Source organism: Salminus brasiliensis, chromosome 19 (assembly GCF_030463535.1).
Source record: "Salminus brasiliensis chromosome 19, fSalBra1.hap2, whole genome shotgun sequence".
Classification (NCBI taxonomy): Eukaryota; Metazoa; Chordata; class Actinopteri; order Characiformes; family Bryconidae; genus Salminus; species Salminus brasiliensis.
The window spans coordinates 23586306-23687846 of record NC_132896.1 but is presented as its reverse complement, the minus strand read 5'-3'; the positions used below and the strand labels follow the sequence as shown (position 1 = coordinate 23687846).

Sequence of the window (101541 nt, the reverse complement as noted above, 5' to 3'; positions counted from 1 at the left end):
TAATGCTTTTCTGTTGCAGACAAGAGTGGAGTCGTAATTTAATGATGAAATAAACAAAAGACTAGCAAGACAGAGCTAATCACTTTTTATTATTGTATCCAGTGTCACTTTCTACTTGGAAGTATTACACATTTTATAGCCTGGTAGAATAACCCCAACCTTCTCCATGTAAACATCATTACAGTTCAGTCACCAATTAAACCAGTATCTATAGTAGGGCTACACTAGTAGCCCTGTATAATGCATTGTGTAGTCAAATCAAAACACTGAACAAACATTAATAAACTACAAACCATTTAAGTGTTAATTTTGTAAACGGGTACAAAATACCTCTGCAAAGAATGTATTTGTATTTGTAACAAAAAGAGCACATGCTTTGTATGGGTTGTCATCTTTGAAGCATGACCCTGCTTTCACCTCCATTCACTCCTTACAATCTGCATCAGTCTGAAAAGCTATGCTAATACCTGCCTATTGATGCAGTCTGTAAATTGACACTTTAATGATGAGATCAAACTGAATGCAGCAATTTTGCTTTAAGAGGGACCAACGAAACCTGGTAAATTATTTGTTTTGCTTTTCTCAAGGAACGTGGCACACTCTGTCTGCTGTTATCACAGTGCAAACTGAAGTAACTTGTTTTCCTACTAATTTGCAAGTGTTCTAATAATATGCAAGGGGACACATGATGGCGCATTGCGTTCATCAGTAGATCCAGTGTTATCAGTGGCATAGCGTTAACACAAAAATTAAGACTAAATGGATGTTTTACAGATATACAGATAAACTGAACTCAAGACACTGCATGTTATGTCACTCCACTGCTGTTGCCTCACTAACCAAGTTCTTTTAATGGCAGTTAGAATCAAAGTCTGCAAAGATGGACGCAACAGAAATCAGCATCTTATGTGTGCCATTTGCATGCACGTGTTTAATACTAAGCTCTTGCTTATAGTTTTCCTGTACACATATTATCTCACCATTTTTAATATCTACATTACATACAAGGTATAGCTTCATGTTTAAAGAAGGAATGTTTATTATTCAAAAACACGACTGAAACTCCAACTAATTAATTGACAAACAAAAACTCCTGCTCTTGCAAAATGGTACACTCATCATACACTCTTATAATAATACACTCGACAAAAAAAAAATAATAATAAAATTGGAAGAAGGAAAACTATTAAAACCTGTCCAGCCCAATGCATTTTCTCTCTACCCTCATTAAAGGAATATCCAAAGCTAAGCCTGATCTCAATTGACTGCTTTTGTAGTATATAGCTGATTCCCACAGACAATAATATTGATGTACTTAGCAAAAACAGTAAACCTGCTAGTAGCATCTCTGTTACTACTCCAGGCCCAGCACACTGTGTACCTTTGGTGAAACAGGCATGACAACGCATTTAATAGCTGTGTATTGCTGTGTAACCCGAGCCATATTTGTGTATAATCTGATATTACTTGCTATTGCTTCTTTCACTTTTAATGACAGTTCTGTTACTCAAAGCTTGTCCAGAAATGCAATGATGAAATGTGTACAGCGTGTCCTTTTGAGGTCTTGAGCCCCATGCCTGATAGCATGTTTTAAATCAACGTGTCACTTCTAAATACAAATAAGTTGTTGTCTGAGGATCTCATGTTACAGATGCAGCAGACAGAGATTATGCTTAATAAGTCCAGAAGACACTGACACGTTGCTGCATGTAAATTTAGCTGAAGCTAAACTTAACAGTCATGAATTGTATTATTCTACACTTCGCTATGAACGTGACATTACACTGCTGTGTACATTCCAGCGGATGCGGCAATAATGGAATCACATTGTCAATGGATGTAGGCTTCATCAACTGAATTGTTATGCACTAATCAAACGCTGCAAGGCACTATTCAACAACATCTGGGTTTTATGCACTGAAAATGTAAACACATTCTGAGCTTGACCTGAGCTTGTCTTTTACCCTATGCAATACCATGGGAAATGTAATTAAAAGAATATAGTGTTTTTAGCCTCCATCTCTATTTTGTGCTGCATCTGTTGTAGGGCTGAGTCACAATCTTTGAGTATTTCAGCAACCATAAAAGTTTTAAAAAAGTGAAAATTAAATTAGGTACATTTTAATAAATTAGCTTTTCTCAACCATATGTTCTTGTTTTGAAGGACCACAAGAGATGTATGTGTGTAAACTCTAAAGTCCACCAGACGGCAGTGTAGAGCCTACATCTTCTGTTTTGGTAAGAGTTTCTTTCCACCTGGTTTGGTTCTAGGAAGGAAGTACTGAAAGGCTACTGCAGCCGGCTAACGCACAATTAAACCTCACAATGAAAGAGAAGTGCCATGCTGCCCATACACATGGATTTCTGGTACAAATATAGCACACAGGGAGCATTGCAGAAAAGCAGCAATACACAAGCAGCTAGCCCATTTGACACCATATTCGTATAGATTTTATATAATATAATATAATATCATTAATAATAATGATATAACATCATTAACATCATTTAATAAATGTTATGTGTCTACATTAGCAACATGAGCTAAGATGTCTGTAATGTTTTTACTTTAAAATTGTTTAGACTGACTTTAGTCTTTCTTGTGTAAATTTAAAGCTATGTCACCTATTATATTTTTAGGCCTGGTGGTTTAGGGATTTATTACAATATTTATAAATTCAAATGTCAAATTAAATTTACCAAAATGCCAGTCTCTAGTTTGTAGTAAATGGTCTGATATTACATACACTAATTTCCCTGTGCTTCCCTGCCCACTGACCTCAGTTACAAGAATCTTTCAAGTCTTTACATTTTCTGTTCATTTACAGAAAAATAGAAAACACTATCAGTGGAAATCAACCAAACACTGCAGATGCAGCAGACAGTGAGGCTGAAAACCCCAGAACTATTGCTTTAGGAATTAATACTAAAGACCAAAAAGTGATTGTTTCGCAGTCTTTGCTTTATAAATCAGAGCACAGCACACAAGCCACCCCATGTCAGTTTAGTTATTAATACTAAACAATGAAGACAAACAAATGTGTGCATTATTGTTTAACATCAAAGGGTTATATATTTTGAGATTTTCAGTTCATCACATTTATTTATGGGTATCTATTTTCGAAACTCCATATTATACAAAATGGCATATGTCACCTCCAAGAGATTACATGTTGTTTGTGCTGTGTAAAACGCAGTTCATTTCTTTTCACCAACAAGTCATCAAGTGTAGGTTTTTCAAATATGCAAGGGATTTCTGTCCTTCCTTTGGCTTTTTAGGCTATCCATTAAACCACATTAGCAGGCAGATTCAGTCCATGGTCGTCATCAAAAGTCACAAAATATTCTTGGCAAAAATGGAACTTTCTTAAACATTTAAACATGAGTTTCTAGTTGATATTGCAACCAGATCTGATTCACAGGTATTACATATTTTTTCTAAGTATGTACATGAAACTGCAATTTTATTAATATTTATGTTATCAATAAAAGTGATAAATATAATTTAGTGCAGCTATTAGACAAACAATAAAAAAAACTCTTAAATACAAATTGTATGAATGATTTGGCTGTGCTTATTAGAGTGTCGTGATACAATACAAACAAAAATAAACCTAGTTGACAAAATGTCAGTAATACACTTTTAAACAAGACTTCAATGGACATAAAAAAAAAACTTCAGTGTTTGTTTTACTTTACAGCACAAAGCATATTGTCAAGCTGTACTGATGAATGCATTCTCCTCTATATTAAATTCTGAACCATTTTCTAAAAATGTTCCACCATAATGAGTTTAACACTCATTGTCTAATATCAAAGACAGAACTAGGCAACTATCAAAAAGTATAACCGAGCTATCCTTGGATGTCTGTATGTATGCCTGACAGTGCTACCAAGACATTATAACTGAACACTGAGTAAAGTGCTTCAAATAAGATCGGGAATTGGTCATTTGGATGCAGAACAAATCTACAGTATATGCTTAACATGACTTTGGCACAAACTACAATATTCTGAGAAGGAACCGTTTGGTAAACTATAAATTCAGAACAGATAGTCTCCATCACCAAGAATAAATGAATACCCTGTCAGGAAGATTTGGCTTTTTTCATGATAAGCTGATTTTCCCCAGACCCAACCTACATGGTTCACTTTAAAACATTAGAACTTGTGCATTCATTTGAATAAAAAAACAAAACAAAAAACAAACACAAAACCTTAACCTGCTTAGAGATCAGACAGTACAGAGGAAATATTTCATGACTGAATCCTTTGATCATCCCCTAACTGAGATATGGTGCCTAAGACCCCCCCCCAAAAAAATCCATGTACATAGCAACCATTCTGTGCTCACGACTTTCATAGCTTACCATAGAGCATATTCAGACCCTGAATTTGTCAAACATGCTTCATATTTCAATTTCAATTTTTAGCATGGTACTCCTTCTGTTGTACTACACAAAAAAATATGTTTGAATTATGAAATCATGTTAAACAGCCCATTTACTGTTAACTTCAGCACTTTGGAGGAACTACTCCTTCATTCATGGTGCAATACCAAAGTACACATTAAGCCATGGTAAATGACACATACCATATCAATTGTGTCATTCACCATGGTAGAACGTTTACTGAAAAAAAAGTAAAATAAAATAAAAAAAACACTGATGATTGATGTCATTCAGCCATTGGATGCTAAAATGTTCTCCAGTCCTGATGAACAAGTCCTAAGTCCATTGTTGTCTGTCCGCAACGTGACATACTCAGTTGTACTCAGAAGTACAACAGCCTCCATCCAGAGAGAATGTCTATTATTTTGGCTACTTTTTTAACAATGCTAACCTACCAAAATTTTGCCAGAATGGAGACTGGCTCCGTCTAGGTTGATGAATCTCAAATAGATCTGATTGTGCCAAGTCGTCAGGGAGTATGTACTGCCCTTGGGCTATGGGGTCCTGGGGGGGCGGGGATGAAGGGGGCACATACCTGTTTTGGCTCACACCTGAGCAGCAAAGAAATGGAGGAAAGAAGGAGGGTGGAAAAGGGAAAGAATGGAAAAAGTGTTATTAACAGAACCAAAGCCATTAAAGCCATTGTACAACTATGACAACTCATGCTTCAGATAATATAATAGTACATACATGAGCTACAAACTTGAGGAAGCTAACTTTACTAGGTTTTGATGCAAAGCTAAAAGTACATCTACATATTTCCACTATACTACAACTAGAACTAATATCAATTTTGACAATTGATATTTGTTGCTAAGAACTTGAGAAGTTGCCATGGCACCTTGAACAAAGAAAACACAGCAATCTTTCTGCATCAAAGCAAGCTTTGAGCTTAATTGCTTGTTTACCTGAATTGCTTTGTAATTATTTTATATTACGTGCTCTATGCATCTTAAGTTCCACGGACACTCAAGTCCAAGGATACATTTACGACCGCATCAACAATAGCATTGCTGCTATTGCCCACTTTTCTACAGAGCCATTTTCACAGCAGTTGCCATGGCATCTTGAGGAAAGTTTAACTCTACATAGAACGCTTATAAATATACCTTTATCATTTTCATACCATGTCCATATAATATGGCCCTCTTTCTCAAGATGATATCTATAAATGAATCTGCAAATTCAAGAAAATACTTCACCGTTTGTCAGTGAAGTACAATGGATTTCAAAAACAAGGTGTAAGTATGACAAGAAAGTATTATGCAAAATACTTTTAAGTAACATTCAAGGAAAACACAATGTCCATGCATTTTCTTTTTACTTTACAGACAACACATATGGCAATTTATGGCAATTACATGGTTATAAAAAACTCTGGTACTGGTTTATATAGCTCTTTAGAAGGCATTATGTAGAAGCATGCACACATATTAATCTGTCTTTTCATTGATGTTTAACTGATAAAATGTATATATATATATACTTAAATTAGCATGAGACCACTAAGACTGCTGCTGTAATTTGTCCTTAACAGTGCTTTTTTGGCATTGTTGGCAGCACCAAACTAGAAGCTAAAGTATTAGTGCAAAGGAAAAGGCCCTGATTTTTGTCTGCCTATTTGCTTTTGCCAAAGTGGTTTTCCTCTGCAGCTTAGTGAATTCAAAAGAAGAACAGAGATATTGAAGGCTTCACAGCTGTCAGTTTCTTCACAAGAAGCCAAAACAGCAATGATAAGACAGGGTTGGCTTAAAGAGTAGAAAAAAATTGAATTCACCTGGTATCGCTTTGGTGCCTCACCTTTCTGTTTAGTCACTTTACGCACTGTCATAGCTGCTTGCCTTTTTTGATATTCCGAAATTTCAAAGCCTGAAACAAAAACATATAGTTGAATGTACGAGTAAAGCCCATATTCAGAATGTAAAATGTATGTAAAGTGTAATTATGTTTCCTTATAACCTCTGCAGAAATATATGCAAATGAAATGACCATCCTTTGAAGACAAAGAGGAGGCTTTATTTTACACTGATTATTATTATTATTGACACTTTACTTCATTCTACATATTTATATTTGATAAACAATTCAATACTCCACCTTACAATTCTATAAGCTAATCAAAATAAACATTATTTGTACAACCATGGAGAGAGACATGCATTTAATAGCATATCTATCCAAACACAGTTTTGTAGCATATGTGAAAATATGTCACAGATAATGTATAACTCATTTTGTGTTTTAAATAGGGCTGGGACAATATGCTAAAAAGATTTTCACGATACACAATATTTATCATAATACATGTAATCACAGACTAAATACATTAGTAGCAACAGATACTTAAAAACTACTATTCAGATCCTCTCCTGTTCCGAATACAGTGTTTTTTATTCAACATCTGCGGAACTTCATTCAATTAAACCAGTCTAATTACACTGTTTGTAATGAAACTTGCATTTGATCAGTGTTTATTAAGAACTAACAATATTTTCAATTTGCTTATAAAAGCTATCACAAAAAATCTACTTTTTGAAACAAAATCTACACGATACAATATAATTATATTGCCCAGCTCTAGTTTTAAATGAAGTGTAATGCATGTTAAGCTATACTGAAAGTCCTTGTTAATTTGACTTATTTAACACTTAACAGTTTTACATTGATACAAAATGTTGTACAAGATAAAGTTAATTGAACTGTGATGTTTTTTCTGTGTGTAAACCAATAAACACTGTTTCCAGGGATTATGCTCAGTCATGGAGTTCATTTTCCTATATGTATTATTTTTGCTTAAAAAGCAGTGGTACAGAATAAGGCTTAATCTTTGTTGGAGTAATATAGTATCTATTTTCATATCAAGCACTTGGTATTGGTACCGAAGTGAAAACTCTGGTATAATAACCTACCACTCAATTATTTATTTATTTGGATATTTTTTTCCTGTATATGAACCCTATTTAATAAACAGAAAAAAATCATAATCATGAGCAGGGATTCCCTTTAATATAAAATTGTATTTTAAGACTTTTTAAATGTTTACCTATTTTTTCGTCCTCTTGCACCATCTTACGCTCTTCATGAAAAGCCCTGAGCCAGCGAATCTTCTCTTCTAGCTTTTTGGCTAGGAAGATATGGATCTCCTCTGTGTCCTTGTTATGAAGTTTGAAAGCGTTCTTGACGCTGACATTGAAGTCATCATCCCGGCCATCGATTGCATCTCTCACTTCATACCTGTCCATGTCGATGCGGCCTTTGTAGTAAAGGATGTCACGTCGTATCAGGTCCTAAGCACGAGGAGAAGACAAACACATTAGCTTCAGCTCAGCCCAGCAGCTTTACAGACTCACTAAATCATGGCACAGTCTACTAAACTGGAATAAACAAGCTAGACAATTCAACACCAAAGCGTGGGTATTTAATGGAGTCATTGGCTGTTTTGCTGTTTTACACCTAGTGTGTTTGCTAAAGACTTCTCCAGAGCATGGGTTTTTGTGAAACTGTTTTTTTTTTTCATTCGATTCGGTGGATTTCACATTGCAGTGGCTAGTGGTGTAAGTAATGGGTGTTCCTTGTGTTCATTGATTGGTTGAAAATTTGTCTGTTACTTTTGCAGTTGCCTATAATAGTGCCAAAACAACCTGTTTTTCAGATTTAACATGCAATCCAGATTTAACCGGACTAAAAACTGTGTTGTACTAGTTTAAGATTTAACTTGTGTAAGATGCCATTATCAGTAGAAATAACAGGCATAGTGTAATTCTTAATTATTACAATAATAAATGTATTAACATACATTATTTATATTACCAATTATATTTTCATAAAACACAGATGAGCAAAAACATCATAACCAATCATGTTATTGATTATTTTGACGTTTTAGACCCCTAGGTACCATGGGCAACAAAATTCTGACAGGCCAATTTTCCATTTAGCTAAAACCTAATGAAATACGATTACTACTATGAACTTGCAACTGATGCTAACGTCTTGGTGTCAGATATCACAGAGAACCTTTAGAGGTCTTGAAGAGTGAGCTTTAGAGGTCTTGAGCTGTTGTGGCAGCATTTGTGATATCAACAAATTATTAGGTGGTAATATTTGCATGTTTTTAATTGATTTAGTAGGTTTGGTAAACTGATATGAACCATTTTTTATTATGGTTAAAGTTAAGACCTGAAAAGAGAATTTAGCCCTACATTAGTATAAACATTCACCTTTTTCTCTTCTTTTCTGACAGCTCTTGCTTTAGGTATCTGTCACAGGTGCCCATTTCTGATACAGTCCACTAGCACCAGTCCCACAGGGGAGATACATTTGGAAGAAGCATTTCTTTTGCCAGCTGAGGCAATCTTTGATGTTGACGGGCTGGTGGAAAATGTTGTGTTGCCTCTGTTATTCTGGTATAATAGAGTATACTTGATATTTTCTTCTCATTCTGACTGGAACACTTTCTTATAGATAGTGTAAAAAAGCAATTATTAGCTCTCTTGTCATTTCACTTGTCACAGGCCAGGCTTATTTTCTTACTTGATAGTCTGAGTTGAATATTAAAAGACTGTATTTACTCACATATCTTGACTGTGAGTCAACAACTAATCATTCTGGCTATAAAATTAAAACCCATGACACAGGGTGAAAATCAATGAATTATCCACATTTTTACAGTTCAATGACATACAACAAAAGTTGCTTCAGTTCTAAAATCTGAGCAAAATAATTTAAAATTAAAGGCTGGCCATTAACATCATCGAAATATTGCAAAATCAAAGGTTTGCAAACAACCAGTAATAATGAAAAAAGAGCACTACAGCATGATTATGTCGCAAGCCAAATATCCTTTCAAATTTGGTCAAAATATCATGAGAATATTGAGTATAGTATAATGAGCTGTCTTGAATTGTGTGTATTACACCCTCAAACATATGACTCTGTTCCTTCACAGATTTTTTCATCTTTCCATATAGCCTTTTCTGTCACAGACACTTTAGAAGTAACAGAAAGTAATGAGCATGGATTTATGCAAATTTATGTCTTAGGAACATGCACATGGATGATATTCCTTACCACAATAAAACAACATATTTTATTTACTAGAATAATCATGCTTATCATATTAGTGCATGTATAGGAGTACTACTCTGATTTTATTATTTTGGTCAAATCTTTGCACACTTAACAGGAATTTTTCCTAGTGGAATCTAGCTAAAAACTAGCTAAAAAAAACACTCTGCCATTGGTTAAAACTTCACATGCTGGACAGAGGGCTGTGTTACTGATTTTCTGAGAAAAAAAAGCCTCTCTCTAAGCCTTCAACTACGCATCCTAAATATGTCACTAACCGCAAATACAAACAATAATCTAACCAGTTGATAAAGCAGAACACAGCAGTGGCAACTCTATGCTTGAGCTCTCCTACTGAAAGACTACCACATGCAAAGACTATATCCTAATATGTGTTGAAATACTCATATAGAGGACTCTCACAGAAATCAGCTTTGCCATAGAGGTGTATTCTCGACATTAACAGCCTGAACTGAAATATTTGTTTCACCACTAATGCTTAGGAGATATTTTTCATATTAAAACATATTATGAACATTTACAGTTACAGAGGAACACTATGTTGAGCACTGTGTAAAAATGAATGCATATGTCCACAGGGCTAAAGACAACATTGCTTATAAGCCACTGATTAGCAGAAAAGGCAAGAACAGCACATGCGTTTCCACCATGCCCAGGAGACTGTCATTACACATATTAGGCTGCCTGTCCTAATAAAAAACACAGAACAAAGCCTTCTGCTACATAATTAAGCATGTCCGGAAGACACTTCCAAGTAAACAGCAGTTGGTGTTAATATTAAAGTGGGCCATGTTCTCCCTGATGGAAAGATAGTCATCCTCTGAAGATGATGGGAGGATTACAAAAGGCTATTTGTGAAAACGCAGATCCGTGTGGTGAACCATATTTCTGGCCAGAGATCAATTCATGCTTCTAATCAGGGCGAGCTAATGGAAGCTTCCACTCATTAAGCTTCAGCATCTGATTTTGCAGGTATGGTATTGTGTAATTAAAGTGCTCAGAGTATTAACAGATTTACAAATTCTGGGAAAATCCAGGTCCTTCTTAGTTACAGTGATAGTAAAGGTAAAGGGGTAAAGGTAGCACAATACACCTTTTGAAGAAGACTAAGTAAACTACTCATGAGCAATATGACGAAATGTGCAAATAAGACCCATAAATGTTCTGAAAGGTTTAATGGACTGATGAGACCCAGGAAAGCCTCTATAAAAGTGATGTCTACAGAAAGGTGTCAAATCTAAGCAGAAACTTCTTCATGCAGCAAGCCAATGAGCCAAAAAAAGGACTTAATCAGAGGACAAAGGTAGACACACGTTTTAGACTAGTGCATGCTTTTCACCTCCTGGAGTGAAGATTGAAGGGGGAATAAGCCACTGTATAAGCCTGAAAAAGCACAATAGAAGTATGCAGCAGCTTGTTGATGCCAGTGGATCACTGGCTAGAGGCAGTTACTGTGAGTAGGGGATATGCAATCAAATATGTCTTCAGTGTATTGCAAAATCAAAAGAATGACAGTGACACTAATGTGGACAATTGCAAACCATCAAACAAACCAAACAGCAACCATCTTTATTAAATCAAGCATGCTGATAACTTAGCATAACTTAGTTGTAGAACAAAAGCTGGAAGCCTTCTACTCAATTCCACGGCCAGAACCAAAAAAAAAAAAAAAAAAGCAAACTGTACAATCTGTACACTCGACCCAATTACCTATACAACACTATTCTCCTAGAAAGGTTAAAAAACATGGTTGGAATCACAGGAACAGTCCTATCATTGTTCAAGTCATATCTAACCAAACGTTCGTAAAGATAAAAGATTTATCTTCAAATGATACAAAAGTGAGGAATCTATTTTAGAACCACAATTATTCAATTATTATAGCAGAAATTTAGATTAAGTCGTGTGTAAAGGATGTACAAATCTGGATGTCACATAACTGCCTTCTTCTTCACAGTAACAAAACAGAGGTTCTCCTTTTAGGTCCAAAAGCAGTTAGAAATATCAGACTCAATGTTAGACTAGGTCTTGGTTCCTCCCAAGGTTTCTTACTCCAGCTTTGAGGGAGTTTTTCCTTGCTGCTGTCACCTTTGGCCTGCTCTTAGGTTTTTCATGTCTTCTTGTGTTGTTGATTTCTTGTCTTTATACTAATTACTGATTGTGTGAAGCTTCTTTGTGACAACACTAGTTGTAAAAAGCGCTATACAAATAAATTTGATTTCATTTAATTTGGTAAATGTTAAAAAGACTTGTGTGGGAAAATTTTACCCAAAATTGAATGAGACTTTTACCAGTGTTTAACTTTGAAACAGTGCCTGCAAAACACCACATTATAAGAATAATAGATATGTGTTATATATTTGAAAATAGGCAACAATCAGAAAAATTTACCTTTTTACACAAAACCAGCTGGTGGTCAAAAAGGAAGAATACTCGCTGTTGACTCCTTCCATAAGGCTGGTATATCCAAGATAGTTCCCCTGTGTAGATCAGTTCTGAGCTTCTATCCAGAATGTCGTCACCCTGCATGAATAAAAGACATTTCAGACCAAAAAATGTTTTTAGTCTATTTAAATTGGATTCTCTGACGTGTGGCTCTTGGTTTTTAGCTTTTGCTAAAATGGTGACTAAAATATGCCCTGCCCTGCAGAAGTAAAAAAGAAAGACATAAAGAAAGAAAGAGACAGATAAGGACAAAGAAAGACATAAAGAAAGAAAGAAAGAAAAAAGAAAGAAGGAAAGAAATACAGTAAGAAAAAAAGAAGAAATACTTATTATATATTATTATAATAATAACAACAATAATAATAATAATTATTATTATTATTGTTGTTGTTAATACTACTACTACTACTACTACTACTAATAATAATAATAATAATAATAACATAAACATATTCATATTTCACCAGTGAAAACGTAACATGCCTGTATTCAACAGATTATAAGAGACTCCACTAAAGCCTGGAAAACAATGTCTGTGCCCTGTCCTTTAGACATCAACCTGAACGACTTCCAAATTGCCAGCTTTGCATGTCCAACTAAGAAATTAGTCAGTTTGCCTGAGCTCTGAAAAGGAAAAACATGGAAAAGAAAAAATAATAAATAAAGAAAGACAAACCCAAAAGGAAGAAAAGAAAGAAACACACACTATCACCAGGTATATTAAAATATTCAGCATAACAGCTGGCAGTGGTAATGACAGAGCTGGTGGGGATGGACTGGTGACTCTCTCTCCAGTGTTTGGCATGTCCTAGACAGCCACTGATGGCAGGCCTTCAGTCCACTAAGAGGTAATAAGATTAGATCTGAAAGGTGTGACAAGCTCTTTAGACACGAGGGCTGCCTCGCTTGGTTCTGCCTGGACCACTCTGCCATGAGAGGGGAATTCAATTATTACACTGACACTGATGATGCATTCTCATGACTAGTCGGAGTCTAGGGGCAAAAATAGACTACCCATCCATACAGGTGTGAGACATCTGGCTAGACTGACAGATGATTTAAATTCATCTTCTCATGGCCTAGTGCATAAGAAATCAACTTATTTGCAAAAGATGGATAGGAGCCCTATATGATGTGAGGCCACAACAATTTCATAGTGAAATGCAGCCATTCATTTAAAACAATTTTCTTTTAAATTTTTTTAAGAAAATTTGAATTTTACTGTTAATTCAATCAATATCATTAAAGGTATATATATATATAAGATATGAAATTGTAATTTTTGTGAAGAATCAACAACAAGTGGGACACAATCGTGAAGTGGAACTAAATTTATTGGATATTTTAAACTTTTTTTAGAAATAAAAAACTGAAAAGTGGGGCGTGCAATATTATTCGGCCCCCTTGCGTTAATACTTTGTAGCACCACCTTTTGCTGCGATTACAGCTGCAAGTCGCTTGGGGTATGTCTCTATCAGTTTTGCACTTCCTTGCAAAACAGCTCGAGTTCAGTGAGGTTGGATGGAGAGCGTTTGTGAACAGCAGTTTTCAGCTCTTTCCACAGACTCTCGATTGGATTCAGGTCTGGACTTTGACTTGGCCATTCTAACACCTGGATACGTTTATTTGTGAACCATTCCATTGTAGATTTTGCTTTATGTTTTGGATCATTGTCTTGTCGGAAGATAAATCTCCGTTCCAGTCTCAGGTCTTTTGCAGACTTTTCTTCCAGAATGGTTCTGTATTTGGCTCCATCAATTTTAACCATCTTCCCTGTCCCTGCGGAAGAAAAGCAGGCCCAAACCATGATGCTGCCACCACCATGTTTGACAGTGGGGATGGTGTGTTCAGGGTGATGAGCTGTGTTGCTTTTACGCCAAACATAATGTTTTGCATTGTGGCCAAAAAGTTAGATTTTGGTTTCATCTGACCAGAGCACCTTCTTCCACATGTTTGGTGTGTCTCCCAGGTGGCTTGTGGCAAACTTTAAACGAGACTTTTTATGGATATCTTTGAGAAATGGCTTTCTTCTTGCCACTCTTCCATAAAGGCCAGATTTGTGCAGTGTACGACTGATTGTTGTCCTATGGACAGAGTCTCCCACCTCAGCTATAGATCTCTGCAGTTCATACAGAGTGATTATGGGCCTCTTGGCTGCATCTCTGATTAGTCTTCTCCTTGTTTGAGCTGAAAGTTTAGAGGGACTTGTCTTGGTAGATTTGCAGTGGTCTGATACTCCTTCCATTTCAATATGATCGCTTGCACAGTGCTCCTTGAGATGTTTAAAGCTTGGGAAATCTTTTTGTATCCAAATCCAGCTGTAAACTTCCAAACAACAGTATCTCGGACCTGCCTGGTGTGTTCCTTGGTCTTCATGATGCTCTCTGCGCTTTAAACAGAACTCTAAGACTATCACAGAGCAGGTGCATTTATACAGAGACATGATTACACACAGGTGGATTCTATTTATCATCATCAGTCATTTAGGTCAACATTGGATCATTCAGAGATCCTCACTGAACTTCTGGAGTGAGTTTTCTGCACTGAAAGTAAAGGGGCTGAATAATATTGCACGCCCCACTTTTCCGTTTTTTATTTCTAAAAAAAGGTTTAAAATATCCAATAAATTCCATTCCACGTCACGATTGTGTCCCACTTGTTGTTGATTCTTCACACAAAATTACAATTTCATATATATATATATATATATATATATATATATATACATACAGTGGGGAAAAAAAGTATTTAGTCAGTCACCAATTGTGCAAGTTCTCCCACTTAAAAAAAATGAGAGAGGCCTATAATTGACATCATAGGTAGACCTCAACTATGAGAGACAAAATGAGAAAAAAAAAATCTGAAAATCACATTGTCTGATTTTTAAAGAATTTATTTGCAAATAATGGTGGAAAATAAGTATTTGGTCAATGACAAAAGTTCATCTCAATATTTTGTTATATATCCTTTGTGGGCAATGACAGAGGTCAAATGTTTTCTGTAAGTTTTCACAAGGTTGGCACACACCATTGCTGGTATGTTGGCCCATTCCTCCATGCAGATCTCCTCTAGAGCAGTGATGTTTTGGGGCTGTCGGCAGGCAAGACAGACTTTCAACTCCCTCCAAAGGTTTTCTTTGGGGTTGAGATCTGGAGACTGGCTAGGCCACTCCAGGACCTTGAAATGCTTCTTACGAAGCCACTCCTTTGTTGCCCTGGCAGTGTGCTTGGGATCATTGTCATGCTGAAAGACCCAGCCACGTTTCATCTTCAATGCCCTTGCTGATGGAAGGAGGTTTGCACTCAAAATCTCATAATACATGGCCCCATTTATTCTTTCTTGTACACGGACCAGTGGTCCTAGTCCCTTTGCAGAGAAACAGCCCCAAAGCATGATGTTGCCACCCCCATGCTTCACAGTTGGTATGGTGTTCTTTGGATGCAACTCAGGATTCACTCTCCTCCAAACACAACGAGTTGTGTTTGCACCAAACAGTTCTACTTTGGTTTCATCTGACCATAAGACATTCTCCCAATACTCTTCCGCAACATCCAAATGCTCTCTAGCAAACTTCAGACGTACCCAGATATGTACTGGCTTAAGCAGGGGAACACGTCTGGCACTGCAAAAGTCCCTGGCGGCGTAGTGTGTTACTGACAGTAGCCTTTGTAACGTTGGTCCCAGCTTTCTGCAGGTCATTCACTAGGTTCCCCCGTGTGGTTCTGGGATTTTTGCTCACCGTTCTTGTGATCATTTTGACCCCGCGGGCTGAGATCTTGCATGGAGCCCCTGATCGAGGGAGATTAGCAGCGGTCTTGTAGGTCTCCCATTTTCTGATTATTGCTCCCACAGTAGATTTCTTCATGCCAAGCTGCTTGTCTATTGCAGATTCAGTCTTCCCAGCCTGGTGCAGGTCTACAATTTTGTTTCTGGTGTCCTTCGACAGCTCTTTGGTCTTCACCATAGTGGAGTTTGGAGTGTGACTGTTTGAGGTTGTGGGCAGGTGTCTTTTATACTGTTAACGAGTTCAAATAGGTGCCATTAAAATAGGTAATGTGTGGAGGACAGAGAAGCCTCTTAAAGAAGAAGTTACAGGTCTGTGACAGCCAGAAATCTTGCTTGTTTGTAGGTGACCAAATACTTATTTCCCACCATTATTTGCAAATAAATTCTTTAAAAATCAGACAATGTGATTTTCAGAATTTTATTTCTCATTTTGTCTCTTATAGTTGAGGTCTACCTATGATTTCAATTACAGGCCTCTCTCATTTCTTTGGGAGAACTTGCACAATTGGTGACTGACTAAATATTTTTTTCCCCACTGTATATATATATATATGTATAGTGTATGGGTTTTTTGGTCCTTCACATCTGGGGTCTATTATGGATCTGTAGTGCTGCTGAAAAAAAAAATCTTTGTGCATATAATAAGCACATCAGAATATGTTTTAAACAAACTAATTCCTATATCTCACCACTAACATAAACTTTCAGAAACATTCAGATAAATTCAACTTCCAAGAATTGGTGTAATTTTCACGATTTCAGTGGTTTTACCAAACTGACCTCCCAGTCCAGCACAGACGCCTGCCACTGTGCGATCTTGTCTATGTTCTCCAGTCTTCTCTTGCGCTCATTTATCTGCTGGGTGACGTTCCTCATAACGGCCAGTGCTGCAGCCACATAGCGGTAGTCACTGTAGAAAGATTCAGGTATAAAAGATAACTGTCACGCCAGAGTCTCTCCAGTAACAAATTCCCTCAACATTCCTGATGCCATTAAGTTTATCAGTACTGAAAAAATACTGCATTGAATTTACTAGATCCATACAATTTTATTTTCAATAACTAACTCTTAACTTTTTACACTTATGCATATTTCTTTATTTTAAGAATGGAATGTTTTTTAAGAAATGTACCACTGTACAAACTAAAGTTTTAAAAATAGCTTCATTTCATATACTACTGTATTTCTTTTATGTTAGCTACAACAATATCAACTCTTCTATATTTACTGCCTATAGAAGTCAAAACCTCATTTTATAGAGGGTAAATATGTTTCTGAAAGCCATCATGGGCACCTCCAGGACAAAAGAGCATCATACATCTGGCATACAATCTATCTGATGCCCACTGCCAATGGTGTGCCAGTCTGTGAGCCAAGCATCATGCAGGGAATCGTGGGTGAGCCATTTGAGCTTTCCTGGCAGGTCGATTTGTTTGGCTCAGGCTGCACTGCTTATAAATAACATTGGCTCAAGATCAGATGCTGGCTGCCGAACTTCGCACAAGTAATTGACAATGAGTGAGGACAGCTCCTTGTCTAATGTTCTATTGTTCTGCTCCAGTAACACAGAAAAGAGTGGCCACCAGAGAAAGGAGGGTTAATGGACCACTTGCTGCCTGTTTACAATTACGTCTGACATCAAATCCCATATATAATATTAAAATTAGTCATTTGTCTCTTCTCCCTTTCAAACTAAAACCATGCCACTCACGTGTCAAGTGGCTATAATGCCAGGCTCTGGTGATTGGTCACATATGTAGATGTCAAAGACAAAAGGAAGTTATGAGAGAAGCTTTGGAGTCTTCAGTGTTTACCCTTTGTTGAACCACTAAGCTGTTCACATTTGATTAGAAATGACACCCGGAAATTGAGCTAGATAAGAATTAATTGGAAGGCATCCTCTGTATAGAGCTGGTCGGGGCAGAGCTTTTGTTCCTTTGAGCTTTGGTGAAATTCTGACATATCAGTAATTAAATCAGAAGGAGCGTAATGAGTAAGAGCCACATCACAGTATTGTCTCTGCAACGCAGTGAAAGTCATATTGTGGACTGTTCAAAATATTAAGCATATAGGATAGGTTAAGGATAGGCTAAGTATGTAGGTTAATATAATCATAGGTTAACGTATTATTTTTTTATATATATATTTAATTGTAAGTAATCACAATATTTTGTGTAGTTCATCTTGATTATTATATTTGCACAAAGTTGAACCTAAAGAGATTGTTACACAGTTGCAATCGAAATTATTCAACCCCCTACTGCAAATTACGGTAATTATCAAAACTGACGGATTTTCAGCTCTTTGCAATAAACCAATCAAAGAAGAACGATTTAAATCGCTCAACTAATATAACAAGTGGTCTCTTCAAATTGAATACAAAATGCCACGTTTAATGATTACTGCAGTCTCAGTATTATTCAACCCTTTCATGACAAGAATTTTTTGTACTTAATACAGCACCCTTTTGCTGCATAGCTAGACACCAGTTCTGGTATTGTTCCTGAAGAATTTTAGGCCATTCTTTAGGCACATTTTGTGTTTTATTTGTTGAACTATTTAAATTGTTCTCGGTTAATTGCAAACAACGGAAAGTCTTTAAACGTTGCTAATAAACCTAATTTGGGGGTTGAACAATTTCGATTGCAACTGTAGCTGTATAAGTGGACAACATAAGCTTTAACAGAATGTATTTATTACTGTCCAAAATTAAATAACATTATTTTTGTTGTGTAAATACATATTTAAAATAAAAAATGATTGATGTGATTTTTACAGAATCATTTGAGTTTTTAAACTGCATCTTTAACCTCTAGTGGGAGCAAAAGGTTGTACATGTTCCAATTAATGACAGTATATATCAGGAATATTAAGGACACAGTCAATCAGTCCAATTCCTCCACAATTGTCACCTCTCATACTTGCACTCATACAGCTTGTGTACGCTGCGGTTCCTGTGCAAACATTAATGATATTACCACTATTGTTGGCACTAGCAGTGTGTTTTGCTTGGTAATGATACTTCAGACTCAAAGCACTTCAGCCATAAACAAATTCACTCACTGTTTAAAACTCATAAGCTAAATTTCAAATGGCTCTCAATGGCTCTACACCCTATACGTGGCTACCTACGACTGAATATATATGGTTTCATTTTAGACATAAAGTATAATGCATTGTTTGTGTGTGGAAGCTGTTATTTCATGACTTCACATAATTTTGAAAACAACATATGCCCTTTACATGAAATGAACACAACATGTCAGAGGGACTGAATGTGATCCAAAATCTCCTATATGTGTTGAGTTCTGAAGCTACTCTGACTCTAAAGCTACAACATTTGATTTCCATAGATTTAAGTTTTTAGACTCATTAAATCACGTAGTACCCCTTGTTCCCAATAAATGAGGCTACTACATTTAAATGCACACAATAACCAGACTCAGTTTGTAGTCCTGTCGGCATGCGTGCCATCACAGTATGGCTTTATAAAAAGTGTTCCTACATTTAAAAACAATATATTTCTAATATATCTAACAATGTCTGACAAAATATTTAACTAAACATCATGTCCTCTCTGTAAAAATGTAACATTTTGCCTTTTAGTGTTTCTAAACAATCAAACTGAAAAAACATTTCCCCATTGTTCCCTACTCCCCTCGTGCTGTAAATGGCCTCTAAGAAATTGTGTTGATATGATGCACATCCTAGGTATGAGTAGAAGGTTTAAAGATTGATTAAAACATCACTGCCGTGCATGTAGGGACAGAAATGTTTCACTGTAGGTCAGAATAACTTTTATATTGATTTTGAGTTTAATAAAAGAAGTGAAACCAAAACATGTCATCCAAATGATCCATGTAGCATACCAGACACTTCACATAAAGTATAAACTGCCTCTTCGATCAACCAGTTGCCATTAATCATTTACACCAATTATACTAGACACACCCAGCTTTTTAAATCTAATCATCACTTTCCCATACATGTAAAAAGATCAAAGGTCTTAACAAGCAACACACTATGCTGTGATATAAACAAAAGCTCCTGTTGCTAAAGGGGGCACAACCAGTTATTCAATTTAGGAGCGTCATTACTTTTTCACAGGGGGAACATTGCAAACTTTTTTTCCTTCAATAAATGAATTTATCATTTTAAAACAGTTGTGTGTTTCTCATGTTCTCCTTGTCTCAAATTATATTTTATATGACAATCTGAAATACAGTCTGAAAAATATAAAACATTTTAAAAAGAGCAATGGAAATCAGGACAGGGCAAATACTTTTTTCATGGCAGCAAAGGTATTTGCTGTGTGTGTATTCATGTGTGTGTGTGTGTGTCTGTGTGTGCACACAAGTGTGGGTTTGTGTATGCATGTGTATACCTGTGCTCCTGTGCTGTGTATTTGAGTAGCTCAGCCAGCTGCAGTGGGTATTTGCAAATCTTCTGCACGGGGGTGAGCAAGAAGCCATCGATTGCAATGTCAATCATCTGCTGAAGGAGGCGGCAAGCCTCAAAGAAGTGCTGGTAGCGTCCGTCCTTCATCAGCTTAGACAGCTCCATGCATGCGTCCAGATGGTTGTTGCAGTATTCAGAGTAGATCCAGAAGCCGTCTTGCTGTGAGGCAGACAGAGACAACACGCACCGATCAAAACTGAAACAGTGCTACACCCCAGTCCTCATTAACAACTGCTGCTTACTCACAATTGCTAAATAACCAGGAAAAACAGAAAGAGGTCATTCATGTCAAAGCTCATATTAATAATCCAAGAAACACTAGTGTACTAGACAATACTTTTAACAAATTGTGCAGAACAAAGGTTTATCAAATTTATGAGCTCCCATGAGTCTCTATTTTTAAATAGTTATCAGATAAAATTATTAATAAAATGTATAACCACAGAACTGTAAAGCAGTACTCAAAACCTCTCTCAAGGTCAAGATTGCCACATGCTTGACCCCAAAATATTTCCACCCTGGCTAACAGAGCCACTTGGTAAAAAGCTCAGCTAAGAGGGCTGTACTGCAGCAAAACATATATTGGAGAAGATGTGCGTCTGAAGTATATCATTTGCATTCAGGTCCCCAAAGGAAGCAAGGCACCTTGTATTTGAATAATGCTTCTGTTTCCAAAAAAGGAGGGATACCACTGCGGTAAAGCTCAGTCAAGGCAGTGCAAGTGCGGAATTCAAGGCTACATAAACTTGAACTCTAATCCAAAAAAGCAGAACCATTTTCACATCACTCTCTTATAGCAATTTGGGATTAACAGCCCATAGCTGAAGGGCAATGGTTCTGGCAGTCCTCCAGAACAACGCCTAAGCTCAATGACACCCTCCTTGTGCAAAAATGTTTTCTGATCCAATGTGAGAGAGTTTTTGATTGCATATGTTTCCATTGTATATGTAATTTATGTGGGTTAATGGTTTAGAAGAACTCCCTGTCAGACAATAAAGTCTCAAACCTGTCTTAACCCTTAGAACAACGCGTCTTATACCATTCAAAAGGACCCCAGAAACCATGCACATTTCTGTTGTACCCCAGCTCCTACCACACCTGTTCCAAGAATTCAGTGTTCTCAAATGGTTTAGGTCAGACATAGAGATAAACTGTCAACTGTTTGCAGACCCTGAAGACCATTTTAGAATCGCTGCCTCAGAATAAACAGGCTGTTTATTTTCCATCTTTAAGACTGTGTATTGACACAAAATGTTCCTATTGGCTCCCCTATACTGTGCCTATTCAAGAGCAGCCTGGGATAAAACTATAGCTTTAACATGAATCACAAAAAAGCTATCCATTTAAAAAAAACGGCCTTATCATTGAAAAATGTGACTTCAATCGTTTGGACACCACAGTTATTCATTTGCAGCAGTCCAAAGCATACAAGTGCATTCACTAGTCCAACGTTGTGTTAGTGGCAGTTGAAAAAATGCAGTGCTTAAAGGAAGCATGTGCTAGCATTGAATCACCCAGCTTGATTGCAATGATAGAGGGAGATTAGAAAAGGCAATGACTAAACTGGAAATTGGACATCTGTGTAAAAAAATCCAAAATGTCTAATTGCCTATAACAATTTATTCATGTGGTGATACATTATTCATTGGTTTGCATTAAAGCAGTCAGTGTCATTATCCAGGTAGGCACTGAAGTACTTACATGTTCTAGGAAGCATGGTCCTATTTCACTGAGATGAGGTTCGTCTGTGTTGTACTGCTTTTCCAAATCCCGAACAAATCCCATTTGAAATCTGTAGATGTCCTCAATATTCCCAAATATGACCTTCAGCTGGTCATTGTTGAACATGTCAATCCTCTTTCTGCATTGCCTCAAGTAACCCTATTAAAAAGACAAAATACTCAGCAAACCCTTTTGCAAACTCTCCATGCAAAAAGCCTGAAATGTCACCCTATACATTTTAATAAGCAGTCAAATTCAACAAAGAAGCCAAGAAAAAAATGTGTACAGCAATGGGAAAAACTGAGCCTGTTAGACTACTGATTGGCTGATATGAATCAGAATCATTTGGATGACTCATGGCAGAAAGTTTGAGAATACGTCTGTGATTTCAGCCTGGAAAATGTGTTTGAAAAGGCAGCTGACTGTCTTCAGCACCAGCCAGCTAAAAATACAGACACTGGGGTCAAGAACACATTATCAGAGCCAATGTTGTTTTCATGATACAGAGGTTAGCAAACACAAGTTATGTTTGCAATGTGCCTTTAGCCAGAGCCTATGAGAGACTCTCCAGTGAACACTTCATCTGCTTGAGGAAATAATTTAGTGGACACAATATATATTGAGTTCACAAACACAGACAAATGTCATAGCTTTAGCATATGCTTACATACATCTTCTGTTTGTTATAGGGAGGCTGCCTATAGCTACCTGTGGCACATTTAATAATAACATTTATGAGCATTAGCAGTGTACATTGGCCGTGGATGACATACCAGCATGCATCAAAATATTCTTACTGTACAAAACTGTTGAGTGTTGAGTAGCATACACTACATATAGAAGGCCTTGCAGTGTTTAAAGGCCTTTAATAATATACACTGGCTATAGAAGGCCAGCAGTGTTCAACTGGCATTTGATCATATACAATACATTGGCTGTATATGGCCTAAAAGCATGTCATGGTTTTCTTCCCTCTCCTTTGCATCATCAGTTGTTTAACACTGTTCTATTGCATTTACTTGTCTTTCTTGTAAAAATTTGATTTTACTCTGCTGGCACCTCATCAGAAAGCAAATGCAACAAACCAAGTCAGTTTTAACAGCACTTTGAATCCCCCTGCCTGCCTCTGTCATAGATATATCAGCCTACTTGTTTCAACCTTGGAAATCACTTCACTTTTTTACTGAATCCAGAATTTCAATCAAATAGAATCCACCAAACATTTTTCAATGAGCCATTAAAAAAATCATTCATTAATAATAAATACTTAATCTAGAATTACACTATGCTTTCTTATTGTCAACAATAACTGACTGTAAGGGTAAGGCAGTGGAATGTCACAATAATTTAAGTTAGTTGTGTTGTATTATAACTTTCCCAAATTGAGTTTAATTACTTTCAGGGAGTCCAATGTAGACATAGATATTTAAATCATATCTAGTCATTCAGGTAACATTTTTTACTTTCTACATTGCAGTATTACAGTAACACAGTGAACTTGAAGCATGTCTTTTAATATGACTGGAGGAACAAACTTAAGTTTTACTTTTAGCTATCTGGCTTAAACTATAACCTGTACAAAGCCAGTTGTCAACCAGTGCAGGTGTCATTTATGAACTGTATCATTGCTTATTGTTCTGGTAAAATTTTGTACATCTAAATTTTAAAGTTTGTCATCTAAAATGGTATTATTTCATAAACAGTAGAATACACTTAAATATTGCTAAAAAATGCTCCATTGCTTTTTAATTGCTTACAAAAACACAACTACATAACTACATTACATAAAAGATGACTGACAGTGTATTCCAAACCATTCTCGAAAATTCAAATACAAGGACATTAGAGTGTATGGGAAGACCGTCAGGCTTAACAGTACCTCACATATGTCTTTTAGATGCTTGATGTAATGGCGTTCGGTACTCATGATCTCGTTGATGACATTGGCCCTCATCTGGTCCCTGTTCTGCAGGGGCTGGCCCAGGCAGAGGCAATCATTGCCTGGGTCAAGGTGACCATTTTGGACCTCGCTCGTGCCCTCAGCTGGCTCCACGGCACGGTCCTCCTGATTCACCCACAGCTATGAGGAGAGGTGTAGAAACTCTTATTATGATCTTAGATGAGGCCATGGAGTCAGAAATGACTCTTTTTCTATGCTGCTTGAGACTGCGAAGTTCAATGAAGGCTCATTGTTTCGATGCCACATAGCAAATAACACTTGAATAAGACAACATAATCATGTTTTACCATTTACTTATAGATTTATAAACTTTTGATCTACTGTAAGATACATATAGTCTTATGCAAAAGTCTGATTGCCTTTGGCCAAATGACACATTCTGTTTTGTTTATGAAAAAAGTACTAAACAATTAACCATAAATCATGATTTTTAACACATTCTAATGCAATTACTCTTTCATAACAATAAATAAGAAATTCAACGACTTTTTAGGTCAGGTAACTGTCAGAGCCATTATAAAAACTTCGGTTTGTGTCTCCTCCGGTAGTCCAGGCGGTTTTGATGTATGTTCTGGATCATTATTATTTTGTAGAAGCTATTCCCTTTTCAGCTTCTGCCTCTTTACAGATAGTTTGACATTTGCATCCAGGACTTCCAGGTGTTTTGTGGAATCCATTCTTCCCTCCACCTGGGCAATATTGCCAATGCCACTGATGGCAACACAACCCCAAACATGACAGATCCACCCATATGCTTTGCAGTTGGCAAGGTGTTCTTTTCTTTCAACATTTATTTGCAGATTGTTGCCAAATAGTTTTATTTTGACTGACAAGTTAGTCCACAGCTAAACTTTCATGCAGCTTCTTAGCAAATACATCACGGTTTTGATTTGCATGTCTTACCAGCATACAAACATCTCATCTTGACCTCCACAGTTCTCCTAAACTGCCATTTAGTAATAACATTCCGCACTGTAGAAACCACAAGCTGAAACATTTAGCAATTTTCTCTAACCCTGGCTCATCCTTGTGAGCATTGATTATGCTTGTTTTCAGATCTTTAGAAAGCTGCGTAGAGGAGATGATTGATGATTGTTAGTAAGGTCTGAAAAGTCTGAAAGAATGTATAAAGTTTGAAAATCTGATTCAGCTGGTAGTTAATTACAATGGGTGACATGCCCCAGACCTGATTTGCTTATCAAGGTTTTGTGCTTCATTAGCTACCAAAGCTGTGTTTACTACGAATTATAATGATAAAAAAATTAGAAAATGTGTCTTTTGGTCAATCTTTTGCATAAGCCAGTTTAAATTTTGAAATATGGTATACACTTTTTTCCATAGAACTGGTTGACAGGAGAGTTATATTCTTTGCTGTACTTCAAACAACAACTCATCCGAGGTCTTCAAGGATGTCTGAGTGCCTTAAAAAAAATTCCCTGCTCATATCACTGATGCAGCAGGGATCCATTGCTCCAAAATTACACCCCCAACCAGCAAATTAACTCAGTGTGACAACAAAGAGCATCTTAAATCATAGGCATCCACTAAATTATGAAGCTTAGCATTTGGCTAGCGATAAGTCGACATCCTAAAAGCTACAATGCAAACAGAAAAAAATTAAATGTCGCCTCACAAAAAGAAGCAAAGAGAGAAGTGGTATTAGATAGAATGAGAAGCAGCTCACTACAGAGATGCTACCAAGCACTGACATGAAGCCTGCCGTTCGAAGAAGAGTCTTACTTACTGAATTAAATGATGCATCCAAAATAGGCACATCACGGAATGGTTACATACACTGAATGTTATTCCTTTTGGAATAAAGTCTATAAGCTCTAAAATGAAGTACACTAATAGCATGATTTTGTTCTGACGTGCTTTGATGCTCGTGAGGTGGCTGCGTTTGACAAACCCGGCAGCGTTGGATGAAATTGGATGAGCCAGGAAACGCACCTTTGCTGTTGTGTTTTGGAACCTTGGAGTTGCTATAGGGTTGATATAGAAAACCTGTTTTGTTTGGGGTTGAGGAGGGTGGGGTTCAACCTTGAGAAAGAATGACAAAATTACAATTCGGATCAACATGATCTTGCAGGAATGGAGAATGGGTAAATGAGATGGAAATGTGTTGGGAGCTGTGCTAGTCAATAGTCTTCACCTCATTTTCCTTCCAAAACACTAAAAACATCTAATAGACGATCAGGACTTGTCATTGCCTTGCCGTCAAAGATGGCCTGAGTTATGAAAATGATTATTGCGAGTGATCGATGGCATTGAGAATCAATTACGTCTTTGAAGGGTGCATTGATCAAAGACATGGCTGGAGGCCAGACTTACCCTCACAAAGCTGGCTGGGAACCATCCCTCCTCATCATCGATCTGGCCCCACCACCAGTCCTTGTTTGAGGCATCCAGGACCTTGATGACGTCCCCGGCCTTAAACGCCAACTCGCGGTCGGCCATGGTCACATGATCCCATACTGCCTCTGCGCTGACAATTGAACCTCCACTGATCAGCTGTAGAGGAACAGATCAAAGATAAAACAATTAAACTAAAACGGAATATTATTCAGGAAACATGCTAAAAAAAAGGAAAAATGTAAGCAAGATCTCATGTATTTAATGCAAACCATGCCTATTGACTTTTTTTTTATACCGATACCGATATTATAACACTGATTACCAAGTGTTACAGATACTTTTTTTTACCTACTAATCTTGAATCTAAAGGATGGATCATTCTTTTTATTTCTTCAAATTCTGATATCTTCCTGATATCAATACCATCTCAGAGCTCTAATTTCTTTTCATATATGATATTTCATTATTTTAAGTTATGTTCACATATCTAATATCCAAATTTTCTAAAAGAGAATGGCTCCTTAGCGTTACAGAATTGGTGGCTCCTCACAAAATCCCAGTAAATGTATACATATGCAGAAAACATGTATAAGAGCAACCAAGCAAATATAAATGATGTCAATTCATTGATTGACAATTCTTCAAGACATCTACACTAACTCGCAATTAGACTTTGGTTCTTTATGGTGTTTACATGTTTTTGGTAAAATGTCCCATAAGACAATCATAACTGTGTCACCACTGCCAAACAGACAAAAGGTCATTCCATCCTGGTCCAGAAAACTAGGCTGCATCAGACAAGGCTTCATGCAAAAGTTTTATTTTTACAGTAACATCTCATGAGGTGAAGTGCTATTAGCAGCATTGCTAATTTTGTCAAGTACATGCCTTTTAAACTCTCAAACCTGTCAGCTTAATATGAGGCAATCAGAAGAGGCAAAATCAAAAGATTTCAAAAGGATTTAACACTCCCACATGTTTTAATGTTCTTGCAACCGTAAGGAGAGGTATTGGGCCTCATTAGTTATACATGCAATAGGTCTATTTGTATTCTTGAGCAGCAGTCTGTGGACTAAAGGCCAATCTCATTAAGAATGAGAAGATAGCAATAGCTGCTGCTTGCAACCTCATATCAACCTGCCCTCCAAAGCTTGCCTCGTCCAGCTGAAGAATTCTTCATTCACCTTGACAGAGCCAACCTTGCCATGTTGTGGAAGATGATTTGATATTCCTGCCACAGATCTCTCAGTCTTAAAAGCAAGCTAAACATGCACATTTGAGGCAGACTAACCTGCATTGCGGAGGGAACAACGTATGCAAAAACAGTCCTTTTGAGATGCCAATTCTAATCAGCAGAGCTTAAAACATTGGAGCATTGGATCTCTTTGTGGTTAGTTAATAGTTTCCAACATCATTAAATTTCAGATAAAAGTTAATTCACTGTAATGTCTGTCATATGACATATTTCAGATCACTTTAGAAATGTAAAGGTAAGGTAAAAATGCATAAAATCTAAATAAATAGTAAGGTTTAGGGATGCATCAGTGTGCAAATACTGAATCAATGCCGATTCTTGTTCATATCTGCCACTGCCAATACTGGTGCTAATACATAAAAATTACAAAATTAAGATGATATCTACCTAGATTACAATGACAGTGAAATAAAATATTTAGTGAGGCAACATGCAGTAAAATTAGTAACACTATTCAGGAACTACAGCTTAATTTACTTTTAGTTAAAACCTAATGGTCACCTAACTCACAGACAACATAATTTGCATGGAAAATATTGTTTTTTTCAGCCCTACCTGTGGTCAAGTTGCTCTCAAACATAGTCAGACCCATGATCACACCTGAACTTAGTAGAAATTGTTTGCAGCTTGAACAAGGAGGGATGCAAGTGAGCAGTCCATCAGATCAGTTAATGTGAGGAGACTATGGTACCAAATGCTTAACACAGCCACAGGTTCAGGCATTCCAGCCCTGCTGTTACTGCTGCTACTGCCTGAAGGTTTCCTTGAATTCTCATCAAACAAAATCCCTACAATTAATTTCTGATATCCCAGGTCATCATGCACACTACTAACGGGGGATTATAGCAGGTCTGTGTGAAGGGGTAATAGTATATTTCTACTTCACCAAGCTAATAAAATCAAGAAGCATACCAATTATCTATGCAATCAATGCCGTAGCAAATATGGCAAATTACCACTAAGCACTCACTACAGTACATGCAACTCAAGGATTCCCTGTTAGTCATTCAAATAGCACATCCATCTCATCTTGAACAAACATGAGGTGCCGCTATATCAAGATCATTATGATTCATATGCCTTTGATGCCGCTTCTCCTTATGAGATCCCAGGGCTTCTCTGAACATGTCTGAATAAATTACTGTTACATAATCAATTGCTCTGCCTCTCCTCACGCTTTTTTCAAAGCATCCTCCTTCATGCGAACAATTTCAGAGCCAAGCTCTCTAAAAATGCTCAAGCAGAAACAGTACAGGGGAGGGCTATAGAGACATGATCTGAATGTGAGGAGAAAACGATGGGGGAATAAAAGCAAAGGAACACGCTGCCCTTTCATATGTGGTCCACAGAAGCAGCTTCATATGCGGTTATAATCTCAAGAATTACTCTATATTCAGAATCAATGAACTGCAGCAGGCAAACACTGTTTATGACATTTTCCTTTGCTAGCCTATGACAATACCTGGATGAAAAAGCTTAATCCCTTGTAGACTTCATTAAGATATTTATGCAAGCAACACTAAACGAAAAAGAAGCAGACTAAAACATTTGGTCTTACCATGTTTGTGGCAGCTACATGGAAATGTTCGGCAAGAGTATGCATGGATTTAGCTGGCTCAGACATTCATGGTGCATCGAAAAACCAAAAATAACATCCGATTCATTCATAAGTCTTCCAGGAGAACAAAGGCAGAGAGCTGTAAGGCGTTTTTCAGCAGCTCAGGTAGTCGACAGCACGGCATCCTCTAAGCATTCCACAGCTTCACTGAAGAGCCAGTCTGTGTCTGGCAAAAGATATTATGTAACACACTTATGTCCTGGGAGTGAGGGCCAATCAAAGTTGCTCTGCTTCCAACCAGCATGAAAAAAAAACACCAAACTGACTTACACGTGCACACACATACACACAGAGGTGCGCACACACACACACAAACCCTCTCACTGGGGATCAAACAGCATATCAAAAGAATTTCTCCTAGCTTCTTCAATTTGTCTGAAAGGTAATGCGTCTTTGACACAAAAAGCGCCAGATAGCTTGTGGCACAAGAAAACAAACAAGCAAACAAAACAACATCAAGCATCCCCCGTTACGGTCCTAGTTAGTCCAAGTGCCAACTGTTAAGCGACACTGGGATATTTTTGTGATGCCTCACAGCCGTTTGGGGTGAAAATTTAAATCGGAACTGCCACGTGTTCCAGAAAGTGAGGAAATGTGGCTCCACACGCTCTCCCACATGTGACAGCACTTCCGAACACATTAAACATTAATATTCCTGATCTACTCCTGCCATCAGATCATTCTATAACAGCTGATTTTGAACAGTTTTCCTCCAGACCACTGGCCACATCAAGTAACACTGAAACTGGCAGTTAGTTCTGGGGATGAAAAATCTATTGGTGTAGATGCTTTGCTTAGTAACACTTTTCCATTTATAAACTCCCAGTCCAGGGGGAATATTTTCAATGTGACTAGTCCTCAGCACCTTCACTGTCAGACTAAGCATCACATTGAAAACTGAAAACAGAATTGCTCTAACAAGGACTAGAAGTGTATAAAAGAAGAGGCTGTGCTTACTAAAAAAAGGGCTAAAGATGATATTGTTATGCATGATTAATAATAAAGGCCAGTTATATGTCTAAATGTGCCAAACGGGGATTTTATGAAGAAATGCTACTGAAGAGCCACGTTTGCTTCCCTAAAGAACCTAGCAGTGCTTTTCAGTGCCTTGATGTTGGCGTGTTTTCAAGGGTCCATTGGTCTACAACAGTAGCTGATGTTAGCTAGCTCCAAAAACAATAAAAATGTTTTTTTTTAATTGCTCACTAAACAGAAAAGACTTTGTGTAGAAGACATTAGCAACCAGTATCCCAGTCAGCTACAGTTTTAACTCCTTAGTAGTTTCAGCTCATCTGGAGAGGCAGCCTCTTTTCAACCAGCACAAAATCTACCAATTATCTATAATCTATTTATTATTATTTTCCTTGTTAGCACTAAATTGTTGTAGTACTTTTGCCTTTTATCATCAGTGCTAATACTTAAAATTAAGTCTATTCAATTAAAAATCCGATCGAGTAACTTCAAAAACTACTCTAGACATTTGTGACAGTAATTCGGTGAGCAAGACAAAAAAGAGCTTTATTTTAACTTGTAAGTGTGGTGACGTTACCAGTTAGCAGCCAAAACAGAAGATAAAGTTGGCTTCTAATTCTAATTCTCCATACCACCTTCAATAGTGCAGCAGTTACATTTTGTACATTTCAACAGCAGAACTATTTTAAATAACCATTCATTAAAAGGTAAATACTATTCCAAAAAAATATTTAAAAAATAAATCATTCTTGGCTTGGAACAGTAGGTCCAAGCCAAGAATGTTTTTTTTTTTTAATATTTTTTTAGACTGTAACTTATGTTACACAGTGTAGCTTATGCTTCAGCCTTAGCCTGATTTCCTTGAATTTTACATAACACTATTAACATCAGGCTACAGACCTGCAAATTGTAACACTACTGCTCAAATGAACGACATTTAGGGCACATTCGAGTGTGAGATTTTCACAACATGGTAGGTGTGTGTGTGTGTGTGTGTGGGGGGGGGGGGGGGGTGCGTGAGCCACAAGCTTAAGGAGAGCAACCTATTGACCAGAACTAACTGGCCACTGAGACCGTGCAGCTGCGACGATACGAGCGCGTGCGTTAACAGAAATGTCTGTGAGACAAGACAGCAGAAAATAAAGGGGACTGTGGGAAGGGGGTGTAGGCTATAATGAAATACCAACGTATCCGTGTTGCCATTGCCGGGTCGCCGGGAGTCCCCGCTTCGCTGTAAATGTCCCGCTGGGTAGCACCCCCAAAATCCGCTGTTTTTTTTAATAGGAGCTCAAGAAGAACATGAGTATCACGTTCACGAGCACGAGGATGGCGACCACGGCGAACACCACCACGGTCTGCACGTCCAAGGTCATGGTGCAATGCAGGAGGCTGTAATGCTCGAGCGGCGGCTGTGCGGGCAGGTCGCGCGCTGTGGTCAACCTGGGATCTGCGTAACTGTTCGTGCAGCCACCATGATAACCGCGACGCGAACCTTGAGGCGCGCACGCTCGACCCTGATTTCTGGTCTTCGTACGCCTTTAAGAGGCAATGCAGGCAAACAGAAGAACAAGCAGCAGCCTCACCATCGTCATCCTCATTCAGCGTCTGTTCGGCACGCTCGGCTCGTTTGGCTTTGAGGCGGGCGGACGCCAGCCGGTGTTTTCTGGCGGCTTTTGTTTTTGTTGTTTGTTTTTTTTTCAGTGTCGCTTAGATGGACACCGGTGCGCGCGCATCAATGGCAGGAGCAGCAGCAGCAGCAGCAGCGATATTTCTCTACGGCAAGCACGACGTGTGGCTGCAGCTGCGCGCTTCTGCAGCGTGAGACGGACGCTGTGTTAACGAGCGCTTTCTCAATGTTCATACGTGTTCTCCGAATATTAGGGTCTCTCTGGATGTTCATACGCGCTCTCTGCTAACCAATAAGCGCTCTTTGCATGTTCATAAGCACATGTTCGTAAGTCAGTATATGTATGTTTATAATCACTAACTACATATCAATATAAGCGATCCCTGTGTCTTCAAAAGCACTTACTGCATGTCACTGAGCCCTTTTAGAGTTCTCAGAGCTCTCTAAAATCACTGACAAAGTCATCCGTTTTTAAGGCATGGTTTTTGGTGCTAGACAGGCTAGTCGAGGATCTGGGATGCACCTCAGTCTCTAGAGTTTACTTAGAATTGTGCAATAAAGAAAAACACAAGTAAGCTGCAGTTCTGCTAAAATATGCCCTGAATGTTTCACCAACATTGTTGTAACCATTTTTCTTATGTTTTGAGAGCAAAAGGGGACCCACCTAATATTCCTAATAAACTGCTCATTGAGTGCATTCTCTGTTGCTGCCCAGGAATGAAAGAAAACAATATGCCCCCAATCTGTAATTTTAATAGTTTGACCGGGGCATTTCAAACTCACTTAAACTAAAACATATTGATGCATTGTCCGGTTTTGACCAAACATAACAAATGTGTACAGTCAATTTTAAGGGGCATGTCAAATTTGATTTTAATTGGCAGGGAGCTGTACATTCCCCAGTCAAATGCCAGTTAGGTTAAATCACAATATCTCATACTCTGTTTAGAGAATTAAATTGACTGAACTCTATGAAAAACAATAAAATGCACAAGTTACTGGCAATTTTTACCATACAGTACAATGAATTAACTGTGTTGTCCTGTTGTCGCTAAGCAATTGATGGAGCCTGCAAAGACTAGTAAACACTGATCAACAAAGGGCACTGTTATGTCATTGCTATACTAAGGCTAACGTGACAAATGCTTAGTCCCCATGAATTGCCAGTTTTGGCTAATATAATGTTTTACTCTTTGCATTCCCAGTTTCCTTGTAACAAAATGTACTATAATGTATTGTTTGAGCAATAGAAAACCCAAGGTCATTTGTTATTTCTAATTTGGTGGCAAGTATGTTCATTTCTTCCAATGTATTTTAAAAATATTGGTATAAATATACCTCCAAATAAAGTAGTTTCAGTAGTACTGTTTGGAGTAAAGCAACCATTTTTGTTACTTAGCAACCAGTGATCAGATGAATGATACAGGTATTATGAAATAAACATGTTATGATCATATTAAACAACACAGGTAGAATGTGTTTAAAAAAAATCAGGTTGTGCAGTTGTGCAGAAAAAAACAGTTAGGAGATATTAAAACATCCTGTACATCCTGTATCCTTAAGAAGGCTCATTTTTAACATACGAACAAATATAAATATATTCAGCCAATTAGGCCTGCATATGTGCTTATGATATACTGAGATACCGAGACAGTATTTCAAATTATGGTCTAAATATGTGAGCCTTGGTCATGCCAGCTTGTTTGCTGTCTCACTGATGTGGCGAGGACTGTTACATAAACCAGAGACAACGCTCTCCAACTGCTGCCTTCGCTCCCTCCTGACATTTAGACAGCAAAGGTCACATCTGAAATTCCAAATTTACAAAGACCAACAGATGCAAATACGTTTCATGAATTCGCATACAGTCCGAGTCGAGTTTGTGTCATGTGTCATCAATATCTGGCTAAGAAGCAACAGAAGGTCAGCGGAGACCAGCGTCAAAACCATAGTGACAGTCCTAACTTTCCCTAGCAAATATTCTACTCTTATTCCCTAGTTGTTGAAAGGAAAATGGGGTGAGACTGACAAATAAAGTCCCTCCTCCAACAGAGACAGAGAAGATGAAATGATTAAGAAATGGCTGAAGCATCAAAATAAAAGAAAAAAGGGAGAACTCAAAATGTCAACACTAATGTTGCTTTACTGAGAGTGATTAGGGCAGCTATGCATTGATTAGTCAGTTTTAGGGCTCAGGGTTAAGGATTTTACCAGTGAGCAAAGCAGAAGTTTCCCAGTCAATATATCTAGCAGGCAAATACCAGAAAGTCAGGGTTTTATATTTGTTATTCAGAACTCCCCAGCACTTCTTTGGACCGTTACAAAAACCTGCTGTCTGTGCACCGCCAATATTTATACTCTTGGCTTTGCACCCAACTCAATTCAAACTTTGTTACTCATTACTTTATAGGTTTATATTGCACAGATTAAAAAGTCCAGGTGCAAAGATATCTTCAATAATTTATGTTTTTATAAATAAGCACTTCCACAACAAAGGTCAATATTTCCACTGTTCTTTGACAGGCATTATGGTATCAGTTAATGCAGTAAAGCAGTTTAAGGCAGTTATTCCTGCATTTTATTCTACTTCTCTTCTTTTCTGGTTTCTCAGTGATGTTGCATTTAGTTTGATTTGCATAGAACATAAATCTGATTTGTCTTAAAAAAGTGATATAACCAATAACATTCAACTATATATAACTATGATATATCTGTGAGGTTTATGTGTGCTCTGTGAAAAGTTAAAGAGGTTGTAGGTGTTGTGACTATTAAAAAAAAAAAACATGATTAGGTTAATTAAATAATGATTGTTTTATGTTATTGGATTGTTCATGCTGTGAAATGTGTAGCATATACATATTTCATCCTCATTCAGCATCTGTTCGGCACGCTCGTCTCGTTTGGCTTCGAGGCGGGCGGACGCCAGCCGGTGTTTTTGGTGGCTTTTGTTAAGGGCTGCTTAAAGTTAAATAACGTACTGTTTTGCTTGCTTGCTTGTTTTTTTTGTTTTTGTTTTTTTTTTGCAGTCTTTTGTGGTATGTCACTGTTTGGTTGTTTGAGCATAAATGCAATTGTATTCCAAAGTGGTTGCTATAGTGTGGTTTAAGCTGGGTGGCTACTATGGTGATTGCTATGGTGGTTGCTATGGTGCTGCTTGGCAGTTGGTATTGAGTTCACATGGTATTCCAGGTGGTTGCCATGCTGGGACTACGTAGTTGCTAGGCTGATGCTAAGTGGTTGTTTTGGTGTTGCTTGGTGATTGCTGTAGTATTATAGGTCATTGCTATGGTGTTTCTAGATTGCTAGCAGCCAGTCTTTTTTTCCAGTCTTAAACAAGCAAACACATTATTCCTGACACTCATTCCTGACAAAACCAAACATCTATTTTGGTTTATACATCTTAAATTAACAGGTCCATTTTTATTCAATCTTATACAATTCAATGAATTGTTTGCCAAATCGCTGCACTGTAAAAGTATTGGGATATTAATTTTCACAGTCTACAATTTACCTTCTACTGTAACTGATGAAATAAATCAGAATCTCCATGTTTCTGCATGCCTTCATCTGCCATTTGTTAAGTAAGTGAAATAACAACACAAGCAGATAAAAACACCTAAATTCTGTAAGTTTTAAGTCACAACTATCACTATGACCTCCAAATCCTTGAAATAGACTAGGGGTAAGCCGTCTGTTCACACATTTCTGGCTCTGCCTTGAGACTTAATTTCAGCATCTCGTCATGGCTCTTGAGGTTGACTATGTGAGCTGATTACACAGATTTTGTACCCTATTAGTAAATGACGCTATTTGTAGCACGTAATTTGCTAATGGGAGGGAATGGCCACCCCACCCATTTCCTCTCAGCACAAACTGCTTCTTTTGTTCAGCCTCTGTCCCTTCATCAGTCGAGCTCACTTCCTGCTTCCTGCTAAGAGGCCTCAGCGCCAGGCCTAAAAAACCTAAAAATATCATAAAGTCGTCTTCCTGTGCACGGTGCTGTCACCATTGTTATGATATCAGCTGTTTATTCGTTCGGTTTCAGAATATTGAGGGTAGCCTTTTTGTCTGAGGGATAAAAGGTCACTTGGTGAACAAATAATGGAACAGAGTACACTGGGGAGTCATTCTCTTTGTATTTCCATCACTGCACTCACTGGATGTTCAGGGATGTGTTCCACAGAGAATGAGTATCATTTATAGGATGACTTCCATAAATACAAGCCCTCAGCTTGATCACTTTATGATTTTCAATGATTTTCGAAATGCTGTGCAGGTAGTCGGGTGATGGTAGTATAGAACATTTAAAAATGTATGTATTTTTTAAATAAATCAATATTTTAAAATGTAATTTATTAAACTACATTCTTATACCAGAAGCCACAGAGACCAAAAAAGCAAAACATATCTGAAATGCTTTAGTTTGATCCTCCTGGGCATTCTGGGCATTCATAAAAGGCATAATCATTTCTGGGATCTAAAAAATGTGTCTCTGTTTCTTTATAGAATGACAATGCTGGTATTTAAACTATGTAAGTATTGTAGTCATACTCTAAAATCATTATTCATGTCAAATTGGAAACAAAGGATTAAAATTATGGTCCAATCAGGATTTTCCCCAAAATATCTAGGCAGATATAGCCAATAGAGCTCACTTGGGGCAGTGGTGGCTCAGCGGTTAGAGCGCCGGGATATCGATAACAGGGTTGTGGGTTCGATTCCCGGGCTCGGCAAGCTGCCACCAGATTCCCGAAAAGGTGGGTGGTCAGAAATCTTTGAGTGACTGCAACCTGATTCAACCCGATCACCTGATTTAATCAAGTATCAGGAACCCTAGAAGGAAATATCATGCTTTCTGTGAGAAAGCTGAAGCTTGGACCTTGGACCTTCCTACACGACAATTATCCCAAGCATATCTCAAAGTCCACAAAGGCTTGGTTTCAGAAGAAGTCCTTAAAGATTCTGGAGTGGGTGTCACAATCACCTGAACTCCATAGAAAATACTTTGTGGGACTTGAAAGATGCTTTACTAAGTACTAAAGGTGATTGTCTTGAGACTGAAGTAGTCATTAAAAGTGGCATTTTAGGTTGAATTTGGAGAAAGCACTTGTTATATTAGTTGTGTTGAGGTATTTAAATTATTCTTGTTTTATTGCAAGCAGGTGAAATTTAGCTACCTTTTTTTGCAATAAGGGTTGAACAGTAATTAAGATGTGACAGAAGAATCACAATTTTTGATTTCCAACAGGTACAGCAATTTTTATCAAAGAAGGAATAATAAAAAAACATCATCTAAATATGACTGTTTTTTACAGTCTAGTCAGGTTAAACTAAACTTAAAAATTTAAAAATAGGGGTGGCAGCTATGTGATGTTTACAACTGTTAAGTTGTATAACCTTCAAATACACTATTTAACCTTCAAATACACTATTTTCCTTCAGCATTAGATTATGACATTTACATTTAGATGTGTTAAACAACTCAGAACAAGGCACAACAAAGAACTTTGTAGGAATAGACAGTCTCAAAGCATATTAAAGTTAATAACTCTAGTATATGGCTGTATTTCTCTTGTTTACAAAAACTGCCTCAACCACGTGACACATTGACATCAACAAACCATTGCATTCTTTATTTTAGGTTTTTACCACATCACATCTTTCAGTTGTTTGTTTTGGGGTATTTCTCCCAAGAGGCTCCTCTTCAAGGAGGTGAAAGGCTTGCTTGAATGAGGAAAGGTCCGGTGACTGACTTAACCAGTCTAAAACCTTCTACCTTTTCTCTGATGAAGTCATTTGTTGTTTTTGGCACATTGTTTTGCTGCATATAGAAATATCTGCTTATCAGTTTGAAGGCATTTTTCTGTAAACTGACAGACAATTTCTGTAGACATCTGAATTTATTCTGCTGCTACCATCATAGTTACATTATCAGTAAATATTAGAGGGCCCATTCTAGAATCCGCCTGCAAGCCAAAACGCTACCTCCAGTGTGCTTGATCAATGAACAAGCATGTTTTGGATGATTTATTCTTTTGCAACATTTTGGCCTTTGGTAGAAGTTCATCTCAGTCTCATCAGGCCATAAAACTTTGTTCTAGAGCTTTGTGGCTCATCTCTGCTCATTTCTTTGCACAATTCTAATCTGGCCAACGTATTCTTACTACTGATGAGTAGTTTGCATCTTGTTGCTTTACCTCTGCATTTCTGCTTTCTTCTTCAAACGCGAGCCGGTAGAGCCTGTTGGCGATGAAACTGAATGCTGTTTTTGGTTTCTTTCTTAATAGCTCTCACAATGTTTCTGTCATCAGTTGTTGTTATTATCCTTTGCAGACATGTTGTCTGGTTGTTAACAGACAAGTGGATGCGTTCTTTTTGAATGCAAGATGGAAGTGGATGCGAGACATTTCAAATTGTGGTATTGGTGAGTCAATGTGCAAAAACCCTGAAAAAACTTTTACATATAACTCTCTGATCTTCTTGATGGTTTATCTTTTTATCCAGAAATGCATTTTTTACCCAAAACCAAGACTAGACATTTAGAGCTATTAATTCTAACATTAAGTTCTAACAGGGCATGGCTGGGACAAAAAAAAAAAAAACCTGTCAGTCACATGTTCTAATATTGTTGCTCACCTAATAATGGGTGGGTTCAAACAAAAGGTGCCATGTTCTAAGATGCTTAACACATCCTAATGTAAAAGATAGAATTCTATGCTATGATCTTATATTCACCTATTGATCTCACTAAATGTCTTCTGTGTATACACTGTGTGCAGAATTATTAGGCAAATGAGTATTTTGATCACATCATCCTTTTTATACATGTTGTCCTACTTCAAGCTCTATAGGCTTGAAAGCCAACTACCAATCAAGTAAATCAGGTGATGTGCATCTCTGTAATGAGGAGGGGTGTGGTCTAATGATATCAACACCCTATTGCAGAGGGATGCAGCAGTCTTGAAATTGCCAAACTTTTGAAGCGTGATCACCGAACAATCAAGCGTTTCATGGCAAATAGCCAACAGGATCGCAAGAAACGTGTTGAAAAAAAAGGCGCAAAATAACTGCCCATGAATTGAGGAAAATCAAGTGTGAAGCTGCCAAGATGCCATTTGCCACCAGTTTTGCCATATTTCAGAGCTGGAAATATTACTGGAGTATCAAAAAGCACAAGGTGTGCAATACTCAGGGACATGGCCAAGATAATGAAGGCTGAAAAACGACCACCTTTGAACAAGAAAGCCAGATGGATGGGCCCGAGGCTGGATCAGTAAAGGGGAAGGAGCTCCACTCCGACTCAGACGCCAGCAAGGTGGAGGTGGGATATTGGTATGGGCTGGTATCATCAAAGATGAACTTGTGGGAGCTTTTCGGGTTGAGGATGGAGTGAAGCTCAACTCCCAGACCTAATACCAGTTTCTGGAAGACACCTTCTTCAAGCAGTGGTATAGAAAGAAGTCGGTATTATTCAAGAAAAACATGGTTTTCATGCAGGACAATGCTCCATCACATGCATCCAAATACTCCACAGCGTGGCTGGCCAGTAAGGGTCTAAAAGAAGAAAAAATTATGACATGGCCCCCTTGTTCACCTGATCTGAACCCCATAGAGAGCCTGTGGTCCCTCATAAAATGTGAGATCTACAGGGAGGAAAAACAGTACACCTCTCTGAACAGTGTCTGGGAGGCTGTGGTGTCTGCTGCACGCAATGTTGATCGTAAACAGATCAAGCAACTGACAGAATCTATGGATGGAAGGCTTTTGAGTGTCATTGTAAAGAAAGGTGGCTATATTGGTCAGTGATTTGTTTTTGGTTTTGTTTTTGAATGTCAGAAATGTTTATTTCTAAATTGTGTGTTATATTGGTTTACCTGGTGAAAATAAACAAGTGAGATGGGTATATATTATGTTTATATTATTTTATTATGGGTATATATTTGTTTTTTATTAAGTTGCCTAATAATTCTGCACAGTAATAGTTACCTGCACAAACAGATATCCTCCTAAGATAGCCAAACCTAAAAAAAAAACCCACTCCAACTTCCAAAAATATTAAGCTTTGATATTTATGAGTCTTTTGGGTTGATTGAGAACATAGTTGTTGTTCAATAATAAAAAGAATCCTCTCAAATACAACTTGCCTAATAATTCTGCACACACTGTAGTGCAAACACAAACATTTGCCTTGTTGTTCCAAAACTTCTGAGAAGACTGTAAGATTACAAACAAATTCCAACCTCACAAACAATCCTTCATATAACAGCTTCCATGTTTTATATGGAAGATCATCTACAATATAGGGTGTAAAACTATTACTATACATTTTTAGTAAATTATGAATACATAAATGGCTAATTAAAATAATAACTGCTGTTCTACATGTGTCAACTCAGCACAATTCTAGATTAAGATTACCCTTTTCTTGAGAATCCCCAGTGAGATTCTTTTTTCATTCTCATTCTTTAAGCTCTTGAAAGACTGGCAAAGTACTTGCTCACACTATTTATTTAAAGCACTGGATAGATACTGGATAGACTATACATGATCCATTAATGCGAGTGTATTTTTCCATTTCTCTGCAAGAAAATGGAGCTTATGTAGCACCTTGGGACAATGTGTCTCTAGTGCAAAGATTGGGGAGCCAAGAGGTCAGTGTGTTAGTGAAAACGTAGCACAATGCAGCAAAAGATGGCAAATTGTGGGCATCATTTTAGAAACAAGTCAAACAATGACACAGTGTCAATTAGGCACTGGTTGTAGTACTCTGGTACCAGCAAATTATATTTGCAAACTGCCAAGGAACCAAGTCATTTGCTTGATAAAGCAGTCACAATGGAGATCACCTAGCCTGTAGCTGCCTGCGCTTTAAAAAGGGAACTGTAAATTTTACTAGCAGAGAGATTGCCTTACACCTGAGAAAATTCAGTGTAGACATGGATACTGTATCTTAATGCTTCAATAAGCTGGTGTAGTATTACTCTGTTAAACATGCTGTTCCAAAGAAGTTAACTTAATGTATAATTTTATATAATGTATAAAAGTCTTTGGCAATACACTGATGGTATTTGGCTTTGTCTTCCTAGAATTGTAAATGATTTCAAATCTCCCCTAGATAACTCGAACATGTGCCTGTCCACACTGGTCAAATTGAAAAGTAAAGGTGAGCTATTACTGTTAGGTCCAAGTTTGAACCACCAACACCAACCAAAACTCAAACTCGAAAAACAGACTACAATAATGCTAATGCAATAATGCTAGTTTCTTCTTGCTCCCCTATGTACTGTAGCTAGTGCCACGCTAATGGTAATTCATTAGAACAATACATCCTAAAAGCCTAGAGTGATTTTTCTTTCTTTAGCAAAACTGGTCCCACCAGTTGCTTTGTATACCAACTGTCCACTTAGTAATACTGCAGACAAGAGAAATGTAAGCTGTTAAAAATATGCTTGCTTATTATTTATTCTTGCTTTGTGGTACTTTGGCCATTTACCCCTAGCTAACGCTAGCAGCTGGGGTAATATATTAGATGTAATTGTCTAGAAAATTATTGCAGATATTGTTGAAGAATCGACAATAACATTAACACTATTCATTGTTTATATACCAGTAATATAAGCTTTATCTTATCAACACATGAATAACGTGAGAGTAAAAGGAGAGAATGGGTGTTGATGTTTCCACATTTATTGCTCTTGGTCACTGTTACAATTGTTTGGGTAACTCCAGCAACATTATCTTTTTAAGGAATAGACCTGCCATTCTGAAAAAAATTATGGAAGCAAGCATGATTTTACTGAATCAAAGTGAAATACAAATTTATTTTTTGGTGCCTATTAATAATTTAAGCCTTCTCTGAAGGCCTGAGGGTTCACCATCACTGAATAAAAAAGTATGATGCTGCTTTTATTGTTGGATGCACAACAAAAGAGTGAGCATGTATGCAAAATGTGTTGATATAGATTTTTTGGTTTGAATGACAAATGAAGACAAGTATGAAATATATTCATATTCATACATTTCAATGCTCAAACAATTTGTGTCAAAAAAATAAGTCTGAATTTTCTTTTTTGTTCATGTTATTTACAAATAAAACCGAAAACTGCATTGAAAAGTCATATTATGAAAGATAAGGAGTAGATTCAAAAACAGAAAGAGCTGCATTAACATTAAAGGATTAAAGCTATCTGGATACTACAAGGTGTAGCAGAAGCAGAAGGCATCTAAAAGTGCAGACACACTGCCAATCCCCTCCTTTTGTTCCTAAATAGCTCACTTGTCAGTTAAGTAAGCAAGGGAAAGTCTCTGAGCAATGTCAGTGGTAGTGATAATGAACACATGTTTACTGCAATTCCATAAATATAGCCTGCAACACTGTAAGACAACTCCCCTGACCCAGAAGAGAAATCACCTGTCAAGCCTAACACTATGAAAATGCACTTTGCTACTCATAACAGTGTTTATGATACAGCATGTTGTTTCTAGAGATACTGAGAGAGTGAGGAATACATCAAATAAAAAGGCCCCTTTAAACAACCCATCGACTCTGAGGTATGAATAAAACATGCTGGTTATCCCTCAACAAAATTGGTTTAGAGCAGTCTTTTCTATGCCAGCAAATGAAGAGGTGCACAGTTGGAATTACGTTGTCAATGTGCACCCTTCATGTTACACAGCTATAATGAGACGTCTGTTGTTTAATATGCTTTACGCATAGGATGAAGATCATTACACAAGTGTGCCAGTTTGACAATGCCAACCTCTTGAACCCCTTTTATTCACCCAGTTTGTTTTAAGTCTACGATGCTTTCTAGTTTTTTAATGGAAATTGGAGAGTTTAGCCAGAACCCCACTTGGATTGCTTACTTTGGGATTATAGATAATCTTGCTAGTTTTTTTAATTGCTGTCATCCAAAGAGTTCATGCAAAGAGCATTTAACACCGCAAAGATCACACACCTAAATAACTTGTAAAATTGTCTTTTGTCTGATAGTGATGGCCAACTAAGTTGCATGCAATATTTTGGATGCTGGCTGGTGGTCTCTTATGTTCATGTACTGATAAAATTACTGTTTCTTTCACTTTTAGTGTCAATGGATGACTAGTTAACTCTAATAAGCTGACTGTAGTCTCATATTTGAGTCTGTCTTTGGTGTCTCATCGGGCCAACTGAGAGTTGCAGAGCCTGCCACCACATGTTCAATGTGTGTAAATAATAGCAGGAACCAGTCATCATTTTCTTGTAACTGGAGCACTCTGTCTTGTAACTGCAGCACTCTGTTAAAACACCAATGGCTGAAACACTTTTTGTAAAAAGCTCACAAGTATCTATATAAACTATACTGTATATATTTGTTTATAGTTTTATGTAAAGCCTAAAATTACAATTCAAAGAATCGATGTTCTTTGAATTAGGAGAAAACATTTTGTAAATATGGAATCTTCCCATCATATAAATATGGAAATTCACATAATTCCTTCCATGCCTGTTTAAGTATTCCTTACTCTGGCTGGCTCAAATATCAGCTAAGGTGTTAACAGATCATTACAAGACATTACAGTACATAGCATGATGTTCAGACATTCATTTGCTTCGTCAGGCTAATATATGATCATTTAAAGATTATGATAATACGTTACGCATCCATCATCAGCACAGCTGCAGTAAATCTGCATCACAATCTCAGTTAACCTCATTAACTGTTTATTTCCATGAAATCATACCCACAGCTGCCCCTAGCCACCCACAAGCATTGAAATGATAGGGCTTCAGTGGTGTTCTAATGGAGTACAAAAGGGGGATACTAAGGATTCTAAAATCTAAAGCAGCATATGAACCATTCATTTGAATAAAGAAGTTATAGGGTCATCTTGCCGGTGTACAATTAGAGACCATTAACAGTGTAATCATACACATATTTTAAGATGAGACCTTCCCATACTACGTTTAGAATTAAATTACATTATCAATATATATCAATCATTTTTTTTACAGCACACTAATTATTTACTATGCTGAATAAAAAAATAGAACAAAGATAGTAGAAAGTAGCATGTTCTTAAAATACTGATCTCACAAAACACTACAACAATACATATACATATACAAAATACAACAAATTGAAGATGCTCGAATAATCTCTTCAAATGCTCTCTCGTTTGCTGTTTCGCACAAAAAGAAGAACATTTGTATTTTTCAGAAGAAAGCAGCATCAAAATAAAACAAATCTTGACAGCGTGCTCATTCTATATATGGGTTGGTAATCTGTGAAATCACTCAAAGTAAAAGGCTAAAACACAACTTGAACATGACCAAATTTTGTTCGCCAGTAAGGGCTGTCAGTCATGCATGTTTCTTAGAATATGAAGACTACACCCAGTGTTTTACTAAAAGTGAACAGCGATTATACATTTGTGTTCCTCATTGGCTGGATACATGAGGATGCATTCAATTAACAACTGCATTTGTTCTGGTAATAGATCAAGGCATATATGGAATGAACTGAATTGAACAGAAAGCTTTTTAGCAAAGCAACACAAGCAGAAAGGGCTAAAACGAGTGCAGTACAATATGCTTGTCTAATCTGTGTGGCAGAATGATGCCTGCAGGACTGAGAGAAACCATTATGACTTACTTCCTTCTGGACTGAAGAATCCACTTAAATTTGAAAAGTGTGGAGGGACTCTGACTTTCCAGGTGGGCAGAAGCTCAACATCTGGGCCAAGTATGATTACAGTGGCACATACGTGGAGAAAGGCCAGTTATACACATTCTGATTCACTCTCTACTTCCCCACATGCTTAGTCTCGATGACTCATCTGTTAATATGTGGTGTTGCGTAATGTGATTAGTGCAAAAACAACTTTTAATGTTTGCCCTCAATTTAAGAAATGGCATTCTGTTCCACCAGTGCAAGCAAGGCAATCCTATTTATACACATAAGACAAAGTTGACAGGAAGGCCACAGCCTGCTTCAACGGAAAACTAATGTTCACAGCAACCTTATCGTTAGTTTAATTAACACTACAGTGCTTCTTTACAGCCTCAGGCTAAGTACGTAATGTGGTTTTGTGAGAGACAAAAAGAGCAAAGAATCAAAAAGTACTGTCCACTCTCCCCACAACAGAACATTTTTACATGAAAATGCTTACTTCTACTATGACGACGGCAATATCTCTATAAATATATAAGTGCATCTCAAAAAATTACATCAAGAAAACATTTACTTTTGTTAATAATTTAATTTAAAAAGGTAAAGTGATATATATATATATATATATATATTGTAATCATAAAGTGACATATTTTAAGCCTTTGTCAGTATGGCTTATAGCCCATGAAAATCAGAAATCCCTTATCACAAATTGTTAGTGATGTGTTACTGGTCTGTACTGTTTGCATGATATCTGACTTTACTTTTGATTTCCCTCATTTGAATGTGTCATTAGTAATTGATAAGCCAAAAAAATATTTTTTTACAGTCTTACAGTATTTTGCTTAGTAAAAACTCTAAACATTATAATTGCTGTTGAAACCACTGAGGGATTTCAAAGCACATTGATTTCAACACTGAGTATCTTTACCACAGCTTCCATTGAGGTTTATTTGTTACATTTTACCAAGAATATCTCAATTGTGTTCAGTCCATTTTAGCCATTAAACAGGTGACCACTTTCTTACTGTTTCACTGTTTGTTTGTTTTTTAAACCCTGCTTACTTAATCAGTACATTATTCAATTAGTACAATATTCATGGCCTATATTCCGCTGCTAGTGCATACTTTGCTCCATTCACATTTTCATTGTCAGTACTCCCGGCCGAGCCTGGCCAAAAGCTTTGATTTACATGCGCACATGCACTCACAATCTTGTGCCCACACATTTTCTGTATTTAACTCTCTCTCAGGCTCTCACTGCTCTCATTCGCAGACAAAAGGGGCTTTCCAAAGATAGAATTGGTAAGAAAACAAGCACCTGTGAATATCATAGCAACAGAGCCTCCTGATGAGCCAGTAATAACCCACCTCATAACTCATACTCAGCTTCACAATCAGGTGACTGTGTGGCAATGCCAGAGAAGAAAAGAAAGATTATTAGGAAATGCTGTGTTTGAAGTACATCATCACATATGGCATACACGCCTACAGGCCATGCGACAGACACTAACTCATTTTAAATTAGACTGTTCTCCTTAATTTTCAGGCTAAATAATTAACTATATTCTACAGAGCAACATTAAGCTCTTGAGCTTTGTCCTTTTGGAGCTTAAAATTACATAATGCATGTTTAATTTCATGTTTAATAAAAATCGAAGAGCAAAATAAAATATTTACTAAATAAAAAAGAAAGGACAAATAATCCTATATATTATCAAAACGTCATGAAGATAGTGTAATTAAAGCACTACTGGCAGAGTAATTAAAGCACTACTGGTAAATGTTTGTTTAATGTATTATGTTGGAATGCTTGATATATGAATGACATAACTACAATTAGTGTTTTTTCTTGCAAAACAGATTCATCTTATTTAATTTATAATTCATTACAAAGCGGAATGAGCCCAGTATATTATGATATACACTCGCTGAGCACTTTATTATTACACCTACTCATTCATGTAATTATCTAAGAGGCCTGTCTTATGACAGCAGTGAAGTGCAGAAAACCAGGGAGACACACACCAGCAGCTTCAAGTAATGTTCATATCAACCATCAATATGTTGAAAAAATATTTTTAGAGTGGCATGATTGTTGTGCCAGACAAGCTATTTAAAAAAATTCTAGAAATGCTGATGCACTGGAATTTTCATGCAGAACAGACACTAACATTTACTCTAAATATTGTATTAAAGAAAACTCCTGTGGCAGTTCTGTAGACATTAAATGTCTTGTTAATAAAAGAGGTCAATGGAGAATGGCCAAACTGGTTAGAGCTGAAAATAAGCCTACAATAATTCAAATAACCACTCTGTACAATTGTGGTGGGCAGAAAAGCATCCCAGAATGCACAACACATTGACTCTTGAGATGGATGGGCTACAACAACAAAACCATGTCGAGTTCTACTTCTGTAAGTTAAGAACAGAAGGCTGAGTCTGCAGTGTGCAGAGGCTCATCATAATTGGAAGTTGGTCCATTGGAGATTGGTCTGATGAATTCTGATTTCTACTAAAGCACAGAGATTGTAGGGTTCAAATTTAATGCCAAGAGCATGAATCCATAGACCCAACCTGCCTTGTGCTTGAAATTGTAATGGTTTAAGGAATAATTTCCATGACAAACTTTGGACCCATTAATGTCAATCAGTCATTGTTTATTTTCCACGGCCAATTTAAATATTGTTGCTGTCCATATATATACCCTCATGGGCTTTCAGTTCTAGTGGCTACTACCAGCATGACAATGCAAACTTGTTTTAATTAACATAATAATGAGGAGGCCCTATCAAGTATTAGTACTTGGTGAGTTAATTGGGTAATATAATTATGAGAGATTACAATAACCCTACTTTGTGTAACACAATAAAGAAATTCTTTTACAATAAATCTCAAGAGCTCATGGATTTTTGTCTCTCAAAGTCTCTCATTGCAACACTTCCTAATGCTCTGAAAATTAGAGCGAAAGAGTGCACAGCTCAAAGCAAATAAATTAGACACTGACAGTGGTAAGACAGAAAATATAAAGGCTCTCATTTTACTTACCATATTCACTTGTAGAGGTCCAGAACCAGGTCTTAGCAGTTTCTTCCGACTGGATCTGGTGCTACCATTTCGTAGCCGGACAGTGGCTGACTGTGTCACACATCCATCTGTCCAACAAAGAACATGAACGACAAAAACAGGTATAAGTGCGCTTGCTTGTACATTACTATACTGTGCAGATTTAGTGTTATTGTGTTCAGTTTTGAAGGGTTATCACAGCTAATCAAAAATGGTATAGTAATTACGGCACTTTTTAATTTGACTTGAATAGTAGAGCTACTCTTAGACCAAAAATAACTTTTGGCTAGGAATGCTCTAAAGCAAATAGTCTTGCATCATGTGTCAACAATCTTACTACATACTTTTCTATTTTTTATCTATTTTTGTACAAAATATAGATATCCATTACGGTCTACTTCTAAACTTTTAATGGAAGAAAACATAAAAAGGTTTTATTATTTTTGGAACATAATTAACATTTGGTCCAAACAACATTACATTTATGTAAAAATGTAAAGAACAGACTCAAATTGAAATCAAAAAGTAAAAAACTGCAACAAGATATAAAGATTCAGAGCAACAGTGACTATATCTATCTTCTCAGTTGTCCAAGAAGATACTAATGCTCCGCCCTGGTCTCCTGATAATGGGAGGCACCTTAGACACTCAGAACTTTTTAGTTGTTTTAAAATGAAACATGCTGTTTCAAAAAGAACATTTATAACTAAGAATGAAGTGGTTTCACCAAATCTGTAGATACAGGAGGCACTAGGTGCTACAGGAGTAGGCTGTTACTTACCTAGTGCGTGATCAAGTCATGTAATAAGTGTGACTGTGAAAACAACTTGAATACTAATATACTTGACGTCTTCTCTTACTGCTGTAGAGCTTTGGTTAATTAGCCTTTACTTGTCATTATGTGCTGTCAGCTGTTATAGTAACTAGGCACTTAAATGTGAGGCTAGAAATCTTGTACTGCATTGCATGTTGTCATTACATAATCTACAGTGAAGCAGTAAGGTTGACTAGTTGGTGACTGTAAGCCTCACAATAAATACTATGATGTCTCTGGGACATAAACTTGCTGTCCACTTGTAGGTCTGAAATAGTAATTATAGTAATAAACTTTACTCAAGAGCATTAACATGTTGTAAACAAAAATACTTACTAATACAAGTACAAGAATACTTACTAATGCTGGGAATATTTATTCATTCAACATCTCAAACAACAATATTTATATTGTTTAAAACTTCTCATTGTTTTTATTTATTTAGCTTGTACATACTGCTTTCAGATATTATTCTTATGTTTTGGTGTGTGAGTGTTTGTGTGTGTGCATCATGCCAAATCCTTATCATTTTTGCTCACTTTTGTTTTGCTCTATTATGCAATTATTATATTGTTCTATATTATGTAATTATAATTTACACAAACATTTTATTGGATAGTAAGTTATGCAATTCACTGCATTTGGAAAAAATATTGAGGTGGGTATTTCTGGATGAGAAACAAAACTCTATTCACAACAATAACTTTCTATTAAATTAAATAAAATACTAAAATATCACCTCTTCTACTTAAAAGCACATATATGGCATTATATTGATAACTGTGTATATAAACTGTCCATGAGTAATAATATATATAACATTTTATATTCATATACAAAATATTAAGGAAATTTTGTTTTCTTATGCGATAACCATAACTTTAAAACATACATCAGGTATAACACTGTACCTGGTTGGGCGAACAGCTCCGACACTCCAGGCAGGGAGGTTTGGGGAAGAGGCAGTGAACGGCACCTCTGGAGCACCACCTTAAAAGGAGGGTCTTGGGGTGACACACCAAGAGGGCGAGAAAGGGCCTGAAATGCACTAGATAGAGTAAGATGGTGTCCACTGGCCACCATGCAGTTCCCTTTTTTTATTACAAATATGTGTGGTATAGCTAACTCTACAGTGGTCATATGAATCATTTAAGTTTCTGAATCATTTCCAAGTGAGTAGATGAATCGAAGCAGGTAATGACTCAATGGGAGGCAAGTGAAATGGCCAGTGGGAGTGCACAAGCATAAAAAGTAGCATCTGAAAATACAAGCGGCTGAGGATTAAACAGGGCCACAGCATGCAGTACTTTGTTGAGCGTTCATAAATGGTAAAATGATGTGAGCTTATCAATCAGAAAATGCAAGCATGCACGCATGATTCATTTTTAAGCTGTTAGTGGTATGCTTGCAAGGGTGTGTGGGTCAAGCCTCACCAGTAATACATTTTTCTCAGCAGAGTATCTGAATCCTAATGACAAACATTAAAGAGAAGTTGCATAATGGCAACACATTTATGATTTTCTGTAAGCAGCATCACTTGAATTGTGGGGAAGCTCAGGCAGCTAAAAATAGCACTTCTCTGGAGGATCCTCTGCTGAGTTTCATCCTTATTAATGCTGCTTGTGATTTTAGACGATTTAAAGGGCCCATATCAGGGAGGAAAAAATACATTTTCTTTTTGTATATGGATTAGATAGTACAAACAGCCATTTAGGGTTAGAGTGCCTTTTTAATAAGGCAAAAAACTGGGATAATTTACACATCAGCCTTAAAGCAACATTATGTAGCATTTTTATTTAAATTATTTTGATGCTTCATTGACTTGTGGAAGAATTGTGACTTCCATAACCCTGCATAGCCTGAGTCATTTGTGTAAAATCATGTTATATTATTCTCAGTCCACATGGCTTTTTTCTTTCAGATGGTAGTTCTGTATCTCTTAGCTTGTCCAGAAATGCATGTGTAAAACCGTACTGTAAACAGTTCTCCATTTTGGTTCACCAAAACTTCTAAGAAACTTCTTGTGTTGAATTTTGTAATCAGTAGGAACGGAGTTGTATATCTCCAACAATCAGCACTTCCTATATGTTGTATCAGACTGTGCAGACTGTGTAAATTGAGACCGAGTACAGGCCGCGTCATAGATTGCACAGCCAGAGCAGCGGCGCTATTGGTCACGGATTTATGCGACTGGAAGTCATGTATTCAAAATTCTCCTATCGCTGCAAATCTCATTGATATGAATTTTGGGTGCAAAAACCCAGTGTGACCAGGGCTTAAAGCATTTCCTTTAGGGGTGGCCCAAAGTGCAAACTACACTTTCTGACCATAGGTGGAGCCCAGGAGCTAGAATACCTATGCTTGCATAATGCTGCTTTAAAGGCCCAATAACACTCTAATTATATGGAATAAAGAAAAGTAAAAAGAAAATGAACATATGGCCACTTTAAAATCTGTATAGTGTACACTACATTACTAGTTTCTAATATCTCACTGTTACACTGTGTTGAACTGAAAGGATTAACATGTTAGCATTTTTAGACCTGACATGGTTGTTTCTTTAATGAACGAACGCCTTCAATATTAATACTGGCCGTTAAATTAACATTAGGCTCATTTTTCTGTCACTGTTTAACAAGTAATTAAACAAACAAATTCATATTTGTTAATACTGGGTTTACTTTCACTAACCCATGTCAGTTGAGGACTAATTATCTGTGCTTTGGAACAATTTGAAGGTATTTTCCTCATAAACCAACAAAAATGCTAACAATTCATCCATTCTTATAAACTACCTGAGTAGATCTATTGCTTACTCGCTGCGGTTCCATTGGTTTGGGCCGGACGAGTGCTTGTCCCTCTATGACAGACTGTGGCCTCCTGAGAGGACGAGGCCTCCTTGGAACCAGTGGCTGAGGCATGCTGGAACAGCCTTGCCACTCCCACAGATGGCACTGCTCCTCATTTCCAGAGGATAGAACCCCCTCCTTTATGGTGGGACACTGCACACTCGGCCCAGCCATACACACCGAAGCAGGTCGCAGCCGGGGTCTTTTTGGAGGGGGTACCCTCAATACTCCAGATGTTTTGAAGCATCTTGGGCTTCCCTCGCCCATGAGACAGACACCTGCTGAGGCCTAATTTTAGGCATGTAGTTATGGGGAAGAGAACATTTTGAGTGACCTGAATGTAAAGGTACAGGCAAGTGTAACTTTCAGAAAAGCCTGCTTCCTCAGTACTGCAGGGGGGAAATCTTAAAGCAAATCATACTGCAGCATATCAACTTATTTTACAGGGCTTATAGTCTTGAATGAAACTTCAAAGAGACACCCCAGCTCTAACTTGAAAGACAAAACGGCTGCTGATGATGCTTACCTCGAAATGCACCGTGACTCATTTACTCCATCAGCCTAGGTAATTGAGCTCTACAAGCTATTTCATAAACAGCTATTGGAAATAACATATTTCCCTTGTGAGTTGCTGATTTCTAGTTAGGGAGATTAAACAGGGCTTTGGGCTGTTGTTGTCTTAATCGCTCTACCTCTGATGTCCAATAGATGGAGCTAAAAGAAATTCATATATAAACAGTAAGCAATGTTTTACCCCTTGTCACTGTTTTGATTGAGCCAAAACAGAATTTTTGTGTAACTGTTAAATGGTTAGTCATGGAATGAAATGCTATGGCACTGTTATATGACATGATATGACGAATAAACAATGCTGGACATTGAAAAACACTGTTGTTAGCAATTATAGGTTGGAAAAGGCTAAACATTTCTTACCTTAAATATTTCATCTGGGCAGTCTGGAACTATCTCCCTACTGCTGTAAGTATCTCTTTTTTCACAAGGTCCTTGACTACCCAGGTCTTTCATTCTGCCTGTGGTGGTGGAAGCCTCAAATCCAACTTCTGTCTGCTCATGAGGCCTTTCCCCCTGCTCCAGGAGGTCAAACTGGAGCTCAGGCTCAGACAGGGAACTCCCCTCTGGGCCATCACTTCTCTGGTGGTTCTCAATAGTTGCCAGAGAGGTGTGAGTGGAGGTGAGTTGAGATTCTGTCCCATCTGAGACGCTTCCCTGGAATCCGTTGGCGCTTGATGTGTCTGGACACGCTTTCCAGGATTTTAGCACCACACGAGGAGATCTACTTACAGCTTCAACAGATGAAATCACCTCACACCCATCAGAGGAGACTGCTGAGGCTTCAGCCTTGTCATCACTCTTTAACGTCACAGATACAGTGTGAAGAAATTCTCCAATTCTCTGTGTCCTCGGCGAGCCAACAGGTGAACGTTCTCCTTCAGGAGGCGAGAAGGACCTGGATGAGTTCCTCCATTTCCGGGCAGTCTCAGCCACACTGTTAAAAAACCTAAACAGACCTCCAAAATGGCCACCCTTAACTTCCGGACCTGTTTGTTTAGGGGCGCGATTAAAGTCTTTAATACATTCTAAGTCAGCAGAGCCGTAGTCAGAGTCGATTGTTTTGTCCAGTGTGTGCATGGAGTCAAAACTCTTTTCAAACAAAGTCGAATTTCCCTTTCCTATGAAGGAAATTCTCCTTAAGTAATTCCAAACATCTCCCCCCTTTGAACGTCTTCCTCCAAGAGGTACCTTGGGGCTGTCCTTCATGTGACGTTCCTCATGCTCCGTCACAGATGAGTTGTTGCAGTTGGAAAAGTTGGAATGGGCTTTTTTTGTATATGTGACTCTTTCTGCAGTCTTACAGCCATTCTGGTGGCTCGGTAACTGCTGATCATTCTCAAGTGTGGCAGAAAGGTCTATATCCTCAAAGGAGCAGTCAAACTCTGTGGTGTAGCCTGCGTACGAATGTCTCTTGCTTTTATTCCTGAGTATGTTCCTCTGAGAGTGTAGCAAAGCAGGAGAGTCCCTACTGTCTTCATTTGTCTCATCTTTAAGCCCACTGTGGAACCTAGCACTGGAGAGCTTGCCAACTTTCCCTCTGAAAACAGAGGGAGACTTCAGCTTTTTGAAGCCCCTTACCTTGTCAGCAAACGACAGCTTGGGAATGGCTGCTTCCCCCGGAAGGATCATAGAGTGAGGCCGCCTCTCGTTCTCAGAGGCAACCCTGCGGCGGTTAAGGATCCTCCAGATGCCTGCGTTCTTGGGCCCTCGGCTAGGCTCCTGCTTCTCTCTGATGGGTGTCTGACAGGAAGAGGTATCCTCAAGCTTGGATTCACGGATTCGCACGATCCCGGTTTCGCTCTCCATGTCCAGGGACACGTTGAAGACTTTGTTGACGTAGCCATTGGAATCGCTACATTCAGACACTGAGTTGGCTACGTTGTCCATCCTCTCACATTGTTAGATATGATGTCAGCTTTCAACTTTAGGTAGCACCATTGTGACCTGAATATCTAAGAGACAGATGAACACAATAAAATAATGAGTAAAATAGCCTAATGAAAGAAAAGATCTAAGGCTGCAAGGGAGATGCATGGCTACTTTATTATGACCCAGGATGAACTAATTTTCATGGTATTATAAAAAAAATATGACAAATATGAAAATTCCTTTGCTAGTAGGTCACTATTATTGCTGATGTGAGGTCATATGATTGCACTGGACTGGAAAAAAGACAATAAAGAAAAAAATCTCTTGGGTAATGTCCTGCTCTAGCAGGGCTGGAAAAGCGGAATGATATATTTAATGTAAACTAGATATTAGCTTGCCATTCCTCGCTCAATGGACAAGAGAGAAAACTACCACACGATGCGCCAATAAAAATCTCAACCTATTAGTAGAGATTTTGTCTCTTTTTATTTGCTAAACTAAGCTTTCTGGGTGGTCTAAACAGCATCTTTTAATACTAAACCATAAAACAACATAATAAGGCTTGTCTTAATGTCTTAAAAGTCAGAGATCAGAGATCACTCTAATTTATTGAAACAATAGTCAATATGGATATCACATTGCTAATATCCATATATAGCCATATAAACACAGCCTTTTAAAATTGAAAAAAGTATTTCCATGCAGTCCAAATCTCTACTCTAAAGTGGTCATCCTCTATTTATATTTACTTCATCGTTCATCCAAGCGTCTTCTTTTAAGCAACATTGAAAAACTTAACACTGAAACATTGAACAAGAGTGCTCTGCACTATACAATAAGTATAAAGTCCCAAAGGCTGTAATTGTACCCGGAAAAGACGGGTCAAATTGGTTTGGTGTTTCGTGAAAAAGGTTTCGTGAAACCTGAGTGAAAGTTATGCAATGTCTGCTTCAGCAAAACAGAGGCATTTTATACATCCTAGCACACTTTCATTACCCTGTTTATTCTATTTTATATACTATTTTCATTATATAATATTTAGTTGTTTTTAGTCATGACAATGTGCTATACAAAATAGTTTTTATTTCTCTATATCATCCTCGCAGCAAATTCCCCGTGTCGAATGAGCTTTAACAGTACATATCTGAACTTAAACGAACCCTGTAAGCGTTAAGTCAACACTTGGGAATTTGCTGTGAATAACGACAGCACAATTTCCTCCACAAAATTGCACTAGCTAGTTCGATTACGACAGGCCTACGTACAGTTATAAGCCAGCAAATGCTAGCTAACATTCTCTGTGTTACCGCAGCAAATGAATCCATATCCAAACTTTACCTTAGTTAAGTGTTCCCACTGGAATCTCAGAATCCTGCCATCATTCCCAGTATTGGATACGAGGAGCTCTCCTAGAAAGTTCAACCAGAAACTCTAAAAGACGCATTTTAGCATTACTAGTCACCTCAGGCTCATTCCAAAGAGTTTATGGCGTTAAAAAGCTTGGAGATTCCCCGCATTCCCGAAGACCAGCGGCACAGTAAAAGTGCTGAACTCTTGCCCTAAAGAGACTGAACAGACACCGACACTGAGATATGCGACAGGCGCGTGCACGCGCTAACACGCGCGCACACACATACCAAGTTTGTATTCCTGTATTTCTGGGGTGTCTGCGGTGAGTTTGCCATAGCTGTAGTGAAGTGCTGTTGTGCCTATTTCTGAACCAACCCCAACGTTAACTTCAGTAAACAAATGAAACTGACTCGATACCTCGTGTGCTTGATAGAAGCTGCGTCTTTCATGTAAAAAGATTTTTTCTCTTGTGAGGACCCTACACCAGTCAAAGTGGTGGCGAAGCGTTCGTCTCCTATCGTCGAGGGGGTGTGTGTGTGTGTGTGGGGAGGGGGGGGTTATACCGTCCCCACAACGCGTTCAATACATTGCCAAACACACACGTTTTGACACAACGCCCAATTCCTCTCAAGTCAGCAGTCCAGTCCCAGTTATTCTTGCTACTGTGTTACTGTAGCTACAGTAGCGTCTGTTATGCGCGGCACAAAACAGAACACTACACTTTTTAAATTACAACTACAATTACAATCCAGTTTGTTGCCTTTAAGAGTTTAAACTGCATATTACTGCTGTTAACTTTGGTAGCATTTGAATGTTAGTGTTCCAAACATGCTACTAAGGTTATAATAAAATTTCATGCTAACCCAAATAAAACCAAAGAAAACCTTACAGAGTAAGAGTAAGGTGCCTACATTTATTTAAACATTTCCTTTTTGTCCTGTTTTGGTACTATTGTAATCACATGGCATTTTTCCCCCTTACACAGGAAAGAGTGGATCTTACATCAATGGGCGAAAAAAAAAAAAACTCTAAGCCTGACAAAGACAGGAAGCCTGGCTGACTGTATGTAAATATCTCTGCCATACACGCTTTTCCCTCTGTCTGTGTGTGACCACTAAGGCAATTGTGTTGCTGTCCCTCCACGTACTCGTGTTTGTCATCATCATATAGCCACAATGGTCTTTTCATGACACAAAACATGTGTGAGCAACTATATCAGTATCTAACAAACAAATATGCACAGAGAGATTAAAGGTCGAAAGTTGGTCATGAATGTGGCTATTGTGACCAGACACAAGACACGAACATGATTTTTATAAGAATTAGTAACACTTTACTGAAGGGCAGTATTCATTACATAAGCTTTTCTTGAAAACTTCCATAAACATACATAAACATTATAATGGCTGAATAAGTAAGAAACTTTTGATGTTTTATATATTTTGTGAAAGTTTGTGTAGGGGTCATAAAGCCATATGAATACTGCCAGAGTTGGGAACAATTTGTAATACATCCTGACGTATTGGAAAAGCAGGTGAATTACCACTTTTATTTAATTCACGCTGGCCGTCATTGTTACTGGTTTAGAAATTTTCTTTATGTAATTCTATAGTTAATAAAGTTGAAACCAGAAGTTTACATACACTATATTAAAAAACACATATGCATTTTTGTCTCACTGTCTAAAATAAATTTAGAATAAACGTTTCCCATTTTAGGTGAATTAGGATTGCCAAAATTATTTCTAATTGCTAAATGGCAGAATAATGAGAAATGACATATTTATTACTTTCTTCAAAGTCAAAAGTTTACATACACTAACATTACTATGCCAGTTTGGGACAGCTCATAAGATGTAATGTCTTTGGAAGCTTCCGATAGGTTTATTGGCAACATCTGAGTTAATTAGAGATACACCTGTGGATGTGTTTAAGTCACACCTGAAACACACATGTTGTCAATGCTTCTTTGTGTAACATCATGGGAAAGTCAAAAGAAATCAGCCAAGATATCAGGAAGAAAATTGTGGAATTGCACAAGTCTGGCTCATCCTTGGGTGCAATTTCCAGATGCCTGAATGTGCCTCGTTCATTTGTACAAACAATTATACGTAAGTACAAACAAGATGCCAATGTCCAGCCATCATAGGAGACAGGTTCTGTGTCCCAGAGATGAAGCTGGTAAGCCTGAGAATACCATCCCAACTGTAAAACACGGGGGTGGCAGCATCATGTTGTGGAGTTGTTTTGCTGCAGGAGGGAATGGTGCACAAAAAAGATGGCATCATGAGGAAGGAACATTATGTGGAAATACTGAAGCAACATCTCAAAACATCAGCCAAGAAATTAAAGCTTGAGGGCAAATGAGTCTTCCAAATGGACAATGACCCAAAACATAGAGCCAACTGGTTACAAAGTGGCTTAAGGATAACAGAGTCAGTGTTTTGGCCATCACAAAGCCCTGATCTCAATCCTATTGACAATTTATGGGCAAAGCTGAAAAGGCATTTGCGTGCAAGGCGGCATACAAACAAGGCTCAGTTACACCAGTTCTGTCAGGAGAAATGGGCCAAAATTCCTGCCAACTATTGTGAGAAGCTTGTGGAAGGATATCCAAAACTTTTGACCCAAGTCATACAGTTTAAGGGCAATGGTACCAAATAATAATCAAATGTATGTAAACTTTTGACTTTTCTTTTACCAAAGAATACCCCCACTAGTTTGCACAGAGGTCCCTGTAGTTCCAGAATAATATGCCTTATGTAACTGACAATTTTTGGACCCTTTTTTGGACATGGTTTCTGTTGTTTGGCTCTGTACACAACCACAATAGATTTAAAGCAATCAAGATGTGATTAAAGTGTAGACTCAGCTTTCATTTAAGGGGGTTAACACAAATACTGCATTAACCATTTAGAATTTACAGCCATTTTCTTACATAATCCCTTCATTTTTAAAAACACAAAAGTGTGTTTACAAATCGTGTCCTGATTTTGAAATAATTTATAATCAAGCATTGATACTAAAATCCAAAGTTATTGTACCCTTTGCCTTTAGCTATTTTGTCATCAACCATAAGGCATATTATGAATCTATTATGAATTCTTCAAAAACTAGTAACATAATTATTTATGTTATTTGCAGTTGAAGGATGAATTACAGTGTAGGCCCATATTTATGTACTTTACAGGGTATTATATGCAAAATTATGGTCTTCGAGTGTCCTCTTCATCTTGACGCAGGTCTTGAACAGGGACGCCCACTTCCCAAGCACTTTGCATTCAGCCCACTTCCTTAGCACGGTCAGGCGGCCTTTCCTGCTGTCCATTCTTGTCACAATGCACATCCTGGACAGCTGAACCCTCCTGATTTTCAGCCTTTTTCCCAGAATCAAAGTCAAGACACAACATCCATTTCAATAGGAAGAAAAAAAGAAGCCATGGAATTTTTTGTTGGGGGTTTTCCATGATGGGATGCTGTACAGAGAAGGAGAAATATAGAATGACCATTCCTGAGTGGGATTTTAAAATTAATTCTCTGAAAAAAAGAAATGAAAGAGGACAGAATGAAAGAAAGAAAGAAAGAAAGAACGAAAGACACTATAGGGCAGTATATTAGCAGTATAATATAGACAAGCTGGTTTACCAACTGCAATGTTAGCTTCATTTTGAAAGGTTGTTCAGAAACACCTCTTTAAAATGATGTCATCACTTTTTTTTTCATTTTTCAGAACAATTGCCGTCTTCCTGAGCTTCCTGTGACACAGTCCCGACTGTGCACTTTGATATCACACGCTGGAACAAAACAACAAGCATGGTTTTAAGCCCAGGCCATAATTGTTTCACCAGTAATTGTGAAGAGAGGTTAAAAAAAGAAGTTAGCGTGATGTGAAAATGTGATATGGCCCCTAAAGCACTGTTGTATAGAAACATGGGCTATATGCAGCAGAACCTCAAATACATGGACCACAAATAGGAGTTTTAGCTTAGCAGTGATAAAATCATGGTGTGCACTCCTTCACTCTGTGACTTACATTGTCCTGTAGAATTCCTGCTGGAACGTACTGAGAAGTATTTGCCAATGACACAGCAGACAGTACAGTGTGGTTTGGCTTAGATGGTCGGGGCAGCATCAGCCCATTGTTCCAACCTGCACACCAGGCCATGTCTCACTATGATGGACATGCAGGTAATCATGGGCAGGGGAGCGGGACGGGGGTGGTGGGGGGGTGGGTGGTGTTTAGATAAAATTACACAGACATTCTTGGCATTCCCCTCAACAGAGCAGCACATTTTTCTCATAGCCCCTTGTGTCCCTGAAACCACTCCACTTTAATCCCAACTCCAGTCGTTTACCAGAAAAATCAATGGCTAAAACATGGCCCTGGATGTCTGATGAATTTCCCTTTATGAGCTTTCTATTCACAAGATTCAGGTATGCTCCATGGGCTTCCTACACATAGTCCTGGATAAGATAAGACTTGCCAAGCTCCTCAAGATAAGGTGAAAATACTCAGTGGTGGTGTCAGGAACTCTACAAATTAGCATAAATATGTACATAAACACACCTGACTTGTCATTGCCTAGGACAGGTCCACTTCAGAAAACAGATGTGGGGTGTGAGAATTTCCACTTTAAGAATGTCCATTTACTGTAATGGTAAACCATATAATATATGTGTGAGTTTGTACAGAACATTTTGGGAAAATAAATTAGAACAGTACATTTTTTGTAAAAAGAAGAGGTAGAGAAGCCCTCCTGGTGAATCTTGCATCATCTAGGTTTTATAGATGTGATCATTTATGTGACATCATTCCTGGTTTAGTATCTCTCTAAAACAATATTAATTTTACAATGAATAATAAATATATACCCTAATGATTTTACTTTATTTTAATGAGCTTTGATAGTACAAACAAATGATAGTATAATGAAATTACTGGATGAAATGTAAATGTTGTCATTTAAATAAAAAAAAAGACAGATTAGGTCCAGAAATATAACAGTCTCATGGTGTCACAACTAATGACACCATATGACCATCATACATCATCACTTGTCATGACATGACATGACAATATCAATGTTGAGAAGATAGATTCAAGTAAAGAATTACCCAGTGTTGCTTTCCAGTCTACAATCACTTTAGCTAACATTTAGCTAATACGGCTTGTGATGTGTAGCCAATATATACGTTTCTTTGACTATCCAGTATCCACAAAACAAAAAATGTGATCTACTGACCTCAATCCATTGTCCAATCCAGTGATTTTATTAGCTGGGTTGAAGCAAAGCATGCATAATATAATGCATACGATAAAACGATGGGTCTTGGAAAAATAAAAAAGTCCTCATTTGTGACTTGATACTTACACACATCTAGGGGGAAATGGTGAGTATTGTTTGTTTATTTTGGCTCAAGCTTTCAGTTGTGAGTTCAGAAGTATTGACAGCTAAGTAGAAATATTGCTAAGTAGCCAATTTGGCCACCTTAGGCCTGTAGATGAATTCTTCTTGTCCCTGTAATTCTTATCATTCAACTGCAATTATCTCTGTGGTAATTGTTGTTATCTAAACTTTTAATGATGTGACAGGCCTAGCAGTCTTATTCAAAATTAAGCTTAGGAGGTACATTAGACATCCTTTTAGTAGATAACTAAATGAAGTCACATTCGGAAATTCATTGAGGTGGCTCTTGAAATTTAAGAGATGCACAATGTATGGTTGCATTTACATGTTTATCTGCAACTGTAACATCAGATAGATGTTCACCTTAGGACAAGTCAGAGGCATGAACACACCCCGGATCCAGAAGTTTCATTTGTAGATTGCAGAAGGAAGTGTCCGTTAAACATCAATTGCACTCTTGTGCCTTAAGGGAGAGCAGCTGCATGAATAAAAACCTTATCTCTAACCCTAAAGTTGAGGTGAGGAGGCAGGGCTTGGGGGAACTACTTTTGTCATAGTCTGATAGCAAAATCATGTTCTCTCAGGTTCAGAATATTGAAAAGTAACTGCAGTGACCTTCCCATACCATTCACTGTCATCGGAAAGAGAATGAAAAGAGTCTGCCATCTTTGAACACCCATGGACTTCAGCTGCATGATATCAGTGAGAATCTGAAAACAGGAAGACAGGCTACAATAAACATGGATATGCTTCCTCTTTCAGGGCTGTGAAGGAAGTGAGGCATTTTTTAGGAATTCTAGTGGAGAGAGACAACTTGAAAAGAAGGACGAAATTTAACATTCTGCTCTTCTTGTTGTTGTAATAGCCGACATTAGCATCTTTTCACATTAGCATGTCTATTAACTTCTCAGGTGTTGCTTGAGCTGTATTATAACATACAGCACAACCAGACTCAATTAATGAAAAAATGATATTAATCATTTCCAAACCAGCTCAGCTCAACTCACTTAAATCACTTTAATAATTCATTCTTTTACGCTGAATTCCTGCACTTTACTCTAGATTACTGTTTTAAGCATTTGACACAGTCTTTTAGCATAAATACGTTTTGTACACTGTATGACATCAGTGATGTAGTCAGTGGCCTACTTAGTGTGTTTGGATAAATGCTACAGATGTTTATCCAGTATGTTACACTTATCTTCTCCGCCGGTTCCCCATATCAGGGCTTTTATCATCTGGCTACAAGCCGTGGGCAGGGTTTGTGGGTCAGCTCCAGCACGAGAGCCCCCGTTGTCTGCCTATAAAAAATGAGCTTCCTTCCTTGTTGCATTTCCTCGGCTTCAAACAAGATCTTTTTATAGCGAATCCCGCTCCTGAATGCTGAAACTTGATTTGCCTTTGGGTTTTTAACAGATATTTTCGGCAAGGTCTCAAATCTGCAGCATTGCAACAAACATCACTGACAGGCTTCGAACAACACTTGTTTAGCGGAACATAGGTCAATTTTAAGAAATTTAGGAGACAAGTTTGAAATGTCAAGCTCCTAATACACCACGCAGGATTTATCCAAGGGCCTCTGCGTCCAAATTGTCCTGTTTATTGTTGCAATGGGCGCTGACGCTTGGGTATTATGCCTATCAATTAAACACCCTCCCCTTCACTGCTCTGGGGTCTTTCCCTCATTCTGTTCTACCATCTCCCTCTCTGTTTTCCATTTCACCACCCCACACCTCTGCTCTGTATATCTCCTTCCCTCTGAGTCATAGGCTAAAGCAGGAAGTTGGGTTTTTTTTCCATATTATGGGGTTTAGCATTTTGCTGGGGAAAGTGTCCATCAAACATGTGATCAATCTCCCCCTACAACTCCTAGTTGTTGTTACAGAATGAGTGCAACAAAAGGCAGTCCACAGGGATAGAAAAAGAAATCCCTCAGTTACACTCCTCTGACCTAATTGGAGAGAAACAACGTAAAGCTGTGTGAAAGTTCCTTTCGGCTACAGTGAGTCACAGAACATCAGAAGCCCCCTCTCTCTATCTTTCTTTCTCTCTCTCTTTCTTTCTTTCTCTCTCTCTCTCTCTCTCTCACTCTCTCTCTCTCTCTCTCTCTCTCTCTCTCTCTCTCTCTCTCACTCTGTCTCTTTCTCTCTCTCTCTCTCTCTCTCTCTCTCTCTTTCTCTCTCTCTCTCCATGCTTTGGAATCTTTGGGTTAAACAAATTAACATCTAATCCAATTGCCATGCCATTTATATCCTTTTTTTAAAAGAAGGGTCGCAGTCTTAAATTGAATTTACCCCCAATCAAACGCTGCATAATTGCTCTGAATAGACGGAGCAGTGTGTAGACCATGGAGCAATCAGGCTACAAAGGCTTGGTGGTACGCCTTTAAAACGATTCCCCCACCAACAAAAACTTTTTTCCAGACTATGCTCCTGCGAGACGCTTCAGTAACAGATTTTACATAACAGCTGATTATCTAACCTTTTCAAATAACTACTTTCACAAAGCCTTTATCCCATTGGAGCTGGAGTCACTGTATGGATGTTCATCTCAAATGCTGTTTCCTACTGGCCTTTGAACATCATAAACTCAAAATCATTAAAAAGATACAGTTGCACACCCTTACCCAGACACACATAGGGGAAGATTTTTTTTATTCAAAAAATGAACAAAACATACAAGCGCAGCATTTGCTACCTCTGAGAAATGGAAGTTAGATTGATTGTGAAATTGTGGTTTTGACAAGAAAAGATTATTGTACTCTGGGTAATGTCAACTAAAACACTAGCTAGCTTGATAGAACACTATAGCTGTATACAACAACTACTATTACTATCCCTAAACGTAATCCAGAAAACTACATAGAGCACTATTGTATTCTGCTGAAAAACTGCTTGGCCAGCTCAAGTTGGTCAAGCTGTTTAAGTTGGTTGACCAGCTTAGCTCTTGGCCTGCATAGAGCATGTGTTTGCTTGAATTTGACGGTTTAACTGGTCTAATCAAGATCAACCAGTCCAAGCTAAATAGTTATAACCAAGCATAACCAAGCATAACCATGCTCGCTGACATGCATGACAAAGCTGGCTGACCAGCAAAACCAAGCTAGTTCACCAGCATGACCTACATCACCAAGCTGGAGCATCAAATGCAACGTACACTACAAGCCTACTACAACAGCTAGCTTACCAGCATGGGGTATGTGTTCATCTAGATAACCAACTTTCAACCACACTGACCCTTCAGCTACCAGCTGGTCTTGAGCAGGTTTTTTTTAGCAGGGTAGGGAAATCAGTAGAGTGCATCGCATAAACAATCTGAACGTCAGTCTTCCTCTGAGAAGCTGCGTGTGAATCTTTAAACCAAACAACGTAATGGATTATGGGTATCCCACAACGTTTGTACACTATATATATATATATATTGGGGTGCATTGTGGGATTGTTACAGTGCACTACAAACTCGACCCTTACAAAATGGCGGAATCTCAAAGAAGTGGGCAGAGAGGCACCACTTCGGACACAGCTTATATCTTATTCAAGCTCTAGTCTTCAGTCTGCCCTGCATATTTTGGAGTTTTCCTGCAGTAACCCAACTCTGCCTGACATCCTGTAACATGCTGTCATTTTCCAAATATAATAGTAATAGTAATGTTCGATTCTGTCCCATATCTTCCCTATTTCCTGATACTACCAATGCATACCAGAGTGAAAGCTATAGAATGTGCTTCCTACAAAAACAACAACCATGCAGCAATCAAATAAAATACAAAACAAATACAGTTCAAAGTAATACAAGTGCTGTTGTCAGTAAAGTGGCCTGTAGGTTAAAAGAACTAAAAGAATGAGGAGAGCTTTGGTAAAGGTTCACAGATCACACCCTCACACAGCAAATGTCTTGTTTATGTTTGTTTGTTTGCCTAGCATGCTGACCCCCTGATGGTTTTAAATACAATTTTATTTGTACTAGGACAGACTGTCGGACTCACTACAAAGCATTTCATTATTACAGAGCGCCACCATGAGGCAATGAGGGCTGCCTCTACACTACAGCGATGATACTGTTCACTAGAGGGCACGAGAGAGCTACAGAGAGAGAAACGAGAGCGTCAGAAAGTATTACACAATGCTTCTGCCTGGTGCCTAAGACTTTTTCTTCAAGATAGTTTGGGAAGCTTGTGGCCTAAAACACAGGCATGAAGAGATAAAGTGATGCTTGAACGTTTGTAAATCCTTTATATATATATATTTTTTTTTTTTATTTGACCTAAAATGTCATCAGATTTTCACAGAAGTTCTAAAGGTAGATAAGGAGAACCAAATCAAACAAATGAGACAAAAATATTAGATGTGGTTATTTATTGATTGATTGATTGATTTACTGAACCAGTTTTAGACATCTGTGAGTGGCTAAAGTATGTAAACCTTTAGGATCAGCTGATCATTTAAAGGTAAAATCGTGTTTAAAAAGTTTTTTTTCATCAGTGGGGTGACGGTCAGGTGTGAGTGGGCTCCCTGCGCTGTTGTTTTTTTTTGTATTTAAAACATGGATCTATCGGAATCTAATGTTCACAACGCGTTTGTAGAAGTATGTTACGGCACTGAACATTTGATTACACTTTATGACAAATTTATGAAGAAATTTAGACAAAGATTTTATAAACTTTCAGGCATCTTTGTATACGCAGGCTGCTGTTGCAGTTGACAGGGCAACATAGTGTCCAATATACTTTTATTTTTATTATTTTTTAAGATTAATCTATGGTTAATCTGCTCATCTTAATCAGCACAGCATAGGTTGTCATTTGAGTTTGATGGACTAACTGGTCTATCAGCATTGTCAGGCTGGTCATCCTGGTCATCCAGTGAGGTTATGTCAACCAACGTGGTCTACAAATTCATACACATTGGCTGGCATCTAACAACCAGCCTCACCAGCTTGAGCTGGCTGGGATGATTTTTTTTAGCATCGACATTACATATGTAAATCCAGAAGACCTGTGTAGTTTCAGTGGTCATTGTGGATAATAAATAAAATGTCTACATTTGCACTGTAAACATTACAAAACAACTGAAATAATTCCCAGTTAACTTTATAAAGCATTGAGTGTTGGATGATAACCACAAATTACACTGGCCTTCCTTGAGGAGTTTCACAAATAAAGCCCTAAATACAATCACTGTGTTATTTGTATGTATTGACCCTTGTCAGGCAATGTGTGAAAACAAAAGATTTTTAAACCCATGTCTGACCTTGAGAGTTTTTTTTTATCTTGCATGCCTAACAATGCAATGTGAATAAAACTACTACAGTAACAAAAAGGTTACAAGCCTTTATTAGTTTAATAATTTATTGTTTTGACAGTCAATAAATATGTTCCTATACATAATACAACTTAAGTAAACTTAATAATCAGTGAATTGCATCGTAACAATGGAAAATGGTACAAAACAGTACAAAAGCTTTCAGTAAAATGGTCAGATAGTTTGAAAGATCACACGTACATCACCTCACCATGTAATGTGCATTAAATATTTCTTCAGCATTTGGGGAATATCCAGGCTATCGATTGAGTATGCTTTGTCTGCCATGGTAAGGTACTTCCGTATTGCAAGCCGTGTCTGGGACATCAGTGTTTTTGGGCAGACTGCAAGCAGATGGAGAAAATTTGAAAATGAAATATCAGCATGACTACTAGCATACTTACCAGTCAATTGTGGAACAGCTACTATTTTAATAGTATCCTATATAATGTTAGAGATTTATACAAAACATTGATGAGCTGATTATTCATGTAATCACACAAGATATCTCAGTAAGCTACATAACTTAAGCAAAGTGAGGACTGTTTAGTAAAATTCCCTTTCTATTGAATTTTCTTATATTATTTGGCTAACTAAACTCTGCTTTGTGGAATTCCCTCTATGAATTTGTTTATGACATATTATTAAAAAACTATATTACCTCTTTCTTTCAGCAGCATGATCACCGTCTCGTTCTGCTGGGTCGTTTTATCTACGACGAGTGAGGGGAGGTAGACATTGGCACCGAAGTCTATGAGCAGCTGAATGTACTCAGTTCCGCAGCCGTACCTGAGGCACATCTCTAAAACAGTCTTTGGCTGCTTGATCCTGGCCAGCAACTTTTCTTCTGTGCAGTTGAAGTCTGGATTGGCCCCGTGCAGAAGCAGCAGCTTGAAGCAGTCAAGGTGGCCGTAAACGGCGGACATGTAGAGAGGTCCTCGGCATGTTGTGGCATTGGAGGCCCAGTCTGGCACCTTGGCCCTAACATCTACCTCGGCCCTATGCCTCAGAAGCTCCTTTAGAATGTCTACATCACCCTCCCTAGCTGCGGTCAGCACGGGGGAACTGTTGTTGTACTGGCTGCCATTGGGATCGGCACCGGCTTTGAGTAAAGCAGTGACACAGTCTAGGTGTTTGGCACTAACGGCGGTGAACAGTGGTGTCTGAGCTTTCACATCTAGACTGTCCACCTCAGCCCCGTGGGCCAGCAACACCTCCAAGCAGCGCAGGTGGCCATGGGCAGCCGCCATACGCAGCGGTGTGCCAGGGACACCCCAGCCACTGCGGCTGTTGATGCACCTCCTATACTGTTCCTGAGCAAGAAGCTCAGCCAGGAGCTTGTCGTCATCATCAGAGATGGCCTGATTCAGCTGCTGGCAGCCGTCCTCTTCGTCCTCCTTGGGTTGAAGAAGGGAAAAGATCTTGGAAATGTCCATTAAACTCATGTCGGGGGACTGGTGCACAATCATTCTTTGAGAAGCTTCTCAAGATTCCATTTGGTCTTCAGTGGAACTTTGGAGGAGAAATACATTGTTAGCATGTAGAATGTAAGTGTGGGCCATCATACCCTCCCAAGTCCCAATGTATTAACATTAATGAAAACACCTCACCTCATATGGCACACTCAACATATATTAATCATGGGACACTGCTGCAGTACTAACAATAATTATTCTTTGACTTCTGTGAAACTAATAACTAATGTCTAAGTTATGACACTGACACTGACACTGACGACAGCGAAGAACTAAAATGCAGGCCCACAACCCGGCACTTCAGGTTTAAGGGGTTTAATGCAAAAACAATTATTTATGATTTAATTACTTTAAAAGTTTTAGGAGTATCAATGTGGATAAAATACAACATATACAACAAATGTTGGTCTCTCTCACACACAAAACAAACTGTACAAACTTTATAATTATGCTGCACATTTCCATTTAATCAAATGGAGCAGAGTTAGCATATCCCAGACTGTATTACCTCAACATATAATTGCAACAAATCCAATTCATGTGGACATATTTCTAACATCACAGAACCAAAAACAAAAGAAAACAAAGTTTACACATTTTTTGTGTAAAATTGATGGTCCACTTACCTTTGAAAAAGAAAATCACAGTGCTAGCTTCAACAGTCCTGAAACCGATAGCTACCCTAGCATACCTTTAGTTCAAAGCTATTATCCTTCATACTGGAATCTAGTGCTGCAGTGTTGTATCCAGAGAGACAAAACAAATGTAAGCTAAAGCAATGTGTCAGTCTGACTCCAGGAGGCCTGGCCACCAAGAGGGGCTAATTTTAGGGCACAGATGGACCTGCCTAAACTTCCATTCTTGGAGGGTGGCTGGAGGGGGTTATAATTAGAAAGGTGATAGAGTTGTGACACTCAGTGAGTACATGGATGATGGGCTTTGGTGTTGGCAACATTCAGTGTCCACTGTGAGCATTTACAAATAGCACATTCAGTTCTGTGATTGTAATTATAGGCTGCAAACCAATGCTTCACTTTACCTTGGTTGTTTACCTTATTTTTGAGGGTCTTTGTCCACAATAAATGTCAGAAAACCTTAAAGAGATCACGCTTCTCTGCCTGCCATCTAACTGAAGTCCACAGCTGTTCTACTTTCAAGAACAGTAGATGACAATCAGCTGCTAATGCGCCTCCACACCTCATGGCAGGAGACAGATGTCTTTCATCTATTTTTTCTCCTTTTCCTTCCCTCAGCAGTAATGCCATTTTTCTTTGTCATTTGTCCCTTTTTACTTGTTATCTTGCTATCAGAGATCATGAACAACATATAATAAAAATAAAGCATTTCCTTTCCTTGATTCAAATGTGTACACAATTTCTATTCATTCATTCATTCATCGTCTTATCTGCTTTTTCCTGGTCAAGGACGAAGTGGGTCCAGCTAGACACAAGGCAGGAATATCAGTTGGGCAGGGCGCCAGTCCATTGCAGAGTACTACGCACACCCATTCACTTAGTCACTCACACCTATGAGCAGTTTAGTATAGTCAAGTCACCTACCATTTGTTGTGGGAGGTGGGATGTGGAAGGAAACGGGAGTCCTCATTCATTTTATTTAGAAAAATATTTAATTATGTTATATAATAATAAAACAAATAACACAACATTATGTCCAATTATTTTATTATAATATTACAGCATACTTTACTAATACTAGTATGAGTACTATAGTGTGCTCTCAAAGTCTTACACCTCCTTGTATCACTAAACTACTAAATACATAAATTAGATGTTTAAACATATTTACATATTAGAATTTGTCCATCCATCCATCCATTTTCTTTTTCACTTTTTCCTGCTCAGGATCCAGAGCTTACCCAGAATAACTGGGCACAAGGCAGGAATATTCCTTGGACAGGGTGCCAGTCCATTGCAGGGTACCACATACAACAGACCGGAGCAAAAATATAACACCTGAATATTTTGAATAATAATGATAATGTTAAAGATGTAAAAAAAAAAAACACATGTCTATATAATGTTCTCTATTATCTCTATTATCATATGATGACTGTTGGATATTTAAATATTTTACTTAATTGTTTTTATATTTCATTTATATTATTTTCATCTAATATCTCATTCCAATTTCCAGACAGCAAAATGTTGTATTTTTGTTTATTGCAGATTTTTCTAATTACATTTCAGATTTACTACTGACACTTTTAAAGTAGCGTCAGAAACTAGGTCATTTTTTTGAGAGAAAAAGAACAGGTTTTAACATTTAACAATTTCAGTCACTTCAGTCACTGTCAACTGTGAAAACTCTTCCTTCCCTGCCGGCAGAGGGCAGACATTTAGCTAGCGCTATCTAACGGAAATTTTGAGGAGCATAAAAGAAGAGCACGTAAACATTGTATTAGCTACGTTACGTTTACATTTTCTGTTCATTATTAAATGACATGATGACATGTTTTCTTTATCTAAGCATTTGCGTTTAGAATAGCACCTAGCTCCTCGAACAAAATCTACAGTGTTGAGTTATTCTTAGTTTTAACGGTTTAAGTAAGTCTTCGCCGTAGTTCATTTAGCTAGCTGGAACGTAGCTAGAACTAGCGCTAAATTAGCGCTATCAGAAACCAATTTCTGCTACACGATTCTGGCAAAAACGACATTTTAATCCTACAGTTGTGTTTAAGACTGCTAAGTTACACATTATTAAGAAACCATGACAGGTGAGGTGACCCTACACAAGTGATATATTAGCTAATTGTACGCTAATAATTAGTTGGCTAGCTAACTGGATTGCTGAGCATCCATTCTTACTGTAGCTTAACTGCTAATCTACTTGTTTACAAGTAGTGGTAGCTAACGTTATTGCTAGCATTTGCTATCCCCTTAACCATGCGACCTTCGACAGTATCTTTATAAACATCTGATTTTATTTCATACTAGTGCTAGCTTGTTACATTTTCTGCCGTTTACTGCAATTGTGAATAAAATGTGTTAAAACGAACTGCGATAGCAGTTATAGGAACGTAGCTAATGATTGTATATCAGTTTTTCTTGACTTTTGCTTTTTAGGACTCAGTATTTCTACTACCACTGAGTGACAGTATTGGACAGAAAATGAAATTTTGAAAACACTTTTCTCCTGTATTTTTTAGGTCCCAGATGTCGGCAAGTGGATGGGGCAGTTGCTCTAAGGACCTACTGTAAGAAGCGGATTCAACATATTAAGCAACAAAGAGATTTACATGAATGTACCAAAGAGCACCGGAGTACATCCATCCAACCTGTAGAGCCCATTAGTGATCAAAGTGTGCCTGTGCGGTTTATGTGCACATTAAGGCTAAATACTTTTAGAGAGGAGATGAGAAGGGTAAGTAACCTCTAAGTTAATCCATTTGCAATGCTTGTGAATTAAACATATTCCTGTTCCTTTGTTATTACAATATTAGACAAACTAAGTGGCATGTTCAGTAGGACAAAATGGGGCTCAATGGTAAATAGGTGAAATAGTATATAGTTACTTTGACAAGTAACTGCAACTAGCAAGTTTTTTTTTTTCCTTTTTGTGCAATATAACCACAACTGGCATTACCAAAAGCTTTAGTGCTGTTATTACTGTACAAGATTTTTTATTATTGTATTATTAATGTGAAATTGATCAATAGGGGGCTGAGCAGGACTTCCATGAACCCTCCAGCTGCAGCGCCTGTCTGGATAAACAGGCTGACTTGGCCATGAACTTTTTTCTCAGGAAGAAGAGGAATCAACTTCAGGCCCAACTACTGCAGGAGAAAGTCCTGTCACATCTCTACAGTAAGGTAAGCAACAACACAATAAAGTGCATATTAAAGAAAATGTGATTGACTTGAGTTTGTGAGGTTCTGGTGCACCTCAGTGATTTTTGTTCAACCTGTGTGTTTTAGGACACGGTTTGCTTGCTTGGGGAAATGCTGAAAGATATGCCTAAGCCATCAGATGACCCTTGTGAAATCTGGCAAAGACTAATGTCAACTGAAAGACCGACATTACATGACAAAAAATAAAAGGCTTCAGTTGTATCTCTACTGACATTTCATTTTTTATTCAACATATGAGTTTGTCAGTTAAGCGCACTGTACATCACATGACAAAACATTAAAAAAGGGTGATTAAAAAATACATTAAACACTTCATGAAAGACTTGAAAGTAAAATTTAGATTAATCAGATCAAACTAGTTCATAAAAAGCTGTACTGCCACAGTGGCCCTAAACACAAGTCACAAAAGATGATTTCTAAAATATTAAACCAACATGCACATGATAAAAAATACAAGGTTGACATTAGCATAATCAATATTCAAGTTGATAAATGAACGCTACCAATAAAATATGAGTCTGATGACAAGTTATGGAATTGCTACTTGGCGCTTTCACATAATTATGCATGCTGATTGATGATGCAAAATGTATACAGCACAAAACTATATTTCCCTTAGCAACATGTAAAAACAATTTAGGTATGAATGTCAAGATGTAAACCTAACAATAATGTTATTTATTATTGCATTAATGAGCTTATCCAAACAGAGTTACATCAATTTGATATTAAATTCAAATCAAGTACACTTAATAAAGCACAACACAAAAAGAATTCAGGTATGCGACTAGTTTAAATGCAAAGTGATTCTAATGGGTGCAAATGTCCTATTACATTTATTCATCTGGCTTCCTCTTGGGTTTCTTTGGGTTTCTGGATCGGCTCTTCGCCTTACACAGGGGACAGATGGGTGCGTTGCGATGTATTTGCTGGTGACAGGACAGGCATGCCTGCAGACAATAGTTTTTATTAATCAATAAAAACATTAATTCGCTGCATTTATTACTGACCAGTGTTTACAAATTTACTATAATAATAATACTGTAATGTAGGACTCCAAGGCTATGCATTGTATGTAATTTTATTGTTGGACCTTTTTATAAAGATTAACTAAAAAAAAGGTGTAGTAAAAATATAGTGTATATGACTAGTAAATAATATAGTGATAGTGACAACCACATATTAAAAATGCTGACCTTCATAGGTGGAGGCTGCTGTCTGAAGGTGGCTGGCTGCCGGGAATCTTGTTTTCTCGCGACCTGAAGCTGCTGAGCAGCGGCTGCAGCTGCTGCTAACGACTCCGGAATGATGGGCTCATGCGGCTCTTTCTGCCATTCGGCCTTCTGTTTTTCAAAGTAACTGGATAGGAAAACAAAAGCGGACTGCACGCTTGAGGTCTTTTCTATCTAAAACACATGCAGCAGAGTTGACTTTGGCCCTGCAATATAAAGATACATGATTGAGTTTGAAAAACGGCTCATTCAGTTTGACAAATGACTCACTCTAATGAGAGCCTCTCCTCCTCTTCATTAAGGTTGGGTAGCCTGTTTAGCCCAAGAGTCATCCTCAGAGCGTCAACGTGTTCCTTCAGGGGCTTGTATTCGTCATGCAGGCGGCGTGTGGTCTCCAACAGCTTGTTCAGATCATTTTCAGACTGTTTGATAGTGCTCTCCATCTTGTGGTCAAAAAATTAAGATAACTTCACTCATATAAACAGCACCCACACATCAATTTAGGCATCATTACAAGCTGTTTTATGAGGATAGCATGTCAAGACTGGTTGTCTGGATTAAAAGGTCCATTTTTAGCATACAACCAAACCTCAAATATTTCAAGACAAATCCAACTATCATAAATCAAGACCTTCCTGATGTAGTCAGGCTTCACAAAGCTGGAATGTAATCCACAATGTATGGTATTTTTGGTATATTCCTTATCTTTAGAAAGGTTCAATAATTAAATGGGTCCTTGTGAAATATAAGGAATATGTTCTGTTAAGTAAAAATTCAAACCCACCAGAAATATTGTTTTTGTGTCTCATTTGTTGTTCACCAATTTTCTGGTACCACTTTTGGCAGTAGTGAAGAGAGTTGCAGCCACAGTACAAATATATATATTTTGGGCCAGTTAACTTCACATAAATACACATATTGTATGTCTCCTAATGTAGACATTTTTTAGTTGCAAAACCCATAACCACTCAGTCCGGAGATCAGTCATTGCAAACTATGCGCAAGTTTTGCCAATCCTTTTGCTCAAGTACTGAAGCAGTGCACACATTTTAGTGTTTCTCTGATCTTAAATTCAAGAGGGGTATGTTAGGTGATGAGAATAGAAAACACTGAACTCTTTTGGGAAACACAGCTATATTGTTTTTCTTTCCTAGAAGCGACCTTCAGCTAACAACACAATATTCATAATTCAACTTCCTATCATTACCAGTTATTTACATTCTGTTACATTCTGTTACTACAACATGGCTTGTGTATTTCCCAGGTTTCTAGCTATGTGCTCTAATTATAATTTTTCCTCCCCTGAAACACATGCACATTTCATCCCAAGATAATTAAAAGTGTACTCTGGTGCTTGTCAGTATAAAAACCAGACACACAATGTTGAGTGCACGAAGTGCACAGGCTACTCCAGCCAAATTCCATAACGGCAGATGATTTAGCACAGTGGCCTGAAGCATACACTTCATCACATCTCTTAAAAAGTCAAGAGAAAGGCCTTGCTGGAAAATGTTCAAATCTGAGAGAGCTCAAATAAGAAGAGCACTACTAAGTCTGGCCACCCACCACATTGATGTCAGCGTGAATGAGGCGCAGCTCCTCCACATGGGCCATCTTCTCCTGCAGGAGCAGGTCCATTTCCTGCTTGTACTCCCTCAGGTGTTTCTCCTCACATTCCAGGGCTTCAAACTCACTCTTCAGGCGAGATTTGATCTTCTGCATCTGAAGAGTTTTGTTCCTAAACCATATGTTGCAACATTGGGGTTTAGATATTTACATGGAGTCTGAAAACAAACACATCTAGTGGCACTGTAATACAGACAGATTCTTTGTCACTGTTCAAGATACAAGGCAATGAAATGCAGTGAGTATCTACCAGTAGTGCAAATAATAGCACAAAAAAGAACAAGTGCAAAATGTGCAATAAATATATGACACGTCTGTAAGGGATAAACATTTTTATTATTTTATTTTAAAAATATGTACGATTTTGTATATTTAGATAGATGTACAAATTTGTATGAAAATTATAGCTAGTGTGGAGTATCACTGTACAATCTGTTTAGCTACAGGATAAATATGCACCTATCTAGCTAACTCACACCGCTGTATATGTTTTGCTTATAGCTAAATAAAAGGTTATATTTATCGTAAATAGTTCATTTTTGGCTGTATTTATATGTTGTTATTATAGAATTCGTCCTTGTAGCTAGCTAGATATATACTGACAGTGCAAAATAATAAAAACAAATCTTTTAACTGTAGCAGCGTCACACAAATGATTTAGTTTTAGTTATAGCTATCTAGTGCTTTTGGTCAACTAGTCTTGGCTTCCACAAAACACTTTCTCTAGTCACACTAGTCAGCTATGCTATATTCTGTAACGGAATGCAAATGGTATGATACTTGGTTCAGGTGAACAATTGCTACTGTGCTAATGCTAGTCGTTTTCGCTAGCCAGCTCCTTTGTTCGGCAAAGAAATAACCGCTACCAGGCGTTAGCTGACTGTATCAACAGTCGGTGACTTATCTGGTAAGCGCAGATAATAATCAGGACCATTCGGAAATAAATGGAGACAAAACAAACAGTACTGTCTATAAACCCACTGCTCTGCCCACAGATACGCTACTGTCTCCTGTGGCTGGCTTATTAAAACAATCTGAAATCCAAATGCGCGAAATAGCCAGCCTGCAGCTAGTGAGCTAAACCTCTGGCTATCACTGAATGACCACTGAGGAAGACACGTTACCTTATTTCCAGAATATTTTCTAATTTGCACATTATTTCTTGCTCGTCGGTCATGGTCTGGCTTTGCTGTCTGTGGGTTTCCGCGTCAATTCCTTATTCGACGGATTGCTAAATCAATCCCAAATCACCGTGTAGCTAAAAAAATAAAATGTTATTGTGACAAGCGACGGCAGACTGTACACGTCTGCGCATGCGCCAGCCAGCAACCCCGCAGGCCAAGTCTAACTGAGGTTTAAATGCAGCTAAACAGGGCGAATGTTTTTCTTTTTCTTTAAAAAGTAAATATGGCATAAAGTTTCTGAACATTCATCCATTCAGCCCGCTGACAAAGATTTAGGTTGTTAAAATGAAACAGAGGCTAAGCAGTATTGGCAGCGCAGAACAAAAACAAATCAGAGCAGTACCAGAATGCACAGATAATATAACTGGAGAACGTAAGCAGAACTGTTCACAATCACAATCTGAGTGAGATTCCAGAGCTGCCTTTGGATTAGAGGGTTGAAAAGGCCCTTTAACTGCACAAAGGACTGGTTTAATTAACGGTAATCCTGGTAAATATCGCAAGTCCTTTCATATGACTTGGGAGCAGGCTACTGCAAGGGACCAAGGTTAGAACAACGTGGAATAATTCAAAAATAAAGAAAAATGTCTGTAAGTATTGCTGTTGCCAGTGTTTCTAATTGTACTGGGTTATAGCCTACCTTTAGGCTGTTTTTATTTAATTTTTTTTTACTGCTGATATGTGTTTGTTTAGTTTGGATTGAATTGCATTTACATGGCTAATGTAACAGTATTCATTTTTTGCACTGTAGAATAGTGTTGATTAGTGTGACCTTTGAATGCATTAATTACGATGTTCAGTATATATATATTTGCTGTTGAATAATGCAAAAAAAGAAAGTAGAAATGTAGATGTCATTTAGTGCTGAATGTTTTTCTAGTGCTTTTAGAGTGTTCCTTTCACCAGGAAAGTCTATATCAGATCTTGAAAATAAAGTACTGGTATCTAAAGTACAGTACTTCCTTTTTTAAGCCTTTTTAGATTTGGTTGGTTTTCTTTCAGTGGTTGCACATGCTCTTTGTAGGTGGTTCTCTATTTTGAGTGCAGCTGAATGATTCTTAATTTTGAAATACACGACCATCTAGCAATACTGTAGAAACCTCTAACCATATTATTGAAGTTATTTGTTCAAACAACTCCTGATAATCGTGAAATGTCTGACTCACTGTATTTTGTAGGTTAAAGCTGGTTTTATAGGCAAAGTTTCAGAATGCAGCAATTCATTGTGTTTATGTCTTGACGTTTTTATGCTCTTTAGCCATAATTCATAATCAGCCGCATAACTGTAAATGTGGTGCGACCAAACAAATCAATGGATGTAATTAAGCTCTACGCTGTGTTTTATGCAACTGACTTTTTATCCGCAGATAAATGTGCGAGTGACCACAATGGATGCTGAGCTGGAGTTTGCTATCCAGCCCAGCACAACTGGCAAACAGCTTTTCGACCAAGTATGTATCTGAAATAGGAAAAACATGTGGGGGACATTAGACATTTGCTACAGGACAATCTGCTAAACAGCAAAGCTTTGATCAAAATGTAAGAGCTAAAGTCAAAGAGCATTCATTGACATTATGGTACATATGAACTTTGTGCTTTCTCCTTTGAAGATAGTAAAGACAATTGGACTAAGGGAGACATGGTTCTTTGGGCTGCAGTACCAGGACAGCAAGGGCTTCTCCACATGGCTGAAACTCAACAAGCGGGTCAGTCCTGCATTTGCCATTTATCACTCTATTGGCCTGCATATGGCATTTATCACTCTTGAGTTGCTTGAGTTGATTTAAATTGATTCTCCACCTGCACAGACAGAACAAACCATTACTACAAGGTCAAGGCTACGTATTCAAACCATTACAAAAATATAAATATTGCAGATAAATGTGCTGACATGTTACAGAATTTAGAATTTTTGCTATAGTGCCTACACTGACTGGCGATACTTGTACATTCACTCATTGTTGGCAGTTGTTTTATATGTTCTCCACTAAATTATTTTACTGACAGTGGAACAGTTGCTTTAGAATTTTTTGAGATCTTTTTAAAACCCTACAATGTCTCTGAGGTTAAAATAAGACAGGCTCCCTCAAACTCCAATGTTCTAATCATCTGCAGCACCTGATTGTAATTTTAGGACTTTTAAATGGTAATACATATGAGGGGTGTCCTAACTCTTTCCTCATTATAACATTGTATTTCTATGAATTACATTTTACAGTTATTATTTCACATGACCGTATACACCATTTATAGATTATTTACTGCAGCACATGGGAACGCAGTGGGTCCACCACTGCCCAGATATTATTTGGGGGGGTGGGTGGGTCTAGGGGGGGGTGTCTGCAGTGACACACATATGGCAGTGTCATGTTAGTGTATCAGTGTATCAGTCACATCAGTGTTGCCAGGAATTTTAAATCACTGCTGGATTTAACTGCTGGGTTGTGAATAGTCTACCAAACAAAATATTGAGCCAAGAGTTTTCCTGGGATCAGAAACTGACCACCGATGAACAGAACAGGCTACATAGAGATGACCACAAATACCACATGGAAAAAGATTACTGTTTATTATGTAGTCTATAACACTGCTATGTGCTATGTGTATCAGCAAGATTGGTGCGTCTAATAAAGTTGCCAGTGTGTAAATGCCAGCAAAGCTGCTTCATCTAAATCATACCATAACAACCATCCATTAACATGCCACTGCTGTGGTGAGAATGATCCACCATCCAGATAATCAGTTACGATTGATGGATGGAGTAGAGGGTGGTTGCAAATTGTATAAGAACTGATGGGATGAAGTTAGGATATATATATATTTTTTTTAAATAGGACTTAAATAATTAAACATATTATGCCCAGTCTGAAATGAATCATGTACCGGTCTGATGATATTCACAATATGCTCATAAAAACACATTGTGATGTAATTTATTGTAATAATGACATAATATCAAATTACCCACTCCTTCCTGTATGGTAGGTATGCCTGATGGAGATATTGTACACTGTATAGACAAAAGTACTGGGACACCTGCTCTGATTAATACATTCTGCTACTCTGCAAATACACACAGAGCTTGTCTAGTCCCTGTGTAGAATCACTGCTAATAGAATAGGACTCTTTGGAACAGATGAACATGGACCTATTGACCAAATCCAGGTGAGGGCTGAAATTGAACTGTGGAGCAGTGGAACTGTGTTCTCTGGAATGAAGGTGCTCCATCAAATACGGGAGTTGGGTATGAGGTAGAGTTGTGATCATTTAACATCCTGACCTCACTAACTCTATGGTCACTGAATACAACCAAAACCTCACAGCAATGCTCCAAAATCTAGTAGAAACCCTTCCGTGGAGAGACAGTGACTCCAGCAAAAGCAGGATAAACTTTTTTTAATGCCCTTGATTTCAGAAGAAACTATGACCAGGTGTCCCAATACCTTTGATGGATGCACTATATGTAGTATATTATTCTTTTAATTGTTATTCATTTCTAACATTATCACAGGTAACAGCACAAGATGTGAGGAAGGAGAACCCACTGCTGATCAAATTCCGAGCAAAGTTTTACCCAGAAGATGTGGCTGAAGAACTGATCCAGGAAGCCACGCAGAGACTCTTTTTCTTGCAGGTCAAGGAGGGAATCCTGAACGATGACATTTACTGCCCCCCGGAAACCGCTGTGCTGCTTGCCTCCTACTCTGTGCAGACTAAACATGGCGACTACAACAGAGACTACCATGTGCCTGGATATCTGTGCCATGACAAACTGCTGCCTCAGAGGTGTTAGCCATATCTTCAGACTCTTACTTGAAGCCTAGTGTTTTTGCTAGGCTGCAGTTTTATATGTATAATGTCATATGTCATATGTCATTGTATTTGGTCAGAGTACTGGAGCAGCATAAGCTGACTAAAGAGCAATGGGAAGAGAAGATTCGGGCATGGCATGAAAAACACAAGAGGCTGCCCAGGTACTGTAAATTTAATCAATACATAACGCACATACAAACTCATGCTTTTTGATCTACATTAGCCCTACATCCCTTTATTCTTTGAGGCCTTTTTTTCCCAATATTCCATGTATGCAGTATGAGTTACACTTCAGTTCAGGCCATAATGTCAAAACAAGAAAAAAAAACAACTCTTGCTAAGAACAATGCTAATTTCTAATTAACTCTATAGTAATAGCATGTTAACACTAAGCTAACACTTACACAAGTTAATGTTTTAGGCCAGCATTGAAGCCTGTAAAAAGATATACTATAAATAATTTTTGAAAGCTTAATAGACATTATAGTTTTATATTTTAGTGAGGCTGGGCATAGAAATGCATGTGTGAACACTGTCACAATATTGTAATGACTAGTGGGAAAACCGACTTTCCAAGTTGTAGGAGTGCCAATAATAGATAGCAAATGTTACTTACTTATTGTGTCATATGCTATCTAGTTAGATAGTAAAAGCATTTTTGAAGTAGGGACTTCTGAGGAGGGCTTGAATCATAACAACTGACTGAAATCTGATTAGTTTTGAGATCAAACTTGCAGTCAGTAAAGGACTCACAAAATTAGTGCTACCCATCAAAATTTGATTTCACTGTAACATTCCAATTATGTTGGTATTTAATCCAATGTGAAAGGCATTTTGTCCAGCTCCTGATGGCACAACCATTGGGAGAGTTCATTCTCAGAAGGTCTACAAGGCCTTTGTCACTGCTTAGATCCTAAATAGAGTGCTAAAGTGAACAAATATCACACCTCACGTGTTCCAGTTCTTGGAAACATAACAAAAAGCAACAGGTATTAGCTGACTGCCAAATAAATTAAATACACATTTTTTTCTGTTAAAAAGGTAACAGGTTTCCTGCATCCTGTTAATGGAAGTTTTTTGTGTCATCAAAGATTTTTCTGTGAAAAATAATCTCAGTGCTTTTACATATGTGACAGTTTTATTCAGTACTGGATAAATCACCTGGCCAGTGAACAAGTGGGTGTGGTGTGAGGTTTTATAGGAACTACATATTTAATTGTGATACATATTTAATGCAAAACCACTTGCATAGTAGCCATAGTGCAAAATGCTCATCAGATTAATACTCTCCCCTCAGTGGTATTAATTTTTACAAGCAGTTGCCATTCTCAGAATTACCAGGCTTAGTAAAACCATGCTGTGGGTCCATTTGACAATGTATTTGAATTTCCCTTTTTTTACCCTTGAGATGCAACCCTAATAGCATTTTTTTATGGGAAACCCACAGTTTACTCATTTAAAGGACCTAATCCTCCACAGATCCAGTTAGTTGATCAGGTATCTGAATCAGATATGTTAAAGTGGATTACTGAACTGTGAGTCACAGAGTTTCCACCCTAGTGAAATAATATGAGCTCCATTAATGACAAGTCAGTGTCCTGGTCTGGTACACATGAACTCATATACACTCACTGATCACTTAAAAAACATAAACGTCCACCGCTTTTAGAGATTATATCCCAGCTTCCATGCAGATCTTGCGTTTGTTATCTTCTAACCTTTCATCAGTGGTCAGCCTAAATATTTTTGGGTGGATATTTTTGGATGACCCAAATTAAGTGTGTAAAAATGCCCTCCAGCATCACTGTTTCTGATGCACTTGTGCAAGTTGACGGTGGACTTGTGGTCAGAAACTGAGCAACAATAAAGCATGACTGGTAGATGCATTACAACAGGTATCTACAGTGTGTGGTTGTATGAGGCACATGGATCTAATAAAGTGGAGGCTGAGTGTGTATTTTTGCCTTTGCCCAGGAATGCCAGCCACTTTACCACTCTCTATTAACTCTAGTTGCTTAAATCTTTAATACATTACACTGTGTTAAATTGTTGTCCCATAAGACTAAAACTTTCTTCTTTCTCTTCATATTTTAGAGAGGAGGCTATGGTCGAATATCTGAAAATTGCCCAGGATCTGGATATGTATGGGGTAAACTATTTCAGCATCAAGAACAAAAAAGGATCAGAATTATGGTTGGGAGTTGATGCTTTGGGACTCAACATATATGAACGTTCAGACAAGTAAGGTCACATAGCACTATACATATATGAGACATCCTGAGTGTTCCCTGTCCTTACTGATAATGTGACCACAAGTGCTTGTTTGTGTTTTTAAACAGGTTAACCCCTAAAATTGGATTCCCATGGAGTGAGATCCGCAACATTTCTTTCAATGACAAGAAGTTTGTCATTAAACCGATTGACAAAAAGTCCCCAGTACGTAATTATGACCAAATGAATGCTGTATTAATGTATTGATGTATTGATAACTGATCACACTGGTTTTGCCCACACAAAGTGATTACAGCATGTTGCAGTACTTTTACTAAATTGTATCAATTTAGATTCATAAACCTAGGAGGAGTGGGCACAACATAACTTTTTTATTTGTTGCAAAAATTAAATTATTAAATTATTTGAACATTTTGAAAATAGTCTCAAGCAACTCTCAGGTCTCTGCTTCAAAGTAAATTGGAACATTTGTTTCCAGTCTCAACTATTTATGAATAATTCAGCCGAAAGCAAAATGTGTGTTAATGTTACATTTAACCTCAAAGGCGAGGTTAATTGTTACAGGCTGAAGGGGTTGTTGTACCAGTTGCTAACAGGTCTTGTAAATTGGCAAGCAAAATTAATTTAATACAGTTGAATGCAGTTTGTTGCAGAATAGCTTTTAAATACATACAAAATACTTTCAAATATTTGCATAAAAATAAATAAAATATAAAAACATATATTTGATCCTAAAGTAAAAACATAAAAAATCAGTGTAATAAAAATGAAATATCTATAGATTTTTGAAAAATCTATGCATAAATATCTGTATGCAAACAATTGACTTTTCTGAATGTAAACAGGGGACAAATGGAGTTGTCTCATTGTGACACTCACCTCTCACTGTGAGTCATTTATAAGGTTCAAAACGGTTCTGTATTAGAAATAGCATGAGATTAAAATAATACCAGTGTGAATATCTGTATACACACAGATGAGTGACAACTGTCATGATGAAAATACTTACGTTTACAGGTCTTCAGGGTGATTCTTGTTCAAATTCTAATATAACATTGCTGTTAGAACGTGATAAGACTACTGTGCTGAAAACTATACTAAGCTAAAGTAATCTCTAACAGGCTTAATGTGGTCTCTGAAATATTTTCACACACATGTGGTAGATGGTATCTCTGTTCAAAACAGGACTTTGTGTTCTATGCACACCGCCTGCGCATCAACAAGCGCATCCTGGCTCTGTGCATGGGAAACCATGACTTGTACATGCGCCGCCGTAAGCCCGACACCATTGAGGTGCAACAGATGAAAGCCCAAGCCAGAGAGGAGAAGAACAAGAGGCAACAAGAGAGGTGACAGGAATAACAGCTGTTCTATTCACTTTCACAGAGTGACAGAAATAGGGCACACTTCTAAGAGTGATGTTTCTGTTCATCCTAAGGGTGTATTCACAACAGGTGGTGTTTAACGCTCTAGGTTTCTTTGTGCTTCCACCTCCTGAGGCTTTTTTATTCGATATCTTAACAGTGGTGAGCTGTGACTATTAGAGTGACATTTAGACTATTAGGCCTTCAGTTTGGTCCATAAATGTCAAAACTCAAAACTTTTGTTAGCCCCCATGGAATTCTAGCTGTATGTCACCAAATTACCAGGAATACACACTAAAGTCTGTGAAAAACATAATTTATTTGAAGCCTTTAATTTAACAGGAGAAAAAAATCCAGATTGGTCCATTTTCCATTTCCTATTGAACAATCTAACCCAAACAAAATAACTAAATAAGAAGAGTACTGGAGTACTCAAAAAGTTTAAATAGGAATCTACTACAGAAATGCTAAAAATTACAAACGTTTTTCTCAGAAATCATTAGGCATAGAAAGCCCTGAGGGTAACTCACAAGTATCTACACAAAAAAACAAGACCAAATTGATGCAGTATATTAAGTTACAAGGTCAGAAGTCACAGAAGCCTGTTAATGGTTTGGGGTTATGGAAAATTACACTTGCTTTCAAATCACCTTTAAAGCTGTTAATCCTGTCATTTTGGTTTAGAGCCCTACTGGAAAATGAGAAAAAGAAGCGAGAAAATGCTGAGAAGGAGACTGAGAAGATTGCCAAGGAAACCATGGAGCTCATGGAGAGACTGAGACAAATTGAGGAGCAGACCAAGAAGGCTCAAGAGGGTTAGAAATTGAAACAGCAACATTCTTAGGGCCCCCCTCCCCACAAATAATTTTCAACTTTGCAAAATTTTAATTTGTTGTGTTGTAGGTGTTTGTTATGTAAATCTAGTTGTGCTGTACTTGCTAAAGCAGAACTAGAAGAGCAGACTAAGAGGGCCCTGGAGCTGGAGAAGGAGAGGAAGTTTGCCCAGGAGGAGGCGGAGAGGTTGGAAAAGGACCGCAGGCTGGCGGAGGAGGCTAAAGCTGCGCTGCTCCAGCAGTCTCAGAACCAAATGAAGAACCAAGAAAATCTGGTACAAAAGTCAATGATTCAGATTATATCACAGTGTAAGCAACTAGTAACCCACAGCTATACAGCATGTCAAAGATTTCATCTGGCATTTTATTTTCCTATTTAAAGGCCACAGAGTTAGCTGTTCTAACATCCAAGATCACTTTGTTGGAAGATGCCAAGAAGAAGAAAGAGGATGAGGCTAGAAAGTGGCAGAAAAGGGTGAGAGTAATCTTAATTAGAATTATCAGACATAAAACAGCAAAATCGCAAACAAATTAGTGTTTTTCTCATATTTGCTGACAAATATGTTCAAGCACGCTAGACATTTAAGGTGTGACATATGACTATACGATATGACTATATGCCCCAATAGTCTTTTGTTAGTATACTGTAGGTATAGTGACCAACTGCTGCATGTACCACTCCACCCTATATTCATTTTAAAATAAAGTAATAAGCCAGTTAGTGTTAGTAATAAAGTTTGTATTAATAATCACAATAAACCATTTTTCCACAAAGAAACAAAGTAGGTTTAGAGCGTGCTGTTTTTGCCAAGCTGCTGACTGCTGAAAGTTGACAGTAACTCTATTATATTACAGTAATTTAATGAAAATCTTTTGTCATATAATAATGAAAATATCATAATATAAAAGTGTTTGAGAAACCTTCGCCTTACAGGTGGTTTTTGCTTGCCACGTTACTACCACAACTATGATTATATTTTCCATGAGCATGTCTATATAGCAAGTCTTTTGGTAGGACCAAGCCATCAGTGTTGTGCACTGCTTTTGCCAGACTGGAGCAGAATCTCAAATGACTCCCTACTCCCTATGTAGGTTATAACACACAGTGCATTTGCCCCTTCCTGATTTCTTCAATTTTTTCATATTAATCACATTTCATTAAGAGAGAGTTATTGAACATCTCAGAAATTGCTGACATGGCTGTTAGATTCAGCTCACAGCCTACCAGTGGGGAACTAGAGAGGTAGCAACAACATTACTGTTGGGTATCACATGATTCAAAAACGGAGCAAAAAAAGATTATACTAAAGATTTATTATACTACAGAATCCAGTATCTGGTCATAGGTTTGGCTATATTGAGTTTTTTACCGTAGTTGTGAATGTGTCTCATGCATCATATTTGTAACCATTTCATATAATCATTTGTGAGAGCATAATTATGTTATAAAAATGTTATGGAGCATATTTGGAGCATTTAAAATATTCTGATGTTTGGTTCTATGAAAAGTTCTGACTCAGTATGTGTCTCTAGAATGAATAACACTTTTCCTTTAAAAAGTGGTTTAAAAGAGATTCCAAGCAGTGTAGCTATCCAAGGCTTAGCCCTGTTGTCAGCAGATCTTAAGGTAAAATCTCAATGCCAAAATCTCAAGAGAGCATAATTGGCTATGCTTTACTGGATGTAGCACTGCATTCAGTTTTACAGCATTTGGTTTGTGCATTGTTTCTGTTCCATGCTTACCAAAACAACTAAACCTCCCATCAAAATGTCTTGTCATGCCTCAGCAGGCTGTCATGGTCGGGGTGGACTTGGAGAAAACAAAGGAAGTGTTGAAGAGTAAGATAGTGGGAGTCCACATCCAGGCAGGGTCTCATCCAGAGAGCGACCATGATGAAAATGATGAAAGCAGTGCTGAAGCCAGTGCAGAGCTAACATCCGCTGGAACGTACCAGGATCGGAGTGAGGAGCAGCGCATGACAGAGACTGAGAAGAACGAACATTTGCAGAAACGTCTGCTGGTGAGTATGGTGATGAATGGCAGTTCACACTTAAGAGAGTAGATGACTTTTTTACTTAAGAGAGTAGATAACTGTTTAGTAAATATGAGTAAAAATCGATGTAGATATTAGCGTTAGAACAGATTTAAAAAATTGTAACACTGGAAAGAGACGATTTTGAAAAGAAAATAATTTGTCTGATATTAAAAATATTTCTTGGTCTATTACTTATTAAATATTTTCAATTACAAAAATGATCAGTTTTGTTTTGACAGTGATTGGCCACAAGGCTGGGCAAATCAAGACAAATGCTCTCACCTTAAGCGAGTCACAAACTGCACACCAGAACTTCACTGAACTTCTATACTGAGGCAAAAAATATTTCAAAGACACTTATCTATCATCAGCCAAACACTTATCTGTCATCAGTCACTTGGTGAAATATATCAGGCAGCAAGTAAACAGTCAGTTCTTGAAGATGATGTGTTAAAAGCAGAAAAAACGAGCAAGCATAAGGATCTGAGTCACTTTGACAAGAGACAAACTGTAATATCTCCAAAACATCAGGCAAGATTGTGGGTTTTTTCTGGAATGCAGTGGTCAGTACCCACCAAAAGTGTTTCAAGAAAGGTCAACCGCTGACCATTTTAATGTTATGGCTGATTGGTGAATGTGGCCCTTGCTAAGCTTGTATTTATACTAGTCTGCTGCAATCATGGCTTTAAAATCCCTTTTCTTAGGACTCAGTAAACTGGACCCATAACCATAACAAGCTGTCGGAACTAGTGGTACGTTTCATGGTCTTACATGAAATTCTCTCTGTATATTTCTTGTTTTCCCAGGCTCTAAGCTCAGAGTTGGCTGATGCTCGTGATGAGAGCAAGAAGACGGAGAATGACCTGATTCATGCAGAGAATGTGCGGTTAGGCAGGGACAAATATAAGACATTGCGCCAAATTCGGCAAGGAAACACAAAGCAGCGCATTGACGAGTTTGAATCCATGTGATTTTTTTTTTGTGATGAAAGCTGGGGAATTACCCTGTCAGATTCAATCAGTATCTACACACAAATAATCACTAAAATATTGAGAAGTAAGATTAAGCTGTTTCTTTAGATGTTCAATGTGAGGTTATGCTGAACAAGTAATAATTAAAATGCTTAGAAATATAAGGGCTGGTTTCCTGACCTAGATAAAATATTTTATTGGATTATCATTTTAATAATACTGAACATTAGAATCCTTCCAAATCCAGGGCTAGGCCAAATCTATGCCCAATAAAACATACCATTAAAAGGAGTAAATAGACACGAACAAAATGAAAAATGTGTATGTGGGCCTAGTTGGCACAATCTGAAAATGAACCGATCAAAGGCAGGCCTTCATACTATATATTAAATTACAGAATGAGCAAAAGATGTAATCCTCTGAAGTTAATCAAATAAAAGTGTTTGATTGCATGATATCTTGTCTGTAGCTTGTTTATAGCAATTGATAAAATAGTGGTGTGCGTAATATGTCAACACTGTTTCAAAGGAATCATTATAATTTGAAAAGGAGTTGTAAGACATTGTGTTCCAACTGGAACAGAAATCTGACCTACTTCAGCTACAACTAGCTAGTAGCAGAGTTCCTGTAACAGATTGCACCTGACTCTATAAATTTCCTGTCAAGAACATTCAGAACACGCCTTCAATCCTGTTAGTCCTAACTGATCTATATTATATACATCAGTGCTGTCAGGAGAGACATAGAAAACATTCTTAATAGTAATGTAATATATGTATGTATGTATGTATAAAATCATGTATCTTGTTTATTTGCCAAATAGGCAGCAGTTAAATATATCCTTAGTATGTGGCGGGTGTGAGTGTGTGTGTGGTTGGAAAATGGGCTTCAGGCGCCCTATGAATCATGCCTGTTCGGACACTCATTAATTGTGCACAAGCATAAATATGTGATAATGCCTCGTGAATTACACTATAGAAGCTGGAAGTGGACTGGAACAATCTCTCAACAGCACTATAATCCAGTCAGCGTTTGGCGAGGTTTTGCAAAAGTTTAAAGCGTGACCAGCAACAGGACGAGGAACAACATGAATCGCCTCCCCGACGGTTACGTGCCAAGTGGAGAGCGACGTTTCTTCAGGGTAAGCCGAGAGCTGCTCAGAGAAGCTACAGCAGCTGTGCTGCCTCCAGAGGAGGATGTCCTGTCACACGGCAGCGGGTTGTCAACAATACATGGCGGGATGTTCGAGGCAAATCGTGTGAATGAACTCACGGACGAGAGAGGCGTGAAGGCGACAACTGATTTAACACTGGACTGGCAGTCGAGGCGGAGTATGGAGCTCTGTGGGACAGCCAGCGAGTGCCAGACTGAACTCGTTGTGAATTCTCACTCGGGCTTGGGTGTTGTGGGCGAACCGTGGATTCAGCAAAAAAAACTCGACAGAGGAACCAAAGGGAGCTTAGACGAAGCGAACACGGTACCAAATAACTTCAGCGTCAAAACAGAGGCAAAACACAAGGAGCGCAGTGTTTACTTACAAGCTAGCGACAGCGAAGGGCATTTCTCTCGACAGTGTGCGTTTCCATACTACACACACTCATACGAAGCTTTTCAGTTGCATGCCATCAGCGGATATGAGCTACCTGGGGGTCCGTCGTCGCTGGATAAGGTGCCAGAGCATCTGTACCCAGGCGGAAAGTGCACTAGGTTAAGGAGCGCCATTTCCTCAGCTGGGCTTCTGCAGACCTGCAAGATACAACCTCTCGGCTTTAAACATGGGTAGGCCAAAGGTTTAAGTGAGTGCAATAAAAAAAAACCCTCTTCGTGAAATCAAACATCCAGTCCTGTAAAACTAAGTATGTAGCGCTGAGCAGAAAAGTGAGACCAGGCCTATGATGTTACTGCAGCGATGTTATTCAAATTTAAGTTAACCCCTTAAACTTCAGACTAAGAAATATACCGTCAATTATTTAGTAGCTATTAAGAAACGAAGGGGAGCAAGTTAGATACAAGTTTAAAAGGTGTCAGTGTGTGTTAATGAATGTGTTCACTCACTTAGCTAGCTACTTAACCGTAACCTAAAAATGTCTTTACAGTGAAGGTGAACATTTTGTAGGATGGACTCGGGCATTAGCGGTGTATTTAGAAAATATACAGGCACAGCGACTCTGTTTTAACAGGACTGTAGCTAAAGTCTGGTGGCTGTACTCACATGTAGGCTGTAACACTTTGCCAGGTAGCTAGTTAACCTATGATAAACGAGAGATTTAACGGGAGCCTTAACGTGAGCTCGTTGCCAAGGACGTGGAAAAGATGGAGAAACCCTGCAGATTTTACTCGACTAAAGTTTTGTATTTGGGAATGTGTTTGACTCTTTTAACATCAGTACTCTTACCTAAAAAGCTGTTACCTAAAATTATTATTTTTTTCCTTTTCACAGCCTAAAACGTCAAAAAGTGAATTATTAAATTCTACACAAGAAAAAATATATATACAAATACCTGTACAGTTAAGGGCCAAGCAGGCGATCGAGCAGCTATATGGGCTTGTTTGTCTACTGGTACACCATCACGTGTACTGATACAGTGTCCTAGGCTTGTTTGCTGATATGATATATCTTCATGTTCTTCAGAACTCCAGTCAGGGTAAAGTGAGGACAAACAGTAAACCCTTTAATGTTCACCAAATGCTGTTCATTCAGTCCTAGCACTCAGTCAGGCAACCTGAGCACCTGCTTTGGTAAGCAGTTATGTAATGGAGCAACCAACGTAAGCATGCTCAGAGATTGTACACTGGAGACATGCAATGTTATTCAGTCGTCAGTCAGTAGGTTGAGGTTTGCTCTGGGCTTAGCGTTGTGCCTCTCCTGTCCTGGAGGACTGGTGTCCGGCACAGTCTGATGATTCTGCTTAGACACACCTGATTCTATCATTCATCATTTATTGCCAGATTTAGAAGGTGTGCTTGAGGGCAACTAGCAGACTCTGCCGGACACCTGCCCTCCAGGACTATTGTGCATTCCTTTCTTGGCCCAAATATAACTTGCTGATTGCCGTTCTTTGCAGTTACAGGTAGTATGTAATGCACCAGCTTTGAAGAGCTTAGTGTTTTCCTTTAATATATGTCAGCTAATTATTACGTGTAACATATGACAGAAAAAACACAAAAGTGGTGTTTTCCTGCGCTATGGCAGGAAGACGGTTATGTAGTTTGGATATGCTGTCAAAATGCATTACAGCAGATGGTCCAGCAACAAATTGACCCATAACCCATGTAAGAGTCTCAATGTCAGCATGTTTCAGTGGATTACTTTACTGTTGCATTTTTTCTTCTTAATATGAGTTGAACTGCAACCACAATGACACGGGTTGGTTAGATTTAATCTTAATCTACAAAATGACCTAATAAAATTAACCTATAGGCTTACATAGACCTAACTATGGACTTATTTGTCAGTTAAGACTTATTATTTAGTAACTGTAAATGTAAATCAGGTAGTTACATATGTGATAAGGTAGGGATAAGGGGTGTGGATCCATGGAGGTTTAAGAGCTTAACAACCATTAAGTAAAAACAATTAAATGTTTATAAATTAAGAATAAAGACAAAATCTACCATTCCTATAAATATTGAATGATAAAACCAATAATTATATACATAGTATGTTAAATTTACTACAGTTCATTTTTTTAAGTGGCCTTGTTTTCAGGCTCAGTACAAACTGATCCACTGTGGGAATATCTGTGTGCTAGTGACAAACTGCTACATGTAAACAATCCATTTTACTGCAGTGTCACAGTTTTTATTTATTAAGTAACTTTTTACACATAGGTGCACATGCATTAATCAGATCCTGGGCAATGCCTTGGGTGCTCTCATGTTACCCATGCAGTTGTTGTGCCATTTAGCAAGTGTGACAGGTATGGTGTATTGTTGTAGAGGCCTTCTAAACAGCAAATACATAGAAGGTTAACACACATTGCAACAGTTTGCTACAGAATTGAGTCTCCTATGATGAGCGCTATTAGTACTTTCTGGTTACGGGATTAGTAAAAAGTAGCCTGTAAAGGGTCTGAGATTCCAATCAGCACTGACAAAAGATGATTACATTTGTTGGGCTGTAGGTCTGATAGCGACCAGCCGTGTAAAGTAGAGATGGCACAGTACCACCTTTTACTTTTTTCGGAAATTGATACTGATCTTTATATCAGTCTGATATTGTTTTCTGCTCTCTTTATGTTGTACTACAGGCAATTCTGTGATAACGCAGTTATATTGATGTTTTTTTCATGCAGCATTTCTGCTAGTATCAGCTCAATTCTAAAACTTGGATATTTGGATCGCTGCCATTTTTAAAAGTCTTAAAAATGAGTTAGCCAAGTACATATTTAGCACTTTCAGCAAATTCTTTATAATTATTTTAACCAGGGTTACTGTTTCAATTGAACAGGATTAATATTTGAAGCAATAACAGTGTGTCAGAATTGTTCTTTTGTATGTTTCCAGTCTGGGAGATGTGAGACTCCTGTTCCCAGGCCAGCGTATTTGCCAGGTCTGTGGAGAGCAGGCCTCAGGGTGTCACTATGGAGCTCTTACATGTGGGAGTTGCAAAGTGTTTTTCAAACGAGCTGCCACGGGTGAGTCTCTTGGTGGTCGTGCTGTTTACCTACTTGCTGCTGCTCATGTGTTACTGGGTCAAAACACGTCAGGCCTGCTGCCTCCAAAACAGCTAAATGTAATTTGTAATTTGCACACAGAGACTTTTAAACAAGTAAGGCATTTTACACCCTATTTCCTATGAAAGACACAGCACTGGGTTACATAAAGTATGATGTTTTATTCCTAGGCAAACAGAAATATCTGTGCGCCAGCAGGAATGACTGCACCATTGATAAGCTCAGGAGACGAAACTGCCCATCCTGTCGTCTTAAAAGGTGCCTTGAATCAGGAATGAGCCTCGGAGGTAACTTGCTTTTTAGGTTTGTTTTTTTCTTAAAAGAAATGGAATTCGCACTAGATGTCCCTGTTATCACATTACATGCATGCAAATATTACCAGAATTAGCCTGTGGATGGAATTTTGTATTTTTTTTTCTTATAATATAAATTCATAATACCACAGGCATAGCTCGACATTAAGCTTTTTTTAGGGACATGTCATATGGACAAGTAGAAAAGATAAACATTTTGCTTGTTAACAGAAAAAAAAATCAATAACTTAATTAACATATGAATTATTATATATAATTTTATTATTATGTTGCAATTTGCACCAAACAGTTTGTAATGTGAGCGTAAAAGAGGTATAGAGGAGTGATGATTCCTGCTGCTTCTAACTTCTATAGCTCCATCTCTCCAGCATTTCTTGACTGTCAGGAAACCTCATTAATTACAACAGACGCTAACAGTCAGTATTATCTTTCTTTCACTTGTTCACAAGTTTAAAAACACTTATCACATTTGTCATCTCTGTGCTATATGTAATGGATTGATGTTTGCTTCAGCAGCTAGCTGCTGACTTGTCAGCCAGGTTGTGGTGCGCATGTCAGATAACAAACATTCCTTGTTCTTCATCGTATCTCGTACGTCAGTGTTTCTCTTGGTCTTGCACTTTGTTTTGTTTTTTTCTCAAGGCCAAAAGCTGAAGAGAATAGAACAGGCTGAGCCAGCCAAGAATGAACCTTCCCATATGCCTGCAATTGCCATAAAGCCGGTTTCTCCCAAGCCTGCTCTCCAGACCCAGCATGAGCTTCTGAACATTCTGGAGCGAATCGAGCCTGCAGTGGTGAATGCCGGCCATGACCAGGCTCAGCCTGACTCAGCAGACTCATTGCTAACCAGCCTCAACGAACTGGGAGAGCGACAACTTGTCACAGTCGTCAAATGGGCAAAGGGTATACCAGGTAATGAAGTTTCAAAGAAGAAAAATAAATGTCATGCCCTCTGTTTAGATGTCAGTACACCAGTTATATTATTATTGATTTTTTCAATGTAGAGTAATATTATGTCATTATTGTGATATAAAGGTAAATCCCCTTTATTACTGATAAAACTGAATCTCTGAATTGAGTCCCTGTTTTGTAGAGGGTTTGTTACTTTTTTGGTGTTGTATATTGGATAAACATACTTGTTTATCTTTGTTTGTCTGATGTACTTTTTTATTATTTCCGATGCAGGCTTTCAGAATCTGCATCTGGATGATCAAATGTCTGCCATCCAGTACTCCTGGATGGGTATCATGGTGTTCGCCTTGGGCTGGAGGTCCTTCAAGAACTTCAAGGCCAGAATGCTGTACTTTGCCCCTGATCTTGTGTTCAATGAGTAAGCAAAAGTTTAAAGAATACTCCTAAGCAAATGCCACATTGACTGAAATATTAATGAAAGCTACTGGAATTCCATTAATATGACATTAATATGATACAAGAAATATTTATTATCCACTTGTCCAATGCAAATTTCTCCCACACAAGCATTAATGTCAAGCCCAGCCCAAAGCATTAAAACGATACCTTGATTTGTATATTCCTTTAAGAGCATAGTATTCAGATTGAGTGTGCCTCTTTCTGCAGGCAAGAGATGTAGGTAACCTTTACTTACATTCACTCTCCCCTCCTACATCAACATACATGCGCCATACCTCACCTCTAAATGCTTGCTCTAAATAATGCATGCCGTGTAAATATTTCATTAAGGATCTAATGCACAGATCTGGCTTCGTCCACTTCCCAAAGTAAATATGTGGTCTTGTCCCGACAAAGCCATGCTGTAAGGAAAGGTGCACAGTGGCTTTCAATTGGGCTGGTTATCTGCAGCTTGGGGTGAAATTTCATACAACATTAGCTCTGTGAACGGGGCAGCAGTTGATGCTGGGCAAGGGTAAAGGAGAAGACTGACCTTGGGCCTGATCCCTCCCTTTCTCTTCTTCTCTCCCCTCTCACCCTCCCCAGTCAGAGAATGCAGGTCTCAAGCATGTACGAACACTGTGTCCGCATGTGCCGTCTCTCTGAAAGCATGGGCAAACTTCAGGTCACGCAAGAGGAATTTCTCTGTATGAAAGCACTACTCCTCTTCAGCATCAGTAAGTCCAATCACGTCATACTGTCTCCTCACTAGCCTAGCTGGCTGCTGCCATATATTCACAGCACAGTCTCCCAAGTGACCATATTACAGTACTTGAGGATGAGAGCAGGATTCTCTTTTTTCCACTGCATTTCAGTTATACAAAAACAAAATGCTTTGAATTTACTTTTATTGCAATGAAATATTATGTTATACCAACAGTTACCATATCTCTGTGTTTGAGGACAGGGCCGATGGCGAGTGCTGCTTAAAAGTTTTCATTTTTTACTGCATATGGCAATCTGATGGTCATGGTGTCTAATGTAAGCATATTTACCTATTTGGATAGATTTATACAACAATTTAAGCAATGCACTCTGGTACTACCTTTAGACAGTGTTCCCTGAAAAAAGCATTAAAACTTCATTCTCCACATTTTCACAAAAAATCACCCCAGTACAAATATTACTTAAAACAAGTAAACAAAAAAGGCCAGATTGTGTTGGAGTATAAATAATGCATAAAGAAATGCTGTAGACATCTGAATGAGGTAAATTTGGTGCATTATCTTTTTTCAGTGAAAGTGATCATATTTCAGAATATGAACAGTGCTCAGTGCAGTCTTTTTCTCCTGCATAAGTCAGCTTAGCATACAGTGTTTATGCATATGCCGATTTGGACAGATTTACACAACTTGAATCAAGTGAGCTTCTCCCAAGGCTTGTACTTTAGTCGAAGGCACCCACAACAATATTAAAGGGATATATTTCATTAGGGATTAATGAACAGCGTCAACTATCCCCTCCGAAGAGTGTGGATGTTAAACTAGCTTGGCTGGAGCTCTACAGTTGTAATCAAGTTATATCATTGTGCATTCCAGTTATTCAGCCTGTTTTTTGCAGGAGTGCAGATGAAATTTTGAAAAAAAAAAAAAAAAAGTGACACCCACACGTTTTTTTTTGCTTCAAAATGCCAGCTTATACTCCAGCATTTAGCAGCAGTTGTGTATACTTGATGGCCTGTCTCTTGCAGTGAACTTGCTCTGGGACATTTTTCATCTTCTTGAAATGTCATTTGTCTCAGTTCCAGAGGAAGGGCTGAAAAACCAGAGGTGCTTTGACGAATTGAGGACGACCTACATCAACGAGCTGGACCGCTTGGTTACACACACAAGTCAGAGCAACCATGCAGAGAGGCTGTTTCAGCTCACACAGCTGCTGGACTACCTGCATCCGGTGACATATTGAAGTCTCATATTTTTACTGTGATGCATTCTGTGTTGGCTTATACACCAACAGAGAATGCAGTTGTAATATGTAGGGTTGCACAGTGATATTGTAATTATTGTGGAAAGATAATGGCATAAAGAAAATTCAGTGTCAGACAACAAAAAATTCTTATTTTTGTTTTCTCTGTAATAATAAGTCAGATAACTATTCTCAGTCCCTAGGTTTTACACATTTTTGTGTAGATGGAAAAAAAAAAACAAACAGACACTGACTTCACTCTCATATTGGTGACCTCATAAGGCAAGTGATATACAAAGTGACGCTCACTTTGAGTACTGTTAGATTTGTGATGTGGCGTGTAAACCTATACTCAAGTAAAGTTTTTTTTTAAGTTATTACTTTTGTATAAAGCTTGTATACTCTTAAATAACTGGCATTGGACTTCCAAGCAGTTGCTATGCTGTTGCAGAGTGCTAGACGGTTGCTAGGTAGTTTCTATGGTGTTGCTAGGTGGTCTTAATGGTATCTCAGGTGGCTGCTGTGGTGTTTCTAGGTTCCTAGGTGGTTGCTAGATAGTTGTTTCCCAGGTGGTTCCTAAATGGTTGCTATGGTGTTGTTACGTGGTCTCTATGGTATCTCAGATGGCTGTTTTGGTGTTGCTAGGTTCATAAGTGGGTTGCTAAATGATTGCTGTTGTATCCCAGGTGGTTACTGTGATGTTGCTGGGTGGCTACTAGGTGGTTGTTCTGGTATCCCTGGTGTTACAAGTGTATTTGTATCATCATTACATTTGAAGGGTGTAAAAACCTTTGCACCCCATTTATTCCTATGAAGAAACAAATCTGCAAAAAAAAAGCTGAATACAAGCTTGCATTGCACAATCAGATACAACAGTATGGAGTTGGAGATGTGTCTATGATGGCCCTAACTTTGGGAGACTGCGAGTTTAGTCACCGGCAAGGACCCTATCTCTCTCCCCATCACTCATCAAAATGTTAGCCAATGTTAGAACAGGCACCCTCTTCCGAATGCAATGAGGTGTCTAAAAACATTGAGGAAACATGGGTTAGCCTTCACCCTCCTACCTTTGGTAGCATGCGTGTGACAGAGAATGTCTAACTAGTGGGTGGTGCTAAATTTGTAGAAATGTTGGGGAAAAGGGGTGTAACATAGTGATTAGTGTTTCTTTTATTTTTCTTTTCTTTTTATTTAGAATAAATGTGCCAGTAAGCCAACTTGCAGGAAGAAAAAAGTCTCAAATTATTACAAAAAGGATAATGTCTGCATATAGACTAAAACCGCTGTAACAGAATCATAGATTGTCTGTGTAGTAAGTTCATAATTGTCTATGATCCTTTTATTAGATAAAATGCTACAGCTTAAAATTAACCAAACCAAACCAACAGAACAGAATGAAATCAAACACAAAACAAGAAATGAAAAAGACTGTGAATGGCTAAAGTAAACTGAGTAAAATTATAATAAAGTATCATCATTTAAAATATTTACAAATTGATCAACAACTTACTTAAATACATAAAACTTTGGTAATATAAATACTTATTACCTGAGAGTAGTAATGCTCCTAAAGGTTAAAATTAAGAAAAATTGGTTGATAAGAATTGATAAGCGTTCAGTTCGGATTTTAATGTTTAATATTCATGTTTTTTTCTTTCTCTGTTTTAGATTGTGAAGAAGCTTCATCAGTTTACATATGACTTGTTTGTCCAGTCCCAGTCCCTTTCAGTGAAAGTGAACTTTCCTGACATGATCTCCCACATCATATCTGTTCATGTACCAAGGATCCTCACTGGCACGGCCAGGCCAATTCTTTTCCACAAATAAGACTTCAACCTTAAGATGCTGCCCATAGCCATGCCTGTTGCACATCGGCTGCGTTTTCGCTGGAGTCACTGTAGCTAGTATCATTTTTTACTTTTACATGCCGAAGGATTGCCTTGCCAGTAAGAGAAAACATACCGAAACCCTTTAATTGAGTCAAAGGGTCTGTTTCTTAATCAGAGGTTAAGATCCTTCCTTGTACATTTGCTTGGAAGTATTGTAGCCCATTGTATCCACCACAGGAAGTGTAGTATTAAAAAGTATTACAAAATAAAATGCAACTATGTGCAAGTTACGAGTACTAATGGACATTTCTGACCATAAGACCATGGTTAATGGACTTCTGCATTATAGATTATAATTCACTTAAGGAAAATCTGATTACGTGCCTGTACAAAATGCTCGTTTTGATGCATACATTATGTGCTATCACAGCATGAAATCGTAGTTACTAGGCGTTGGGGAAAACGCAGAGTTGTAAAAGATGGAGGGTTAAAGGTGACGTGGAAGCTGGGGAAAAACTTACTTAAAATTGCACTATAGTAAATGAATGTAGTTAATTAAAACTACCATGCTGGATGTTTTTATTTTTTTATTCGCTTCTGTTTATTTTAACAGCTATAAATTATATGCACTGAAACACTCAAGTGGAATAGTTAATAAGTAGTATGTAATTTATTAAAATGTAAGACAGTATGCACATTATAGTGTATGTATTACGACAGTCAGAGTACTTTACACCTCTTTTCACTGTGGTTCCTCAGCACCTTTAGATTTATTTGACATTATTTCTCAGTTGTTTGCATTTGAAAACTTGAAAGGAGCTAAAGGAGAGACTAAACAAGCACATTGTTTTGCTTGTGACTGTTGGTGTTGTACTTTATTCGGTTTGCACTTAGATTACCACAGAGTAAAACAGGAAAGTCAGTGCCACCGTAAATTGTGCAAAGAAGGACATTAAGGCCTAGGAGGCTTGCTGACTCACCCCCCTACTATAAATAAGATCACAGAGTGAGACAGTAGATATTTTCTAAAACAGGGGACCACAGTTCATTATTTACAAGGATAAAGTTTATGAGATGTCACAACTTACACAGACTTCTCACACTGTTTTGTGTTTAATTTGATTAGTTCTTGTTATTGCAAAACTATTTGCATGCCTTTTACAAATTAAGAGGCTACATTTTATTTTGAACGCCCTACATCCATTGCTATGACTGGAATTGAAAAGAACACAGTAGAGAGTTTTAATAAACACTAGAATATACAATAAGTAAATATTATTTATGCACATTATGGGGTTATTTTTAGTCTTGTAGGGTGTATGTTTAAGAATGATTTTCTTACACAAAGCAAAAAACATGGAATTATTTACTTTTCCTGTACTACTCACTATATAGCAATTAGTGACTGTTGAAAATGTACCATTTAAAAATTCAGACAGCTCATCTACATGGCTGACACGCAATACAGAACCCTATTCATGTAATAGGGAACCATTTAAAATGCAGCTATAGACTAATACAATTTGACTCTATGACTGCTAAATGATGTCTGGTATGAATAAAGCAATGTAAACATTGTTCATGTATCTCCTGATGCATGAAAGATGGGTACTTTGTGTACTTACATGTTCAATGATTGGATCTTTTTATGGTGTATTATCAATGTTGCTTTGTAAATCTCAAAGTTAAACCAATGATATTCTATTGCGTAAAACTGCTTCTAGCACTGAGATCATTATTCAGTAACATTAATGACACTGTAGATCCCTCTAGTGGTTACAGTAGAAACAGCATAACCTCTTCCCAGTAGCAAAAAAAAGAAGTTGGGGCATATGTTTAACATAAGGTATAAAGCATGTGTCTGTGCATCACACTGTATGTTACATTTCATTAAAGATGTGAAGTTTGGCATGTTAATGCATTTTCACTTTTTTTTTTTTTTACAGTGTCACTCAATTTCTGGGTGTATATTAAATGTCCAGCACACTTGTGTATGTCACAGTCCAACCATTTCCTACAATTTTCTGCCCCAGTGCTGTCTGACCTGTTTCTTGACCCCCTTTTAAAGCTGTGTTATGTTTTTTACGGATTGATTGATCTATAAAGAAACGTCCTATAAGAGCCCTGCTGCTATGACTTGGTGTCAACATGTCAAAAGGCCCAATTAGTTATATATACTGAAATGTGTATATATATATACACATTTCTATACTGTGTATTCTTTAATGGTCAGGACTCCACAGGGCCACCTCAGAACAGGTATTATTTGGGTGGTGGGTTATTGTCAGCACTGCAGTGACACTGACATGGTGGTGATGTGTTAGTGTGTGTTGTTCTGGTACGAGTGGATAAAACACAAGCTAAGTTTTTAAACACCTCAGCGTCGCTGCTGTACTGAGATTAGTGCACCAACCCGAAATGTCCAGCTCTGTGGGCAGCATCCTATGATGCAACCACTGATGAAGGACTATAGGGTGATGAGCTTCTGTTTCTGACTTTACATCTACAAGGTGGACTAACTAGGCAGGGGGTCTAATAGAGGACAGTGAGTGGACACAGTGTTAAAACACTGCATCAGATCCATTTGAATCAGTACCCACACACAACATGCCACCACCATGTTTTCATCACTGCAGTGCTGAAAATGACCCACCACCCAATAATATCTGCTCTGTGGTGGTCCTGTTTGGTCCTGACTATTGAAGAACAAGGTGAAAGGAGGCTAACAAAGTATACAGATTGACTACAGTGGGCATTAATAGAACTGCAAAGTGCTCCTATATGGACAGTGAGTATAGAAACAAGGAGGTGATGTTAATGTTACTACATATATTACCACAAATATATTTGTATGTGTGTGTGTCTGTGTGTGTAACACTACACATCTGCACATATGCTGTGTATTCTTTTGGATATAAACATAAATAGAGTAATAAGGAAATACAAGAAACTCAGTGCTCAGTGCTGGTAACTCAGTGCTTAATGATGTTAAATCAGGTGAGCTGGTGATGGAATTAAACAAATCCACACAATGGTTGGGGGCATTTAGAAGAAATCTGGAACCAAGCTTTGTTCTCAAACTATCTCTAATATAAGACACTGCTACTTTCTTCTTAGTTTATTTATGTTTACCTGCATCTGTATTTTTTATGTGATATGTTTTTACAAGCAAAACACTCAGGTGCCTAAAATGTTTGCTATATATATATTTACATGTGTATTATTTATTTGATATTTATGGTGAAGTTTTCAAAGACTTTCCAACAAACAGAAAAGTCTGTGTTCATGATTCTAGGCCTGCTGGACAACATTTGAAAAAGGACTTTCCTTTCTAAAAGCATTTTTGATCTATTTTTGATCACTGACTGCAAAAGGCAACTGTAAAAAGCCATCTGTATGAGATTGAGATTGCGCGACGTGGAGCGCGGATCACCCAACACTGTCTCTCAGCAACAGTTTTGTCTTCATAAATTAAACAGACCACAAAGAGGTTGAGAGCGGGATGAAAAAATAGCTTATTTTGAAATCCGTTCTTTTCATCAGCCAAGCACATGTGGTCCACTTTAAAAGCGAAAAGTTACACAGAATTGAGCTAATAAAAAATGTATTTGTGAAAGTACACATTTGAAGCAAAATCAGTCGCTTTCGCTCATGTATTTAGCCAAGCCATTTCCACATCAATATTGCATTCTACAAGAAGTTATCACAAAAGCAGTTTGAGTGTATCATTTTCCTTCAAAGATGCAATTGTGCACGTTTTTTTTGTTGTTTTTTTTGACATTTCCTACTAAAAGAACTTCACTCCTAGTTTCACCAAACCATTTTTTAAATATAGATGATTCACTATGACAGTTAATACTATAGAATACATATAAAGTACATATATAAAGTACAATGCATATATATATATATATACCTTTAAGCTTGGAACTCCATTTAACCCATTATTTCAATCCAAGCATCCAAAGCCCTGCACCTTTCAGAGCTTATTCTATACCATGCCAACCTCAAAAACAGTCAAAAAACTGAAACAAAAAACTTATAAAATATTACCTGGCTTGTCGTTAAGAAGCCCTAAAGACCAGCTAATGGAAACATTATTATCTAAGCATGAGTCCATTAACAAGCAATTAACTCCTTATTAATATTTTACCAGACAGGTCCTCATCTCCTCATGTTTTATGGGGGCCCTCTTTCCACCCCACCTTCCCCACCCCACTGAAGTATTTCAACATGATCTGCTTTTAAGGAGAACATAAAGAGCCGCACTGTAATGGGCTGGAAGTGGTAATGCAACCTGATAGCTGCATCAGCTCCCTCCAGCTGCTCAGGCCTTGGCCCACCGCAAAAAGAGCCGGTGCAGATAGGAGCAGTGCGCAGGGGCATTCCCAGTCAAAAAAGCCCTCCATTATGTAGGCGCGCTCCAGAATGTGCGCATTTGTCCTCGCTTTCATTTATCATCCTCATTTGCCCCCCCTCTACCACCACCACCACCTCCTGAGAGTATTTTCGTCTGTGCTCCTTTTTTCTGTTGGGTTTTTGTCTCATGGTTTAAAGTATGATGGTAATTGAGAAATGAAAGCAATGGTTTTTCAGCAGAGGGCCTCTTTCAGTTCCTCCAAATCTTTTAATCGATGGTAGAAGGCAAGGCGAAAGAAAGAAAAGACAAATGGGCCGCAATTCACATCCACGGTACAGCTCAAGTTCAGCAAATGTTTAGAAATGCCTTGATTCTGTATATAGTACAGTATGATGTGGGGCCAATAAGTGGTTTAAATATGACCTCCCTTTTCACTCAGATTTTACACTTTCCATTAACAACTGGAATTTTAGTATCATCAAAGGAACCAAAAAAACTGACAAAAAAAAGGTGACAGTGGAGTAGTTGTGCCATGCTTCCTCCACTGGGGGTAGCCATGGTCCAAACTTATGTGCTGAACTTAAGGGCAGCACTATTGGAGACTGAGAAAGAATTCTGTTGCCTTTAATTTCCCCAAACACCATGCTCTCTCCCCTTCACTTCACATTGATATTAAATACATATAAACATGAGCAGCGCATAACACATTCATTTCTCACTCTGTATTAATATGCATTTGACAATAGAGCACCTTAATGTATGCATGCATGTTTATATTTATGAGACAGGTCTATT

The 101541-nt window shown here is 37.9% G+C and overlaps 6 protein-coding genes across 22 annotated transcripts; 3 read left to right on the top strand and 3 right to left on the bottom strand.

Annotated features, from left to right (window-relative positions):
- Window positions 1–896: 896 nt before the first annotated feature.
- On the bottom strand, window positions 897–55360 carry arhgef9b (Cdc42 guanine nucleotide exchange factor (GEF) 9b). Of its 12 annotated transcripts, none has more exons than XR_011977933.1 (16): window positions 54900–55359; window positions 52053–53644; window positions 51087–51407; window positions 49182–49308; window positions 47439–47545; window positions 26242–26421; window positions 25861–25950; window positions 23830–24030; window positions 21930–22109; window positions 20155–20387; window positions 16551–16680; window positions 11931–12062; window positions 7495–7738; window positions 6229–6320; window positions 5561–5628; window positions 4917–5002 (listed from the first exon to the last, which is right to left on the bottom strand). XR_011977933.1 is itself a non-coding variant. In XM_072664212.1 (16 exons), the coding sequence occupies exons 2-16, from the start codon at window positions 53577–53579 to the stop codon at window positions 4997–4999; spliced, it is 3657 nt and encodes a 1218-aa protein (XP_072520313.1). In that variant the 5' UTR covers window positions 53580–53644; window positions 54900–55360; the 3' UTR covers window positions 4917–4996. The 12 variants fall into 12 exon arrangements, 11 of the variants coding, with proteins under 11 accessions (XP_072520311.1, XP_072520314.1, XP_072520320.1 ...); XM_072664212.1 differs by having other exon boundaries at window positions 5561–5647; window positions 54900–55360; XM_072664214.1 differs by having other exon boundaries at window positions 6252–6320; window positions 54900–55360.
- Window positions 55361–65825: 10465 nt separating this feature from the next.
- Window positions 65826–67087, bottom strand: asb12b (ankyrin repeat and SOCS box-containing 12b). The gene is made up of 2 exons (XM_072664260.1): window positions 66280–67087; window positions 65826–65962 (listed from the first exon to the last, which is right to left on the bottom strand). Exons 1-2 carry the CDS (start codon window positions 67085–67087, stop codon window positions 65826–65828), a joined length of 945 nt encoding a protein of 314 aa, XP_072520361.1.
- Window positions 67088–69482: 2395 nt separating this feature from the next.
- On the top strand, window positions 69483–71162 carry LOC140540712 (uncharacterized protein C8orf48 homolog). The gene is made up of 4 exons (XM_072663127.1): window positions 69483–69827; window positions 70260–70474; window positions 70770–70922; window positions 71028–71162. Exons 1-4 carry the CDS (start codon window positions 69821–69823, stop codon window positions 71145–71147), a joined length of 495 nt encoding a protein of 164 aa, XP_072519228.1. The 5' UTR covers window positions 69483–69820; the 3' UTR covers window positions 71148–71162.
- Window positions 71158–75167, bottom strand: LOC140540711 (zinc finger C4H2 domain-containing protein-like). Its single transcript, XM_072663126.1, has 5 exons — window positions 74944–75167; window positions 73760–73931; window positions 72464–72636; window positions 72158–72320; window positions 71158–71911 (listed from the first exon to the last, which is right to left on the bottom strand). Exons 1-5 carry the CDS (start codon window positions 74994–74996, stop codon window positions 71798–71800), a joined length of 675 nt encoding a protein of 224 aa, XP_072519227.1. The 5' UTR covers window positions 74997–75167; the 3' UTR covers window positions 71158–71797.
- Window positions 75168–75452: 285 nt separating this feature from the next.
- Window positions 75453–86644, top strand: msnb (moesin b). 6 transcript variants are annotated; one of them, XM_072663122.1, is made up of 13 exons: window positions 75453–75593; window positions 76371–76454; window positions 76614–76709; window positions 78515–78789; window positions 78894–78977; window positions 80911–81057; window positions 81156–81252; window positions 82234–82397; window positions 83097–83227; window positions 83360–83520; window positions 83628–83720; window positions 85036–85266; window positions 86088–86644. In XM_072663122.1, exons 1-13 carry the CDS (start codon window positions 75588–75590, stop codon window positions 86250–86252), a joined length of 1734 nt encoding a protein of 577 aa, XP_072519223.1. In that variant the 5' UTR covers window positions 75453–75587; the 3' UTR covers window positions 86253–86644. The 6 variants fall into 6 exon arrangements, with proteins under 6 accessions (XP_072519223.1, XP_072519221.1, XP_072519222.1 ...); XM_072663120.1 differs by having other exon boundaries at window positions 85033–85266; XM_072663121.1 differs by having other exon boundaries at window positions 83357–83520.
- A 742-nt stretch (window positions 86645–87386) lies between these two features.
- Window positions 87387–98303, top strand: LOC140540710 (progesterone receptor-like). The gene is made up of 8 exons (XM_072663125.1): window positions 87387–88031; window positions 90759–90889; window positions 91099–91215; window positions 91885–92154; window positions 92428–92572; window positions 93199–93329; window positions 94394–94545; window positions 96226–98303. The coding sequence occupies exons 1-8, from the start codon at window positions 87493–87495 to the stop codon at window positions 96382–96384; spliced, it is 1644 nt and encodes a 547-aa protein (XP_072519226.1). The 5' UTR covers window positions 87387–87492; the 3' UTR covers window positions 96385–98303.
- The last annotated feature ends 3238 nt before the right edge of the window (window positions 98304–101541 follow it).

Coding starts and splice junctions, on each gene's coding strand:
- arhgef9b (XM_072664209.1), bottom strand. CDS start 53,579: ATGGACAACGTAGCCAACTCAGTGTCTGAATGTAGCGATTCCAATGGC. Junction 51,408..52,052: donor GCCCAGATGAAATATTTAAG/GTAAGAAATGTT, acceptor GCCTAAAATTAG/GCCTCAGCAGGTGTCTGTCT. Junction 26,422..47,438: donor GACCTCTACAAGTGAATATG/GTAAGTAAAATG, acceptor GTTCCTCTACAG/CTGATCAGTGGAGGTTCAAT.
- asb12b (XM_072664260.1), bottom strand. CDS start 67,087: ATGATTGTGCACCAGTCCCCCGACATGAGTTTAATGGACATTTCCAAG. Junction 65,963..66,279: donor CATGCTGCTGAAAGAAAGAG/GTAATATAGTTT, acceptor ATCTGCTTGCAG/TCTGCCCAAAAACACTGATG.
- LOC140540712 (XM_072663127.1), top strand. Junction 70,475..70,769: donor TTAGAGAGGAGATGAGAAGG/GTAAGTAACCTC, acceptor ATTGATCAATAG/GGGGCTGAGCAGGACTTCCA. Junction 70,923..71,027: donor TGTCACATCTCTACAGTAAG/GTAAGCAACAAC, acceptor TGTGTGTTTTAG/GACACGGTTTGCTTGCTTGG.
- LOC140540711 (XM_072663126.1), bottom strand. CDS start 74,996: ATGACCGACGAGCAAGAAATAATGTGCAAATTAGAAAATATTCTGGAA. Junction 73,932..74,943: donor GAAAATATTCTGGAAATAAG/GTAACGTGTCTT, acceptor CATATGGTTTAG/GAACAAAACTCTTCAGATGC. Junction 72,321..72,463: donor GAGGAGAGGCTCTCATTAGA/GTGAGTCATTTG, acceptor TTTCCTATCCAG/TTACTTTGAAAAACAGAAGG.
- msnb (XM_072663119.1), top strand. Junction 78,790..78,893: donor GACAAACTGCTGCCTCAGAG/GTGTTAGCCATA, acceptor GTATTTGGTCAG/AGTACTGGAGCAGCATAAGC. Junction 85,267..86,087: donor ATTTGCAGAAACGTCTGCTG/GTGAGTATGGTG, acceptor TTGTTTTCCCAG/GCTCTAAGCTCAGAGTTGGC.
- LOC140540710 (XM_072663125.1), top strand. CDS start 87,493: ATGTTCGAGGCAAATCGTGTGAATGAACTCACGGACGAGAGAGGCGTG. Junction 88,032..90,758: donor CCTCTCGGCTTTAAACATGG/GTAGGCCAAAGG, acceptor GTATGTTTCCAG/TCTGGGAGATGTGAGACTCC. Junction 92,573..93,198: donor CCTGATCTTGTGTTCAATGA/GTAAGCAAAAGT, acceptor CACCCTCCCCAG/TCAGAGAATGCAGGTCTCAA.